The sequence below is a fragment of the Catharus ustulatus genome, chromosome 1 (genome assembly GCF_009819885.2).
Source record: "Catharus ustulatus isolate bCatUst1 chromosome 1, bCatUst1.pri.v2, whole genome shotgun sequence".
NCBI classification, from domain to species: domain Eukaryota; kingdom Metazoa; phylum Chordata; class Aves; order Passeriformes; family Turdidae; genus Catharus; species Catharus ustulatus.
This window is the reverse complement of record NC_046221.1, coordinates 13215249-13359427: the sequence shown is the minus strand read 5'-3', so window position 1 is coordinate 13359427 and position 144179 is coordinate 13215249. Positions and strand designations below refer to the sequence as shown.

Here is a 144179-nt window from a genome sequence, read left to right as displayed (position 1 = left end):
ATAAAAAGATCTTTCTTTGGGTCAAGTGGCTCTGCACTATTGATCCCAGAGTGCATGTGTCTGAAAAAAGCCAAATACTGAGAACATCGATAAAGTTCAGGTGTACACATTTTATTAGGAACAGAAAAGGTGTAGGAGTCTCTGAGTGTGCAGGAGAGATTATTTTCTTAGGCTTTGTGTTTTGCTGGTTCATTCCTTTTGGTTTTGAATACCCTTTTTATTTATTTCCTTCAGTTTCAGACCAATTCTTTAATTTAAAATGTTATCTTGCACTGTTGCAAGGGAAAGAGCTGGAACTGCTCCTACAGTTTTCTTGCTTAGTCCTCTCTATAACTTCCTTTTCAGAGTTTGACTCAGGAGTTGCCAATAATTGACCATGAGTTAAAATATTTTTAGCAAGCCTGTTTTTGTAGTCTCTCTTTTGCAGTTTCCTAAGCTTCCTATTGTTTTCTTGGCTATGTATCATGGTAGGAATTGAATTTTTTGGAATTAAGCTGATTCATGATTTCACCAATAGTAAATCTCCATCAAGTTAGATTTATTTTTAAATTCAGTCTGACTAGTAGTTGTTGTTAACAAGAGATTAAATGTATACAGTACCTGGGGTTTCGAATGTGATTTTAATTTGCTTCTAAAGTTGCCATTAAGTTACTTCAGGTTGGTGTAATTAACCTGTAGCCATTTCTTATGTCTTCTGTAGCTTTGTACCAAAACCAAGCAGTTGGATCCCCCTGTGGTTCTCCTCCAGTGTCTGTTGCTCTTCTGTGTCTCTGCTTGGCTCCCCAGCTCAGATCCATGTAGCCCTCCTGCCATCAAGCACTGTGCTGTGCCAGTAGAGCCTCTTTTAGTTCTCTAGTTCTTCCTGTTAATCTTCTAAGGTTTGTAGGTGCAGAAGAGAAATTATTAAATTATTTATATTGGCAGTTATAAATCTTATCTCTCTCCTACTTTAATTTGGGATATAACTGAAACATTATTTCAAAAGGGAAGAAGTCTAAAGAAAGGTTCTGTGACCTAATTGGGTTATGCATATTTTGAAATTGTCTGCAGGGATGCAATAGTTTTCTAAGGGTTGTAATTCTTTCAGTGATGGAAAGAGTAATTTCATGACAAATGCTATTATATTTCAAAGGTAGAGGGAAGAGGTGAAAGTGAAGCCACTGCTTGTGCTAAAAACTGAAAGTTACTGTACCAGTGCTCTCTACTTTCAGAGTAAAACTGACAAATTTGAAATATCTGGTTCAAATGTTTGCCATTGACTAGCAGGCATTTGTTTCTAAAACTAGTAGAAGCAGCTTTCATTCTGCCTTCTCAGTGATTGATCTGTTTCTTTCTGGTTTTCTCTCAGAGAACTTAATTGCATGATTTTTTTTCAAAAACAAACACATCAAATGTCACAACATTAGCATAATCATAAAAATGTCAAGCATTGAGTGCATTTGCAATAACCCAGAGCTTATCAGAGAATGTATTTTTTCATGAGATTAATGTGAGTTTCTGGAACATGCCTTTGAATGGGCATTTCTGAAAGAGGTGACTAGTGGTTGCTTCAGATTATTACCATTAGGGAAAACAATAGTTTCTTACTAAAGTGGGATAAAACTGGTCCTTAAAAGAAGTAGATCCTAAAGGAATAGACAGGTATAAAGGTCATCTAAGAAAAGGAAAGGTTACTGGTAGAATCATAGAATCAGACAACAATTTGGGTCAGAAGGGATCTCAAAGAATATCTAACTCCATTCTCCCTGTCATGGGCAGGGACATATTCCAATACATCAGATTGCTCAAAGCCCCATCCAGCCTGGCCTGATGCTGTGGTTGTGTTCTGTGCAGATTTTTGCTCTGTCTGGCCATCTCCAGCTGCAAGAACCTGGAAAGCTGGACCACAAATTTCAGTGGCTGTCATAATCTGGTTATCACCATCTGTGTCACAGGTAGTACTGCTTTTTGAATATAGGTAGTTGATCAATGTTTTATATTTCAGATGACTACATAAAAAGCATCTGGTACATACTAATAAATGTACTTTTTTGATTGCATCTAAACTTGAGCAGAATCTAAACTTTGTTCCCCTATTTGTGCTAATTGAAACAGCATTATTTTGGTCAGTAATTTAATGGAAGGATTTGGGACTGTGAATCTCAATTGTTAAGGACGGAAATGTGAGAAATAGAGTTTCAGATACCCTTTGTAAAGCAACTATTATACATTTCTATGCAGAGTCTCTTCATCTTTCTTGGCTCTTACAGAGGGAAATAACCACAAAATATAATTAAATACTTTAAAATTTGGACATAGGAAGCCAATGTATTGTCAGTGCAGTAATTTGCTTCCCAACATCCTCTTCTGGACCGTGTCCAGAGCTCTTCACTTGATTTGTGAAAGCTGCCTTCATTAAGCTCTTGACTGCACTTGGGAAGACTGTTATCTGAAAGATTCCTTGGCATTGTTTTTCCATGCATGGAAAGCCACAGATAGAGTGTGCAGTGTTCTGGTATGATCCAGGAGAGGAAAGCAGGCATGCTGTGAGCAGGGGGTCTCCTCCCCCTTACAGCCCCTGAACCTCCTAGAAGGTTTTTCTGAGGAGCGCCCTGTGGTGTCACAGGACATCTCTGTCTTACTGTCTTTGTTCAGATGGGCAGATGTTTGCCTTTTGCCCATTGCACTTGTGAAAATACAGTGGAGTATAAATAATAAATAGGTCACACAGCTGGCAAAATGTGCCAAATTGGTAACTTGCTCCCTCCAAATGTTTATGGAGAGCAAAAGCCTTGTAAACCCCTTCATTTATGCTAAGGACAGAATCATTACAGGTAGCTTTTCCTAATGTCTTCTCCCTGCTCAGTTCACCCTTCTGCTCTGTGATACATCTGGAACAAAGCCAGCTTGTGCTGCTGTGGTGGCACCAAGTCATGCTCCCTGGATATGGGCTGCAACAAACGGGTCACTTCAGCAGAAGCTGCCAAAGGACCCTCAGGGGATAGATACCACTGGGTAAGAACTGCCAATCACTGTCTCTGCTTTTCTGACCTGTTCTGTCCTGAGAGAGTACTTTCATGCTGCTTCTTACTCTTTTTTTCCCCCCTACAAGTACGTTTCTGATCCTCATGGCATGTTTGATGTTCATTGACAGAGGTCATGTGAAGCTGCATGTCCCTCTCCAGGAGCAGAAAGGAGATCACAGTGACTTCAATCTGTGAGTGAAGGGCACACATGCCCACATGGACCTGCTGCAAGAGGACATTCTTCTCATTCCTTCTACTTCATTTCTCCTGACATTCTTCTCTGGCCTAGGAAATTTGGCTTTGTCTCCTGTAGTTTGAACACCTGTATCCTTTCCTAGGCTGCTGGGTGTCACTTTATGCTCCCTGAACTAATGATAGGATTCTATGAAAGTTGTCAGAGGACATGGATTTGGCAGTGGTAAGCCCTGATAATAAAACCACTACAAGTCAGATTTTGTAATCCATCTGCTGAATACCCAAGGATGAACTCAAATATACATGTGAATATTTCAGAAAACATCCCAAATAACTGTAGTATAGAAATAACTTCCTTCAAAATCCCGAGCACTGAAATGTTTGCAATTGCCTATGTAATGTGTATCTTTGTGATCATTAAATTCTGCTCTGTGCTAGCTCTCAACATGTAAGAACAGGTCCTGCATTTACTGTGGGGATGTGACGAGCTAGTAGCAGAGATGCAGTGCTTCCCTGCAGTGCAGTAAGACCAGTGGAAATAGTCAGGATTTGGGTATTGAAAAGCAGAAACTAATGTGTATGTATGTAAAAAACATAGGCAACTTTCTAAATTATTTTCAGGTGTCTTCTTTAATCCATCTGTACAGATGAAAACAATGTCAGATCTCTCCAAAGTCTCCTTTTAAAATGAGTTTTGAAGGCAGTTTCCAGGTAATGTACATTTTCCAGTCAGCAACTCACGTGATGCCATGCAAGGTTCCTATCCTGTTCCTGCTCAAGGCAATTTAAGATTTGACACTGATGTCATGAAGACAGTGGGAAAATATTTCAGTTGTACACTCAGACCTCAGGATCCATTCCTGTCACAGGGAACTGTGTACAGCCAGGGAGCATGGAGGGGTTTTAGGACAACAGTCTCAGCATTGCCAGGAGCATTTTCTGGCCTGATGTGGAGATGCCCATGGGAACTGCTGCCTCTGAAGCTGGCAGAAGGGGTGTTAGGGTGTGCAGTAAGAGGACAGCCACAGCTCTCCTGCTGTGCAGGCTGAGCAGGGCAGCTCACGAGTCATTCTTTCTCTCTTGTGAATGAGAATTGCAAAGGGAGTGTGTGTGTTGCACTGCCAGCACAATAGTCATGTTCTCCACCTGGATTTGTAGATTTGCACTTAAACATCCCCAGTCTGCTCCCCGATTTGTTATCCAAAATGGAGTTTTCACATTAAGTCTGGAGGTGATTTGTACTACATTCTTTTTTGTTCCCCCAGGAGACCACTGGATTTCATTCCTTAGTTAACACTGTCTACCTTCAGAAAGCACACACGTCTTTGCATTATGGTCTCATATAAAGTTGGTAACTTTTGCATGTCAGGAATGAAAAGAAAATGCATAAACAAAATGGGGAGGTAAGGGGTCTAGGAAAGGGAAACAAAAGAGTGTGTCCTAGAACGTTACACCTCTTTGTGGGTGACTTGACTGAGATACAGATTGAAGGGACAGATCTTTTTACCATTACTCCTCAGAACCAAAAGAGAAGAAATTGCTTTGCTGGAAGTCACTTCATCCTGACTGCATTCATATACAGGTGATTTGTCTCAGTGCACAGGGGCATATCCTGCAGTGTTAAAATCAATGGGAATGTTGCTGCTGAAAATAGGGAAAGCATTTTATCTTTGTGTCTGATAACTGATGTCACAAGGTCTTGGAAGGGGTTTTACTGCTCTTAGAAACAATCTCAACTTGTGTTTTATTCCTGGTACCTAATATCTCCATTGTAAGTGGCATTTCACCAGGATGCTGTTCCTTGTGAATTCAGGGAGAAGGTTACACACTGGAAGGCATATGAAACCAGCACTTAGTGAGAAACAAGTAATTAAGACATCTGGATAGAGGGGGACACATCAAAAATAACAACTTAACAAAGTAGGTGTCTGAGAACAAGAAACAGGAACTGGGGAGGTGAGGTTTCAGGTGAACTCATAGCCCAGAACAGTCATGGTTATACTGGATCCTCAACTTGTTGCACTCTCAGCTGCTCTTTCCTCCCTGGAGTCTTTCCAGAGCAGATGGTGCAGCTGAGGCTGCATGGCCTGAGGCAGAGTGCTGGAGCAGCAGCATGATGTTAGCTGGCTTAGCAAAAATTGTCTTTATTTTTTTCTTTTTCAGCCCATGTAGTGTAAGGTGAGGTCTAACTCTGGGCTTACTCTTTTCCTGTGGTTGAATCCACAGAGAATTGGACTGTAATAATAGCAGCAGATTGTATATTTTCTTGTCCTTGGATGGTTTGACAGTAGGTCAGTGATAGCAGTTTTCAGAGCAGTAAGGATTACTATTACTTGTCTGCCATATTTCCCTTTTCCCACTTTCTCCTCTCCCCAAGCCGAATTATATTTTTATGAACAGTTGGGATTTCTTGTGCAAGTTTCTTGCTAGAGCCTGTACAAACCTGGGTTCTGGTTGTTGTAGTGGAGCACTGTCAAGTCTATGCACAGCAACAGTTTCCTAGTTTTCTTTCCAAATACCCCATTCCAAGCAAGCTAAATCTGTATCTCTGAGAGGTTGGTATTCCTCCTGTAATATTTCTGTGCATCCTCATCTGCTGGGTCATTCTGAAGACCAACAGCAGCAGCTCTCCTTCAATGAGTGGTGGTTGCAAATTCCTCAAGTGGGGAAGGTGTTCTGAAAATTTTATCCAAAACCTGGATTTTTCTCTGTATTTTTTTTCATTACTCTGTTATATTTATATATTGCTCTGAAACTTCACATCTCTTAAAGTTGTTTTCAATTTAGGTGTTCAGTAGAGGAGCTAATTTTAGATATGTAGTTATGCTTTTTTTTTTCCTCATAAGAGCCTACTAAATAGAAAGCCACTTTTCTACAGAATATTGTTCTGGTTTGGATTCCACCTTTTCTTCTTCTTTAAGAGTGTTAAAATTATGTCACTTAATTTGAACAGTAGCAAACCTTAGCCCCAAACAGAAATATGCTTTCTCAAGACGTGTTGAGACATCCCCCTGCAGCTATAATGGGTTATCAGCACAACATCTCCACCCTTTCACCAGATGCAACCTCTTAGAAGCAACTTTTTCTTCAGACTTCAGTTGTGTATCATCTGATCTCAACTAGTGTCAAAAGACCCGGGAGCTCTCCGCCTGTCTGCTGGGAGCATTGATCCATTCACCACAACTATTTACAAGATATGAAGTCTTTCCTTCCCTTGCACTCTCTTTCTCTCTTAAAAAAAAAAAAAAAAGAAGAAAAAGCTGTCAGTATTTCAGAAAGTGTGAGCAGCAGATCTTTTTATACTTTAATCCATAAATAAACATTTCTTCTTTTGAACTTCATTAAAATTGGATGTGTTTTCACTGTAAAACACTTCAGCATCCCTATCATTTAGACATATTTCGTGATGAATATTGCAATTAAGTTTTGTCTGTAGGAATAATTGTAGTCTAGAAATACTCAATTTATGCCAAAAAAGTAAATAAGAATTAGACAACAAGATATATATTGCTTATAACAGTAATTTTAGAACAAGATATTAAGCTATGTTCCTGCTGTTTTAACAGGTTGGGCCAAATGCATCTTTGTTTTTATGACCAAACTTGCAGGGAATTTGTGGATGTGAGTTAGGTTTGACTTTTGCACAATTATATCTGACTTTCTTCTGGTAAGATCTGTTGATGTATCACGTTCAAATCTCCAGCTTTGCCTTCCCTGCATTTGACCTGAAGAAAGGAATTCCTGCTTTAAAATGCTCATCAATCAGTGCTTTGTAGTTAAGCGGATAACAAAGCTAAGGCTAAGCCAGTGTTAATTTAACCAACTGTTACATTACTGACAATATTTGTCAGCAAATGATTTTAATTAGACCAGCATAATGAGATAAGTAGGCTAAAACTAAACTAAAACTAAGCAAATTACTAAAACTAAGGAGGGATTCTGATGACAAACAAGTCCTGATGAGAGTAAGAATTTTTTTTCTTTTTGTCACCAGTGTCTGAGTAGCATGTGGGAATGGAGAGACAGCACTAATCACATGAGAAATCACTTAAAAATGATGCTGGTGAGCTGGAATGCTGAGCTGTTGTCAGGAAGGCTTGCAGAGTTTGAGCAAGTGCTGTGTAAACTTCCTGAGCAGCCTTGCATGTCGGTGACACTCCTGCTTGTGTGCCTGCCTTACGTGCCTCGCATGGAGCAGGGCAGGGAAGGCTTGTGGAGGTTAACGTGAAGAGGCAGACCTTCTGAAATTGTAATTAAGAGCAGGTAGGGAAAAACAATGGGGAGAGTAGGCAGGGGAAAATGCAGTATTTGTTTTGAGACAGAAGTAAGAATGGAGAGTCAAAAAGAAAAGCATTGTTTGGTGTTTGAACAAAGAAATGTTTGGGGTGAATAACCTGCTGCTCTGTTTTGTCTCTTTCTCTTCTTACATAGTTTTTTGTTCTGATTTCTGGTGGAGTATTCTGGCCCCTGTGCTATTTCCCCCTGCCTGCCCACGGTCTTCCTGAGACCTGCTGGCAGAGGGAGGTTTTCACAGCCTGAAGTGTTGATTCTGAGAAGTGTGAAGGAAACAGAACCGTGCTGGATGATGTGACTCACCTTGGAGAAGTTGATGTTTTCCGGCTGAAGGAAAGTGTAAAGTTTCAGCTTTCCTAGTCCAGATGTTTTAATGGATATTGCTGCAGTGAGAGAAACCCTGGTCTGCATGTTTGACTCAGTCCTGAACAGGAGAATAACAAGTTACACACTAATATAAATGTTTAATGATTCATGATAAAAAAATAAATTAGATGGTGAGCAAAATACTTGGTTAATTGACTATGGAGTCCTAAGTTCCCCAAAATGTAGCATTCCAGCTAAATATGGCTGAAATATCAGCTGTCATATGATGAATATTTTAAAGAAGATTCTATTATACACCTAGGGGTTCATTCGCTTCAGTAATGAGGACAGTTACCTCTAGGGAAAGGAAGCTGTATTATGCTTGCCACTTAACCAGGGGCTGGTTTGACAGGCATCAGCTCAGAATATATGTGTATATATAGGGAATCACAGCAGCTTGTCTCAAGCTTACTGAGCACGAAATGTTGTGCTGTACAATACTTTGGGTTTCTATCTATGGATTTGTGGATGGCACTGAGTGGGATTCAGACTATTTTTATTCCTGAGTCTGATTGTTGAGATGGAATCCATCACCTACTAAATATTAAATCAGCAGGTTTTTTAAAGAGTAACACTGTCTCTGCTGACTTGAATATCCTTATGTGGCCCAGAGGAAAAGAGAAACAAAGACAAGATGAGAAAACTATCGTCTTTGGCATTCTTCTTAATATTAATGATTTCTCTAGTTTTCAAACTGTTGAAGGCAAAAAGTGAGAGAGTAGAACTTTCACATGGGTAAGAAATGACCCAGGTGAAAAAAAAGCATACATTATAAAAACCGCCGTGAAACTTCTGGAGTTGAATTATTTGTTGGAAGAGATGGGGAAAATGCCTCAACAGATTATTTTTTAAACAAGTTTTGTTTAATTGTTTCCAAATGAACATGGCTGGGAATTACTAGGAATGTGTCAATTCCAAATTACTTGAACAGTTTCACGTAGATGCAATTTATGTCAGATGTTACTCTGAATGTGTTTTCTGAAACCTAGTGTTTGCAAAGGCTGAAGTTTTGAGCTAACTATCCAACTTACATGCTATTGTTCATCTTAGCAGACTGACTGGAATTGTAAATAGTTCCTTCAGGTTTTTCTTTTTAAAGTTGCACTTCATAGACAATATCCAAAGACACCTGTGAGGTGTCTGAATGAATAGTTCTAGTATACCCATGGTTGTCTATATGAACATTCATCATGCACCACTGCACAAATAAAAGCCCATCTCTGTCATTCTTAAAGGATGCTTTAAGACTTTTAAGGATTCTTTAGGATTTTAAAAAATACTTTTCTGATAATGAGCAGGTAGGTAAAATAACAAAGGCATGACAAATGACGGCACATATTTTTTGGTTTTACATTTTGCAAAATAGTCACATTTCAGTTCCAGATATTGAAATGAAGAATTGCAACACCAATCTTCTAAACACAGTGAACATTCTTTAAAAGTTCCTGCTTGCTGACTGCTATGATGGAAGCTCACTTCTTATGCCACTTTTTTAAGGCCTCAGATGACATATCAGAATGTCCTGGATGCCCTGATTTTTAAACAGCACATCTCATACAATCCTATGATAGAAGAATTCCAGTCCTTTGCTTAGTTTCAAGTAATTCTCCTTGTTTAGCCAGATGAATTATCTAGATATCAGAATACACGTGATTTATTCTGATGCTGTTTGTTAGATAAACTGACCCTTCAATGCAAAGAAGGGACAAAATGAAAGTATTCATTAAGTTGATGCCTTTGCATATTTCACATGCATTTTTTAAGATCATGTTACATATTCATCAGTTTTAGTCACAGAGTTGTTGCCATGAATGCTTTGTGTATATGTGGATATCTGAGCTGCTTTGTAGGAGTGGGTGATATAAGGAAAAAATAGAAAAATTTAGCATGAAATCGGGAGAGAATAAGTGAGATGAGAAGTTAGGAGGGACTCTGAGCTATATCATTCCCATTCTATACATCTGAATCCTTAGAGGTTGTAGAGTTTCCTTTCCTAGTATAACTTGGTGCTCACTGGGAGTTTAGGTCAAATATTGATGTTATTTAAAACCCAACAGTTATTATTTTTCACCTTGAGGTAAGGGTTGAATAATCTTAAATTGTCCAGGGACCACAAACTTGTCATCCTATCAGTTCATTCATTGTCTACATTGGCTTTAAGTGTGTGTGAAAAAGAGAATATTTGAATCAAACTTTACTTTCTGTTTTGAAGAGAAGTTGTGTTTCCAGAGTTTGTTTTATATTTGTGCCCTGCTTGATGCGATGTTCTGTTATGTAAGACCACAGAATGAAGACTTTATCAAGACTTGGAAAGTGTGGGAAAAATAAATGGGTTTGTTGGGTTTTCTTTTTGCTTTCAATAATACATGGGCTTTTATTTTTTTCAAAATAGATTAATATTTCCAACATCATGTATCTCAGAATTTTTTTCACAGTGATATCCATGAATTGTGAGAAAGAGTTTGGAGTAATAGTCAAATGTCTGCACGAAGGAAGAAATTTCATCCCAGAAAGCTATACAAAATTTGCAGAGTGGTGTGTCATTTTAAACAAAATCTAAATCAACTGGAGCTGGAAGTTGGTGCTAACACTCAAAACCCTAGCCCAAAGAATTCTCCCTTAAATGTTTTCCCCTCCCTAATTCCTATTCTTCCAGATTTCTTAACCCTTTGTCATGCATTAGAACTGGTTTGCTATAAAGAGTTAAGGGAATCAATTTACTTGGCATAGAGCAGTCAGGCACAAAATTCTATAACCCCATAAGGCCTGTGCTGTTTCCAGGTACGGTTCAGAAATGTCACAGCTGCCTCAGTGGCCGAGGCAGAAACGTGGAACTCGTCCCAAGAGGCTGGTCCAGCCCCTCTGCTGGTCCTGCCATCCCAGCATCTCCTGTGTGTGCTCTTTGTGTGGGCAGGCCTTGGCTGCCTCCTTTCAGAGTGTTTTGGATTTATGGTGCAATGGGTGAGAATGGGTGACCTGTAATTATCCAATCTCTAGGAGGTCGTGGGGACAAAGCAAGCCCGTGGCTGGAACACGCTGCTGCAAGTCATGATGAAGATTTCTTCAAACAGTGGGGGATTTGGGGAAGTGAGTTGTTGATGTGGCAGTCTGCTCTTTAGTAAGCTGTGGAGGTCAAAAGAAAGGTCCATGGGCATAAACTCAATTTTTTTTCCCCCCCAAAGGCCTCAGCATAAACCTGGCACTGCCAGGGCCTTGTTTGGGAATGACGTGACTGACATGTTCTCTGCCTGAGATTTGTGCAAGGCTGATTTAATTGCTACATGTACCTACCCCCCGTTTTGCTCTTAACTCTCTGCTCATTTTTCTTTCCAAGTCACTGTTATAACCAGTGATTTTAGCCAGAAGCAGCTAAAATGACAGAAATCTGTAAAAGGGGTTCATGGTTGGAAGTAGAGCACTACATGCTGAGTGTTGCCTGCCAGCATTTTACTTGGATTTTAAGTGAGGGGGAAGGAAAGTAAGAGAGTTCTATTCTTCATTTTTTAATTAATGCAGACACCATTTTCATTCTGAAGTGTCACACACTGAAAATCAAAGGAACCTTGTATAAATAATAAGGAAAAAAAAAAGGTTCTCCCGATTAGTAATGGAAAACATTTTCAAACAAGATCTACGGAATTATGAGAGGGCTGGCACTTCCTCAAGGTGAAAGTCTCTCAAAATCATAACATAAATTATTGATTTGTCCAAGTCTCTTCTCCATAGGAGATTTACAATCTCATTTTCATAGTTGTCTTAAGAAGGGAAGAGAAAGAGATTCTTATCTAGGTCAGAATGAAAGCATCTTCTTTTTACAAAATAATAATAATAAACCCCTATTTTAGATAAAGTGAATAGGCTATGAAATTATAGAGCTTTCTGTTGATGTCAGGAAAAATTTCATTTAAGAAAATATATTTATAGACGTGCAAGTGCAATCAGAGTCACACTATATGACATCTCAGATACAAGTAAGGATTGTTGTGAATTGTAAGTCAGATATATAAGGAAGATGTCTGACCTTCTTTGATTTTGGCTGATAGTAACTGTCTTCATGAAAAGAGAACTCCCCAAATAAAGAGCAAAAGGTGAAAAGTATGAAGATGCTGGCAAATTAGAAGGGAGGAAGATATGAATCAGTCCCCTTTTTTGCTGCCATCTTAGTTCAAATACAGCAGTATAGGTCCAGCAAATAAAGATCAGGAAAACCAAATGAAAGACTAAGGTAATGTGGCATATAAGTGAAGGTAAACCTTTCTTGATGGGCACTCTGGTAGCAGCTCTCCAGGTCTGGAAAGAAAGGATTTGACTGCTGAGGAACCAAAGAATGAAATCCAAGAAGAAAGCAGTCATCTGTTAATCACTCCAGGCAGGAGAAGAGGGTACCATAACACACAGAAGGATGCAGAAGGTGATGAGCAGAATGCACTGAGCAGGCAGGAGGGGTGTTTGAGCAATATCTCACCTTCTGTGGTGAGAAGTAACAGACTTCAGATATTTCAATCTCATTATAAGCATGGTGGAGAGGGTTAGAATTTGTTCTTAAAACCAAGAAAGGACTGGTGGAGCAAAATACTCCAAAGATTAGTGTTGTATGTCAAAGGAAAAGATATCTTCAAATGACAGACAGTTTAAAGCTAGTTAAGTAAAGTACTTGCTGATCCAGATGTTAAAGAGAAAAACATAACATAGAATTTAGTTATCATCTACTGTGGTAGCCACAAAACACACAAAGCATAGTCTCTAATTTTAATAAAGAAAACTGCATTGCGTTATCCTGGAAGACCTTAGTATGAGCAATGTGTTAAAAATATCATAATAGAAAAGTGAATCCTACTTTGGTTTTAGTCTGGTCATTTCTTCCCTGCTCCTGGTACTCTCTTGCTGTTCAAGGATTCCTCTGTCAAAAGAACTCAAATCGGTTGTAGGTGCAATAGGCAGAATTAGTAAATTTTTTCCTGCCTATTGTCCTAAAGTTTCGTCTGCTGCATACTGCTTCCAAAGGAAAAAAATATATTGCAGAGGGCAGTATTAGATTGCCATATACAAAAGTTGTTAGGCATCTGAGTCTCAATTTTTTTGGTCAGTCTTTGAAGAGGAATAATTGCCCCTAAATATGGATATTTGAATAGGTGTTTGCAGATCTGTCTTTAATACTTGGCTTTTTCCAAGATTTGTGGTTTCAGGATCGGCACTGTTTAGTCAAATAATTCCAGATATATTTGTAGTATGCAATGTAGTCTGAGGCTGAAAATGGGGTTCTGACCTGTAAGGCAAGGATAACTGCATGGGCACGCTTTCTTCCACACCATGTTGTAATAAGAAGCAGGTAGTTGCTACAGGTGATAAGAACTAAGTGAATACTCACTTAAAAATTGCAGATTAAATGCTAAGATGAGATCTGGGTCAAACAACAGTTCAGGAACCAGCTGGACCTGTGTGGGCTGTAAGTCCAAATATTTCCTTTTGGGCTTGCTGTTTCTCACAGTTCCTCAATAGCTGCTGTCCTGCATGGCATTGAATATACATTGAAGTTACCCTAGAAAGTATTTTGCTGGCATAGATGGCTATTTCTGAGTAACCTTTCCATCAGAGATGTGCAGATTGAATTTTTGTTCAAGAGTTGCTAGTGCCCCTTTAAATGCAACCATGTTCTTCCTATCCAGCTGTGCTGTAATTCCATCACAATTCTTGCAACTGCTGTTTGGGCTGCAAGTGAAGCTTCACCAGGATTGTTGCTGGGGATGTAAAAGAATGTTCACATTGTGCTTCAGATTTGAAGAACATCCAGCTTGCAAATGACTAAGAAAAATAGCCTTTGTCAGTAAAATAAGCAGATTTACTTCAGGTATAGTGGAAATGAGTCTAATTGATGAGGAAGGGGGAATTGTTTTTACCAGGTAATTTTTTCTGACCTCGACTAGACATTGTCCCTTTCCAAACACTGAATTTTTCCTCTGTGGAAGAAAAATGTTCTTTGTGACTGGAAGGTTTTGTACATACCAAGGGGCAGTTTTGCCAGAGGACTGGCAATTATCATATAGAAAGTAGTTCAAACTAGGAATCCCCTGGGCTGGTGGGTTTGTCTAGTGTGAAACTCTTTCCTTTTCTTCTCATTCTAAGGGTACCCCTAGGGCTCTTGCCTGGCTTGATTCTGGTCTTGTTTGTGAGGGTGTAAATCAGGAGTAACTCAGCTCCTGTAAGTGTAATTCAGGTAAATGAGATCAGGCTCGTGGTGTTCAATCACTCTGTTCTGTAAAAGAGTTACAAATGGATGTTCATCTAGTTATGGTTTGCATAGATCCTCTGTTTTGTAGTTTTGCTACACATTGTTTCATCAGATGTCCTTCCATTTTCTACTCCTAATAACTACTTCCTACTTAAACTGAAGCAGCTTTCATTTAAAATTCTGTAAAGCTTTTTACAAACTTCAATTACCTGACTTTCATAACATTCCTGTAACATCAGTTAATCAGTAGGGTTGTACAACTGCTGCATCCCATCAAATGTAGCTCCCAGACCAAAAGAAAAAAACCCAAACAAACCCAAACAAACCAACCAAAAGGCATGTTAAGACAAGATTAAGTATGCAGTATTAATTTAAAATGCCTTTAGAATTCAGGGCAAGATATGTTATCTAGTTTACAGGAAAATTTTGAGAGAAAAGAAAAGCAAAAAACCAAGCAAATATGTTTCCTTCATATAGGACATATAGAAGAAATTTCAGACAGAAAGCAGACCTTGTGGACAGATTGGAGTGATATTCCAAACTCATTTGGTTTGAGTGTCCATTTGTGGAATTTCTGCCTTTTACAGTTCTCCCTAAGGGTTTTTCTAAGATATTTAGAAATCTATCAGGAAATCACAAGGCTTAGCTTCCTAATTAGTGTTGTGAAACTGTGTTTAAAGCATACAGAAATTCAGCTACAAAGTGTGTAACATCTCTGAAAATCCTCCTTTCTCCTCCTGCTGAGCAGTGACTCTTAGGATGCCATACACCCTGGGCACAATTTGCAGGCTTCTGTGAGGGGCTTGTTTTTATGAAAATACCTGTGCCTTCCATGAGACAATTCCCCTTCTCAGTCAGAGGCTCTTGCTTGCAGCATGGGAGTCCCTAGGTATGAGTGCAGGTAAATTTGTCCAGGGATTTTGGCCCAACAAAGCAGATGAGATCATGACACAACCACAAGACAGGGCCCAAGTACATTGAAATGAAACAACTCTATTTTCTGTTACAGAAATTGAACTTTCGGGTATGTAAATCTTGATGAAATCTCTTTTATTTTTCTGAAGGGAAACAGGTGCAATTTGCTGGTAACTAAATTTTATGTAGCAAAAGTTAAAAGGGAAACATTTCCAGGAATCTCTTATTGCAAGTCAATATATACCATTAATATGTTCCCTACTGCAGTAACAAGGAAACCTTGGGACCAAGCTCTTACTGATTGATTCTTATGAGCTCAGCTGGTGGTCCTTGGGCCTTATTAAATTCCCCTGGTCTTATTTTTGCACACTTATTCCTTTGAGCTACAGCTTAACTGCACAAATTCTCTCACAACTTGTCGAGCGTTAATAAAATTTGTTGAGCGTTAAGGTTCAAGGTTGGCTCATCCCTGTGATTAAGTCTGTGCAGCTTTCGGCACAGTCAGTTTTGTTGCACTTAGCTTGATTTGCTTTGCTCAAGGCTTTCTGAACAATTGGTTTGCTCAGTGCTGTTGCTAGCCCCAGTTCCAGCCATGTGATGACCTTTCTCCAGCCCTGATTATTTATGTGTATCCTGCAGTTCACTGGGGAAGTGTGTGTTGGCTTCCAAACAAAGATTGCTGTCTATTATACATAACCTAAAAATACAACTGTGAACATGTGTAGGAGCTAGGAGCAGGATCTTTTTCCCCTGGAGTTTATTAACATACTACTGCATTTATTTCAAAACCTACAAGATGGATCTTTTTTAGAGGTTTATTGTTCAAAAGTTGCTCTAATTATAACAACAGACAGACTGATAGGTGCAAAGTAGAACCAGTTACATTCATGGGCTTTATAAAGCAGTTTAAATTATTGCATTTATATATTGCTTTCTTCACTGGAAACCTGGGTTTGCAAGAGGAAATGCCTGAGCTTTGGTAGCTACCTACAAATACTCCAGAGTGAGAGACAAAAATGAGTAAAGTTACAGGTGTTGAAAATGTCCAGCTACCCAGAAGTAAGCAGGATGAAATGTCCTAAATTTATGTGTTCATTAAAAAAGAAAAAAAAAATAAGGTCAAGCAAGAAAGAGAAAAAAATCTGTTTGACTACTAAATATACCTCTCTGCTCCATCTCTCCATCTTTCATTTGTTTAGCCAGATTTCCTAAGATGAGGCTTAGGTCTTCATCCTCTCTGTGTGTGTGTGTGTGTGTGTGTGTGTGTGTGATCACAAGATGACCTTACTCATAGAGTGAGGAAAATCAGAAGAAAAAATTTCTGAATGTCTCCATCATGCAGAAAGCTTCATCTGCCACTCCTACCTACTCCAACACCCAATACCAGTCACAGTTGTGGTGCTCTAATACACCAGGCTGCATTAATTTGGGCTCTCACAGAGATTTTATTAACTTTTGGCTAATAAAAAAGACAATTCCACAAATTTTGTGGTGAGTAATCAGCCATAGTTTATTTCCTTTTCTTTTAAAAAAACCATAACTGTAAAAGCTAGTAAGGTTTGATTTTGTGTTAGGGGAGCAAAAAATATGGGGAAGTGATAAAGCCTTCCTGTGCCTGTGAGTGTCCTGGTACAGCTTGCAGAATATTTGTTCATTCTGCTGCAGGACAGTGAGCACCACGGCTGCTTGGTGCTGCTGTGCACCAGAGCAGGGGCTGCCAGGGGTCAGGCTCAAAGGAAGGATGGCTTGGAAATACAAATGTATCTCATTACTTTTACTCCCTCGTGAATTCTTGTCTGGCCTGTGAATTCCTGCAGTTTGCACTTACCTAACCCTGGATATTCAGTGCTGTTAAAAAGTTTCCGTTATCATAAGCTATAAATTTTATTCACCACACCCAGTCCCATGAGCATCTGAGCACCTGGTCTGACACACCATCCAAAAAGACAAAGCAAAATTGTGCTGAAAGTGGTAGTGGGAATTTGGGCATGAGAGATACATGTGAAACCCATAAAAATGGCAGATGGGTGTTCTCCCAGGCTGGCTGTGCTAAGAAGAGACTGGGTGAGCAGTAGCAGAGTGGAAAACCAACAGAAATTAGAGTCTAATGCCAGTTGCACAGGAAGGATGGAGAGAGGTGAGAGGGAGTTCAGAGGGCAGTCAGGCAATGTGAAGGAAAGGACAACTTCCAGCTGTAGAAAATTGCAGGGAGGAGACCAAAAGGAAGCAATTCTCGCAGACAGTAAACACTTTTGCTATTATAGTAACTCAAATTAATAAATATTTATCTTCTTAAACTGTCCAAAGAACTTGGACCTCACTGGACTGGTCTCTGAGTAAATGTGAAAACAGTCTCATTGGGGCTTCCTAGAGAGATCCAGCGAGTTTATTGAACAAAGCTTGTGACAACAGGTCAGGATAAAAGCATGCAGGTCTCCTGGGCAAACTGCTGTGCTGGCTCTGCTCCCCCCTGTGCATAACAGACTCTGCTCTGCTCTGCAGCAACTCCAGCAATGTTTGATGCTGCTCAGATACTGCAGCAGAGTGCATATATATAGCAGGGCTCTGATGCTGATGCTCTGAAAGTGTTGCTGCTTTCTGCTCCTGCTGCACTCAGTCTCCAGAAGGCAACTCTCTCTTGTGCTTTCATTTGGCATGACAGAGGGACTACACACCATCTCCAACCTTTGGAGGTGGTGGTACCCATAGGATGAGTTGGGGTCAAAGAGATAGGCTGGAATAAGCCTCCAGAGATTACAATGCCCAAACCAAAGTTAGAATAACTTCAGATTTAAACCAGGTTAACCAGGACCTTGTCCAGTCTTGTTTTCAAAATCTCCCAAGACAAGACTCCACCATGTCCCTGGACAACCTCTTTCAGTGCTTAATCATGCTCAGTCTACATTTTTATCCTATTATGTCCAATTTGATCTTGTCTTGCTGCAACTTGTTGTGACTCTTGCCTCTTGCTGAGCACTCCAGAAAAGAGTTCGGCTCCACCCTCATGTAAAGTCCTTTTTCTATAGTAAGAGACTACAATTAAATTCTCCTATATTCTCCTCTTCTCCAGGCTGAGCAAAAATGTTCCTCCAGCTTCTCCTTGGATTTAATCTGCTCCAGCTCCCAGCTAAAAGACTATTCTCTGGACTCCTTCCAGATTGAAAGGTATATGTCTGTATTGGTGAGCCCCAAGCTGGACCAGATGCAGCCTCCCAAGAGCTGAGTAGGAGCAGTATTCCCCTTGTCTTTCTGGCTATGCCCTCTGCAAAGGCAGCACTGAGTTCTGCACCCCTGTGGCTCCTTGGGTACACCACCACTTATTAGTCCTTAGACTTTGAACTGTTGCCTGCTGCCCTTTGAGTGTAGGAAAATTTTCATGTACTCTGTTGTATGTCACCCATTTGCCGGTGTGTCATGCTAATCCTTTGGGGAAGCCCTATAACCAGCTAGGAGAAATGAGGGCTGCAATTGAAAATGCTTTAGCCAAACTTTTCAATTCCTGGAAAAATCCCTGGAGAGTAGATTATGGATCAGAATAGCAAAAAATTTCCTATTCACTTATAATATTAATCATCATCATCATCTTCACAATCATAATCATCATCTTAGAATTAAAAATTTTCTTTAAAAAAAGATGTGTATCATTGTGTGTGAAAGAATAAGACCCTTTTCCATTTGTGTATTTCTGCCTTGAAATTGATAGAATGCTTCAAAATGACTGGAGGTTAGTATACATTTAACAAGAAATTTTCTAGACTTTATCATAAACAGTAACTTCCTTTTTGGTATATATCTTATTTATGAATGGAGGAAAATTAGTGCCGCATAAATTCAGGTTTTATTGCTTTTGCCATTCACCCACTGAAATCTCAAGCAATGAAAAACCTGCTGCCTTTCTGCAGCCCCTGTAGTGAACTGGGCATCAAGCAGCTCATACTCTGAAAATCTACCAAATTCACTTCTTTTAAAAATCAGCACGGTGTATTCCCTTTTGGCAGAAGGAGCAGTTGAATACAGCGATCAGTGTGTAATTTAATTTCTTTCAACCTGTGCAAAATGAATGTTTCATAGCCACAACAGAGGCTGAAGAATTGGAAAGCCCTTGTCCCAGTGCAGCACAGAAGAAGGAAGTACATCCTGGTTCTGTCCACTATGAAATATACCTCAGACTTCCATTTCCAGCATTTGTCTCTCTTGTGCATGTGGAAATAAAGGAGATAAGACTGATACTTATTTATGGAGATGTAATGCCCTCTGTTTGTGTAGCTGCAGGAATGCTCAATTTATCAAAACAAAAAGATGTACTAGATTGTCTTAAATTTTTTTCTATAGGATATTCTTGTTTGAGTCTTTTGTTTTTATACATTAATAAGTTAAATGCATGAGTTTCAGATGACACATAAGAGAGAAATTTTGAACAAAAAGGTTTTGCAGGCCTCAAGGAAAATCATCTTCCATGAGCAGCTAAAGGTTTGAGGAATGGTCCGCTAGGATGCAGAACAGAAATGGTCCACAGTAAAAGCCTGGATTACAAATTGATATTTTATACCATAGCTGACATGATCTTATGGTCCTAAATAGCTTGGCTAATCTGAAGGTTTTCACTACCTTCACAGAAAATGTGGGAGAAAGAAGAATTTTCAGTTAGCAGCAAGTAAATCAGACTCATAAATTTTATGTTGAACCAGGCTCTGTTTTCCAGTATACTTCTCAGGCTGTAAATGATGTTCTCATCTTGTTACTGTTCATTAACCCAAGGATGTGAAATCATTCTCTATATCTGGTCTCTCACCTCTCAACAGATCTCCCCTTCCCTTTCTCCCTCTCTCCCACCCCCAGTTCCTGTGTAAATAGTACAAGTTCATTCATCACCAGCTAATCAGAAGACTGTCATGATCTACTGGCTGCAAAATTTGAGACTACTTATATTTTCATCTGTAATACAGAAAAATATATTTGAGAAACTGCTGGACAGAGAAATAGAAAGAGATGTGTGTATTTCAAAGAATACTAAGTTCTTGTTTTGCACTAGTTTTTACATTAGTTTTTTTTCTTGATCATGTAGACTTTGTTTTATGTGCTGTTGTTCACATTTGACCTTCTTTTGAGTGAAGCTTTTAAATGGGAACTATTGCTGTAAATGAAATATAGAAAATGTATACAAATATATACAGGAAGAGAAAAATAATCTTGATACTATTAATCTCACAAAAGTTAACACAAGTGGACCTTTAGTCATAGAGATTTCAAATGTGAAGGATTTATTTAATTTAATTTTCAAGGCAAGTTTTGATAGCTTTAAATAATAAACATTTTGTTTAAGAAAAATCTCAAGAAAGCCCTCTCTCCATTTGAACGTATATTAATATTCCTTTGCTTGAGACCTCCCTGAACTGTCTTATTCTGTGACTTTTAGGCTGTTGACTTTGTCTTTTTTGCGGGTAATGTCAAGCTTACTTGTTCAATCTAAGCTGTGTGGCTGAGGCACTCAGCATTATCCATTGTTTGAACAAGGTCTTGTTGTGTGCTCTGGCTGATTGACTGCTTATTCTCAATAAACAAAGACTTGCACTCAAGGTCTTTGAAACATTTCTTGCTCAGCTAGTCAACTTATATTCAGAGAAGGCCAACTGTCCCTTTCCTATATTCATTTATTCAAATAGATAACTCTTTTCTCAGACTCGCTATCTTAGAAAGGAAGAGAGAGCAATCAGGAGGAAGTATTATTTTTCTAGTCCTAATTATATTTCTGTTTCAGGTGTAGGGGTTTTCTGGATACATCTTTAATCTGAAGTCAAAGCAAAAGATATTTTTAATGAGTACCATTTGTTCTGAAATGGGATAAAGTGAAGTCCTTGTAATGCTAGAAGAGGAGCAACACTGAAACCCATTGTTTCCCTATGAAAAGAGAGGGAACCTGGAGTTGTGCTGTGAATATCTGCCGAGGGTGATGCATAGCTCAGAGCTTCATTTGGGAAGAGTATCAGTTGTCAATATAAACCCTTTGCAGGTGATTTAGTCAATAGTTCTTTGCATAGTTTTCCTCCTTCACTGACACAATTGATTAACATAAGCAGTTTTAAAAATATCCTAATACTGCAGAGTCACAGTCTGCCCTGTTGTCTTTTAAAAAGTGCTATAAAATCAAGGTTTTTTTAGACTTACCATTCTGTATCTCTAATATGAGAGATTGCTAAGTAGTACTTTCGCTGTCTACTCTAGAGGAAAGATGCAAGCTGGAGGTGCAGATCTGATTTCACTTTACTGTGAGGGGGAAAGAGAAACCTCCTGCAGGTTGCTGACATTTTGCTGTGGTAATGACTCCACTGTGCTGTGCAGACACAAAATAACACAACTGCCTGTCTTCTGCATTCACCATTCCCTTCTACCTACTCCTATGCAAGGAAAAGTCATATAAATGTGAGATCAGCAAAGTTCCTCCAAATAAAAGCAATGGTGTAGCTATAAAGGGGAGCATTTTATAACATATGGTATGTATGCAACTGACAATTTTTATGGCAATTCTATAGTAAGAGTCAATCAAATAAATAAAAAAAAAAGGATGAATCCTAACATATTTGAATAAGTTCTCCACCCATTCCTTCTTAGTCTCTTTATTGGGATTGGATTAGGTTGGGGATGGAGAAAAATATTGTATTGAACTTTTTTTTCCTCTCTTTCTTCTCTCTGGTTGTAAGAATTGTTTTAATATTTACATAAATTTAAAGTCCTATGCACATCTGTATTGCTATGTGCATAAAAATATGCATGAAAGATGTGAAACTTTCCTCATACTTGACATTCCTTTACTGAATAGTGGAAGTTTATTCTTATGCTTGCATTGATTAAATAATTAATTCTTTTGAAATATGATATTCTCTATATAAACATCACTGTAATTTTTTTGGTTCTCTATACCATTAATATTTGGAGGAAAATATGTACCTTGAAAAGTTAATTGAAGTTAATTGAAACATTTTTCTTGCAATGGCAGATCACACGTAGAGAAAGTGAGATGAGGTCAATTCAAATAGGTGTTAACATGAGGGAAGAGTCAAAGTCCATTTTTCTTGTATGAGAAGGAGGCTAATTTAGTAGGAACATTTAGTCATGGCTTTCTGTAAGTGTACCACTCTGTGGAACACGTAATTACACAGCAGTAGTTCTAGGTAACTGTGTGCTGGAAAACAGGGCACTATTAGGATTGAACCCCAGCTTTATAATCCTAAGAAATGAAGAGCAGTTTGTATGTAATCTGTCATTGTACATACACTCTGTTAAACCTTAATTTGGTTGGAAAGGAGAGGTTCTGGCTGATTGATGTGGCTCCATTCCTACTGCCTGTAAGTCTGAAATGGCAGATATTGCTCCATCCCTGTCAGGGGGGTTCCTAAGAATTTCACATGGGTCTGCCTGTCTTTCTGCATTCTTACTTCCATTTCCAGTGGATTTTCACCTTGGTAATTGTCCTCATCTGGTAAAAGGCAATTCCATTGCTCTGGCTGGTACCTCAGGCGTCCCGTTCTGTGCGGCTTATTTATCAACATTTGAACAATGCACACTGTCCCCCTATGACCCTCATTCTATCTGATTTTTTCCTTGTCAGAGACAGCTCCTTTTGAGTAATTATTTTGATAGACTAATCACTTTGTGTCTGGAGACAGACCCTGATAGATTCATTTCCATTTAGACTTTTGGATCCTATGGTTCCTTATACCACCCAGCATCCTGCATTCCACAGCCACACTAACCAACATAAATGACACCTGCTGCATTTGACCTAAACATTTTCCAAAAAAGAGATGAAGCTTTTGCAAGAATGTCTTGGATTTTTTTTTTTTTTTAAAGTACAGGAACATCCCTACACATGTACACATATAATGCTAACTGTGTGGAAAACAAGGTTTTCAGGAAGTAGTCACGTTTGTGAGAGTTTTATCATGTAGTCTTGTGTAGCCTTCAAAATTTACTCCTGTGATGGAAGTCCCACTGTGCCAAGTAAATAACAGTTTTGGTTTTAATCAGTATTCTAGACATAAGTTATCTTGAACATGGTATTTCATTGTTTTAGCTATACAAATTGAGATAATACAGCATTTCTTGTTAAACACTGGAGATGTAGTGCAAGTTTTTAGATTCTATGAACATTTCTGATGCAGCAGAACAACACTGGTATTTGAGCTTGAGGACAACTTGCAGTTGATCAGGACTAAGTACTCTTCTTATGGTGGAGATGATGTTAAATGACACTGATGAACTCATGACATTCTAATTCAGCACCAGTAAAATAAGTCAGTACTAATTAATCCTAATTCAATAGAATAAGTCCTCTGTCCTAAGGAGAATGCACTAAGGCTAAAAATGCTACTGAATTGCTTTGTTCCTCTTTGTTGCCAGAAATTTCATTGAGATCAGCTTAATCTGGCTGGTCTTTGGGCAGAAATTATTGAGAGCGGGAGAACTCAGGTAAGCAGGAACTGGCCACTGACTGAGAAATATGGGTTCATTTGTATCATATTTTAGGGGGTATAAATGAAAGTTATTAACAACCAAGTTTCATACCAAATTCTCTCTAGTTATATGATTTCAGTTACAAGCAGTGAAGTTAATTAAGCATGGTATCAATGTGGGATTTTGAAGAGTTAAAGAATCTGAACAGGTGTGAAAGATTAGATGTAGCTGAGAACAGTAAGCTGGTGGAAGAAAATCCCTTGAACAAAGACTGAATGGAATAAACATCAGTATAAGAAAAGAGATCACCTTGCTCAGGAGAAAAGTTTTAGAATTAGGTGTTTGTTTTCCCCCACCTCAGTAAAATCTATTCTTTTCATAATTAGCAGTTCTTGTGTGATTATCTGAGTAGGGTGTTTGTGCTTTATGATTAACTGAGCACCTGTATATCATATGACTAACTGAAGTGTCTTCAGCTCTTTCTAGTGTCACAAAAGGTTAAGAACCAGTCTTTTTGATGTACAGTAAATGCTAATTGGCATCATATTTTACTGGAAAAACTCATTGTCAGTCAAAACAGAAAACTGCATTTTTGCAATCAGCAGCTGTGGCTGTCCTTGCTTGGCAAGTTATAGTCTTTATCCAGGCAACCTTCTATCTGTCCTGAAAGTTAATTGTTGGGGTTTTTTGGGGTGGAGATGGTGATTTTTAAAATATTTAATTTCTTTTTTTAAAATTCAGGACATATTAAAACAGGGTGCAGAATAAAAGGGGGTATGAATTTAGATGAATAATTATTTAACATGTGAAAAAACCTCCCATCTTTCTAAACTGAAGAGGAAAGAACCTAATACATAATCATGAATTTTCTGTTTTGCTGTTTCTGTTCTCTTCATGTTTCATTTCTGCAGATATGATTGGAAAAGAGCAATAGGATGTAAAAGTCCAGTATTTTTCTCAAATTGATAAGAATTTTGTTTACACTGACAAGGTTTTTCAAGTCTCAAATGAATGGTCTTCTTTGACCTCGCAAAGCCCTTGATACGTGCACACACAAATAACTGCAGCAACTGGTGCCAGAGTGACCAGGCCCAGCCCAGGTGTGAGTACATAGTTCTGCAAGTAAGCACATAGAATTACAATCATATCTCTCAAACTTAATTGCCTCATAGAAAATAAACACTCCCAGTTACATGATCTCCCCTATTGCCAGGACAATACAAATCACAAAGATCTGTGATAAGACTCTGCTTTTAATGAAAGAAGATTGTATTTCTCCTCAAATCCCTCTAAGTCTTTGACTTGATTTGAGAGGAGAAGCTAAATTAAATTGAGTTTGAGAAGTATGAAGATTAGAAAGTCTCCTAAGACCTCTGTTAGGATCAGGGCTTGAAAAGCTTTGAGGATAAGATGAGAAAATCTTCACCCGGGCAGTGAGTGTGGGCTGGAGCTGCTCAGCCTTGCTCCTGCTGTGAGAGGTGCTGAGCACCCACTAAAGCTCTGCACTGGAGGGCTGGGTGTCGTCCAGAGTTTCACTTGGGGAGGCCCAGCTTGGGCTCTGCATCAAGGCTGTGTGCTCCTGCCCTGCTAAAGGGACGTTTTTCCTGCTGCATTTCATTTTTGATAAGAGTCAGCAGTACACATCTGAACAAGCATATGTTGTTATCCCAGACAGGTAAGGCATGGGAAAAGTTCCATTAAAACAGTGGTACAATGAAGGAAATTGAAATCCATACCAAAGTATTGTGAAAGAACACTTGACCATTTCAACTACACCAAGGTGCCAGCACCTACTGTGGGTTTGTACACTTCGTACTGGTTTCTGTTTATGAACTTTCAAAACTGGTTAGACGTCTTTTTCAGCTCTATGAAAAACAAGATTGCTTTAAAAATCTGAAGGCTTAAAAAACCCCCATATGTTTTTTGGTATGACTAATAAGGGGAGACGGGAGGACCCTGCTCTTCTTGCATCCATCTCCTGCTGTGTGGCTTCCTGAGTGCTTCTGCTTTATGCTGACCATCCAAATGGGTGGAAAGGCCCACCAGGATTTCCAATCCCTTTGCTGTGGCCAGTCAGTCAGATGAGAAGACTTTAACTTCTCTTTGCCTGTGACTGGGCAGCCCCAGAGAGAAGGAACATGTTCTGCTGAAAGGTATTCCTGCCCACAGCAGGGGCTTGGAACTGGATGATCTTCATGGCCCCTTCCAACCCAAACCATTCTATGGTTCTGTGGAGGAAAACAGTGAATGTGACCTGTTCTCTGTGGGAATGGGTCTGTCATGGTGTGTGGAGAGCTGAGGGGTGGGGAACCTCCACTCAAAGAATCTGTCCTCATTTAAAACACAAAAGAGAAGCCCTATGAAAAATTCAAAGCAAAAGAGAAAAATGACCTGCTCATTGCCTGCATACCTTCTCATGGGGTGCTACAGCTACTGAAAGTTTTTATCAGATCCTTGGTAAGCAGGATATAACAGAAATTACCTTTCTAAATCCACATTTATTGATTGGTATTATTATGGGCTATGACTCTGGCCTTTGAGAGAATGTCCACCTGCTTATAATGTGATTCAAATGAGGACATTGATGTAGAATTCTGAAATGATTTTAAAGCATTGTGCAGAGGTCCTGAATTTCAAACACAGAAGTAAGTAGCTGCTGTACTTGCTAAAATGAATATTGAAGTGTGCTGTCTGGCAGGTGTTACCTTGCTTTGAGGTAATATCCATCTACTGGTATATTCAAACCTAACTTCCAAACTTGGCATAATGAAAAAAATAAATTATGAGGTCAACCATGTTTAGGACATGGAATAAATATAATATATGTATAATATAATGTGTATATATATGTGTGTATATATAATCGGGCTCCTGTTTTGAACGTGCCTTCTGGTGATTCCTCAACGCCCTTTTGTTTGCTACTTGGAAATTCTGTGAACCTTTTTATGGGGCAACATTGTTTTCCCTGCGGGTGCCTGAGAGATATGCAGTATTTCTTGCTGCTGTAGTTCTGTGGCTGTCAGCAGGCAGCTGGCCAGAGAGCCTTTATTTAGCAAAAGTGAACAACTGGAGAATTTTTGTTTGCAAGATTGACGCGACCTGCCTCAATTTACTGAGAGCAATAACAGTATTTCTCCCTCACTGAAAAGATCTAGCCTGAAGCTCCCTGACATTAATAAATGACTACATCAACCCCTTTTCCCTCCCTATCTTCTTCTAGCTGCAGCTGTGAGATATAGACACATAAGTAATACTAGCTGTAATTTGATACAAAAGTTGGAGAAGAGCAGGGGAGAAGAAGAAACCCTTCTGGTAACTTTTGTAAAGGCTAATAGTTAAAATGCAATGAAATATTACTCATTAGCTGGATATTACTATATTGTGTTGTCATTTCTTGAAGGGAAGAATTAGCAATCCAGCTGTTAATTTGTATTGAAGATGTTTGTCAGGTAAGACTGTGATGAAATATTTAACCTGAAAACAAAGTAGAGTGAAACTTTTCAGTGAGAGAATGGAAACTGGGAGTAAAATTCACAGGAAACACCTTATTTCCAAAATGGTTGTAGTCGATTTTAGTTCAGCAAATTTGCTAATAAATTTGTGACAGTCTTGGAGCAGAAATGGGATTCTTGGTGAGGCAGATTCTAGCTAAGCTCAGACTGCCAGCAATTTTAGGAAATCTTTATCCTGATCAGTTTAGGAAATTTCTCCCTTTTCCCCTTACCTGCTTAGGGTTAAAAACCAGTACTAGGAAAAGAACAACTGCATTTTTGTAGAGCTTATTTATTATGACGTTAGCATTTTGCTATTTATTTGGAAAATATCAGTTTCTCACTAGTTTACTTGCTGATGAATCTTACTTTCCTTCTTTGTTTGTTCTGATGGTTGGATGCACAATCTCTTTCTCTGAAAGACAGAGGTGTACCTAACAAATGTGACATTTTTCTGCTTTTTGGGTTAGATGAGACCTATAAAAATTTCATGTTTATTTTGTGTACATTTTCCTTTGACAATTCTTCTGGTATTCAAATGAATAAAAGGAATTGAGTTTAAAAAAGGTTTAAATTTGACTAAACATATGCAGGGAGAGACTAAAGTGAAAATCTCTGTAGGTCTCCCCTTGCTTGAAATATTTAAGTATTTATAGTATGTTTGGACAAAGATCAGATGTCTTGTGGATCGTAAAGAAACCTGGTAGTAGGTGATGCACATGTCTCAATACAAGAGTTTGGGGGTAGGATTTGAATCCAAGTTTTCTGGGCTTTGAACTACTTGAATACCTGTGCTACATTAATAAAGCCTGCATCTTTACTCTTTAGGGCATCACAGAATATCCTGACTTGGAAGGGACCCATGAGGGTGATCATGTCCAGGTCCTGACCCCAACCAGGGCAAACTAAAAGTTTGCCTAGAAGTTAGACTACCTAAGAGCATTATCCAAACACCTCGAACACCCACAGGCTTGGGTCCATGGCCACAAGCAGGGGAGCTTGTCCCAGAGGTGGGAATTGCTTGCCTTGCTATTTCAGTATCCAGTAGAGCCATTTTCACTGTTTACGGCTTAGCACATCCTAGGTTAGGTAATTACAAACTGGTAAACAGAATTAGTCACTTCTGAAGCTTCTGTCTAGCCGTGGAACTATCTCAATTCCAGGTATGGGAATAAGAATACAGATTTCAAGGTTCCAGGCACTGCCTTGAACAAGATTATTGATGTTAATGCTTAATTGCTTGCATGTATTCATTGCAAGAATGGATTATCAACTGAGATTTTTTCCTTTGTGATATTCATCTACAGATTATTGAAATGTTCAATTTATTAAACCTATGGGGAGGAATAGGTAAAGCTTTAATGGTTTTCTTAATTTTACTTTAAATGGTCTGTTTATGCTGAAAGTTCTAAACTGCATATATTTTAGTTTAATTTTTAAGCTGCTTCCAGTGTAAATGGAAACAAACTCCACCTCTACGTTGGTTTCTCTTCTGTGATATTTTTGCTTAAAATAGTGCCCTCATGATTTACAAATACAAACATACTCCTTCCCTAGTGAGTGAATATGTCACATCCTGGTTATATATGTTCAACAACAGGCTTGCTAACATTTTCACTTCATATGAAGAGGGTTAATTATGAACTAGACTACAGATCTCAAATATATCAGCAAGCTGAGTAGCTGGTGACTGCTGCAATCAGTTAGCTGCAAGGAAATGAAAAAGGACTTATTTACATTTAGAGTGATGCCTGAGTTCTTAATCACCTCAAAGCATTTAAAAATTAACTTTACTACCAAGAGCTCAAGAGGCATAATGAACCCCAGGAGGGAGTTTTCTTCTCTTTCATTTTCATTGAAACCATCTATTCATTTACATCAGACTACTCGTACTCCAGTCTGTTTTCCTGCTGAAACCTCAAAAGTTTCCTTATTTCATTTTCTTAAATAACTTGTGGTTCATTTGGTATGCTTCATCATAAATTAGTATTAAAACTGTGCAACTCTTGGCAACTACTGAAGCACATCCAGCCACAAATCCTTTAAGGAAAAATAGAAGCAAACAGCTTAGTATTTCTGTGTTTTGTTGTAGATGTAACTATGCATTTAAGAGGCACCAAAATACTTTAATTATCATCTTCATGCTGTCCCAAGCTTTTGCACCTGCACAAGCACATTTTGTGATTTCACACACAGACGGAGCTATGCTCCAGAGAGGGATCTATGCTGCAATCAAACGAGCAGCTAACAGCCTGAGCAGTAATGACGTTTGACAATTGGCAATTTAGAAGATGGGAGCAAAGATATTGAAACTAGTACAAATTCTCCAAACTTTCCACCATAACTTTGTTTTATCTTGACTCTTATTTGCCCTGAATCTCCTAATAGGAGCAACCCTTTCATAATAATCTCAGCTAACCCATTATTTTTATACATGTTTTTCCCCATTGCTACAAACGTGAAGCACTAACACCTCCAAAAGTGTCCTATTCCCTTGGGAAAGGTCTCAGTTATGAGGGGAAAAAAACCATCTTTTTTTTGGAAGTTTCCCTTTAAGGTTTGAACGCTTTTCCTGGGCTATTTACAGTTGAAGTGAAGGTGGTATTTTAAGAGACAACAGTAATGAAGAGTACCGCAATCCAGCAAAATTTAATATAGGTAAAACTTAAGAAAAAGTTTTTTTTTGTTTTTGGTTTTTTTTTTAAATTGTGACTTAATGCAGAAATTGAAATAAATTTTTTTCTACACATATTAAGATAAGTAGAAAGGGCATATTATTATTACTGTTTTCTTAATACAAGACTCAACGTAGTAGTACCATGGCAGTTCTACTAAACAGCAGATACAGATATGTATGTGCTGTAGATATGGATGTGCTTATTTAGCACAGTTCTTTTAAATTTTATCTTGTATCTTCTCTTTCAATTAAGTTTTAGCCATAAATCCAATAAACTTATAAATTAATTGTTGTAGCAGCCTTTGTTACCTGCTTCTGTTACAGAGAAATTACATTTGCAACTAAAAATCTCAGGTCTCTAATTACTTGGGCTTCTTAGGGGAGGGACAGTGTCATGGAACTGAATTGAGGTGTTTTGGGGTTTAGCTGTTGTGTGTGAGGCATCTGAGCCCTCCTGGCTGCCAGAGTCACCCTGCCCTGTCCACCTCCCTCTCCCTCCCTCTGGCCACCTTAACTCTGCACCCTGACCTGCTGCAGCTGCTTGGTAAATTGGATGAAGGAGCTGATCCTTTGGAGAAATAGCTGATGTTAGCACTTGTGCAGCCTGGGATGCTGCGGAGGTGAAAGTAATTTCACGATTATAAGCCGCACCATTTTGACTAAAATTTTGGTCCGAACCCAGAAGTGCGGCTTATATATGGAAAAAGAACAGAAAGTTGCTGTTTTAGTTTGGAGGACAGGTGTCTGCTAAAAAAGGCAGGAGCTTCTCTTTGAAATGGAGAATGTAAACCCCCTCCCTCCAAGTTATTATAATTTTGAAGTCAAGGGGCTTTCAGGCAAAGATATGGGAATTAGGAATAACAGTTCTTTACTAGGGAAATCAAAATAGAAATACAGTACTACAAAGAAACAAACCCCAAACCCTGACAAAGTCAGAGTACAACCTGACACCCTGTCAGGCAGGGTGTTGGTAGCAGTCCCATTAAATGGTGGCTGCGTCCTCCTGCAGTGACAGATGTGATTCAGTTGGAGCAGTGCTCCTGTACGAAGGTGCAGTTTCCCTCCAGGAGGTCCAGTGGTGATGTGGAGAAATCCGATTTTCCTCTGGAGTCCAGTGGAGAAAGGAGCTACCTTAGTGTCCCTAAAACCTCTGTTTTATCTTGGTAAGAAATGTTGGGCTTTTCCCCCTGGCTGGAGCAACTTCCAATGGGATGAAGTAATTTTATCAGTCACACAGTGGGACTCAATGGCCATGAGCAGAAAATGACTCGCTGGAGGAAGGATGGGATTGTGAAAAGATAAAGAACAATGCCCCTGCCTGGTTTCAGTGGATGGCCCATTAGCAGAATATCTCCCGCAGAGATAAGGATCACTGCCCCCACCCTCAACAGATGGTGATAGAATAGATACCTTTTATCACACTCTGTATTGTAACCCAAGACAGTTGCCGACACCCGGACGTGTGGCCTATAATCAGGTGCGGCTTATAATCATGAAATTACTGTAAATTCCAAGGGAGGGAAAAAGAAGTGTCTCAGTTCAGCCCCAGCTGGCAAGAAAGTACCATGCAGATGCTCAATTTTCATCCCATGCCCCCATTGACATGGAGAGGAGAATCAGAAAAAAGACAAAACCTGTGGCTTGAGATGAGTCGCTTAATAATTGAAATAAAATGTAATAACAGCAACAATAATGAAAAGCAAGACAACAAAAATAGAATGAGAAATAAAACTCTGGAGAGACAAGAGGTGCCCAGTGCCATTCCTCACCACCCACTGACTGGAGCCCAGACAGCCCCCGAGCAGCCATCAGCCCCTCCCAGCCAACTCCTCCCAGCTGATACACTGAGCAAGATGTTCTGTGTTATAGAATATACCTTTGGCCAGTTCAGATCAGCTGTCCTGGCCATGCTCCCTCCTGGCTTCTTGTCCCCCCATCACTGGCAGGGCATGGGAAAACAAAATGTCCTTGATTTAGAGAAAGCACTATGAGCAACAACTAAATCATTGCTACGTTGTCAACATTTTTCTCATGCTGAAACCAAACTCACAGCACTAGTAAAAAAATTAACTCTATCCCAACTGGAACCAGGACAAGAAGCTAGGCTCTCATTTTTTTTAGATAACCATGTCACCTCAGTACTGTCAACCTGCAGCCTCAGAAGAGAAAAAAGTAATGAGCTCTTTGCATTTAAGGGGAGATAAATGGTTTCATTTAAGTAACCTGGGCACTCATTCTGCAGTTGTAAGGTACAACTGTATGTATTTATAAAACAACTACAGTCTTGAAAATCCTTTTCCAGCCACAAGGATAGCAGTTCTGCTAACAAAGTATCTTTATCTTTTTACTGAGGTGATAAACACTATGAACGGGAGACAGATGGATTTTGTGTGTGGTGTCCTGGGGAAAGCTGTGACTGCTGATGGCTGCCACCTTGGGGGAGCTGGTACGATATCTGATCACCTGCTGGAGAAGCCTGAGAGGTGGTTTCCTCTCTTAGCCTGAAAGTTGCATAACTGATACTGCTGAGTCTCTGCAGGGGAATGGAATATGACATGTGGCAAGGCTTGGGGAGCACTAAGGCTCCAGCAGTCTGTTTTGGGAAAGACCCTGAAGGTTTTTTTTATACCACTTTTAAACAGAAGGATGCTGTTGTGTATTTTAATGTTCAACACTTCAAATCTGCAAAATTATTTTAGTATAACTTTCTCACGATGGACCCTGCTGCCCCTTGATGTTCTCTCCCAAAACCAACAACTCATTTCCTCTTTCAATGCCAAATTGTCCTGAACTCTAGGGTTTTCTGTAAACACCTTACTTAGGCTACAAAGATCTAGAGTATGAAATTAAAATAATAATGAAAAAAATGCTTACCATTTTCTTTCTTATTTGTTTTCCTATGTTATTTCTAACCCACCTCCTTTAAATGTCTTTTTATTTTTAGTATAAAAATTTTTTATGAGCCCTGCCCAATTTAGAAAAATCTAATAAATATGCTATTTTCCTATCCTACAGTTTCAATGCATTTTGATGTTGATGGCTATGCAGCAAGTCTGGCAGGTCTGAAATACCGAGCAGAACCCAATCCTGTATTTAACAACATTGTGAGTACCCCACTTTCCACTCTCCGTGTAGCAAGTGCCACTCACCTCTGCTATTAGTGCTGGATAAAAGCTCTGACAGAGTTTTGCTCCTTTGGTATTTTCCAACTGTTTTTAAAAGTAAGTGTACTTATTTCCTCTCCAGAGACCATAGTTGTCTCTGGAGTTTACCTCTATTTTCTTCCATAAAGCCATCTATAGTTTCATCTTGATTTATACTTGTTGAGTGAGAGATTCAGATCTGTCTGACAGTTCAGTCAAATTCTTTCAAGATTTTTACTCTGTGAAAGGCTTTGATGGAAAAGAGTACATTTAAAAATGTTTTTTTAGTATCATTTCATGGAGATTAGTTTTCCTGGCTGGTATTATTTATAGCCAAAGATGCCTGGATCCCTTTTGATTTAGTTTAAAATGACTCCTGATATAAATGTCTTCAGGAATCCTGCCAAGAAGTATATTACTATTTCCCTGTCCTTTATTTCAACCAAAGGCTTGTAATTTACTTTTACTGTTTTGATTGTTTGTAATATTGATTTTTAAGGATTTGTAATAACATAAGTAAAATAATTTATAATAAAAATAATAAAAATTTATAAAGCAATATGATAAATAAAATATAATTTATATATAAAATGAATACAGAATTATACTCATTCAGAACATGAAAAACTTATGCAATAAATGTTTTTTCATACACTGTCCTTTCATGTGGCATATAGGTATTTAACTCTATCTAACAATGCAGATGGTCTGTGTGACCAGGTTTGATATAATACATGGTATTAACTCTTTTGTACAAATTCTGGTAGTTATAAACTTTATGCAATACTTCTTAACTTTCTTCAGTCTGTTTTTTTAATCTGTCTTCACGGTTGCAGAATGTGGAAAAAAAATTAAGGTAGATTTTTAGCTAGAAGAATCTCCATTGCCTAAGACAAAAGCAGCTAAAATTAAGCTGTAGGACTTGCTGGATTTTGGGAAGCCAAAATACTGCAAGCATTCCTAATTAGGGAAATTTCACTCAGTCATTTCCTCTTAGCTTCTGATTTTCCTAAAAGTGATTTTATGTGGAGCATGTTTAGATACTGTGGTTTTGTAGGAAATTAATATAGGTAACAAATTGCTATGAATGAATTATCAATGTACTAACAGAATTGTTCAGATTCAGGTACTTCTCAGGCACTTGGCATAAACAGAGCTGAAACTCTAATTCCTGAGTGTTGCCTGCTATTGCAGATTTGGTGTCCTGCTTTACATAGTTTGCACGGAGGAAGATAGAAAAAGGCAGCCTGGCAGCTGACTCCTTTGGGATTCCCTGCTAAAATGAAATGTATATTTCATTAGGCCATCCCAGGGAACAAAATTTTAAGTAAACATACATTTTAAATGAGTAAGCAATTGTCTACTGGGAAACTGTGTATGGAGCTTTATTGTTAAATATATATACTCCTCCTTCAGATTGGGGAATTACACACATAATCTACAAATAGAGAACATGCTAGTTAATTCTTAATATGCCTCTAAACACAGCCTTGAAATCTAAATTAGTAAACACTATAGCAAGGATGTTCTCTGCATAAGACTCAATTTCACTGCAGTAAAGTCAAAGTTCTCCTGTCACAGAAAGGTTTTTTTCGACATATAAAATTTACAATGGGTCTGGCTAGGTATTCCCAGAGAGTATATTTTAACTGGAATTGCCTGCAGTGGCTTGAAGGTAACAGGATATTTAGAATATTCTTGAATGGCATTATGTATTTGTCTGACACTCTTTCTGTAGCCATAATTCAACTTGTGTAAGAGTTTATCAGAGACTGGACACAGCAAACTTTTAATCTCTCTTTTTAGTCTTTGAGTTTAAAAGAACTTAAGCTCTCCTTACCTGAGACAGCTATTTAGGCTTCTCTTATTTTTAGTGAGAGAAATAGACAATTTTGTAATGTAGTTAAATGGCTTGTTTTCGATCTCTGCTCAGGATGAGATCTTTTAATCACTGGACTCCGTCACCTACATTGGCTAAGCTCAGAGACAGGGATGACTGCCTCAGATCTGCATGCCTGTCTCTAGCTGAAGTCACAGAAACTCTACCAATGCTGACTAGCAAGACTATTTTTCTTTGGGATGAAATCCTCTAGTTGCATCTATAATATTAATAATTTGTTAGAATTCAGTTTTGTTTTATATGTTTATGTGGGAAAATTGGACCTGAGTAATAAAGGAAGAAAATGTGATGAATTATTCAGTGCTTTTCTCTCTCTTCAGTTCTGTAGTTCAACAGAGCTATAAAAAAAGCCATTTATGTGTATATATATATTTGGAAAAAGTCTTTAGGACAAGGCAGAAACAGTGATTCTTAGTTGCTTTTTTACACTGCAGTTCAAGCATGCTGCTATAATATGTTTTCTGAATGGATTGTACCAGTCTAAAATAATAGATTGTTGGATATGCCAAAGGAAAAAAATAGGAATAAAGTAAAAAAATGTCTTCAGAGCTAGACCCTTCATTACTCAAAATCCTCTTGTATTTTTCAGAAAGTATTCCAATCTTACTGCTCTTTACCAAAACCAGCCACACTAGAATTAGCAGCACTCAAAGACAAGTTAGAGGGTCATTGCAAAGATTTTAAGGTATGCAGCACACCCTGTACTCATAAAATCAAAGAATCATAGGATGGCTTGGATTGGAAGGGAGCTCAGAGATCACCCAGTTCCAACCCTGCTGCCATGGGCAGGGACACCTTCCACTGGACCAGGTTGCTCAGAGCCCCATCCAACCTGGCCTTGAACACTTCAAGGATGGCTACATATAAAACTGGTTAGCCAGTGACAGTAGACGAATTCTTTTTTTCACAAGACTTAACAATGTACTTCTTTTATATATATGTGATCTCATATTAACAATAAGGGGCAAATATAGTTTCAAATGTGTTCATTCCGCTTTGTCTTTGCCTTGCACTGCTCTGTGAGTAGGAAAACAGGACACTTGGGAATTAGATGCAGCATGGTTTGACAGGGCTGCATTTAGTCCATCTTTCAACCAGGAAGATTCAGGGAACAGATTCCTCTGCTGTGTGCCACTACGGCCTTTGTGAGAATTTGGTGTAACATGTCCTCATGCAATTTGATGACAGATTGAAAGCAAAGCCATGGAACTACAGGAAAAGCACACAGGAGAGATAAAGACTTCATGGTGCCTTGGTTATACATTTTCTTCCCCTGACCCATATATTTTTTACATTGCTTGTATCAATACCCTAAATTGCATCAATATTCAAGAAAGGATTAGTCCCAAATTCAACAAGCTAGTATAAAATTAGAAGATCTAATATAAACTAGATGCCATTTGTTTTCTGTGCTGTTACAGGAGAAGGCAGTCAGTATTTAAAATGTGGGTAAATGGGCTAAAGGTCAGTCTATGCAATTAAAACTCATTAAAACTCAGTCCCTGGCTCAGTATAAGATTGGGTGATAGACTGGTCAGGTTTGGGCATGCAAACAGAAGCTTGCTTGCAGAAGTGAAAGTAGAAGACTGATGATACGGGTCTGACTGAGCACCAGCAAGAGGAAAAAACCTGCTGCTTGGACAGTTCCTATACCTGATACTTGGTTTCTTTTTCATTTTTTTCTTTCTTTTCCTTTGCAATATGCCAGCTGCAGCTTAATGGGATACTGATGTGGACAAGGATGCAGGTCTTACTGTTCACTGGACTTAAGAGTTTTCAGTTAAAAATGAAAGGAGATCATTATTGCTCATATATCTCTATTTGCTATTGCAACTCTTTTTCTGGTTGTTAGCATATTTTTTCAAGCACTTGTGTAAAAGTGTATTAGAGAGTTATGAAGGGTATGTACAGGTGAGCATTAATACATTAATAGAGACCACTATGTATAGTGTAAAATTTGTACTGAAGTTGATGTATAAAACGCACTTTCTGTATTCTAATCAGTGTATTTTCCCCCTAATACAGAAACAACATAAATTTAGCATTTTAAACAGTAAAGAACCCATGTAGGTCATAAGATGTTAGATTTCCTTCCTTGCCTTGTAATGTCTTTTATTTCTGAGCAACATGGCAGTAACATGAGATCACAAGAGCCTCTATATAATGTGTGCTTTAGCAAACAAAAAAAAGATTATGAATTTTTTGATCAATGCTCTTGGAGGTTTTTTTTTTTGCATTGATATTGTATTACAAATGATAGACTACAGTGTAAGTTAACAAAGGCATGTCTGCTCACTTCCAGCTGATGGTGTCAAAAATAACTTCCAGTGGCAGCATTTTGAATTGTACTGTTCTATGCTGAAATCTTTGACCTAAATATTTACGAGTAATTTGGTTCTACAGTACTCTACACTAGTGCCCTATAATAGGACCATGTAAGCAAAAGTAAACCATGATTATTCACATGCTCCTAGATACAGTGGTAATGCTGGGGGATGGGAAGTCTGAACCTCAGGATCCTGGACGTTTCTCACTTGCTCATTTTCTGTGTCTCATTCTCTTTCTGCAGATCAAACATTCCCTGAAGTGTGGTAGAAGGCAGGAAGAATGACACTTGCTAATTTGAATTTCAGAAAGCACCTAAACTTCATTCTGATCTCCAGGTAAGTGTCTGTGAGCCTCTTGGCTTTGACACTTGTTAAAACTTAATCACATTTTTTTTTTTGTGCCAAGCTACCTTATGCACTCCAAAGAGAGAAGCATGTGAGAGCATGTACTGGTGTTTGTGAGGGAGAGAATACTTCACTTGTTTGTTCAGGTGATGTGAAGTGAAAATATTATTCTGCAAAACAGATCAACTTACGAAAAAGGAGACGTTAAGTGACAAACTGAAAATCTAAAACTACAGGTGATCTGATACAGTTCTATGCAAGATGTCAAGAAGGAAACATCTGGGAACATGTAAATTACTAATTTAGATCAGGCTTTATTTTCATGTAGTTAGTCTCCTTCTCTTCCCCCAAACTGCTTTTTAAAAATACCCTCAGGCATGTCATGGGCTGTCTCAAAGTCCAGTCTTAAATGGTAGCTGTCAAAAATAAAGGAGAAGGAAAACAATGAACATATTCTAAATGTCAATGCTAACTAGATGAATTCTCTCTCTGAAGATCTGGGTAGCTACAGAGAAGTTTGCAACATGTTTTCTATACCGTGAAACTCAGTATTAGCCACCTAAAGGGTGTGTTTGTTCAATGATCAGTGACTCAAAATGAAGACTTCTTCACTGTTAGACTAACGTCTAACAAATGCTGATGACAGGAAAATATCTTCTGTCCTTTCACTTATATTTAGAAAAGAATTAATCCCAGTCAGGAGTGGGATGATTCTTTTAGGAGTATTTGAGCTGTTAATTTGGCCAGCCTGAATACTTATGGGCGATCTGCTGCATGATTTTACTGCAATATTTCATATACCTAAAGCCCTGTGCTGAGATAACCACCCATGTCCGTGCTGATGCAAGATTGACTCACTGTCCACTTTAGATGCCAGAGTAAGAATTTTATGATTGTATAAGAATGGCTTAATGAATGAAAGAGAAAACATTCCCAGGCTTCCTGGCAGGGGTACTGCATGGAATATCAGGCACAGTTGCAGTCAGCACTGTGGATGTGATTGGTGAAGTGGGGAAACACATCAGTAAATGCTGTGCCAGCCAGGTACTGGCAATCTGGTGTGGTACTGTGGAACAGAGCAGAGGGGTGTGATACCTTAAACATATTTTCCTTCAAATGATTACATGCAGCAGTCCCGCTGCATCCTGTGTACTTTCTGGAACAGGATGGTATATTAGCACTGAATAGTTCTGAACTGTGTGAAATATTGTTAGCAGTCACACTGACCTTGTCTAGGACATTCAAAAGCAGACTGAGGAGGGTACAAATGAGGATGGTTTGTTCTCCATATTCTTGGGGGACAGGAAACAAAAATGTACTTAAACTGTAGCAGAGAAGACTCTAGTGAGACATAAGCCTTTCTGAGCAGCAGTGAAAGAGGCTGCATGCAGGCTGTGAAGTTGTTGTCCTCAAGAATCTCTAACTTGGGAAAATACATCTGTTGTGTCTGCCATGTGGGGCTGAGCACTGCTGAGCCTGTGGTGAGGGCTGGCAGGGAGATGATGGTGTCAACACCCGATATTTGAGCTGCAGTGAACATCTGGGCCATGCCCAGGAGATGGTTTGACAAAAAATGCAGCTTTGGCTGAGTTTTTCTAAGGCTGACACCAAGACTTCTCTGTTTCTGTGTCAGTGGTCTCAGCCTTCCCTGACATGCAGCCTTATTTTATTAGCAGGGAGGAGTGAGGCAGATTTTGTCAGCAGAGTGAACCTGGAGTTGTGCTCCCTGACAGATATTCAGAGAGCCATCAGGAAGGGTTTGTTTACCAGAATGCTTTTCTTCAGTGATTTCCCACCTCGGAATGGAGCGTGATGGTTTTCACATGTGTTGTGAGCACTATTTATAGCTGAGCAGCAAAAACTGAGTTTGCAGCAGAACTGACACAGTCATTTGATGCAATGTATGATTTCTCCTCAACCCCAGACATAATAAAACACAATCTGCAATATACATTTTGTCTAGAAGCACAATTAATCATGGTGATTAATTCTCATGATTTCTTAGCCTTTTAATAAGGTGAAGAAATACTGCTTGACAGATAATGGGTTGAGGAAGAACATTTCTGAATCACTATTTTACTTACTGTGGACACATGACTTTGCCCCTTTGTGCCTGATGAAATCCCCAGGGAATATTCCATCTTTCTGAAAAAGCTGAATAAAGATAGATTCAGGTCAGGATATTCTGGAGATAAGAATGTGATCCGTACTGTGCAATATCACTGTCTTTTCAGTATTCCTAATGTGTATTTTTAATATTTTTGACATGCTATTTCTTACTATTTTTTAATCTATCAATGCCTACATAGCATATTCTGTTGCTCCTAAAAAGCACAGGCTTGTTAATGTAAAAACAGGGCCTTAAGGAATTTATGGTGTAAATGTATCTTGTCACTGGAGAAAGGCTGTGCTTGTGAACTGCAAACTGGCAGTGGATGGTGTGGAGCTACTTGGATGGAGCTTGGCAAGGATGTAACCCCTCCCCTTTGATCTGCTGGACATGTGTCCTGTGTCCAAATAAAGGAGAATGCAGGCTCATTCCCTGTCTCCATAGGTCACCAACCACTTCACGTTGTGATCCATGGATCAAAACCGAGGCCAAGAAAGTAGGAGCACAGGTTAGATCCTCTTCTTCCTGTGCCTGCTTATCCAGGTTTCTTTCTCCCCTGTGGCACACGATGCCTGTACCCCAGTGGGCAGCAATGAGTGTTTTGACAGGGCACCATGCAGGGACAAGAGGAGGAGGAGGATGCCCAGCAACTTGCCTGCAGCATATCATGCAAGCACTGACTGCAGCTCAGCCCTCAAGGATCTCATTCTTACTGGCAAGCCCTTATTTGTGCAGGGTGTTGTAATTGTGGTTTACAAACAGGGTGATTGAGATAGCCAGCGTGATAGCTGGAGCTCAAGGCTTGGTGCGTTGCGGCTCTCTTGAAGGTGTCATCGAGATGGTGTGTCCCTGCTGCCCACCTTCCCACCTTGCAGCAGCCTCTGAGAATCCCTGTGAGGGGAGGATGCACCCCTGGCTGTGTTTCAGATGTGCTGTGTAGAAGCAAGGGCTGCTCTGCTGCTGTTGCAGGGCAGGGCTGCACCCACCCTCAGGCTTGCAGACCCTTGGCAGCTGAGCTGGCAGTGGTGGCACCTCTGCAGTTTGCCTAATAAGGGGCCCTTGTGCTAATGAGCATCTCTTATCCTTACTCCAAGCACAGGCACAGTCTCTGTTTGCAAGTTCAGACACAATGTCAACACCCGGGAAACTGTGGAGAGAGCTGACACCATGGGGCCCGCACCTGGCTGTGACCCTGGTTTCTTCCTGTCCTTCCCAGCCATTCTCTGAGACCCTGTGTCTTGTGCAGGGTTACATATCTGGCTCATAACATCTACACAGCGTGGAGAAATGAGAGGATGAATGATGGATGACTTACTGCACACCTCAAACCTGTGCCCCAGGATTTTCTCTGTGCATACTCATGGGAGGTGCAGCTATAGAAGCTGGGAATGACTCAAGCACATTTTACTGTGCAGGCACACAGGGTGTTCTGGATCTTCTCAGGAGTTTTCTGTCTGAGTGTTGTCTAAGCTAAAAAGTAAGAGTTCTGTTTTTATCTCCGTGGGAGAATACAAAATTCAGATCAAGTCCAACTCTGTCCTTAAGCTGCTTACAGAAGCACACTAAATTTTCCTGACTTGAACAGGACACATGAAATATGGCACCAAGTCTGCATTTTCCATATTGAAGCAGGATCTAGTCAGGAAAAGAACTCAACATTTTAATAGGAAACAGGTACTTGACTAAGAGGGTGTGGTATGTGTTTGTGAAGGCTTCAGACTGTGTGCAGGCTGTGTTTCAGCAGGAAGGCTCCAGGTATGCATTTTCCATGTCAACAGGCATGTGTTTCCTAAATCCATCTGCCCACCTGAGCAAAACCTGCACTCACAGCCTGAAGGTCCTCTAAACACATCTTGTGTATTGCAGGATGTATAAAGGGTTTGAGTGGAATGTTGCTCATGAATGGATAAAGACCAGACAAACTATGGGAAAAAATGTTTGAAAGGAAAGGAAATGGCCTTCTGGAGGATGAGGAAGATGAGCAACAAAGAGACAGTCCAACAATGTGACATACCCAGAGGCAGCTCTAAAGCTCCAACACAATTATTCCTGGACTTTGTCATTTTGGCTGCTTTGGCATGTAGTCCAATAACTGGGAACTGGGAAAAATGATCAGAGCAGCAGTAGTTTGTGGTTTTGTATAGCTCGCCATAAGCTTTCTCATTCCTGAGAGAAAGTATGTGGGTTTATTTAAAAAAACCCAAACTTTAAAATCTCTCTCAAGTACTATTTTTGATGACATTGATTTTTGAGAAATCCTGCTGACAAAGCAAAGAAACTTTCCGAAATAATCTCTTCTCATAGTGCTATATTTTATGAGGAGTCTCTAGTAACTCACTTTTATTAGAAAATATGTACATACATAGATTTTTTCTAAATACAAGGATCCATACTGGCAAGTGTGATCTTATGAACACTTTTTCTAGTATACATTTACCATTTTGAGTAAAGTTGTGTGAAAGACTTGTGAGTTTTATGAGTGTACAGCGACAGGGACATTTGCTGCTTTTAACAGCAGCTGTTCTTTAGGAAATGTGTTTTATGAAAGAGAAGGACTTTCAGCTGTAGTGAGGGTAAGTTCAGCACACTGCCTTCTCACCTTTCTAGGACTTGGTCCTTTCCAGTTTTGTGTGCAGAATTTCTCTTGGCTTCAGTGGTTCTTTTCCACCCAGATGAAGAGGTCTGTTTAACAGTTCATGTGTGCTATTAAAGGGCTATAAAGAGCTGGGAATGGAACATATCACAGGCATAATTAAATATTCATATGTTATTTCTCTCAGAAATATTACGGTAAGAAGGCACAAAGGCTTGGAGGCTACAATGAAGTAGAGAATATTTGAATCCAGTTATGTCAGACAGGATGGGGACCACCTTCCCTCTTAATGGCCCAAGGTGTGATTTTCATTATTTCATCTGTCTGAGAAATTCAGAGGAGTGTCATCCAGACTGCTTAAAGGATTTGCCTCTGTATGGTATACTGATACGTATATCAAACCTTTAGGTTAGTTGATAATCATGCTTGCATGATTTAAATGTCATCCACAGGATGACATAACTAATGTCCTACTGAAAAGTTCAGAGTGGGAAAGAAAGTAAGAAGAAACAATATTCCTGAAATAATGGACATGCCAGAGCTACAGAATAGAGAAACTGATTTTATTTTATTTACTTTCTAATATGAAGAAACAGACAACTGTTGAACATGCAGTGACCTTAGAAACCAATGCAATATGTACCACTCACAAATGCATTCAATTTTGTGGGTGTAATTCATAACTAAACTTTAATCTTTTTGGACCAATTAAATATTGGAAAAGAAAGCTCTGGTCTACTGTGAAAAATTAGTGAGAAACCTGTATATATCCAGTTTCAATTCCTCTACTGTAGTCATTAACATACTGACTAGTTAAAGAGATTTTAATTCCTTGCTTAAGGTATTCATTTTACTTTCATTTTTCATATTCAACTTACATTATAATGCTCTTTATATATATATGTTTAGCACCACAATCTATACAGTGGAGCAAGGGTAGAAAGTTACATACTGTTTGATAATAATACAGTATTTATGAGATCAACTAAATCTAAAGTGTGCTCTGAAAGAGGAACGATACAGAAAACCAGTCCTCACTGTTTCTTGGCTGGCTCCTCCTTAAAATTCCTAGCAATCAGGAAAAATCTCCGTAGGCTATTACTCATTGCTTAGTTGGCCTTTCACACTGTATTATTTCTCTCACCTCTAACCTAATTCTCCCTTATTGCAATCTTTTCTGTTTCTCAGAGATTATCGAAAACAATTCATTGTCTGCTTTCACAAAAAGTCTTTCTGAAAATTTGAGAACTGCTATCAAACCTGCTCCTAGTCTTTCCTCTCCTGGATTTAGCTTTGCAAGCTCAGTTCTTGCAAAGTTTTATGCTAGAAAAGTTTTTTTTAAAATTCATTCATTCCTATTCCAGGCTCTGGGACTTTCTCCAGCTGGTTCATGAATTGTATTGACATGAGATAACCTGCAGTGGTCACAGGGATCCAGGTAAAGAATTACCAGCTCTGAGTAGAAAGGAAGGAATATTTTGTGTGTTTGACATAAAATGTACTACTTTTATGTGATACAACATGATTGCTTCTTAGGCAATTGTACAATTTTATTGATTGTTTGTGATCCATTCTAATTGCCACATTCTTTTTGCACTGTGTTTGGTTAGTCATTCTCCTTTTTATATTTGTACAGGTAATTTTACTTGCATAGGTACATGTGAATTCACTTAATGGCTTAGCTGCATTCAGATTTCTGCTGTGCACCAATATAATTTAAAATGTACATTCTGTACTCTGATGGATTTGAAGTCTTTTTAGCTTAGTGTAATTTTCAAGTGCAAAACACAACTTAATCATCAGCTGAATAATGAACATGTCATGCACATTCTTGCAGAACCTGACCTGATGCATCTTGCTCATTTAAAAATGAATCACTAATAACTATTGGTAACTAATTTTGTGAATGGCAATTCTTAAATAACTACTTACCTCAAATCTACTTGTCTATGCAAAAATGTCCAGTGAGATGCCAAAATCCAAAATCCAGATGCTTGACAGGGTTTTTTCTCTTCTATCCATAAAACTTGTTGTCTACTGTAGGAAGAAATAAATTTGCTCTTACATGATTTATTTATTAGAAACTAATTTGTCTCTTAAATCTGTTTATATTCAAGATTCTTACAAATAGACCTTTTCATTATGTATTCTAATACTTTTCTGGTGATTGGAGTTAAACTCTCTTATCCTTTTTGACATTTTAAAAGTAAGTTTTTGCCCTTTTTTGACTTCTGGAATCTGTGTCGCTCAAGTTGCTAAAGACAATTGCTAATGGCTAATAAAATATTTTCAGTGTTCTCAATGAATTGCAACAGACTGAACCAACATAAAAACAACTACATTATCTATGTAGAGTCTCCTTGTTGTTATTTTTTTTTGCCTGATTTTCACTCTTTATGATTTTAATGGAGTTGGCTATGATATTAAAACTGATCTTTTAAGGAAAGGCTAAGGGAGAAAGATAATTGAACACTTTCAAGATAAAGTGATAATGCTGTAAGTATGATAGCCTGAGAGTATAAGCAAGGAGCAGTTGTGGAGAAAAAACAATCTCTTCCATTAACCCAATTTATATAGCTAGAAAACAGACAAGCATCTGCCTCTGTAATGGGGTTTGTGTTACTGAAGACTTTTTTGTTTTTTAATACTAAATTATTCCATTTAATGAAATGTATAACCACTCCTGTAACCCTGTCTGAGTCAACACTTTGGCCTATTTGCTAGTAATTAACTGTATTTTGTTGTTAACTATTACCTTTCTCTTCTTGATAAAGCACTTGAAAGTGTCTTCTCCTCATGATGTTTTTTCCCCTTTCAAATTCTGTCACAGATATGCTCCTGAGTATTTCTGCTGTTAGTTTCTGCCATCCTTTTATACTTGCATTCAGTAATTTGTGCTAATTCCATAGTAAATTTGATTCCTGGATATTGGATCATTGAGGAATGCATGATCAGGCCAGGCCAGTGTTCTAGAACACACTGTATGTCCTCTAGACAGACATAGCTGGCATTGTACAGATGCTGCTATACCTAGCATAGGATGGTCTCCTCAATTAAAGCAAAAGGTAAGAGGGCAAGAATTGCTTGTAGTGTAAAACAGCAAATGAGACATGAGGGCTGGTATTTTGTAATGAGAAATAAGAAGCATAGTGATAGTTTCTCTTTTAATGTATTTAATTTTGGTTCCTTGTAAAGCAATACTAAAAAATATTGAGAAATATAAAAATATTGCAAAGTACCTGAAGTTGTCTATAGGCAACTTATTTATTCCATAGGTTGTTTTTGGTTTTCATATGAAATATGAAGAAGGACTGAAAAAAAATTGCCTCAACATGTTAATAGCATTAAATACATATGTGGACTTTGAGACATAACTCCAGATGACACAGATTTTTTGGTCTATAAAGTTATGAAATTTGTGATCATGGAAAAAATGAAGTGTATTATAACAATGAATCATTTGGTAGCTGTGTGTTGTAGAGTCCTCCTCTGTGCACAAGTTAAAGTACGTTTAAAGTTCGGTAAGTGCAGAGTCACTGATGGCATCATAACCAAGTGAAGAGAACAGCATGTAGAGACACAGAATTCTTCTGAGCAGCTGTCAAGCTTCATTGCTGAAATGGCTGTTTTTCTGCTGTGTGTAAGAGATAGGGAACTGTATTTAAAGATAATGTTTTATTACACACTAGCTTTCGAATGGCAACTGGACACTGAGATATATTGGTCTAGTCTCACACCCTCATTTCATTTTTATCAGGGCTAATTGTGATGGTATTCTAAATACTCATGTACACTGCAGGAACCTGCTGGAGCGCCAATTCACCCCAAAGTAGTTTGTATAAAAGATGATACATATCTCCATATTAATATGGAATTTTAAATGTACATGTAAACATAGAATTCATAGAAATTCTCTTACAGCCAGTGAAATAGTCCACACTCAGGAATCAAAAGTCTGGCTCGACAGTTATAATTATTTATGAAATCTTGCAGACATGTTACCAGTCATCTCTGTTCATTGTGCTGGTTCTCTCCTGCTACCTCTCCAAACCTGGCCATCTTTCCCTTATTTTATATGTGAATGGAGAAAGAGAAAGAGGATTGTATTTCCATTGGTTTGTGTATCTGGCTCTGCTCTTCCTTTCCCCTTTCTCTTTCCAAATTTAGCCTCAATTTATTTTCTTGTGCTCAGTCAGTGATGATTTCTTGATGAAGCACTGGGCATGAAGATTTCATATTACGCATGTAAAGGATTACAAAAAGTTTAATACATTTAAATGTTTATTGTAATACACTAAGTGTATTCCTTGAGCTGAGGCTCAGGGTAGAATGATGTGTAACTCCCTGGAAAATTTTAACCTGCTCACTGGGCTCTACAACATAACTCCTCATTGAGATTGGCTCTAAAGAAATGTCATACTTTACCCATAACTTAAACTTGTCCATCCTTGACTTCACATCTGATAAACAAGGAATAAAATATATATTAGGAACAAGAGCACGTTTCAATCTACTGCAAGCATAGATCACTAAAGAGAATAAATCATAAGCCATCCAACCATGTTTTTCTCCTCCTGCTTCCTCTCCAAGCTCAATTAAGACTCAACATGTTTTTCTTCTTCCTAGTTTCCTTTTATCTGTTCTCCTTCTCATGTTTCCATGTCCTTCCCCCTATACTCTTTATCTGATGAGGGATAAAGAATAGTGCTGTGGGATAATGAGGTAATTCCTAATAGTGCTGGAAGTCCCAGACACCTGGATGATATATTTTTTTTCTATCCCAGACTGGGTCAGATAAGACCTTGGGTATTTCAGTGGTATGTTCAGGTTAAGTCAGTCCTTATGGGACCAAATAAAATTTCTGTGTACTGAAAAATATGCAAATGTCCATCTTTAGATATGGTGGTTTTGGTATGGAAAATTTGATTTACATGACTGGCTAGGAAATAGTCTATATGTGTAATGAACCAAAGTGTTTTACCTTTGTCTTCATCCCATCCAACACTTTACAGATGTCTAACCGCTGGCTCTCTTTCCTTGGCATATATCCAGTTCTGACTTGGCCCCGACTTACTCTCCATATGCAGTGGATACTCCCAATCTAGTGAATTTTTAAATAAAACTGCTTTGCATACACTGTGTAAATGAAATATTAACCCCTCTCATCCTTGCAACACAATGTTCCCACAAAAAACCCACCAAAATACCATTCCCAAGACTAATTTTTTCAACAGAGTCTAATCTAAATTAGTTCTCAAAGTTGTTTCCATATTTTTAATTTTATGTAGCCATTAGAATTGCATGATTATTTCTTTAAAAATTGGATTAATTTAGATTCAATAAAGCAATTATAACCAGCAAAGGGATTAACAATTAAGAGACCTCCAAAAAGGCTAATTACAGGGCTAGTAATTTAACTGACTGTGTGATGATTCAACTCAGATTCCAATTTCTTAAGCTTTTGTGTATTCAGTCTTCTCCCTGGTGCTTTAATAGCAAGCTTGCATGCAAATACTTGCTTCTCTGTGACTGAGGCCTGTGCTGCTTTGAGCCAAAATTGATTGCTGAAGTTACATGACTGAAGTGCCTCAGGTGAAAAAAAAAAAACCACTGGAAGTAAAACATCCAGTAGACAGCTATGTAAAATGTGCAACCTGACTGTTACTGGATGGAAGAAGTTCTGTAAATAAGGAAATTAACACTCACCCTTAAATGTCAAAAACATACTGCTGATAACATTTGGAGATAATTACAATTGCAAACCGTCAGCTACATGAGCATATGTGGTCAAATGCTTTTTCTTCCTTAGAGTAACTGCTCTTCAGCCAATATCAAGAGCTCACCCAACCATATTTCATTTAAGGGCATGGATGGCCATGACTGTGTAAAGTCCCTTCTGCTTTATTGTTCAGCTCTCTCTGCTGACATTAACTCTCACTACTCCACTGGAGTTGGTGGAGTCCTAGGGTTTTATACCAGTTGAGGTCACACATGTTTATGCAGTCAATAAACATAGAAACAATGATAATGCATTTGTATGCTGATTAAATAAGAAGTTTGAATTTGTTTAATACATGCCAAGATAAATACTGCCACTCTCATTTCCGTAAAACACTGAGGTTTAGGTTCTGACATGTTGAAATCAAGGACGTTTTCACTTAACCTCAGGGGGCTTTGGCTCAGAACCGCAGTCCAACCGTTGTGAAATACAGTTTATTTCTAGTCTTTTGTAGAATGTATTCCAGTAGTATTTTCTCTTATTTAGACCCTAATTCTGTTTGTTTTTCCTTATTTTCTCTTTGAAGAAAAAAAAAATCAAACAAGACAAAGCAGGATTACAAGTGTCTCTGAAGGGGATGTCATACAGCCAGTCAGTCATCATTTAGCAGCTCAGCAGTGCAAAAACTGACTCATGTCTCCCTTTTTCAGTTTTCATTGTCCTTTCCCCACCCTAAGACCTTGCAATCAACCCCAGCAAGTAACTGGTATTAAAGATCTCCTCTCGCTTTTTGAAAATGGAAGAAAAAATTAGCTTTTAATTTTTTTTTGATTGTCCCAGTTTAGTTCCTGAGTCTCGATGGGGCTGTGCAATCTGAAATTTGACCTTTTCAAATTGGATTTGAAGAATGAAATAACAGCAGAAAACCCTTTCTTCGCATTTTTGTTCATGTGCTTTGTGGCTGGCAATCCTACAGTATCCGAGAGTTCAATTAGGCAGTGTGTGATTGGCAGGTTCCTGAGTTAAATAGCTGGGATGGGATCATATACTTAAAATAGCTTTAAAAGAAAACCTGTAGACAGACAATCAGTCAGACAATCTTTTCAGGCGCTTGGAAAGCCCCTACTTTCCTAAGCACTTGCCCTGTAAACGATCTGGAAGTCTTGCACATAAAGTAGTTTAATATAAAAGCTTGCTCGGAGGCAGTGAACATGCAAACATACCCCTTGATGTAATATCTAGGGGGCATTTTTTGAAGTTTTTTTCAGAAGCATTGTTGTTGCTCATTATGAGTGTGACATCACTTCCCCTGACCTAGTGATATGTGTACTCTCTGTGCTCTGACTTTTAACTTTTTCAAGATCAAAGCTTCAGGTCTTCTGAATTCAAGCCCACCTTTCCTTTTGCTCTGTTCATTTCCAATATCTAGAGGAAAAATTTACCAACAAAGCAAGGAAAAAGAGACAAAAAATTTCCTGTCTTTCTCTGTGCTAGATTTTGCAACTTGTTGGTCTAAACTTCCCTACTTTTGTGCTGTTATACTCGGTTAGAAATCTCAGTTCTGAAGGCTGTGTATGTCTGGAAAAATAGGAAAGAATGTCTTGCTTTTCTGCTCTTGAAAGAGTCTCACTGTATACTGTACAATTTTCCATGTTTATTCACACAAATTTACAAAAATTAAGTTTTTGCATTGGGAATTTGAGAGTAAAGAATAACTTCTGATGCCCCCCCTCTTTCAACAAAACTTTTGTTTTGCTTTCCAACGTATAAACACTCTTTTCCCTTTGTATTGTAGCTCACAGTTGGAGCTTTTGACCAGCATGCAGAAAACCTCAGTTTAGCTCGTACATTCAGTGGATTCAAATCCAGGTTTCATCCCTCTGAAGAGTGCCCTGTTACTCCTCTAGACACTCTCTATCCCTTCCTTTAAAGCTTACAAAAAAACGTACAAAATCCCCTCATTGAGGAGGGTTGGATGCTTTCCCCACCAGTCCAGGTGTCACTTGGGAGGAGATGCACCTATAGGTTCACCCTCGTGGGTGCTCCTGTGGAGCTGGGAAGGATGGCTTGGAATCATCAACAGCAGAAAGGGAGAGACTGGACCAGAGCTCTCCCAGATCCAGTGAGTGCTCTGTGTAAAATACAGTATTTTATACATGATGCCATAGAATGCTCCTCATGAGAAGGGTTTTTCACTCCTGATCTGGAGCTCATGAAATCCCAGAGAAGGGTGGGATTTAGTGGCTGCATCTCCTTGCTCTGTTTCCCACCAGCTAGCTCTGAGAAGATCCTCCTCACCATGCAGGTTTTGGGATGGTTTCATGCTGTCAGGGAGGAGGCAGAGACCAGAAGATCAGAACACAGATGTATGGGGATTTTTTTTTTGTAAATCAGAGGTGAACTCACATATTAAACACTGCCAAGATTTTTGATATCCCCCTTGACCAAAATGTATTTAGGCAGAAGAGCAAGAAGTATGGCAATAAATGTGAAAGAGATCTCAATGTCAGCATATAGTAAATAAATTAAGGCCTTTTACTTCAGATAAGAGACACTGAAATAAAGACAATAGGAATATGAGAGAGGGCTAGAAAATCACTATCAGAGAAGGGGATAGATAATAATTTTCTACCATTTTTTTACAATACAAGAGCTGAAAATTACCATGTAACAAGAAGCCAGCAAAACAATACCTGGAACTTCTTCACACAAAGTGTTATGGAGACAAATAGATAAGTGGATTTTAATGTTTTATGCGTATATATGTGTGCACATATGGACATGCACACACACACAGACACAGAAATACATATATATGTAGCTACTAGATATAATAGGCCTGATTCAGTCTTTGCTAGGGGAATTCTCTATACCTCTGGTTGGAAAATGCTGCAGACACATCACAAAGTATTAGTCCTGCACTGTGTCTGGTTCTGTACTCTTCCCCTAAGCATTCCATGTGCTCTTTGTGACCCTCTGTTCTCACCTACACACAGTGATGAAAACTGAGTCACATAACAGCAGGTTCCTGGGCAGCATGATAGGACACCAGGAGAAGGAGCTAACAGGATGGTGCTACCAATACTGTGCAGACCTGTCTTTAGAAAGGACACAGGAAACCCATGAATGCAGCAGGCATTAAGGAAAACTGAGTTTGCAGGAATTGGGGCTGAGCTGAAGAGCTATTGAAGCAATTACAGTAATTTCACGAGTATAAGGCGCACTGGATTATAAACTGCACGTCTGGGTGTCGGCAACTTTTCGTTCTTTGTCCACATGTAAGCCGCACCAGATCATAAGCTGCACTTTCGTTTGCAGTGAGGATCCGCGTGCAACTTTCACAAAGTTGCCAATTAGTAACAGAATCACAGGATCGCGGGGTTTACTGGCTCGGCTCAGGGCCAGGCGGGCTCCGGCTTGGCTTGAGGCTGCTGCAGACTTGCACTTCCGGGTTGGCAAATTCCTGAACTTTGTACATGCATTGGCCGCTCTGGAGTATAAGCCGCACTTCTGGGTTCAGACCAAAATTTTAGTCAAAAGGGTATGACTTATACTCGTGAAATTACTAATTTCTAATGTCTAATTACTAATTTCTAATATTCTAATATAATTTCTAATACTAACTACTAAATTCTAATATCTGAAGACAAACTCTGCTCTTAGCAAAACAACCATAGGAAGCTTTTATAGGCAAAAGATTGGATTTCTAATCCTCCAGAGTAACTGACAATATACAGCCCATGGAGGATGCATAATGTTACTTTTCTCTCTCTTTCTTTTTCCTGAAGAGTTGGTTAAGCGTAAGTCTAAATTTCCTAACCAACAGAGGAAAGCAGACCATTCTTGAGACTTTCTCTGAAATGAAAGTTTTTAATGTTGATATGTTTTAGACAAGAAGACTAGGAATACAGGATGAGTATCTATATATCTTTATATGTCTCAATTTTCAGTTTAATATGATATTACAATATGAACAGCTTCAAGCCTATGAAAACTGTCTGTGTGGTACAGAATGAGTTAAAAAATAAAGGAAAAGGAAAACAATGAACTTATATTCTAAATGTCAATGCTAACTAGCTGAATTCTCTCTGAAGATCCAGATAACTACAGCAAACTTTGCAACATGTTATAGTATTAACAACCTGGTATGTAGTTAGACTGAGTTAGGAAGATCCCAGGCATTACCAAGAGATCTATGAGGCTAATGAAATATCACATGCAAAACTTCCAAGAACACCAGTATAAAAGTTTCCCTACTCTTTCTTATTCAAAGAACTCACTCTTAAGATAGATAGTACTGATTTCCAGTAGACTTGCAGGAAAATAAGCATGTGGCTTCTTCTGTAACCTGAGGACTAGCATAATCATAATTATTCTAATTTTTCAGAGGATTACCTCCATGAGGCTGCAGAGCCCCTACTGAATGGGAAATTCTCACCTGTCCAAAACAATAACCTGCAGTTTCAGGGAGATTAAAGAAAAAGATCTGGATGATGAAATTATAGTTGGCTTTAGTTGGATGTTTTTGCTTGTTCTGATTATAATAGGACATTATATTATTGAAGAATTAAAAAATAAAAACAATGAAGCATAGAGAGAGTCTAAGTATCTTGTTTTCCATAACTGGCAGGCATTAAAATATGTTCTAAAATACTTCTACCATTCTCTCAATGTGTTCCTTAGTGCATTCTTCACTTACTGATGTTATTTTTCATTACATGGTTTTATTCCTTACAGAGGACTGTATCTTAAGCCATTTGGGCAATTAATACAACCGTGCATGATCAACAGGAGGAACTAACCCCCCAATTTTGTAAGTCTTCTAGAAATAAATATATGGCATATATTTTCCACTTTTGATCCACTTGTGTCTGGATTGTGTTGGAGAAATCAAATTAATGTTGTGCTCCTATACAGCCACCAGGTCTTTTAAGACATAGCCTTAATAAACAAGATTTTTTACATTTTAGCCTAAACCAAGCATTTCAAATTTTAAAAATTAATTTCATCCTCAAGTGCCAGTTTCCTTCTAGCTCATTATTAAGAAAACCTTTTGGTATCCGTCCCACACCACTGCATTGCAGACATCTAACAATACAAACCTCATCCAGGGTTCATAGACAATGTCAGGTCACAGGTGGGAATCCTGATGAAAGAAATATATTATTTTGTTCCATACCAGGGACTCTGATACAGTCACTTGGTTTGTTTGTTTCAGTTTGTTGTGCACATTCTGTGTACTGTAATAGTAAAAACGAAAATGACTTTTTGTTATCCTGCCTGCTTCTAGAGCATTTGGGAAGAAAATAAAAATTACACTCTTCCCTAGCAGAAAGGGGTAAAACACAGGAAGGAAGCAAGGAGTTGGGACAGCAGTATGGGGTATGATCTGCAACAAGGATCAGATTCAAAACTAGTATTTAGAAGTGATGAACAGAAGAATAATTGTCTGGAGACCAAGTGAGGTAGGGTCAATGTAGGAAGTCACTGAAACTTGCTGGCTTGCAAATAAGGACCGTCAAAAAAATCCCCTCAGTAAAACAAAAAACTCTGCAAAAGCATCCCCTTCAAACTCTCCCCGTGAAGGAGTGAAATAGCTTCCAAAGGTTTTGCTTTACTTATCTCACCCAGCAAATCTGAGTAATCTCCTTTTAGAGAATATCATTCCAGTTTGCTATTGTGGGGATAAATCAAGCTTAGGGTTGGAGACTGGAGTCCTGTTGGTATCACAGAATCACAGAATTCACAGAATCACTAGTTTGGAAGAGACCTACAAGATCATCGAGTCCAACCCATGCCCTAACACCTCAACTAAACCATGCCTCATCCAGTCTTTTTTTAAACAGGTATGGTGACTCCACCACCCCCCTGGGCAGACAATTCCAGTACTTTATCACTTTTTCTGTAAAAAATTTTTTCCTGGTATCCAACCTATATTTCCCTTGGTGCAGCTTAAGACTATCTTCTAGCAAGTTCCATTGCAAGGCAAAGTGTGAAGGAGTTCCATAGCAGGTCCTAACACCTATGACAGTCAATTTATCAGCATTACTATAATGTCAGTTTTCCACTGAAAGCTTGGTTCCATAATAATTTACCAGATTTTCATATTTCTCATGTCTGTACTAAGAGGTAAATTTCTAGCTGTTTCTTGCTCTTGCATGTGCTGCAGGTTAAATACATGTCAGCTGTATAATCTGCAGGTAGGGCAGGAAGTTTTGTGGTGTGCCATATTATGGACAGGCACTGCATACAATAGGTTCTGAAATTCCTTACTGTGTTTGAGAGATTGAATGAATTCTGTAAAACATAAGGTCATTTCTGAACTCCCTAGAAACCTGAGCAGGGCTAGAGCAAAAGTCAGCTGTAGAGCAGGTGACCTGAAGTGGCAGAGACCTCTGGATGAAAAGGATGCTCAGAGCTGTCAGTGAGGGAGGAAGAAGAAAAGCTTTCACAGGGCATGTCAGAGGACTGGTTCACTGGGAGAGAAGTGAGATAACTGGATACCTTGGTGCAAATCCCGCTTTTGTTAACATACAGTTACATGTTTATACTCATCCTCACTTCAGTTATCATCCTTCAATAAGTGAGTGGTGTTTAAAACTCAGGAGCATAACCAGCCCCAGAGAAACATTATTGCTGAAACTCAGTTCTCGTGTCTGCCTTTTGCTTGGTCATGTCTCATTAGAGCCACTTGAGTCCCCACCAGCCTGAATGGAACAGGAATAGGAGAATGGATTATTTTATGTGGAAAACTATTTCACAGTAGACTATACAGCTACACTTTCATACTTTCACACAAGTCTATCCCCAGCTCTCATGATTTTACAAAGGTTTCCCTATGTTCCTCTCGCAAATGATGTGAAGCAATGTTTTGAGTGAAGAAAAGAGCATTTAACTGAAGACTTTCCTTGCAGTGAGGGTTGGCCAGTGTTTTAGTGGAGGTAATTTAATTTCTTCTGGACTGGCTGTGTACTGGGTGCTGCAAAGCCCCCCTTTGTGCTCTCCAGTGGTGCTGACCTCACCAGCACGGCGCTGCTGCTGCTCCAGCGTGGCCATGAGGAGCTGCAGTCTGCATTTAGTGACATTCAACACAGATGAAGAGCTGCCATACAGGAAATGCTGAGGATAGAAGTGACTTTTTCTTATTGCTTTTTTTGAGAGAGGCAGCAGTGCTGGGCCCCTTCCATTGTACACACCAGAGCACGTAGCAACTGCTCAGGCTATTGATCAAATGAAGAAATGCTGTCAGCCCCTTGAAGTCGGAACCATTAAAAGAGATACATGTGGCAGGAAAGTACAAGTCCAGCCATGCACATCTCTGTGACTCACATGGAAGCTCTTCCAACTCCATAGACTTTTTGAATCAATTTAACTTTCAGACATCAAAACGTAGACAAAAAATACAAACAGAGAGACTATATGAAAAAAGTAATTGAATTATAAGAATGCATCATATTACAGTATTTCAATCACATTCCTGCCACACAGGGAGCCAGTCAGAAAATTTCCTATGTTTTACAACCTATTACATGTACTTTGCACTTCAAACTATTCTATGAAACACCTGATATCCTGAAAAATGTTCCAAAAATAAGATCAGGAAGTGAGCTTATGTTGTGGGTTTTGGAGCTCAGCAGTGGGAAGAGGTTTGTTGGTATTTCTGTACCTCAGGTCAAATTTTAAGGAGTAGTAAAAATGGCTCCTGGAGCTCAATTTGTATTATTTATTTATAATTAGTATGTGATTTTTTCTTAAGTACCTTTGTAGTACTATTGCCTCTTCTGTCCTGCAGCCTACACGTACATATTCCCATTAGTTTTCTGACCACATCACACAAATCAGCTCCTTTTCCATTGTACCTGTTCCTATTTCACAGCTCCACTGTAGCTTGCTGTCCTCTCATTGGGTTCTTTTACTTCTCGTCTGTCATCTCCCAGATCTCAGCTCCTGGGATGTGCAGACACCTGGGTTGTTACCATTACATCTGTACTATGGAGTGATCTCATATCACACCTTTTCCTCAGCCAACAGCTATATTTTTGGGGACTGGTCTGTATTAAAAATTCTCTACAGTCTTTTGCTGGTCCTTATATGCCAGTACCACCACTTAATTCCTTCCTGTCAATTTGCTATAAAAAGTTTTAGTTTGGCATGGGAATCTGTTGCCTTATAGCTCCTTTATCTAAAAGGAAAAGCATTTTCAAGTCCTCATTACACATTAAAACCTGTTTTCTTTTCTATCTGTAATCTTTACTATCATCAAATTGAAAAAGTTCACTATTCAAGTCGGTACCTCATTCAGGGATATATTTTGCATGAAAAGCACAAATCAGAATTCATTTACAAAGTCCGATATGTTATTCTCATCTCGAGGTTGGACTCTTTCAGAGACAGTAACATACACCAGAGCCTCTCATGTTATCTTGTTACTATGGAAACAGGGATGCAGAGCAGTTTTGGGTGGAGATCTGTGACATTTGAAAGCACAGTATAAAACTGATACTCCATAGCCTGCATTTTTATTCATCCTTAGTGCTATAGAGTAGCATAGCATAATAGTTGTGATAGTTATCTTGTTCATGTATATGGGTAAGTAATATCATGTAGAAGAGGAAATAATAAAAGAAAGGAAAGTTTGAGACTGAATAGGGAATAAGGAATCAGACCTTTTGCCACTGATTTATTGTATGTCTTTGGAAAATACTTTTGAGCAAATCAGTCTTGTCTCAGTTCCGCAGCTGTAACATGCCCTCTTTTTCATTCTCCTCTTGTTTTCTTTATTTAGGTAACAAAACTTTCAATGTAAGAATGCTTCCTGCTGTGGTTTTAGAGTGCATGGCACAATTTTGGGAAAGGTTTCATTAGGCAACAGGAGTACAGAAAAAAACCATAATATATCTACTATAATAGAGATATAAAAAGACTTTGTGCTGGTAGAAGCAAAGCCTAGGCTATAAACAAAATTGTTTTACATGGTAGATGGCTTTAATTCTATGGAGTTGGAGATGTCAGTGGAATAAATATTTATGACCTGTGGAAGCAACTAAGAAGAACAGAAGGTGATAATGCAATGTGATATGTAACCATGAAGAATAACACTGCATTCTGAAGTTTGTGTGCAGGAAAACTCATCTGCTTTTTTTCTAATTATAAAAATTGGTGTCATGGCAGAACATCATCTTCTGCTAAACAATTTGCCATGCTTGTATCTGTAGACCATCCTAATTTCCCTATCACAACTTCTCTGACTTTTAACATGGAGATGTTTCTGATTTTTTTTGTTGCAAGCACAGACTTTGTCAACTGAAGCTTCCTGTTGGAGCTGGTCGTTGAATAATAATTCTTATTAAGGAAGATATTCATGGAAGTATTTATTTATTCACTATTACTATTATTTATTACTATTTAGTCTTCCTCATAGATTTTGTATTTCCCAATGAAATACAGCAGATATAGAAAAAAATTTAGTAAGAGAGGTTAATAGGAAAAATATCAGCTCAATGAATGATAAGCTTACTGTTTACACATTCGTATTGTAATGCCTGGAAAGTGGAACCACAGATCAAGCTTCATTTTGGTAGATGCCAGACAAACACTGACTAAGACAAGGGACCAGCTACTGTGTTCCAGTGATTCAAACTTAGAAATTAAAATATCAAAGCAGGGTGGAACAGAACAAAAAAGGGCATTTGAACTTCAGCCTCTCTCTTTTCTTGCTACTCTTAGTTTACACGAGGTCTGTGCCAGATTTGTGTTTTCCATGCTGATAAGCCTTCATCTCCAATTTCTGGCAGCAATTCTGAAACGACACTCTTTGAAATACTTCAGTTGCTTTCTGCTACGGCAACTATGAATTAACTGATGACTGATGGTTAAAAGGATTGTTGCCTGCATAAAGGTGTTTTGTTACTTTGAATTCAGGGGAGACCTTACTATCTATACTAATTTCTTTATTTAGACTGCTTGTTAGTTCTCATGGTGTAGGGTTTTCCACAGATAGCAGATTGTTGGCCATGCCCAGATTCTTCAATCCTGGAAGAGAGTCTGAGCTCTTAATGTACCCACATATCCCATCCCATTTTCTCTTCTGGTGAAACATGTGTTTTAAAACATAAAGTGTTTAAAACATAAAAATGGGTAGGTTTTTTTTTTGTTTTTTTGGTTTTTTTTTGTTTTTTTTTGTTTTTTTAAAGTGGCTGTCCTATCTGTATAATTATTATGGCTATTTCTCTCAATACCAGCATCTAAAAGTCTTGGAGAAAGTCCAACTCAGCCTTCTTAATGTATCAAAAATGTATAGATTTCTGATGTAACACAAAAGAAAAAAATGGTAAATGAGAGACACTGATAAGGTCAGAGAGGTGAGGCTTGGATAAAGGTATGGTATGCAGAAGTAATTTTGGTTAAGAAAAGTTCTCATGCTTGGGCTATGGGATCAGTCTATTACTGAAAGTTTGCTGCTGCCCAGCACACTTAAAAATTGTCCTGTGCTTTAGATGTAGATAAATACTAATTTCTAAATTTCATACAGTAGCTTATATGTCACAGGAGAAGGAATTTGAACACTGGAGTGTTGTACATGATCTCTCAAATAAATTACTTCACTAACTGAATGACGATATATTCTTTTGTTACAAATCCCTTTTATTTACTGTGGTCAGGAAATTCCCCAAGAATAACAGGGGCAGTAATTTCACGATTATAAGCCGCACTGAGTATAAGCCGCACTTCTGGGTTTCAGCAACTTTTCATTCTTTTTCCATATATAAGCCGCACCTGATTATAAGCCTCATGTTACAATACAGGGTGTGTGATAAAAGGTATCTATTCTATCACCATCTGTTGAGGGTGGGGGCAGTGATCCTTATCTCAACAGCAGATATTCTGCTAATGGGTCATCCATTGAAACCAGGCAGAGCATTGTTCTTTATCTTTTCACAACCCATCCTTCCTCCAGGGAGTCATTTTCTGCTAATGGCCCATTGAGTCCCACTGTGTGACTGATAAAATTACTGCATCCCATTGGAAGTTGCTCCAGCCAGGGGGAAGAGCCCAACATTTCTTACCAAGATAAAAACAGAGGTTTTGGGACACTAAGGTAGCCCCTTTCTCCACTGGACTCCAGAGGGAAACCGGATTTCTCCACATCACCACTGGACCTCTGGAGGGAAACTGCATCTTGTACAGGAGCACTGCTCCAACTGAATCACATCTGTCACTGCAGGAGGATGCAGCCACCATTTAATGGGACTGCTGCCAACACCCTGCCTGGTGGGGTGTCAGGTTGTACTCTGTCAGGGTTTGGAGTTGGTTTCTTTGTAGCACTGTATTTCTATTTTAATTTCCCTAGAAAATAACTGTTATTCCTAATTCCCATATTTTTGCCTGAAAGCCCCTTGATTTCAAAATTATAATAATTTGGAGGGAGGGGGTTTACATTCTCCATTTCAAAGAGAAGTTCCTGCCTTTCGCAGCAGGCACTTGTCCTCCAAAATAAAACAGCAACTTTTTGTTCTTTGTCTGTATATAAGCCGCACCTGATTATAAGATGCACTTTGGGTTTGGACCAAAATTTTAGTCAAAATGGTGCCGCTTATAATCGTGAAATTACTGTATATATCTTCTGAAGTTTGTAACAAAAGTTAGTTCATACAGGTGGTCCCAGTCCTTCCACACTGACCCAAATCCTTTGTCTTGGTCTACCACACAGTAGTGGGTCTTCATCTTCTCTAATTTCAGGCATTTTAATATTAGACATCTACACTGAGCCAACTCAGCTGTGTTACACTTGCCTTAGACACCTATGATGGGATGACATGTGCTTTCTTTTGAACTTCCTTAATTTGAGTCTCTGTTTATAAGTGGATGAGATGAATTCCCACAGTATGCTTTATTACAAACATGTTTATGCTCAGTGCTTTCTTTGTATGCATATTTACAGGTGTCTGAAATATAAAGGAAACCAAATCAAATATATTCTTTGCTTACTCTGCCAAAATTTGTTAAATAATATCCTGGAATAATGCAGAGACATGGATCTGATATTGTTAGAAATTATTTTTAAATACAAAATCTTGAATGGATATGTTTTGCTTAATGGCTCATATTGTGATCCTGAAAAAGGCCATGAAATCTAGGCAATTCTACTATCCTGAAAGTAAGTAAAATGTAATGCCTGGAGAGATAGGAGAATGTCTTGATTTAGAAAAAGCTGAGAGGCAGAGATTGATGTGTTTATGCACTATATATTCAGCACTTGACATGCTTGGTGATGTTTTAATAAGAAACCTCACCATATATTCTTCATTTTCTCTCTTCTTTATTGCTGAGACATAAATTTCCAATAAAAGGAGAGGGCATGCATGTTTTCTATTAGCTCCCAATTGCTGAGTCAGCAGTACAATCTACTTGGCATTGATTCTACTTTCAGCTGCAGTAATAGTAATTGAAAGAAAAATAGTGTAACTTCAGTGGATTCAGAGCAAAATTGTTGTGACTGAGCTCCCGTGGCTCTGCAAGCAGCCAACCTCAGCCTCAAGGTATCCATCCTGCAAGAAGTGAACTGGTCTGTTTGGTGGTGAATGATTTTTTGCACTTGATCCATCTTCATGTGAGAAGCTTGGACCAACACCACTTTGCAGGGGAGCTGCTGACTCTTCCTCTGCAGGGAGCTGTGGAGCTTGAGTGGAGCAGGGCTCTCAGAGGAGCATTAAGAGACTGATTGCTATAGCAGCCTTGGATTGAGGCTCAAGTGTCACAGGAGACATATGCTGAATGTTTCTGCAGGGTGTTTCAGAGGGACTCAGGAAATGCCATAGTTATACATTTATGTGCTTTCCTCATCCTTTTGTTTTAGCTGAAATCCAAAGACATCTGTCTGTCCTATCTCCCAAAAGTGTTGTCTGATTTTACAGTGGCAAAATGCAAAAACCTTTTGAGATAGAATAGAATTAATTTAGCCCCTTGAATGATGGGATAAACATCACGATTTTTCCTTCAGAACATGATAAAAGTTATGACAGGCTTAGAAAGGGGAAGGATGAAAATAGACTAAAGAGTAACCTGTATTTGAATCTCAGCCTCTGTGAGTGCTAACAAAGATCAGGCTAAAGCCAGTATTTGAGAATAGTTTTTTTTTCACCAAACCTGTGGTAAGTGGCAACCCAAGATCCATGCAGCTCTAGATTTCAAGTGCAACTATAGACATGACTCTTTGACACAGGCCAAAAATGAACCACAGGGTTTTGAGACTTTGCTAACTTCGCTAATAACTGCTCCAGAGGATGGCTGGTCTCTGACAGAGCTGCTGTGCTAATTTTCCCAGGCTGAGCACTCACCTCATTTTTCTTTCAGGTAGTAGATGTAATGCCTTTCAAACTTTTGCAAATCCATAGCACTTCATTACTAGACCTGGGCTTTGGTGATTAATTTGTTGCAGCAATGAGGTGCTGCCTGAAAAAGGACTTCTGAGGAGCAAAGCAGCCCCAGTAAGCAGCACTTGACTGTGCAAGTTTTCTTTTGTTGCTGTGGTATTCATCCATGTGGCTGGTCTGGCAGGAAATTAAGAGAAATGCAGTGATAAACATGAAAGATAGAAAGACTAACAGTCTTGAAAAGAAATAAGTGACTGTTCTTTATAGTGCCTTGAAAACTTTAGGACCTATGTTTTTCCAGATATAAACAGATTCTTACGACTTGAAATTTTAGCTCACTGAGCTGGGAGAAGTGATTGTCTTGCACAGTGGTACTTTTAATGTCTCTTCAAAGGCCATTGCTTTACTTTGTCATATTTTCTTTGTGATTCCTGTACACAAAGTTATGTAAATTCTGAGGCAATAACATTCTGTAAGGCACTCAGGTCAGCGAGATTCAGATAACACACAATAGCTATAGCCCAGCAAGGTATAGAGGAAATGAAAAGTTGAGGTAGCTCTGGACACTGGCTTGTGCAAATGGATTGTGCTAAATTCCTTTGTTGAAGTAGGACACAATATGTAACAAAAAGAGTTTTCACTGCAAAAGAGATTATAATTATTTCTGTACTTACATAAAAATGTAGCCTCCTTCTTTAGGATACAGAAAGTTTCAGGTGTTTCACAGTGTGTCTGAGAGCAGCAACAAAGAAAGGAACAATTTAATTAAGAGGGAATTTATGTTTTATTTCAGTAGACTTGTAAAACAAATTTCACTGACCTTATACAAGAGCAGTCTTTGAAGGGCAAACTTTGTTCTCCTCCTTTCCTTTGCTAACCTCTTGAAGAAGTCATTAAATATTCATTCCAGTAGTTATTTTTTCTCCACTTTAGAGTGTTTTACCTTCTTGCAGGTGAGAATTCTAGTACCAAGAGTAAACTTTTTATTGTTTGTGTATATGGCACTTCCACTGAATAGTAATGAACAGAGAGTGTACTGAAAGCTAAAATTTATTCTGGATTTTAGGTTCCAGGGCCTTCAATTATTCTTTACTATAAACATGTCCTGCAGTTGTTTTCATGCTACAGCTTCATCTGTGGGCCATGTGCCATCAAGGTGGTACAGAAGCTGTGACTCAAAAGGCCCCTGTTACTACCAAACAAAATTATAAGCACAGAATAAATAGAAAAGATGTGTTGCCTGATTTAAAATGTAGATTTTCATGTATGGCTGTGCTCCTTGGTTTACTCTGGACCTGGGAAATTACCAACTTGGGATAAGAAAAATCTGGTGTAATCTAAAATCAAATGTAAAGGAAGAGAAAAATGTCTTATGAGGTTTTCAGTCAGCCTTTTAGGTGTTAATATGTAAGTTAATACTTTCATGGGCCAAACATTGATTATTTCTTAATTGATGTTGATTGGTCATACAGAGAATTGGACCAAAATTCTAGTCTGTACATCACCTGGCACATTTGCTGATTATCATCTTTTTCAGTCAGCACAAATATTCTGCCTGTGATGGTAAATAGACTTTGGAAAGTACTCTCCATTATGAAAGGAAAACATTCATTTTTGTTATATCTCTTCTCAGGGGAAGAATACTGAGATACAGAGTCTACACTTCAGAAGGGAGGCTTTGTGTCCTTATTTTACACTTATAGAGACAAAGATAGAAGGAAAAGAGTTACATCACCATAGCAGCTCAAATTTTGTATGATTAAAGCCAGCCTCTATCTCTACTAATGGCTTCTACAAGTACACAGCAAATCAGGCCAGGTGTGCTCCCTCTTCACGAAAGAGTCCTGCAGAAGGACCACAAACAGAGAGCAGTGAGCTGGTTCCCTATTTCTGAAGAAAAGGAACTCATTGTATCCTCTTTTGGACACTGGTGGAGGTCCAAGAAGGGTTGTGCTTCAGTGTTTTTAAGGAAAATGCAAAAGAAAAGGTGAGACTGTCTTTCTGCTAACTTTTGTACCAAGGAGAGGTGATAGCAGAGTACTATAAATGCCTTTGAGGAGCATCTCAAAAAACACAAACATGCCTTATAATAGAGCCACTCCTGAGATTTATAAGTGTTGGATGTGACCTAAGTGTTTCATAATGTGGGCTGCATCTCAATACAGATCATGCCCCTCCCATCCATGGACACAGAGCCTTCTTCCTTTCCTCCCAGAGATCAAATAGGATATGTATGGCAAGCTCAGCAGTTCTTGGCATGGAAAAGCACTATGTAATAAATAAGTAATAAATTAATATATAATTAAAGCTTCTTTTAATGAAAGTTAGCACCTGAAAGGAGGTGGAGAGACAGATGTATGTGACCAGGAAGCTCTCTGTAGACCTGCAGCGACCACTTTGCAGAGGTTTATGCAAAAACCAGAAGCTTACATTATAAAAATGACCTATTCTATCTCTTAACAGATTTACACAGTCAATGCAGGACTGACACTGCTTGGAATGTAATTATGTGGCCTGAAATCCTTGTGTGACAGTGCAGACTGCAGTCCTGTGGTCCACTGGCCAAAGGTGCAACTCTGAAATGACTATTTGACTTCACTCTTTCTTAGAACTAGTGTGCAGTTTTTGTTAAATACAGGTCAGGAGATCATTATATGAATGACTGCCTGTTGGGACTGTTCCTGCCTTTTCTTTAGGCAGAATTTTTTTTGCCACCGTTGGTTTCTGTCTATTTATGTTTCTGTAACATAAAGGCAGGTATGCTAAGGTAAGGGCAGCTGCAAGCTGTTCAGTTTTTTGCCTGCTCTCTGGTTTCTGAAAAGTTACTGGAACAAAAATTGGTAAATGTTGTATGCTCCTTGCTTCTTATTATCTAGTTTTGCTCAGATATTCAGTGCATGGAATAAGTATGTAGATTTTTGGTAGGGAATCTGAAGGTGTAAGTGGTTGCATTAATTCACGATCTTCCTTTCTGCTGATTTGCCTTGCTCTGTGCAGAGAGGGGGTTTAGTGTACTCATAATGGCTATGCTTTTAAATAGGTATATATACAAGTGACTGAAAGAAACTTCACCTTTACACATTCAACCTAGTTCAGCCCATGTATTAATATTCCTTGCATTTTCTTGTGCTTCTCCTCAGAGAGTAGATTGAAATTAAAATTCTGCCAAGGTTAGGTAGCAGAAAGGATTAGTGAGCTGGGTCTTCACCTCTAGAGAGAAAGGTGACATGAAAATGATTGGACTGGACACATCCTTATTCTGGAAACTATTTGTATGGATAAAAAATTCTCCATGCAACTGACAGCTTGTGCTGAAGAGATATCCAGGACCAAAACAGTAAAAAGGCTGAAGGTCAGGATTGAAGTGCAGCACATTGAGAAGGTTATGCAGACTTTGTGTGTTTATCTCAAGCTATTAGCATTTCATTTTCAAGATCAACTCTTTACTGGAAAAACTTTAAAACTATTGTGCCCAATCCTCCCACACAAATATCTTTTCAAAAGCTCTGAAGTAGGAAAAAAATCACCAAACCCAAACCCAAAAAATTGGTCAATGAAATAAAACCCTCCTTTTTCTCATATCTCATAACTTTGTAATTGAAAGGCTAAATGTAATATCTCATTTTTGAGGAAGAACTTCAATGGGATTTTCTCTTAGAAGAGGAGAGAAATATCTGAGCAATAAAAAATGAGCACTGCACTACTTAATTTCATGCCTGTGTCAATTTTAGGAATTGAATATTTGGCCTAAATTGTAAGGAGGAAGATAACTATAGTAAGTAGACAAAGGGGACCAGTAAGTGTAATTGAAAGAATGTCCTTGCCTGCATAACTCACCTTGCAAATCTTTCACAAAAACCAGCAGTAGGTAAGCTTTCAGAATTTGCCCTTGCATTTCGCGCTGCCATATTGTTATTGTATGGAAAAACTGGGGCATTCACATGTTATATACACAGTCCATTAAACTTATGTGTACATAAATATATAGAAATGATACCCAAACATAGCCCCACATCGTCATCACCCTTAAATACAGTATCTCCACTGTTTGATTGCTATTAGCAGGAAAACCCCACCAACAGTGCAGTAATCCATGCTTCTGAAAAATGTAAATGTCAATTTTTGGTCTTTAAAAATTATTAAGCCTAGCAAAAGATAGCAATTTCCAGTGTTTGCTTGCTTGGTAAGATGCAGGAGAGTGAGCATTACTCCTGAGAGCTGCCATTGGTTAGCTGGAGGGAAAATGGATATCAATTATACATAATCTAAGAAGCCTCTGCATAATAATCAGGCCCAGTAGGGGCTTTGGGGCAGCTTCGTTATTCTCTTGTAAACACAAGAGCCCAGATAGACATGTCAGTCAGGAGTAGCGGCTGCAATTCCTCCTTTTTAACACCTTCACATTCTATTGCTTCAATATGCAAACAAGGCTGTTTAGCCGAGGGTTGAGGCTGTGCTAATGAGCTCCCTGCACTAACCCTGAAGTAAAAAGGTTCTGTTTCACAGCTGCTCAGAGACTAGCTCCTCTGGGCATGCTCAGGTATTGGAAAATAATTCCTTTTAAACTGAGAAACGCCAATCAGGATTTCTTGCATTCTCTTCTCTTTTCTCAGCGTGCTAATGCAATTACCTCCTAACTTGTGAACTTTTTATGGTGGTGAAAAAATGTTTTGTCTTTGAATTATGTATTTTTGTCACCAAAGAGAAGAGAGGACTTGGAAAATTTAGCAGATGTAAAAATCATATCCTGCTTTGTTCCTGGAGGACCATAACTAAGAGTAATTTTCACATTTCCTTCTAAAAGGTGGACAGTCCTCTCATCCCCCTCACCTCCATGCATTTCTCATTTCCAGCATAATTTCCATTTCCTTTTAGTTGGTAATAAGCGACAGAGGAGGCTCCTAGGGCAATGCTGCCAACTTCATTCCTGCTTGTCACTGGAAAGGCCAACTCCTGTTGGTTTAGGACCTTGGCTCTGTCCTAAAGCTAGGTTTCAGGGCATTGCTGAACTTAACCAACTGCATAATTGCCTTGGTAAAGAGGCACAGACCCCATGATAATCCTTTATGGATGAGCCAACATTTACGACTCATGGCACAAAACATGACGACCTCTCGAATATCCAATTATTCTTATGAATAACGTAGTTTTCTGCCTGGAACAGTCAGAAATCCCTGCTGGGTTAATTTAGTGTCTGATAGAAATCATTTGGGTTTTCTGTTTAAAATAGGGCAGCGTGTGATTTCTGCTACAACTCTGTGAGGTGCTCCCTGTCTTCCTTCATTCATCCACTCGCTCCTGCCCAGGACTGTGCCTTCTAGCAACATGACACCTGAGAGCAGACCTATAGGCAGAGCCACAACATTCCTGTCAAGTGAGTTACAACTATCTCAAACCATAACATGTTCCTGTGAAGAGAGACAGCACATTTGTAATATTTAGCAGTCAAATATTGTGATCTACTTTTTTCACTTTGTTTTTGGTTGGATTCTTAATGGCTGTCTCCATGTGTGACAATCCACATTACTGAGTCACTGGGAAAGTCTTAGCTTTGTGATGTTTCAACACTTAAATTATTTATTGTGTTAGCTTTATGGCATATTAAAACCCTGGTTAGACAGGTAGAGCCAACTCCCTTCTGCCTTGCTGAAGCTCATTAAATGGCCATCATAACTGGACAGACTTAATTGTGCTATATCCAAATAATTCTGTCATTTGGATTCAAATCCAAGACAAATGGCCTACCCAGAAATCTCACTTATTTGACTGTGTCTGGCAAATGATTAAATTATGCTGCAAGCAGTTTACTTATGGCATGTTGGTGAAAATTTACAAGTAAAATTAAGAAACTGAAATAGGATGAGACTTTGCCTGTTTCAGAATGTTTTTAAATTATACCATACCATTCTAGTACTAGTATCCTCAGACAGCAGAAAATTCATATATTCATCCTTTTTTAAGGTATTTAAGAAATAATAATTGCCAGTGGTTACATTCAACTGTAGTTTAGAATTCAAATTTTGCAGCTCAGAGAATAAGTGACTGAAAAAATATCTGCTTTCCATTCAGGTCACCTTTCCAAATGTCAGTTTACAACTCTTCAGTTCACTTTTCGTGGTCTAAATGATGAGCTTTTAAGCCCTGTTATTATGTAATTATTCTATTGCCTTATAGCTCCTGCTAAGGAAGAAGGCTGAGGTAATTAAACCACTTTTCTGGGACTCAGAGGACCCCCTCTTCTTCTGAAAAGTGCCTGTGCCAATTTAGACAAATCACTTGACACAAAACTTTTACAAAACACATTTAGGAATTTAGATACTTTTGCAAAAATTCACTTCGTCCTTCCTCTTTATGCAGTCATTATCCCTTGCAGCAGGGTTACAGGTGTCAGAAGGATCTGTGAGTCAGAGGAGTGCCCAGCTTCAGCAAGTGTGGAAAGGTTTGACACTGAACACATAATTTTTCTTTCCTTCATTTCATATTTTGCTCTGTCTAATTATACTTCAAGCAATGAGAGCTAGAATGCCTTGTGTTCTGATTATGTGGTAAAAAATATCTGAGGAGTAAAAATACCATTCTGACTACTAATTTTCGACCATCCACCTATGAGGTAAGGATATCTATACACAGTAGTTTGCTTCCCACAGAAATGAGATTAGTCTCATATATATTAAAAGAGCAATGAAATCCTTTCACTGCATTCATAAACAATTTACCAAATTGAAATTTTTGGTCCTGCAAGAGAATACAACAGTGTTATGGCACCAAAGTGAGTGAAATCCACCTAAATATAGCAAGTGAACTGTAGTTTGTGATTAGGGAAATTGTGCAGTGGTTTTCTATTTGGTTATGATAGCTGAAAGAAGAAAAGATTAAGTAATGCAAAGGTTCACCTGTAATGCCAACTTGTTCATCGTCACCACAGAACCGATACTTATTACTTAATTCTCTTGAAAAATATCTTGCATTGTGATTCAAGGAAAGTAATTTTAAAACAACAGACTTAGAGTCCCAAACCCCAGACAGTTTATATCAGTTTACTGCATAATTTTCTAAATCACTAGGATTTTGCAGAAAATTTGAAAGCTCTTATCATGCAAACTGCTTGTTTGAAAGGTTAAGCATAAAAAATAAAGGTCAATAGAGTACATTTAATCACTCTTGGAATGCTCTTTAATCACACATAAAAACCTTTCTGTGTTTATTCATTTGACTTTATGCATTAGGTGTCAGGCATTAGGTGTTAGGCAATAATGACTAGCTGGATACTGACTTTTGATATTTAATTTATTTTTGTGTGCATAAATATTATTCTAAAAATTGTGCAAAATTATTGCAATAGATAATACTCTTCTTCCAATGCAACTGGGCTATTGGAGGCAAGGCATTTCAACTAGGTGGACTAGGAGCTCGCTGGGAAAGAGCAAAGTTTGTTGTACAATTCTGGGCTGGGGTACAATTCTGGGCTGGTTGAAACAACTTTGATTTAGAGGGCACAGATTGTCACACATCAGGGCAACTAGCCATGGGCTGACTTGGGAGGTGGGTGTATATATAAGAAGACTTTGTTCTTTTCTCTTGAATATACCTGAAATAATTGATTCTGTTTGGCAACACAAAGGATTGTCCATCCTGGCTTTGGAAATGGGATGGACCATGTTGTGTGTTTGAAAACAAAATATTCTGATGGTGGCATCATCCAATTTCCCTAGGAAAATAGGCAGAACTCCAATCAGTATGACAGCAACAATGGAAACAGAATAGTGAAACAGAGTTTGGGGCAAATCCTGTGGCTGCCACAGTTGGGGAGGGGATGGACAGAGATTTGTCCCTGATACATTCCAGTGTGAATCACCATTTCATTGGTGGGAGGCAGACGCTGCCATGCTTTAGCCTTTGTCTGGAATCCTGGCAAGTCTGACTTTGTTATAATACATTAGGATTACTTATTTATTAGTATTGTTTTCCTTCTGTTGAAAGGAAATCAATATGTTTCTTAATTAGTTTCATTAAATATTTTTAGTGTGTGAATATTTTCAAATTAAGCACAGACTCCATAAAATCATTCCAGGTACTGATTTTTGCTGCAGGACATTAATTCTATTTTTTAAAGTATTAATACAGGTAAAGGAACTTTGTTCTTTGTCTGTCTACCAAAGTGCCTGAAGTGAACTTCTTTCCTTCTACTCCTGCTAAATTACTAATTAGTTCAATGTACCTCAGAGATGACAGCCTTTGAGACTGGCAAAACTTGTGTTTTGAGCAAAAGTTTTTAAGATGGCTGTTGGTGCTCTTGATGACAGATTTGAGGAGAAAATTATATTATTTTCTATTTTTTTTCCTTAAGCAATATCGGAGTGAAGTAGCTGATTAAAATTGACATAGGGTAATCACAACTGTGCAATAGTCTAACTTTAATAGGAAAACATATTTTATCTTCTCTTGGGGAAGTGTTATTGACCTGTGCTATTTCAACTCCTACTGGAAAGTCTTAGGTTCAGAATAGAGTTGTAGCTGTTGGTGCTAAACTCATGATGGGTGAAGAAATAAGAAAGCATGTATAAGAAATGTAAACACCACCCCTTCTCCCTGCACAGAGAGGAGAAACAGGAAAGCTGGGACTGAAGCTGTTGGACTGGACTATTAATAGTATTGGGGTGTTTGAGCTCAGCCTGTCAGTCCTGAGGAATTAAAGCCATGGTTCACAGTACATACCTTAAAAGCAGAAGTGCTTATTCATGCATTTGAAAAGGTGGAAGGCGGGAATATTAGAAATAAACTTTCCTATTTCCTTTGTGCTTCCCTTCAAACATATTGTGGAGACAGAGCTGGTATTTAGGTCATTTGAATGGGCAGATCCAGACTCTGAGATAGAGTTGTAATATAAATTGGTCAATAGTGTGTAGTGATTAGTGTGTATTTAGCCATGGAGAAGGTGGCATAGAGGCAATTAGGGATAACTTAATACTTTTAAAAGTTTCAGGTGCTGAATACTTATTAGCATGATAAAGTGACACCAAAGAACCTGTGAAATAAAGATCCAGATAAACTAATCAGTCTTATGAATATTAACATACACAATTCTTTAAGCATGTACTTTTATTTGGGCTGAAAACATTAATGTGATATATCATAACTTCACAATAGAATTACAATTTATACTTAAAACTGAGAATAGCAAATAGCTATAGCAACCCAGCAACAAAAGAGCAAGTTGTTGCCTTCTCCTTGCATGCACTCATCATTGTTCTGAACACTCTGAGGAAGGAAACAATAGCTGTGTTGGAGAGTGTTTGAAGCCCTCCACGAACCTGACTTTTCACACATAGAACAATAAAATGTATTCCCCAATGCCTGTATTCGCTTTAGAAAAAAATGTTGCTTTTGGGCAATATAGCAGGTATCCCTTTGGTATTGATGTGTTTTGTAATTCATTTATTTAAATAAGAAAATTGTGTTGGAGTCAGGGAGCCAGTTCTCTCTCTGAATTCTTCAGAGAGAAATTAGAGTGCAGGGATTGAATTAAAGTTTTTGTATGCATTGAAGTACGTTAAGGTATTTACACATAAGGTAGAGGTGTAAGTTTGAGTTTTAGCATGAGTAAGTTAATAAGTAAGTTTCAGTGTGAGTTGTAGTGCTTTTAGTAAGTAAAAGGTTTAAGATGCCAGAGTAGAACAAGTTCTAGTGAGGGTTAACAAACACAGTAATGTTTTCAGTAGAGGCTCCAGAAGCTCCTTGTTAGACACTAAGACAAAATAGAACTTCAGTAAGAATATTGCTTACATTTTTCAAATAGAACAAGATAGATTGCATACATAGTTTGTACGTATCCTAACGTGTTAAGAAATTAAAATTCTCGAAAGTTAAGTAGTAGCGGTTTAAGTTTATGTGTTAACTTGTTAGAAAAATCCTATATAAGATTATGTATTAGGGAGAGTCAGTGCTTTTGCCATTGCTTTTTGCTTATGCCACAGCTTTACGTCATTGATTTATGTCATTGCTTTACGTCATTGCTCTTATGCCATTGCTTTTTGCCATTGCTTATTGCCATTGTTTCCTATTTCGCTATTACTTTGTTTGCCAGCATCTTCATCACCCGAGAAGACAGGAGCTGCCACAGTAACATCAGCTTCCCAGGACCTTGACAGGAGCAGCTTCTACTTCCATTTGGGGCTCTAGTGTAACAAAACTTAGCATAGACTTTAACAGCTGTAACTTTGCTTTTAAGAGCGATGCACTTTGTAATAAACAGCCTTTTAGCAACTATTAGCTGCTTTAATAATTTAAAGATAACCTGACACGAATGGTACATAAAGAGCACCAGAGGTCTAACCTCACATTAGCTGCTTTGCTTTATTAGAAAATAACCCGACACGAAGGGTGTGTCAAAAGCACCGGAGGTTTTTGAACCTCACATCTGGTGCCCCGTGTTTACATTCAGTAAGCAAACTTGTATGAGGTGCCAGAATGGTCCAAGACTAGATCTGAAGATCCAAGATATGAATCCAAGGCAGCTATATCTTCAGTATTCCTCCTCCCCAGTGTCATGAACTATTCAGGACTGACAATCCTGCAATTACCTGTGTTCAAAATTCAGAAGAAATTTGGGATTTTGTTTCTTGCAAATTTCTTCAAGTAGATTACTAGCATTAGATCATGCAAGTGAGATCATTTGGACTCTCCGATCTTTATTTTACCTTTCAAAATTATACCCTATGGAGACCTAATTTTTCTACACACAAGCATTTGGATATAGTGCAAGAGGGGAAACATTTACCTTCACGTGTCAGAAGGGAGGATTTTGGAAAATTGATAGAGTGTGGAATTGAATTAAATCACATTTTCACTCTATATAGTGGGTGACTGCAGTGAGGGGATGAAAGGACATTCCCCAGATAACCCTACACAGAAGGGGATCCAGGGCTCAGTGATAACAGCATTTTATCTCTGATGTTCCCCAGAATCTGCTAGACTCACCATGACAATACTTTCCACCTGCAGGGAGTCAGCCTGTTTACTGAGAATATTTTTGTTCAGGACAGCCTGTGTCTGGCAGGACCCTTTTGTTCCCTTACTCTATGTTTCCTACTCAAAGGTCAAGTGTAATCACAGACCACAGTGAAAAAGCTTAGGAGTCTCAAAAGGCTTAGAAGAAGTTAAAAATGTGGTGACTAGGCTGCTGAATCCAGATTCAGAGATCTGAGTTAGGCAAAGAGTGTGTCTGAACGAAGTATTTTCCTCCAAACAGATGACATTGTTCTTGTGGGGTAGACCTCCTGCAATCCCTGACACAGAAGCTGCTAAAATGTTTTTAGTGTGCTTAAATGATCCCTGAAAAAATCAGGAGAGGAGGTACCCTCCAGAAACTCAGCACTTCAGGAACTCCAGCAGTGATGAGGGTGTTTACCTGGGTATCCAACTACTCTGAGAACTGGCTTGGAGTTGTCTCCTGCACTCTCATGAGGGCATGCTCTGCTGAGGGCTGTCAAAAAGTCTGATCCCAAATTCCAGAAGTAAAAGCAAGAACTGTAGTTTGGAGATTATAGAATGTGTACCAGTGACTAAGCTACAGGATTAATCAGTGCTTCTTATTTTGCAGCATATTCATCAACCTAATCCTTCATTTCTTTGGATTGTTCCTGACAAGTACCTTTAGATGTTTCATGTTGTCTACAAGAGAACATCATGTACAAATGGAAAATAATGTATTTACTTTTTGATTTCGGTATGTAAAACAATTCAAAGTATTTTCAATTCTACATTTTTTTTTTCTATTCTCCATGTAGAATTGGGCGGGAAGGGGAAAGAATGGGTTCAGCAGCCAAATGTAGGATTTAACTGTGTACAGAGCCATACTCTCAACTCACATAAGCTCTTTTGAAATACCATGCTTTGTCCTCACTAAAAGGACAAGCTGTTCCTTCATGTGTTAGTTAACAAAGGTTAAGTAAAGCATATTACAATCTGAATTATATAGGGCTGTTGCAGCTTGCTTAAGTGTTAGAAGGTCAAAGAGAACACTGTGTCCTTGAAAATGTTTTAGTTTGACCTGCTAGCAAATGTTAATACATCTGTCTTGTTCAATGTGTTTTTGTGTGTGAATGTGCACGTATTTAAGGACTAGAAAAGAAATGTTACATGTCAAATGAAAGTCCCTCAGAATTCAGCAAGCGTCATTTAAATGGGAAGCAATCAATCACCAAGTACCAGAGTATACTACACATTCCCATACATGACATAATAGTTTTCTGAAGGCTTTGTAGACAATACTTCTGCAAATATTTTTCATTTTTTTGAGCATTTCCATACATAAATCCATTCAAAGCTATTCAACCCTATAAACTGGCTAGCTTTATAACAGTGTTGATAGAAAGCAGTAATTTTTGATTCAGGGCAAGTTAGCATTTATTTCAAAGCCCTATCAATTTTTAAATTGTTAGCAACTATTCAAACTGAATAATTGACAACTTCAAATTGTCTTAAAAACTTATCATTATTTTTATGAAAGAAAGTAGAAAAATGTAGTATTTTTGATAGCTTCTTGTGAACAAATATTTTTCTACAACAAATAGTATATGTTACTATTGCATTAGCAATGTTCATGGACCAAGCTGAACTACAAGGTCTGAAAAAACTGAGAAGGAAGAAAATCCTTCATTATACAACTCACAACTTTTAAGGATGAGACAGACACAACTGCTGGGTCCATTGCAACCAGAGGAAGCACAAAGAAACTGCAAGACAATGCAGAGCTGCTTGAATGGGTGTGATCTCAGGCTACTGGCTGCCTAAACACTGGCAGGGACTTGAAATATGAAAATGTGTGGGGAATTAAGGAGTGGGCAACATTTTGCTAGTCCTTGTGAGATAGCAGGAATGGGCTGTTGAAGGAAAAGGTGAGGAGTTCATGGCTGATGAGATAAAAAGTGGGATTGCTGATGGTACATGCAGAAAGGAGCAAGGTGTTAAAAGCAAATAGTCCAGGAAATGTTTGCAAGGCTGGGTGCATATGGACTGTCTTAAGCAGTTATAATGAGATGACATTAATGAGTGTTCTAGCAGTATCCTAATATTGCAACTTTGCTCTATGATGTCTTTTCCATACCAAATTCATCACCTCTCAATGCCCTTTTCTCCAGAGGGGTCTTCTTTAAAATGCAGAGGAAAATAAAGCTCCTCTGGAGGACAGAAATATATTGCTCTGGCCATTGTAGAAGTCAATCATTGCATATCACCAGAACATATAGCTCTGGTGTAGGAGAGAAAGGGAAAATAAAAGGATTGCAGCTATAAACTGAACAACTCTTTTTGAGGCACCCTGCAGTTTAATTTTTTTTTGGTTTTTTTTTGGGTTTTTTTTAATTTTTTTTTTACTTTCCCCCTCCTATTTTACAAATTACAAAGCTTTTAATCTTTTTATTAGGAGGCAGAATATCTTCCTGCACTGTCTGAAAATTCTTATTGCATAGATTTGTAAGTAGAAAAAGTCTTTTTGTTAAAGCATGTGATATGTACCACTCCGCTAAAGAGATGAAAAGTCACAACTGTGCTGTGATGTTTTATTTAAATATAAAAAATACCAAGCTATCAGCACAAACCAATTAAATAATTCTTCTTGTCTCCAGATTAGCCTACACCGAGCTTTATATTTATACTTTTAATTGGTAAAAAAGTCAGCTTTTACTCAACATCAACAGACTCAATATTCCAGAAGGATTATCCTTCTGCTGTTGCTGGAAGCACAGCAACAAAAATTGTTAAAAAAACCCAATAAATCAATAGTTACACATTAAACATTTTTGAAACCTGTAACACATCAGTACCCAGAGGTCTGTAGATTTTAACAGTCCACAAAACATCAAATATGTAGGAGTCACCACTCATTGAGACTGAAATGTGAGGCATGGTGGCAACCACTTCAGCTATTCTTAAGTCTTTTACTGATGCTGAACCCATCATGCTCACAAGAATCCTTTTCAGCAGGTGAATTGTCTGATAGCTCATCAATGTCTGGGGCCTGCATAATTTCGTAAGAATTGTCTCTAACTAAAAAGGAATAGCAAGCTGTTTAACAGGACTCAGTTCTGTAAAAGGCATTTACAATGGACTCCATTTTCAGCAGGAATTGGACCAGATGCCCTTTTAAGGTTATTTTTGAAATTATTTCTTCTATAATTCTGTATTGCCACACAATTTTTTTTTTTGAAAACAGTAACACCATTCTACCATTAGAACTCAAAATGGACCACAAAAATATCGTTGTAGGAAGACATTGAAATATTTGGCGTACTTTTCTGAATTAACCTTCATAAAGAGGAATAATCATTCAAGGTATTCCAGAACAGTAATTTAGTCTTTCAGTAGGTTAAAAAACAGGTATAGCGCAGGTATATATAACAGGGATATGTTAATGTATTAACATATGTGTACATTAGTATTGTGGACTTATAAATAAAACATGACCAGGGACACTTTATATATTAATCCAATAACCAGTTCACAAGTGTAAAAGCAGAAAACTGAGCTGTATAAAGGTCTGGCAAAGCTACACTCAGTGGTGCTTAGAATAACTTCCACTGGAAAGACTATTGTCCCTCAGTGAAACAAAAAGCCAATATTGGACTTGAAATAGTCCTGATTGGGTGAGATTCTGAAAGAAAAAGCCAAGAATCAGAGAGCACAGAGTGGTAATGAGGAACTGATGATTGGTTTTCCAGAGAAAATGAGATTTTTTTTCTGGTTTTAAGTTGTACTATATTTTTAATATACTGGTATTTGTGATTCTTCTTGTTGAACTGTGCCTACATGACATCATGGAAGGATTAATTCAGCATTTCCCACAACCCAGATCTAACAGAGAGTAAGTGTTTTTCTCCTTTACTCAGAAACCTTCTCATCATATTTCTGATATGGTGAAGAAGGAGTTATAAAAATTTTATTGGCTTGTATTCCTGTAATTCACTCTTGGAGAATCATGTAATTTGAGAAGCTCTCCTGACAAGAAAGTCTGGTTTTTTTTTTTTTTTTTCCCTTCTTTTTGGGGGGGGTTGTTGTTGTTTTTGTTGGTTTGTTTTTAATGTTTTTAATAGGATTAAAAAAAAGAAAGGAAAGGTGACAAAAGTGGATTATTATATTACCATTTAGATTGGATTCACCATAGGTTTCCTCGTAGTTGAAATCATCTTCTCTGAAGTCAAAAATTTACAGAAAGTAAATAGAACACAGAGTAGTTGATAGCTTGCATCATCTCATAAAATTATACTTACATGAATTAATAATTTTGTATTCTATTTGTGTAGTACAGTAAAATGCATTATTTAGGTAATTAGTAAATCTAAACCTTTAATGGTGAAATAATTTGAAATCAATTCCAAGTAATCATGTTAAGAACTATGAATCTTAAGAAATACCTTATGCTGCAGTACATTTATGTACATTGAAAAATGCATTAAAATATATCTTAGTTAAGCAAGACTTTTTTGTCTTGACTTTCTGTCTTTCTTTTATGCAATAATGTGTTAAATAGAAGCAATTTAGAATAAATTTAGCACTCTTACAGTGTGGGCATGATTTGATATAAATGAACCATATATGCTTGGATATGTTGCTGAAACAAAATATTACGAAAGTTAACACATTTCTGAGGAAGTCCAGTAGTATTTTCTGAGGACACCAGTATTCTCAGAAATCTTTTAAGAGGTTATCCTGCAAATTGCTTATCTAGGAACCCTTATTTATGAAACTTTCTTAATGTTTAAAGAGTATTAAGTATTTTATGTTCATCCATATTAAAATCAGTAAGAATGAAATATTTGAAAGAAAGGATAGAGCTCAGGGGTTTTAATCAATATATCTTTGCCAAATGAGAATACTTTTGAATTTTTCTGGCACAGCATCATTGTCTTTCACAAACTGTTTCTCTTTTGGGAGATCTACACCCTTATTCTCAGCAGAAGTAAATCAATATTGTCCAACTGACTTCTGTGAAATTGTATCACTGCAAGCCAAGCATGAACCTGGTCCATCTCTTCCATTAAAATTAATGGAAGAAAGATGTGTCCGAACGACCTAGAATACTTTGAATCTGTATTTTCTTCAATTGTGTCAAAACAATGCTTTTAATAGTACATATCTTTGTATACATTGTATGTGTAAGTGCATATTAAATGTGCTGAATGGCCTAAATGTAAACTGTGATTGATCAGTCCCATATGAGTCCAATCTAATTCTAATCCAATGGTTAGGATATAATAAAAGACTCTTTTCATCAAGGACTTGGCATCCCCTTGAAAATTGGATTTCAATATGACAGCAAGAATGAACGTAGTAGAAATTGGGAAGTTAATCAAGCTTAGCCAGAAGTCATAGCTCATATGAGCCTAAACCTCCGCAGTTTTTAAAAACAAAATATAGAAAATTAACATGTGATGTTAATTAATAATATGAAACAAACAAACAAAAAGTGTTCTTGAAATATTTTCTTCTACTATTTATCGCATATATGTTTCAGAGAAGGCAAGTAAAAGGACCACATTTTTAATTAGCTTTGTAAATCTGAAACCTACAAACTGTACTTGTGTTAAGTAGTGCTTTGCTCCGTGGGTAGCCTGTGAGTAAGGCTGACAGATTGTCTTGTATCTCTGGGCATTTCTGGGGAATCTTCGATTTTCTTAATCCTCTTCACAGAAATCAGAAGGTAGCATGATATACTTCTACTCACATCAACTTTCTAAAAGGACAAGAAACAAATACTTTCCCTCTTCTAGGCAACACTGACATGCTAGAGAAAATTGAGTGTGCCTTATCCAGTTATTTGAAAAATATATGGACTGAGATGATTTTACCATGTGAAAATCCAACAGATTTTGAATGATATGAGATGATTTTTAGCAATTTTGCTGCAGATAATATTGGCTAACATGAAAAAAAAATAAGGGAATTGTGATATTAGGAAAAAAAAAAAAAAGAAAAAAAGGTGGCTTTTACATTTTAGAACTTCATATATGTAGTCTGGACTCTTGCATATGTCTCTTCCTATTCTGAGATGCCATACTTCTGACAGAATGTATTGTGGTTTATGTCCATACAGATATTCCTGTTATCTCTCAAGGATGCATTGGTGTATTGCTTTGGATGGCTCTTAGACTAGATTCATTCCCTCTGTGCTTGTAAGATCAATTGCTCTTCATTTAATGTGAAACTGCTTTCTAGCAGGGCTGGCTGGCTGGCTAAGCCTGGAGAGTTATCTGCTAACATAAATACTGGTCTACCTTTCAGACTTTATCACCCACAAAATTTGAGATGCCCATCGTTGTAAAACTCCCTTAACTTCTCTGGAAGCCAAGCAGAAGACCAGAGTTTTTCCCATGTGGAGCAATTTCTGGTCTGATGCTTCTCCTGGAATCCATAGCCTTTCTGCACAGCAGTTAATGAACTGAGATCCAAGAGAAGCCTGAGTTTGTGTTCTAAATGATGGCTCTGATTAGCATGCAAGAACATTTAAATGAAAAATACTGATGAAAGCATACATATTTTCCACTGAAAGCTTCTTTATTTTATATTCATGCTTCAGAGAACATAACTCTCACTATGGAATACTTGCATAATGTGAATGCTGGAACGTGTGCAAAATGTGAATGCTGGAACATTTCTATCCCATCATGAGATGCTGGTCTGAGTCTGTCCACCCTCTGCACCTGGGAGTGATCTCATGGAACACTCACTGGATCTGTACACTGTGCATTTCATTTTCTGTAATTTACTTTAGTTCTGTAGCATTTGTTAATCCTGTAGGCTTCAAGAAAGCTTTGTTTTTCTGGGGTTTGGATCCAGCCAGGACTTATTGGTACACACAGGTTTTGTGGGGACTTGCACTGATCTTAGTGAGAGAAGCACAAGCTGCAGAAGGATTTGGAGACAGTGTGAAGACATTAGTCTGTAAGCATATGAAAATTCATAATCTACCAGCACTTGAATCTCTTAATGAAAAAAATCCTGCATGTTTAGAAGAGGGATGTTCACAAATGCTAATTTAGTCCTTTTTTTTGGTCTGAAACTGTCCCTGTGCTTGGTAGCAAGAGAGGCTCCAGCAGAGGCTATTTCAAAGCAGGAGATATTGGATAAGGAAGTTAACTCCTCAGGCCAAGGATGGCCTTTATAAATACCCTTCATGAAAACATTCATATTTTTACTCAAACATGTGGTATACAAACCTGAATTCATCTGCCTTAGGAGCTGATTAGACACCTTGTCAAATCCAGAACTATGCACCCAATTAAAGTGCTTGTTTCTAAGAGATGATATATTGCAACCTCTTGGGAAAATGCAAGGATCTGCCATGTATTGCATAATTAAAGAAACACAAAAATTATCAAATGAAAAGCCAGACTAAGAGCATGTAATAATTTTTGAATGCTGTAATGTTTTTTTTTTAAATTAAAACTGTTGAACAAGTGTTAGGACCTTTTATTTCTCAGAAATATTTTTTAATTCAAAGGAAGTCAGTTTTGGGGTCTAAATAACTGTCATCCTGGTAACTATGCATTTTGATTTCTGTTTTGATTGTAGTTTTAGCTGAGAAAATCTGGGAAGCTGAAACATTTTCCCTAGCACTGATACAGCTGAATCTGTCAGGAATGGCCTGGCACTTGTCACTTTTCCAATCTCCAGGCAATTTGGAGCATTTGTGATTTACATGTAACATGAGCAATTTTATGCCTCTGTTTTAAGGAGTTTCCAGGGACCCTGCATCCCTGCAATGACTACTAATGTCTTTCAGTCACTCAGGCCACCACTTTCTTGAGAAAGAAGATATCTGAACTCTTGGTCCTTGTTCCCAACAGTGTAGGTGACTGCAGTTTTTTTTCTTTGCAGTGGTACTTCTGAGTGGGACAGTCCAAGGACATCTTTACCAAACCCAGGGGATAGCACAAGAAATAGAAAAACGAGGTAAAAATGTTTTTTGCAACAGATTATTTTAAAACTTAGTAATGATAATACTTACAGCTAATTTTTTACAGATAGGAAGTGCTTAACTCTTACAAAGTTTATTTAGTTAGTGATAAGTATTTATTTTCTTGAGTATAGTTTTTAATTTTGAGCCCAAATGAATACTGGCACACTTAAAACATGTGTGCTATTTCCCATCCCCCTGTGCTGCTGTTAGGAAGTTTCCTGGCTACATGTGCTTTTTCACATTTGTCTGCTAAATGAGATATTAGTGTATAAAATGTAGCATGCAGGAGCATTCTTTGTATTTGTAGCATTTTCTTCAGGCACTTGGGTCTGCAGAGCACCAGTTTTCATTCTTGATTTTTTTTCCTGAGTTTCAACACATACATGAAATTTCCAGGCAAATCAGTCCTATTTTATTGATACATTGGGGGACAGAGTTTTTCACCAGATATTTTTATGCAAAATAGAGGTTAACAAGATATTTTTTAACATGACAACCTTGCAAATGCTTTTCACATTTATTTAGCCATACACTGACAATTCTAAACAACAAAAACACACAACAATATGAAATCTAACATCTCTAAAACTTCACATTTCAAGGCTGAGAAATTTCAATGAGATTTTTTTCCATTTCTTTTATGTAATTTTATATTCTGTATTTACACTTCAATTGAAATATACTCAGAAAAGGAAAACTGAGCATCTATAACTAGATCTCACATACTTCCCAAAGAGGAATGTCAATGTGTATTTGGGCTATCTCAGTATATAATTTTATTGTGATATCAAAGTTTTGCCATATTTTAGAGAACAGTCAGATGGCATATTTTTAAACACCTGTGAAATCACCCCCAGTAGCAAATACATCAATTTCAAAATATTTCCATACAAATGAATGAAGCTGTAAGTACATATGAAAGGTATAATGAAATCCTTAAATACAGCAAATGCATTCTGCATTTTAGAAGAATAAGGGTCTACTAGGAGAAGTCCACAAGTATATTTCACCTTCTAAAAGAGGTAAAGAAATATTTGAAGATATATGAAATATTTAATTAACAAGACACATCAACATAATAATAGAAATGCAAAGACAATTTGTGATATAAATCAACAGTGCTTATAGTGTTTTAGTGCTGCCAGTGTGTTTCAGCTTAATTTCTCTATGAAAACACTAGAAATTTGCAATTTTAGAGGAATTTTTCTCAGTAATTCAGATAATGATTATTTTAAAATAGAGTTGATCTGGTTTTTTTTCACTAAGGTCCTAGGTTAAGGGAAAAGTAAAAGGTATTTTCCAAATGCATAAATGCGTTTGGAAATTCCAAATGCATTATTCATATTATTACTTTAAAATATATTTCAAATTTAAAGAAAAATTTAAAACCATGAAGCATTCCTCACTCAATCTTTGACTAACTGTAAGAGAACCAAGTTGTAGGAACTTAACTACAAGAGAAAAACTTTCTTCATATCTTACTTTCTGAAAAGTAATCAATGAAACTATGAAAATTTTCAATATTTTTGGGAAACTTATGTGCATTTCTTCCAGAAAAATGTGCAATGCAGCAGTGATGCCTAACATGACACAAGTGTTAGGTGACATTCTAACATTGGGAAAGTCAATGGGATAATTGTCCAAATTTCCTTCATATGTTCAAGCTTCAGTTCTAATCCTATTTAAATCAGGCTTGCTTCTCTAAAAGTCCTTTCATGTTGATGTTTTCCATGGCTAGTGAGTCTGTTTTGAGTTTTCATAAAGCATTATAAGGGCTACTTATGACAGTGTGGGAAAGATATGCTTGTTTTGATACGATTACAAAATAAACGTTGCAATAAATAAAAAATATGACTGGTGCCAGCTTCAAAATTGTCTTCTTTCATTGTTCTTGTAGAAGAAGATAAAGTAGATCAAGCTGAAATGAAGTTATTCTATATTAAATATACTAATGTGGGAATGCATTAGTATTGCATGGAGATTTAGGTGATTTTCCAAAGGTCACTTGAGAATCTGTAAGAGAGATAGGAAATTAACTTAATTCCTGAGCTGTTGAGTACTAAATTGGTCTTTGGACCACTTGTCTTGACTTCAGGTTTCTCATGCAAAGATTATACACCCAGATTGAAATTAACTCAGTTTTATCATAATGTCAATGTGTCCCGATAGAATCTTCTACTAGTCTCCACCATGAATTAAGTAACCAACATTAATAAACTGAAATGAATGGAAATTCTTCATATGTTTCTATGTCAGTGAGTTTTGGGAATGCAAAATAATTTCAGTGGAGTTATACAAGAAAAGACCATGGACCATTAACTTTTGGAATTTCCTGACCTGTGTGGTTGATTGAGCAACCTCAATGCTACATTTGACTGTAGACTTTGCATTTGACTATGTATATATTTTATGCACTTTCACATGTTTTAATATAACCTGTGTGGGGTATTTTCATTTCTGAAATAGCTGCAAGGCATGACCTGTTTTTCAGCAGGGGAAAGTTCATAGAGAATGTGTAGAGTGCATATCTAGTTTGCCAAAGCATATTTGACTGAAATTTTCAGCACAGTGTCTTGAAGGATTTTCTTCTGGCATTCACTTTGCATGTAATACATGTCTGGTTTCTCATTATATAAAAGAAAAAAAGTCTTTGTCGACTGAGTTTTAAACTTTAGCTCTGGTACTGTTGCATGCTTGTGTTGGGCCTCCTAGGAAAGTGCAAAGTTAGGCTGACCTCCTAGCCTTGTCTGCTGTTCTAGTGGCCTCAGGTTAAATTGAAGATAAAGAGCCATCATATTTGTGAGTGTACAGGCACATTTAGCTGTGGGCCTCACAGCCTTTGAAATAATGTATTGGAGGTATAAACACGTCCAAAAGTCACAAAAGACACTAAAATAGCCCAAACTCACAGTCTAGAGGTTGTAAGACCAGTGCCTGAGCAGAAAATACAGCTCAGCTTTCAACTCTCTTCTGGCAGTTCCACCCTCCTAACCAGCACTGATTGTTTTTGTGACAACCAGGAGTCAATGTCAGCTTTGGAGCTCTGGCCTTCAACTCTTCTTTAACTGTACTTTTCTTATGTTTATTCATTTGAGGAAATGCTTTGACATGTGCTGTTTTTCAATGACCACATGGGAAAAAGTAATTGATTAAATTTTTTTTTTAATCCAGTGGATTTATCATCTTGGCTCTGCTGACAACTGTTTTTGCATTTTGTTTACCTTAGGCTTTTAAGTCTATGTACAGACACTGCATAGAAAAGCATCTTATTTAATATAAAGCTTGAGCTGCTGGTTTACAAAGTCCAACCTCCATAACAGTTATAACAGATGAATGTGAGCCCATTCACTCTCTTCTCCTGCATGTGTAAAGTGCATCATACTCAGCAAAATATGACATATTGGTGAGCAATTTAGACAACAATCATGAGATCTGATTGCATCTAATTTGCATAATCTAAACAAAAAAACAAAGAAAGCAAACCCTACAGCATGTCAGTCAGGGAATGAAAAAATCTTCCTGGTTGGCATGGAATGAAAGAGCCATAGATTAATCAAGCCATTGGACATACATGGTTTTGCCAGCTTCATCCAACAAATAAATCAGCAGTGTCTTGTTGGATCAGCATCCAGTCAAGATGGAAAAGAAAGGAAAAAGAGCTTTTGAGGAATGTTAAGGATGTGGACTGTAAGAAATTCCTTAGCAGCTTTAAACAACTTTGCCTAAGGCTCAGTAGCACTTTGGCCATAGCATCTAAAAGAACTCTGGGCTAATTACTGAATATCTACTTTATTTCTTTATGATTCTATTTCACAGCCTGTTGTTGCCCATGTTGTGGTCTGTGCTGCTACACCTGTGCAATTATATTAACTGGGAATCTTGAAGACAACTGCACGAGCTGCAGTGTGGAGCATGAAGGAGGGGCTTATGTCACTCAGGACTGGGAAAAGCACCTGCTCATAATGTTGTATGAGGAATGGCATACAACTGGCCTGCTCCAGGAGGTGCCCCTGTTGCACTGAATTAGCAGTTGAGAGATAGAAGGGTTTTTATTTCTTTTCTTTCCCCAGACACAGCGTGATTCAGTGTTGCTAAAGAATAACAAAATAGCTCTGACTGCTCAATACTAATAAATATATTTTACTTAAGAAAGGTGGTTTGAGAGTTATTAAATCTCACCAAAAAGAATGATGATTTTTTGACTCAGTTCTAGTCCAAAATGAAGAATTTTCTGGCATCCTCAGGTGAATGTCTCTGAGCAACTTGGCTAACATGAGCTCCAGTAGGCTGGGGAAGTGGAAAGAAAAACCTTTAGGGAGGAATTTAGAACTGCTATTTTGCCACTACCTGTCTCTGATTTCTATAGATGCTGGAATAATTAGGTGGTTAGGAGAGGTGTTTCATTGTAAGGTACTCCAGAAAACTGCTTTTAATAAGGAAAAAGTTCTAGCAGTTTCTTTTTGCAAAGCAAAATTCTTCAAGGAAGAATCCTATTCTACCCTGGGAAAATTACTTGGGGAAGGATGCAGCAAAAATGTGTTTTGCTCACAGCAAAATTTGTAAACCTGGAGTGGATGAGAATAACATATTTCTGTGCCTTTTGAAACTGGCAAAAAGCCAAGTTTTTCTGCCTGACTTTATTTTAACATTTATGCAGTTGTATAGAGCACAGTTACGTTTATCTTGAGAGAGGTACATGAAGTATCGTGAAAGTGGGTAAGACTACAGAATGCAGTACATCATGGATCGAATTTTGCCTGTACTAATTTATTTCATTTAGGTAAGCTGAGTGCCACTTCAGTGCCAGAGTGTGGAGATTAAAGCAGAAGGCTTTAGAATGGCTGAAACGTGATGTCATGAGAGACGTTTTGACTTCGTTAATTACTTTGAAAGTGCTAAAAAAAAATAGTGGTATAAAGATTTCAAACCAAGGCAAAATATGTAGTTACATATAACCTTGCCTGAAGTTTCTTTTCAGGGGAGAAATTCCTCAAATAAAATTAATTAGGAAACTGCTATATCTGAAAAATCAAAGTTAGAATCCTCATAGAAAAATTAAGGAATTAATGCAATTAATTCCTCCTTGTCAGCATTAAAGAAGCAGTGAAAATGAAGATTGGTAGTATTCCATGAAAAATGGAGATGGAATGCATGAATATTTAGTTTTTTCTCCTCGTTGATCTGAAAAAACGCAATGTAAATAATTCTCAAGTATTTATTTTAAAGTGACTAAGCTTAAAGGAGGGTCAGTGTATCGAGTACACATTAATGCATGTTGCAGCTCCTCTGAGTTTGCTGTGTTTCACTGAAAGGTAAGTGGAGTTGAGTGGAATCTCAACTCAATCAGTTTTAACCTTCGTGCTGCCAAGCTATTTCGAAGAGCTGTGCAGTTGTGCTGTGCCACCTGTTTGAGCTACTAGATGATCAAATTATTGGATACTTAATATCAAAGAGATGGGACATGTAAAGCCTGATAAAATTACTCTAAAATTTTGACACTAAGCTACGTCTGTAAGCTTGGTAAATCCTGTAACATGCCTGTTGCTGTGCTGTGTGAATTTGATCTCTAATTATCTCCTCCATCCCCCATACACACACCCATACCAAGGGAGTGCATACACCATGCCATGGGGGAGCCTGACACCCAGTGAGGACTCACAGGAGCTGTGAATTGCCTAAGGTGGCCCTTGGAAGATGCTGAAGGCACACACACACGGGCAGAGCATCCCTGGGTCAGCTGGTTTCAATGTGGGCAGCGCTGGTGGGGCTGGAAGGCAGCAGGAGCTGTGTCAGCAGGGATGGAGCCCAGGATCTTGGCACAGGGGACGGGTGGCAGTGCCAAGCTGCCCTGGGCATTGGCCACGAGGTGTCCATTGAGGCAGATCCACAGGTGCTGTTCCACACAGGGAGCTGGCCAACAAATGGGCTGGGTGTGTGTTTGCTGCATAAATTCCATGGAATGTTTCTCAAGGGAGAGGGATGTATTGCAGGAGCCAGCTGGGCTAACTCCTGCACTGCTCTCTGATTTTTTGTTGCTGAATCTGTTTCTCAAGTAGTTAACCACAGCATAACGCCTGCAAAACTTCTGTTGAAACTTCCAGCAACTCTGTATTTTGACAGTTGCAGCTTATAACAGATAAACATAACAATTTCAGAACAGATCATAATTTGGAGTAAGAACATTCTGACTGTTATTTTTATACTGCAGACACAGGGACATTCATAATGATGATAAAAGTTTAGGAACTTCAGCAGCTAAATTGAGTAATTGTATTTAATTAATTGATATTTTGAGGGGGGAAAAAAGCAAAAAAGCTTTGGATTTTATGTGCAAAAGCTTATTTTTGTTCCTCACTCAAACCAAGTTCAGAAATGATGAAGTATTTGCTGTTCCATCCCTCTTTTTTTTCCTGCGCACAGCTGGGATTAGACTGGGAAAATAATTTGTGCTCTGCGTCCATGTCAGAGATCATGCATGTAGAATTAGTTAATTTAGATATTTTTTCACAGCCAGGTAAAGATAGTGAAATGAAACATCCAAATAATATCTCACAGCTAACAGTAATAGTAATTTTTCTCAATGTGCTAATTACCTACCAAGAATCTTTCAGAATCTATGGAGATTTTTGTGATGTCCTGTCAGATTGCAATTTTATATATCCCCATTTCTCTGGTGAATTTAAGGATTGCTCAACAACAAAGTAGAGGCTCTTCTCTTGCTCATCCATGTCTAAGCACTGCCACCATCCTCCACCTGTAAAGAAACAGAGGTTTTTGAAGTTTTATCGGATTTAAAACAAGAACCAGATTGATGTTGCAGTTTTCTGCTGAATGCCCTAATAACACTGGTGTGGAATAAAAATTCATGACTACCTCTGTGTTTACTGTACAAAGTCAGGGTCTGATAGGTGTGATCAAAGACTGAGGATCTGGGTTAGACATGTTAGCTGAGCAAAACCCAGGACTTAGCTGCAAACTGTGTACTCAGAACTAAATGTTGCAAGGACTGATGTAGTTTTCAGTGCACTTGCAGATTGAAGGTGCTGAAGTACTGTGTTATCCACCTTGCTGACAGCCTAATAAATAGGTGCCTGATTCCTATTTTGAACTTTCAGACTTTATAGATTCAATAGTTACTTATTTTAGTGGATTTCTCACAGTAATACAATGTGTTGTACAAGTGAGATGTAGCACATACGGGTGTTTCTCTTCTTAATTTAAAACCTGTCACAGCTGCCCCCATTTCTGCCTAAAAGCTTAATTTATTATTTAGTTGCCAAAAATAATCATATAAATCAAGAGTTTCAGCTGCTTCATATCTCTGTTGATTTTTGAAACAACCAGCTTTGCCTAGACAATTTGTGCCTACAAGCACGCTTTTCAACATGAGGGTAAGCTGAAAACATTAAATCATAGAGTAAGAATTTTAATGGGATTTGCTGACATGAGGTTCTAAATAATAATTAATTTCTCTATGCTGATTGAGGGGTCATCCATGTGCATGAACTCAGTTTTAAACTGTTAGCACATTAAAGTGAAGAGCAAGCATCAGCAGTACAGTGTAGTCTGTGTTGCTTGGTCTCGAAATGAAAGAACGAAGGAGAAGTGTAGGTAGTGCCTCTGCTCAGTAGTTTGAATAAAATATCCCCTTTATTTCTTACACTCAGGTCTTGTGTCCCCTGCAAGAAATGCCAAAGGGAGTCCTTTTGTTTGGCATATGCCTTATTATGAGTGTCCAGAGGCTGTATCAGTGAAAAAGCATGAATTGGTAGCACTTTACAGACTGGTTCAGGGAGCAGAATTAAACAGGTCAGCCATGCTCAAACCAAAGGCTCTTTCACCCTCCAGCTGCTTTCAAACGCAAAACAGTTCTGCAGGTATTTCTTGAATCAAATGGCTGGAACCTTTTTGCAATGTGAAAAGGGTATAAATAGCAGCTACTGGTTTAGGAACATTATTTGCAACTTAGAGAACTGACATCCCTGGTTTTTGATCCCCTAATTAGACAGAATTTGGAAAAGTTGTGCTTAATTTGCAATTGACTTTAAAATCACAGAGTGTGTATTTCAGAATGGCATTAAACAGCTTTTTAATACCCTTCAGAGCTCAGTGTTCCTAAATTGGTCCCCAGTGGTAACTTTGGAAATGCAATAGATCATAGAAGTTCACAGGGCACAACCTAGTTGCTGCTTTATTCTGCTTTGTGAAATCCTCAGGTGGAGGCATGTGGGCAGCCCAGGTCTTTACTCACTTTGGGCTAGAGGAGGACAGGAGACTGATCACATGCAAGGCAGATCTTTTATGCAGGATTACTTGGAGAAAATGGTTGAAAATCATGTATTAACAAGAGATGTTTCATTGTAGAACACTGTTCCACAGTGAAAAGAGTGGTAGCAAATTGTCATAGTTGTTTACTCACAACTTCTAAAGGAACTCACATAAAGAATGAAACATGTCACCAATGTCTAAAATTAATTCCAGAGAGTTTTCATTAATTGTCTGTTTTTTTGTACTAGGAAATCAGGTGTAAACAAAACTAAAACTGCAAATGAGTACACACACCCATTCAGTGGGAAGGAGCTTTTGAATAATTAAATATCTCCCCAGAAATCCATTTGAGTTTTTTGAAGCAGTAATGGATCATGTGGATGGGGTAGGTCTGGTTGATATGGTGCACAAAGATTAAAAAATCCTAGCTTTTTCAGCAGTCCTTATCAAAACTTCTAAATGACATAAAGCTATCATGGGATGAATATTATCAAAAAAGTAAGTATAGATGACAATCTTTTAGAATGGCATGGGACTAGTGTTTGGATGTCACGGAAACTTGTTCCAGAATTTGTGCCACTTAGTGTATTACTAAATAAAGTGTGGGAAAGGCATGAAGTATGACTTGACAAGAACTCACAATGATACACAATTTTTCTGAGTCATAAAAAAAAAGGAGTTTAAAGATCTGCAGGATTATCTGATTATGCTGAATGGCTGGGCAGACAAAATTCATGTTGATAGATGCAAAGTAATGCGCGTGGGGAATATACCATCTAATTATATATGCAGTTTGGTGGGTTTTGAGTTAGACTCAAGAAGTCCCTAAACTGCTGACAGAAGCTGGGATATTTAGCAGGGAATATTATGGTGTGTTTGCCCTATATTTTATATGTTCTCCCTAAACATCTGCTACTAGCCACTGTCAGAGAGACAGGGAACTAAGCTAGATGAACCTTTAGTCTGACTTAGTGCAGCTGTTCTTATATTCTGGGGAGAGCAAGGGAAGAAAGGAAATATGAGTTTTAATTTTTTTAACAGTTGAGATTGCAGTTAAAATTGAATGGAATTTCATAAGACAAGGGGAAATCACTTTTTTAGCTCAAGGGATTTCTCTGCTGGATTTCTAAGGTCTGCAGCAAAGGTATCTCAGGAAAACAATCTTTCATAATTGAAGAGCAACCTAAACATCAGGGTTGCTTCTGTTGCATGATGTTGTTTATCTTGTCTTAGATATTACCTCTTATAACAATTAAGACTGATTTTTCTTTCCCTAATTAAAGTAAACCTGTATTGCCCAACCAGATGAAAAAAATCTATAAGAGATGAATGGGTAGAGCTGTTATAGAATTGGGAAGATGATAATGTATAGAAATGCACTCACTGGCTATTTCAGATATTGCCATGAGGACTGTGCACTACTGCCCAGAAACCTTACTGGGCTCTTTCTTGATTTCCTGTGGACTTGAAATAGCAAGCCTCTTGATCTTAAAGGGCTTTGAATTTCTATACTCTTGATTATGCTGCTCTCTGTGACATGGAGTAGGTTGATGGATAAAAGCTTGGAAATACATAGTCTGCCTTTGAGGTTCTTAGACAACCTATTAACTGAGCCCTATTCAGTTAGGTAGAATGATAAAACTTTATGGTCTTAACTGCCTGATAATTTGCTGTGAAATCCATCTTCCCAATGATGATTTGGTCTCTATTTAATCAAGAGGAATAGCCATCTTCAGATAAATCTAAACTGCAAAAGATATTAATGCAAGTGTTCATAATTCACAAAAAGGCCTTTTTCTTCTCAAAATCCTATAAAATATGTAACTGGAGTGGTTTTGTTCTTTATATTTGCAGTGATATCCAGAAGAGTGAGGCATTAATTCTGTCAGTTCGATAAAGCTTTCTTTTTTTTTACTAGAAGCTTTTTGTTTTGCAAGGAAACTCAATTAGCAGAGTATGCATAATTGTGGGCATGGCATGTATTTCTTCCTTGGTGGGTTTCACTGATGGCAGCATCAGATCAAAGGATTTAGCAAGAACTGTGCCATGGCAATGCAGATCTTATTTACCTGGAGAATGCCTTCTGCTGTCTTGACAGCTCTGTAAGACTGTCAACCAGGAATCATAACTTGTACTCTAATTTGGTTGAAACTTGAAAGCATAGAAGAGTGCAGCTATTACCTCTGGCCAAACATAAATGAGTCAACATATTGATAGCTTGAATGAATAAGCAACTTTTAAAGAAAAAGTGTTAACACAAGACTCAAATTACCATTCCCACTGCCACCTTTACAAACCTGAAACTCCGCTTCTCACAGGAGTGTTGTCTCTGCATCTTTGTGGGGCTGTGTGTGCTTGCAAGGGAACTCTGTCATCTACTTACCTTTTCCTTACAGTCTTATATTATATGTATTCTGAAATCATTTAGTAACCTATGCGGCACAAGCAGGAATTGCAAACAAAGATCAGCCTCTCTTAGATGAGCACCGGACTGGGAATGAGGCATTGGCTAGCTGTTTGTCCATAGGCTTAGCCTCAAATTTCTCTGTTTGACTGCCATTTTAAAAGTTCACTGTACTGTTTTCTGTGACATTTGTCTCCTACCCACTGAGAAAGAACCAACAACTTCGTTTGTGCAGTGTTAGTAACTTGGTCTGTATTTGAATCAGCTGTCACAGGAAAGTGGAGTTCAGCTGCATAAATGTTATGTGTGCAAAGTGGGGGAGGGATTCCTCATCTACTCTAAGAAAATAATAAAAATTTAAAGAAATCTTTGGAGGTATTGTGACTCTGCTGGTGGCACATGCTTGGCATATGAAATACCAGACACTTATGCTAGTGCATGTTCCTAATTACAATTTCCTTATCATAAACAATTACTGTTAAATGCAGTGCATGGTGAAGGGGGAGGAGGAAGAAACCCAGGTAGAATTGTTTGGAGCTGCATGAGTCTGTATTTGCCTCAGGCTTAGTTAGCTGTCAAGAAAACCCCTGGAGCACCCAGAATTCACAGGCTTTACAGCTGATCATAATCAATAAAGGCAAACACTGAAGCCAGGGAAAATGGGCAAACATTGTTGTCCTCTTGACCATTGCAGGCTAAAACTGTGTGCAGCTGAGTAATTGTGGAGAGGTGTGAGGGTCAGAGACACTCTGGCTTTAGGCATCTGTAAGTGGTGCATGAAGCTCTGATCAAACTGAGGAGATCACTGTGCGAGGTGATGTCTGCTCTTCTGTGGTCAATAAGGATGTTTTGTTATTTGTGTCCTTTGGGTTCCTGTGTTTCTTTACAAGGGGGCACAGGATGCTCCCTGGGAGAGTGAGAAAGCACAAAAGGTCAGGCTGCTGCTTGATGAATATCAGCTAACAGCATGGTTGGCAGTGTTGTCTGCAGCTTATGGTGAGAGACAGTAACACAGAAAGAGCAGTGGCTCATGTTCATCAGTGTAAAAACTGTCACCTGCTATACCACAGCAAGTCAGTCTCTTTTAAGATGGCTTTGGAGCAGATTTAAAATGAAGTTATTTGGTCACTTATCTGCCAAAGTGGCTGAGATTCTGCTGCACTTTTCTACCTACAGGACATTGCCCCACACTTTGGCTTAATGAATTTTGGGGACTGAGAAACCCTGTTGCCATCATTAAATGTGTCAGTACAAAGCCTATAGTGCATAGAGCATTAAATACTGTAAGAGAACAGCTTTCTTTAGAACATGATCCAGACCAAAGGTTTTAAGGTTTAAACTAACTCTAATAAATCAGGTGAGCATGCTGCTGCCTAAACAGTCTGCACAGTCAAAGGTTTCAGCATATGTCAGATGATTTGGTTGAGTGTAACATGCTGGGATTTAATGTAAACTTCATTAGATTTTCTGTTTTAAGAATGCACAGAGTCAGTCATGGCAGAGCAAGTGATACAAATTTGTCAAGTGTTTAAGACTTGCACATTAGAATCACTAAATAAATATTCCCTTTATGGTCTTGCTGTTTGGATACTTCCTGTCTTCACCTGCTTGCTATTGATAGAAGAGAACTACAAGGAGCCCCACTAATACTGCTGGTTTGGGGTGAAAAGTAGAGGATACAAGCTCAGGCAACTGATGCTCTGTAATGCCAAAAGACAGGTGGATCAATACCTGGTACTGTGGATCTGCAACAATTCCTGGAAGCATTATTTAAAATGGCTCTTTCTGTATGGTTGGAAAGGTGTTTGACCCCATAAGAAAGGAAAGATTTGTATGTTTTGACAGGTAATAATAATACTTCTGTTTTAAAAAATAACTTGTCTCCATGCCTACAAAATTCTACAGTTTTGTCTTTTCACACACAGGGATAATTTTCTGGTGCTATTTATTAGTCTGTTCTTGGTGGATTGACATTTGGGTACTTTTGGACAAGACCAGGATTCTGACCCCAGCAGCATAAATCCTGCAATCCCAAATGTCTGTGTACTTGACTGATTGAGCTATCTTTAAATGATGTGTTCCTGTTCATCACAGCAGGTCATGTTTGCTTAACACTTCTGCCCCTCCCCAGCCAGGCAGGGTGGGCTTGCAGCAATCTCGGTCTCTACCCTCCTGTTGCAATGCCCATCCTCAGGAGGGCTGGCAGGATTGAAACCTTGATGATGTGGGAAGTTGACTTTAAACTTGTTCCTTAGAAAAGATAAGGATGCAAAAATATGAATTTAGGTGGGGCTTCATTCTCATCAGCTTTTTTACAAGAATGAAAAGGGTGACGGTGGAAATTGCAAGGAAAAGCAAGATATGGAGAAGATCCTAGCCAGCTGTCATTTAACACACAGTGATTGTGATTTTGACTGATTTAATTGAATAGCAATTTACTGAGTCAGACTTCTTGGTTCCCTGAGAAAAGAACTTGTAAAAAATTAATGTTGCATCATTTGATACTGTGTAGATAGTGACTGTAGACATGTAGGTGGTTGTGAGCAGTCACTGTTCCTTGTGAGGGTAATAGGCAGCATTTTGACTATCTTAAGCCAAATCTTTGTTCCTGTCTGAAGACAATAACCTTTTTTTTTCTTTTTTTTTCTTTTTTTTTTTTTTTTTTTTCCTGGGAGCAGTTTCTGAAGGAGGAGTTAGGATCTGTCATAAACAGTTGGAATGGTGGTGATCTGCCTTCCAGTTCTTCAAGAGATGTCTACCATAGGGATTGAACAGAGACATAAATTGCTTCCTTAACCAGTAACAAGTGCCTTTAATGCTACAATAAAAACATTTTCCATGAAGTTCAAGCCTGTTGCATGAGCTGTGATACACCTTTAACTTGTCTTGTGGTAAATATGCATTTTAAATAAAGGAAGAAAAGGAAAAGAAAAAAAGTCTTGAGGAAAACTTGAATGAGCATTCGCCACTTTTCTCAATTTTTATAAGAATAAAAAGGCTGCTGCAAAAGGTTTTGTGGTAAATATACTGGCAAAGCAGATAAATAAAAGTACAAACTGAGTATGTTAGAAAAGCCCACAATGCTCACCTACTAGCCAGCTCTGCAGTCACCTACCCTTAGTATTTGGGAAAAGGCTCACAACCCAGTAAAATCCAAACCAAACATTTCTCTTACACTGTAACGCTGCAACCAGCTCTGACTGTATGTGTGGAAATCAGGGGCTTTATTTTTTAAGGGAGACCTTAGGGTATTCCTCATTTAATCTGTAAGTGTATAAAAGACTATTACTGGAGTATACTGTGAGCTTGTTCTCAACTTGCTTCTACTTTATATCAATGTTTTGGTGAGTCTTTTGCTCAGAGAATTTGATTTAGATGGCAACAAAATTTAAACTTTAGCTTAAATATTGATTTGTCTTAGTTCCTGCAGGACTTCTTTCTTCTACCTGATCCATCTTACCCAAATTTATTTTGCTTCAATATTTCTGCCTTACTCATATCCTGAGATGGGGTTAATGGTACAAAACCTGTGATAAATAATTTTCTAGCCCTTTGTAAACTTTTGGTAGTTATTATAGAACCAGACAGCATTAACCTGAGCCCAAAAGTAATCACTCAGAGTCAGGGAGTCTGAGAGTGCTGTCTTTTCATTGAAAATTGTTTAAAATAAGGCACTGCATAGTGTAACAGGCTGTGCCAACTGCTGATGTTGGAGACTATGGCAGGAACCATTTCCTGTCAAGGACACTGTTAGATTTGAAAAGTGACTTTGTAGATTTTATGTCTTTTTTTGGCATAGGCTTTATTTGTTGCCTGCTTGTACCCTGTTGAGATATAAGGATAAAATAAACAGTGACTATTTCACTGAATTCTATTTAGTTAAACGTTCCAATATTTCTGCAGAATTGACAAAAATTCTATGTTTAATCCAATAATTAGAAAACAAATCCATAACTTTTATCTATACCATAGCTGTCTTGAAAAGGGAGAACTATGTTAATGAAAATACAATTAATTTTCCTTGGATTTCTTTTAAATCTGTTTTAAAATTGTGTCCTAGTAAAAATGTGCTTTGAAAAGTGTTGACTAAAAATGAACTTAGAATTTAGCAATTTTTTTATTATCTTCTCTCTTAGATATAAATATGCTCAGGATTTATTCACATGGGAGACCAGAAGCACCACTAAAAGATAAAACTTCTTGAAATGCAAAAGCCCATTGCCTAATTCAAATTTCCCCCTAACTGAAAACTTTTCAAACTATATGTTTTATAATAGTTCAGGAGCAGTAAAACCTTATAAGGTTTTTTTCAATGAATAACTATTTCACAAGTTAGCCAAGTTCAAGGGCATTCTTATCTGCTGTACAGTTCCAGCCATAATTTCACATAATTTGTTACTTCATAAAGTTGGTGTCTCAAAACATATTTCTGACCACTGTCAGGCCCTTTTCAAGTTCAAACATGAAACCCCCTCAAGTGTAATGCATACTGCAGTGGTTTTCAGCTGATTTAGTGTGGAAGGAATGTAGCCTTTCTATCTATTGTGGAATTTACCTTATTACTGGGTGCTTTTTCCCTGCTGGGACCCACTCAGGCCTCTTTTCTCAGGCATGACTCCTACTGGGAGCAGAACTGAACATTTGCTTAAGTCAGGAGTGCTAAATTAGGCAAATGTGAGATGGAAGAATTGCTACAAAATACCAGGAGAGTCATAAATTAGCAACTGCAAAACATGACAGTTCCCTTATAAGTCTTGGAGATGTAGCCCTGGCAAGGAAGTTGCTCTTTCTAGAGACTGGTTTATGACTCGTAGAGTATTGAGGCAGCTGATGGAAGGAAACTTTACCTGCCCCAGTATGGTGAACAGCACAGATGGCTTGCTTTCCCATGTATGAACCCTGTTTTTTTGAAACTGGCAGAATCTGTGTTAGAAAAAATTCCCAGCTCAGCAGCAGCACTTCTGTGTACAGCTGTGGCTCGCATCTGTCAAAGCTTGTCTCCAAGCAGTGGAGGCAGCTCAAAAGTTCCATCAATAGCACAGGACATAAACACTTGGATACCAATACACTGTGCCTCATCGCTTTTTACCCATTTTTATGCTGAAGGCAGCATACAGGGCACTGAATATTACAAGAATCTGTCAACATGCTTAGAGCACTATTATTTATCATTTTATTACCATGGGTGTCAGTTGGACAAGTTCCTTTCTGGTTTATGTTGCTACCATGCCCTTCTTTTTATTTTTTTGAATTGAAATACATGAAGAGAGATCTGTGATGTCAGTGCTGGAAATTTCACTCCAATAATAAAAGTTCTCATGTTTCAAGCAGCTAGGTTGTTGTCTTTTTTAATTCCTTTGGATACTCAGCCCATGATTTTGAGAAATCAAAATGTCTGTACAAAGCTTTAATGGATCGTAACCTACAAGTTTGTTCTCTGTGTTGTAACTTCCTGAAGGTAAGTAATAAATTATTTTGTTAGGCAGTCAGAAATGGTGCAAGAAGCCTATTAATGTTATCACAGAAACGCCAGCCAAAATGTCTCCACCTGAAGTTGTATTTAGAAATGAAAATCAAAGAGTCAGTAAAATACATCAGACATCACTGAATGATAGATTTACAATGAATGTCTTGGATAGCTTTCTATGAGCTTTAAAGCCAATGGATATATTTTATCTGATTGTAACTTTTCCAGGAAAATAAAAGCCATGCATACAGTGTGTGCTTAATCAGACTTTACAGTATCAACTCTTTTTGGCATAGTTACTAACACAAATGAGTTCTTTTTCTCCTACCTGATGAATACCATAGTAATTTCTGTGACCAGAACACTAGACATTTTGATTATCTGCTATCAGTTAACAGTTATTTCCTGCTACTGAAAGATGCTTGCCAAATAAGTTTTTACAAAGTAGATACACAGAAGTCCTTGTTTTGGATTTTTCACTATACTACTGAAAACCTCCAGGAACAGAAAAGAAAGAGATTTTCTAAGTCCTTGCTGAGGGATCAGCACAGTTATAACAAAAGGATACACAGAACCATGGTGGAAGATTTGAATCTATTGACAATAGTGACACTTGTTTCTCAGTTCTTGTTCTTATCTGAAATTTATCCACTGGCGAATTTAAAATATTTTACTTGAATTTCAATTCAACAAGTCTCGATGTCTCAAAAAGCTGCCACACATGGTGTACAATACTTTGTGTTAGCCCTACTAGAGAAAAATAAAATAGTTTCATAGTCTTATATCTGACTGAACTCTTCACTTTTGAAACCAGATATATATCATGTGAAGAATTCAGCAAATTTAATGGAGAGTTCAAGAATGGGTTTATGTAAGACTATACATGTTTTCTGGCTGGATGCAGGCATTCAGTCCCACTTTCCAAATTACATTTAGAAAGTCTTTGTAGTTTCTAAGTGCCAGCACCTTTGACTTAAAAATAAGTCTTTGGTCTGGGGATCTAGGCACAGTGATGTGTCAGAAGGTATCTCAGTGCATGGCTATTCCCAGCCCACTGAACAGTTAACCACATACTCTGTTCATACTTCTATGAGTCACAAGGTTGTTATACCCCCACATTTCAAGGTGGCAAAGTGGCTGGGTAGTCTGCTGCTGGTCCAGGTAGGGTCCCCAGCATCTTCTGTGTGGTGGGGCTGCAATTAGTGTGTCCTTGGGAGCTCAGGCTCTTGCCCATGATTGAATTCCATTCCTTCTGGACACTGCTGGGGTTGTTTTTTGGAAACTACTCAATTCCTTTTGGCAGTAGGAAGTGAGGAGAAAATGGGGAAGGAGGGAGGATATAAAGAAGAAGAAACTGGCAGGGAGCCTGCTGCTCTCATGCTTGCTGCTGATCAACTAGAGAGAAAATATTCATTATCTGTCCCTCACTCCAGGGCAACCAGCACGAGTTCTCCACCACACGAAACAAAGCATCAGTCTGATGGTACAGTAGACTGACTTTTGTGTGTGACATTTTTCTGTGACCAGGTTTAGCTGGGCAAATTTCTTACACGTGGAAGGAGAGAGGGGACATTTGAAATGAGTATAGATTTTGTTTGACAATTACACAGCTGAGCACAGCTGAAATTCAGGAGTCCTCTTGGTTGCAGACAGTTAAACTCAAGATGTTCCAATTGATGTTACTTTCATAGGGTTTTCTACCTACTCTGTTGCCCCAAGTGCTCACTAGTTAGAGGCAAAATTCTCAAGACATCATGGGGTGGCTGAAGAATCACTCCTTCAATATAACAAACTAATTGTTTAGGTATAGCAACTAATTACTGCATTTCAAAAACTACTCTCAACTAAGTAGGTGATTTTTATATTTTTGTTTTTCAACCTTGTGGAATCAGGTTTTCAGGTTTTTCCTGCTAATTGTTCTTTGTATGAACACAGACAAATAAGGAAGTACAGTAAAATATCTTCTGTAACTTCATGAAGCCAGGAATGAGGCTCTAAGTAAAAAGATGATAACAACAAATTTAGCTATAGACTGTGGACCAGACGAAATGCAGTGGATATTTCAGGCTCACTGAAATAGAAAATCTTGAGAGTGTCTAAATATCCACAATATTCATTCTAACACCATAAGGTTCAGAACTGCAAGGGACACTGAAGTGCCTGAGTATGCACACATGCACACGTTCCTACCAGTTTGTCAGCAGAAGTGACAGTGGAGGGCTTTACTGGTCAATTCAGCTTGAATATTTTCACTGGGGAAGGAATATTCTTGGATAAAAAGGAATATTCTTTCAGCAGGGGTAATACTTTGAATGGGGGTGAATGATTTTTGTTTCTACATGTTTTTTTCTCACAGATGCTATACTAAAATAATTGATTTTTTTTGGTATGTTTGAAAACCGGGAAGTCAGGGATAGGTTCGCTTTTAGTTTCTAAGTCAGAGTGAGCAGATCTGAACTGCTAACCCCTTAGAATGACACAGACATGAAAGGGATGTGTGTATCCTTTCACTGTGCTGAGATATCAGGATAATTATCCAACATATGGTTCCCTCTCAGTGCTTTTCAGTGCATTTTGAATGAAGAGACTGTGAGGATAGCTGATTTTAATCTGAGAATCCACTTTAAAGGGGCTCAGGAGATTCAGTGCTAATAGAGGAGCTAAGTGGTACAGAAGTATTACTTACTCCTCAAATGGGAAGATGAAAATGAGAATCCTTAGATAATACAGGATGGAAACAGACACCTGCTGATCTTCCCCCAGGCTCAAAAAAAAGACTGAATGAAGTATGGAAGGAAGCTGATACCATATAGGACTGTCCTTTATCAACTCTTCATTCATTCCAGTAGACCTGTACTTCATATTGACTCTGGGAATATTGAAGATCTAGTACATCTATGACAAAGGAAAGTTTGAGCTCTCTGATGCAAAATTAGTTTATTGTACAGTGGAGTGCAACCGGCAATGATGATGCATGCATGCTCAGATGTAGCTTGTATGTGTCTGAGTATCTGTGGCTTTTTACATCTGTATGTTTTATCACACCATTCTAGACCCTTCTTTTGGAGTTTTAGGCTTCACCTGTCTTAATTTTGCACCCAAGAGATATGCCAGATTCTTACTCTTGGAAACTGGCATGATATAAACAGCAATACAACAATAACTTACCAGAAAGAACAATGCAATCAGAAGTTTGCTTTGCTTCTCTTAATTTCCTTTGTTGTTGTATTTATACAACAGGTTTACAACATTATACTGCCTTTTCAGGAAGCAGTACCATCTCCAAATTGACTTTTGTCAGATTGGTATCTATTGTGGAGCAGCAGTTGGTTTTATAGGACAGAAAACTACAGGTAGCTCTGAAAATCTAAAAATAGTATCGCAGTTAGAAGAAAAGTACATAATTTTTATTTCTGAATTTTAACATTTCTTTAAAATTTTCCATTGAGTTTCTCCATCCCCCTAAAACCAAAAACCACCTGCATGCTAATATTCTGCTGTCCCACATACTGAGTTTCTTGCCTTTATTGAAACTGTGTGCTCTGCTTTGGGAAATACACAATGCAAAGGAGGCCTGAACTTTTTTATTCAGCCAGGAATGCAGCTGTTCCAGCTCGCATGGAAAGGTAATAAAAGGTGAGCTAGATTTAAGTACCTAATAAGGAAACCTTTAGCTACATAATAATGTAAGAATAAGAGAAGATTTATGACAACAAAGGAAAGCAAATGAATAAACCTCTCTTAGCAGAAAACAAATAAAACTCTTTGTGATCAATTTTCAGGAGGAACAGTATCAAAGAGAATACGGGAATGAACTATATGACCTTTAAGGTCTCTTCCAATCCAAATCATTTAATGAGTCTATGATTCTATGTTTTCTCAGGCCATTTTAGTACAGGAACTAAGGAATTACTCTCTTTTTGGTGCTTCAGCACCTATGTGGTAGTAAAGGATTGTATTTTTTTGGCTCAGAGGGTTAGGAATCTGACAGTATCAGGAATCATTAGGAGAGTTTTGTTTTCCCCAAATGACACTTCTGGAACTGGAGTCCCCTATGGAGTTCTGAGCCCGTGTCTTTATTTCCTGTCCTCCTGTGATGCAGGGAATAAAATGTTTCTTTGAATGCTTGTTCTTTGTTGAGTGCAGCATGGAGACATTTGAGAATCAACAGTCCCTTGTGTTTACAGAAGCAGTCACTTCCCCACTGCATGCTGTCTAGGAATTACCACGCTAGTCAATTTAGGGTAAATTTGCAAAGTGGTGCACAGGGAGTCACACAGTTAAATCCCATTGATGTTAATAGGAGTCATGCAGCTAAATCCTTGCACATTGCTTTGTAATTTACCTCTTTGTGTTTCTCAAATCTGCTGGCTCATGACTAATTTCTGTCTCTTATAGAAAAGCTTGAATGTGTTTTGGTAGTGGAATGGGCACAGTCTATCTATATATGCTATCCATATACATCTATATAATAGCTATATCTATATACACTATACATTTATATGTCACACTTTATCTGGCATATAAATATACATTCCAAAATACAGACATTCTCTCTTATGATTGATGTCTTCATTTATTTGCCTATATGGGTTCCTTATAAGTTACAGAGTAGTGATAAACCAAATTAGAACCAGTCAACACAGTCCTCAGAACCTCAACTTCTTTAAGAAAGAAAACTAAATTACTAAAATTTTTGAAAGCTAAACCCATCTCTCAGGGACAAAAAAAAAGTTTTGGTGAAAGCATAATGTCTTGAAAATTTGCTTGATCAGTTCTGAAAACACTTTGAACTTGCTCTTTGGTCTGCAGAATCATGTGAGTTAGACTTTGTAAATTAATTTCAGTTTTCTGAAGAGAAGTGTTTTTAGGTTCACTTGTGGGAAGGAAGAAATGCAAAGAATTAGCCATTGTTTCTAAAACTGAGGTTAAAGAACGGTGAAGTGGCTTGATGCAGGCATGAAAGTGCTTTGTCCTGTACATGTTTAAATCTTGGTGCTGTGGTGATAAGTATCATTGGATTATTTACACCATTACTCCAGTTAGCCATGAGATTGTCAAAATGTCTGTGACCATGCAGATATCAAAAGTAAAACAGCTGTGCTGGTACAATACTGCACCCATACTAGTGAGCTCTGGCTCCAAGGAAGGTTATTAGTTCAGTTGCAGCACCCTGCTGATGTGGCAACACGACTTCTGGTTCAAGAGCTGGCTCAGGCAGCACTCTCCAAAGAGTCTCAACACCACCCTTCACTGTATGGCACAGGCATGCCCACAGAAACACTCACAAGATAATAAGTGACTCTATCGTCTGGGTAAGGTTTGGATTCCCAGTAAATGGGGCTTAAAACTGCACCATGAATGCTGAGAGGAAAAAGAAAATATTGCTTCATTTATACTGCTGATTCACCCACTGAATGGAAAAAAAGTTATGAAATCATGTAATTAAAGACCCTGTCAGCAAACATATATGCAGAGCAGGCATATATGAAGTGGAATAGGCAACCTGGTATAAAAATCCTGCAACTGCTCTGTTGGTCACTGGAAGGCCTGAGACATATAATTGGGCAACAAGAGGTCCAGCTGGTATTCCTTGCTCTCACTTTGAATCCCTATGAAAGCTTCCACAATGTCACATGAGTTTTACATGGGACTAAGGGTGTTAGCAGACAAGAAACTTTTTAGGTGGATTACAAGTTGTTTATAAATTAGTCTTATAGGGATACATGCACATTTCTTTTGCCTTTGGAATATGGAAGTCAGACCCTCATGTAGTCCTACAGAATATAAAGAATGTCAGAATCCTTTGTATTTTAATAAGTAAATTGGCTGTAAAGCTGTGTATTCTTGGCTTTATCTGTCTTCAGCATGGTTACAGCATGTGGGAATAGCTTTTCTCATAGTGTTTTGATTTTTCTGTTTGACAGTGTGGTACACTGAGGGGAGTTTGACATATCTGGGGCCCTGCAAACATCTGGACACAGTAGACAGAGCTATTATGGTTCACCAGAACCTGACTTCCATATGTTGTGTCCTTCCACTTGTGTCTCAGGATTGCATCATGGGTTTTCAATTTGTTAATCTCTGCAGGCATCAAATCTATTCATAACAAGTGGTTTTGATTGACACGTGAGCAGCTGGAGTAAACTGAAAGGAGCAAACTCAGATGCAGAACTGGTGACTGTGCTTGCAGCTTGTTTTAACAGCAAAATCTGCTTTAAGAGAAACAAACAGCTTTACAAACTTCTGATTCAGTATTTTGTGCACCCATGGCCAAAAGGAAAGGAAAAGTGCATTAAGATACTTGGGTTGCACAAATCCTGACTTGGGTCAGGACAAGTTATGAAAAGCTGATATTAATATAATAACCATTGTTGGAAAAGCAGAAAACCAATCAGAATTTTGGAAAATAATTTCTTAAGTGTGTCAGCAACAAACAACTGTTCAACAGCTGTATCAGTACAACATGAGATAAGGGGAGTAATCCCAACATAGAAAAGGAAGCATACAACAAATTTATTTTTTTTAATCTGTTCCTGAAGAAAAGCAGGATGATGTATTGCTATGATAAAGTATTAAGGAAATACTTTCTGTTGAGGTAGAAGATAAGGAGGACCATAAACTTAAACAGTGGAAGTTAAATATTTTTCTGAAATCAGCAGGACTGGCACCCTTGAGTGCCAAAGGAGTCAGAATGAGGAGATTGAATTTCTTTTACTTGCAAACCTTGCAGCACTGAGGAACTTAAAAATCCTTCAGAAATTAGTCAAACATGACTAGTAATTGATTGGCAATGAAAGAGAAGTCACTGCTTTTTGGCAAAACTGGTGTAAGGCTAATCCGGAAAAAGTGATTGTAAAAATGATGTAATTAGTACGATTTTAGTGAAAAATAGGACATGTTGAATTTGAAATTGCAACAATACTCGATAAAAATATTATGTTTAATGCAGGTATCTCACTTCTGCATATGTTTCGTGAAGATCTGGTTGAAGACTGTGAGCACCCATAGATTTTCTCTATGTAGCAGTGGAAGGAGGATGTGTTCCTTGTAGGGCTCTAGCAGGAATTATCTATCAAAGTTTAAGTGCCCACATCTGTATTAATCTCAACTTTTACAAAATTAATTGTTTAATATGAACTAATAATTTAGGCATCTACAGAAAGACATAGTTGCTTTCAGAACCCAATCCCTTTCTAAAGTTGCTATCTGAATTAGGTTATCTAAAGTTGTCTGAAGGTGCACATCTCTCCTCGCACAGGCAGCCTGGAAAACTCTCAGTCTAGATATGCTGGCTCAAGAGAGAAATCTACCTGTGAATTAGGCTGGATGTCCACTTCTTCATAGGTACCTTCTGTAAAATAACTATGAAAAGACTAAAAAGTAGTGATTACTAGACACAAGCTGTAATCTTATGTTAAGTAGATTGGACATCTGGATACTTCACCAGCCCTTAGAGCTTTTTCTTTTAAATAAAAAAGTTTTGAGAAAACATTCAAGTACATGTTAAATTCCCCCTCCCCACCTGTTTAGCAAAATAGCAACGTGCATTGTGTCCTAGAGTATTCAGCTTCATTCCATTCTATTTTTAGATTCATGGCTTTCAAACAGAAATTATTTATAGGTTTGTCCAGCCACAAAAGAAAGAAAAAAATTATGTAGACAATACACAGAAGTATGGAAACTGTCAAGCAGAAAAGAATGATTATCATAATATAGTGTTCTAAATTAAGTAAAAAACTGGTTTACTGATAGATCTCCAAGTATTATGTATGGAAATTCATCATTCTGTGATGCATTTCTGGGCTAAATATTATTTAATACTTCAGTCAGTAATACAAAAGAAAGTATAAAATAAAATCTGGTATGACATATATACCGCAAAGGCTACTAGAGAAATTATTAATAGGATAAATAAATAGAACACATCAGTGTGAATTTTTTGGCTAAAAACACTGAAAATATTGCTTTGGATACTGCCAAATAAAACATCACACATCTGGAAAGGAAAACCACAGCCAAGTTTATAGTGTGTCAGGCAATGCTCTGGAAGGTAAAAAATGTCTTAAAAACTTGTCTAAAGACATGGCTGATTTTACAATGAATCTACCATAAAAATAAAAATCTCTGGATAAAACTGGAGAAAGCTGTGCAGGAGCAGGGAATGACATTCTGCAAATGCAATAAGTAACATCTGAATTACTGAGTTGTAATTCTGAGTCCCACTAAAGCATCTATGCTTAATAAAGGCGATTACAGGAAGGACAGAATTGGAAAAAAGACAATGGTGATCTCCATCTTATAATTTCTATGAGACTACATGTGCGAAAGAAGGGGTAGAAATTATTTTATTGCATCAATCAGTATTTTCATGAGGGAGGTGAAATTCAGTTATAAAAATGGCATAATATGATCACAGTGATGCAAAGAAAGCTAAATGTAAAATACTTCCCTAAGATTAAATGATTGATATATAAATGAGAAATGAACTGCAAATATTAACAGTAAGTAAACAAAGGACAAATACTACATAAATGTTGACAGATTATCTATCACTAGGGTTATTTTTAAGTTATGAAAATGTGTCTTTTTAATAAATGCTTTTATTCATACACTGTGGAGTTGCTGCAGAAATTAGATCTGCTCCCCTGATATGCAAGTGTCAGATTAAATAATCACAACAGTTTTTGTAGGCTTCAAATCTAATAATATTAATAAACATTTTGCAGATGATCATATGTTTTGAGTTACCTCTATCATTAGCTGCTCTGCTCCCTCTGAGACCTGTGCTTCTCAAACAGTAAAGTGCTTTGACAAGATAAGGCTCTCATCTCAATTTTAGAGGAAAAAGTATTTTTTCTCTGTATTTGTTTTGCTGGTTCTTTGATGGTTCCTGTTAATTGCTGAGTACCTTCTTCTTCATACTGTAATAAAGATCATTGAATTTCTGGGGGGATAATGAGACTATTATGTTTTTTACTACAGTAAAGTATAAGTGCCACAGTGAATTCCATAATGTGTTATTTGGGACTTAAATTTAAGACCTTAATGATTCCTCTTGCCCTTATTTCACATCAGTTCACCCAAAAGAGCAGACTCTCACAGGAAAATGAAATATCTAGTGGATTCTACTATATTTTTATATAAAAATTATAAAGTAAGGAATTTTAAAGGAGAATTTATGCAGTAGAAGAAAGTATGAATATCACTGGAAATATGCAGGAGCACAGAAGATACTAATGAGAAAAGAAAAAAATTACAAAAATGACAGAAAAGATGCTGCTGGTATTAAAAGAGTGAATCTCCACATTCTCCTGAGACCAAGGTGAAATATTTTCTTTAAGGCTGGTTTCCAAAAGGAAATAATGTGACTGAAAAAATTATTAAAGTTCCATTAGTAAGAAGACAATAAAATTAGTAGCAAAAGAAGAAACTTTTAAGAGTGATGACACAGATCATTGGACCAAAAATAGTAAATAAAATTTCTATAATTTACTAATTGTTTGACAGGACTTAATTTTTTTTCTCCTGATGGATTTATCTTTACATGAATCTTCAACAGAGCTCAATTTGTTTTTCTCTCCTTGGGTTTACATGATGCCAAGAAGTTTCTCTGGTCATTGGCACAAGTGTCTGCAGCACAAGACGATGTTTAGATTGTCTGCTCTCTCTGTCTGCTCTGCTCCCTTTGCATACTCTGCAACTCTGAGGTTAAGGGTTGATAAACACTGTAGTTGCCCATCTTTTACACAGACTACCAGATGGTCAAAATGAAAAAAAAAAGCTCCTATCAAAGATGATGGTTAGCCACTTAATTTGCTTGGGGTATATAAAAGCAGAAAATTTGCAGTTGAATTTAATGGCTATCCATTAACCCCCATGACTTAATGCCAGCTCTTGTAGTGCATAGTCTGTGCCATGAGACAGGAATGGCTCTGCACATGGGTCTTCATCTTTGCAGCACAGACAGGCAATGGGTTTGTCACAGTAGGTCTCCTTTACAACCATTAAAGTTACTAAAATCTGACAATTACTCTTAAAGTTTTACTGTGCTAGTCTGTGGAGTGGGTAAAACAGCAGCTGAAGTTGAGCTGGCTGCATTACTCCTTGCTGGAGCTCTAGGGGTGAGGCCTGTTGAAAATGTTTCTGCATAACTTGGTACAAATGGATGCTGGTTTGGGACTGTGGCTTCTAAGGAGTGTGGTGCTCCAAATCTCATTACTCTTGGTGTGTGTCATGTTCTGAGAGAAAAAACAAACTACCTCCCTGTAAATGACTCTATAAAATTTTGAAAAGAAAGTAAAACATGAGAATAAAGATCTTTATTTTTAAGATACAGAAAAGTAATCCTTCCTTCTTTCTGGACATGATGACATTTTTTCGATTTTCTCATAAATCTCTGTTTTTCAGAATTGCAGCCAAGACTGAAAGCAGGAAATGCAAGTATACTTCTAAGAAAGACTTGCAATTTTCTATTCAATTGTTGACACAACAACAGGAGAGTCAATTTAGTTCACCTTGGTATTTTAGAGAGAGCTGGTACTTAGCTTCTACATGTCAAGAGGGATGCAAACTACAGGGGAGAAATGGTGACAGGAGGAAAACACTTGCATGGTACAAGCAATAACAGCAATTCAAAGGAGATGAAAAAGAAGAAATGAGTGAATTTTCTTTCTTTTGTTTAGGCAACACACCCGTAGTCCTGATGTAGAGCCTCTTTGCTTGTCATGTAAGGTCTTTACACCATGTTATTTTGAAAGTGATTAGGTTTTTTCTTCTGTCTTCACTCAGTCAGGATTGAATGCTAGAGATGGATTTTCTTTTTCGGACTTGGTTGTTTATTAAATCTTATCTAAAGCACAGAGAGTTCTTCAGCACTTCTAGCTGTCAAGCCAAAAGTGAGAGAATGGAGGTGTATCTAGCTAGTTACAAGGCCCTTTGAAACCTTACTATCCAATTAAGAACTAACATCTATATTATTTATACTTTTGACCCAATAACCAAACCCCTGTGACCTGCACTGTGGTACTAACTATCCAATCCAAAAACTTCTACCTGAAGTCATGAAGAAGAAGGAACAAGAAGGAAGAGACAACACCCAAGAACGTCCATCCTGTCCCATTTAGTATATTAGTATATTAGTATTGGTATGTTCTAAAACCCCAAATTCCAAACCCTTCACCATGTGAAATTACACTTCTATTCTAACTACACACCAGCGAGCCTAACTCAAATTTGGAAGCCTTCTCCAAGGCCTCAAGTCAAAAGCAGTGTTCTTTTGAGGGTCAGTGACAGAAATCACAAAAATTTAAAACTCCCAGGCTTCAGGGTTACAGCATTATTTGATGCAGGGGAATTGTGAAAAAAGAGTTGACAGCAGTCTACCCCAGACTCCATTAGGAGTGACCTTAAAGCAGAAATGTCCCTGATCACACTTGTGTCTGCCCTCCAGCCCTTTGGGCTCCTCAGACAGTGCAGAGGGAGGATGCAGGGCAGGATGAGGGTGTGATGAGCCAGGCCACACTGGTGGCCCAGCAGCTTCAGCAGGCTCTGGGGCAGCCACCAACAGCCAAAAAGTGCTGTCCCCAGCCTCTGGGAGAGCTAAGGACCTGTGCAAGAAGGAGCATTGGTGCAGAGAAAAGCAGGAAAAAGGATCCAGCAGGATTCATGTGCTAAAACCAGAACCCAGAGCCACAATGGTGAGGGGCAGGGTGAGCTTCTGCCAGTGGTCCAGAGAGAGAAATTAAAACAAAAACTCAGGCACTAGTCACCTGCAATGCTGAAAAAATACTTACAAGTGGTGGTGTAAACTCAAGGGAAAGCAGACTTTCACCTCATTGCTCTAGAGCTGAGTGAGGTGAACAGGCACTGGAAAAGATGTAAGTTTTGTCTTTATGCCATTGTTTGCATAAAGGGGGAAGACTCCTACACTTGGCTCCTGTACCTTCTCTGTGAAACATATTTCTTCAAGCAGTGCTTGAAAAAAAATGAGGCTTCAGTATGTGGGATGTGGTTTGGGGAAAAATGAGAAAGGGGGATGAGGCAAGTGAATAGAATTCGAAGAAAGGCACAGAATAAAAGCTAGCTGTGTGTGAATACCTTTTATTTTTAATGCTAACTGTGATCCAAAACATTCAGATGCAGTAAAGAATCTGATATTTCAGGCAAAAAAGAGTAGACAAACAGGCTATTTAGTCACATCTTAATGGAAACACATTTTTGTGAGCTGTAGTGTTACCGAACTTCAGTCTTCTTCAGTGATTTCCCCCTCACAGTACCAGCCCATCACTAGTGAAAATATGTTCTTTCTTTTCTAAAAATATTGGGCAAGCTTTGAAGGCATGTGTGCACAGGAATGAAAACCATTTCTAATGTTTCTGGAGGTATTTGTCCCTTTATGAAAGGGAAATTGAAGACAAAACTAAACCAATCAAATAAGGTATGAAACATTTAAGCACATTACTTTAACGAGTGCATATTGAAAATGAATGCACTGAACTTTTGAGATTGTAGGTTCATTCTGGGAAAGGACTTCAGAACTACAAATTTGGTTCCATTCAAAATTAAAAAGAAGGTGTTGATTTTTTAAACCTCTGTTTAAAAAATGGTTCACTTTAATGCTGCTTTGTGGTCTAATGAATGTCAGATAGCTGCTGTGGAGTAGAGCCTGTTTTTCTTCGCTTCCTGTGGTGTTCAGGAAGGAATGGCCTTGCAGACTCAGTTTCCTAAATTTAGGCACTTGTGTGTGTGTTCGCCTGTAAAATTAATTTATAAATTCTGTAACAGACAATGGAATTTTAATGTGAAGCACACCTGGAGCTTTGGGGTTGGTTGGTCCCCCCACAAGGCAGGCTCCTACATACAGGCAACTGAGCTGTCCTCAAGTCTCTACTGACTGCATGGCTGTGAGGTGGGATTCAGACATTCAGGTTTTATTTATCCTGTCCACTATTATAAATGTCTTCCTTTAGCTTTCAGGCATCTCTATGTATACCTTTGCATCTTTCTACTTGTTGCTCTTTTTAACCAAAAGCTCAGTGGATGCAATTCATGATTCCACTGATATCAGCGGAACTTTGCTGGATTTACACTGGCTGCAGTTTTCCTTCAGCTTGGAGGGTTTCTTTTAATGTCCCATTTCTGTGACCATTATTGGATTATACCTTTCACTAAAATTTTCAATGTTGTAATTAATTTGGAAACTCTGAAACCCAACATTTTAACTTCTAAAGAACACTAATCAGCACTTCTGGCTTCTTTTTTTTTTCCACTTCAAGTACTGGCCCATAAACATCTCATTAACAAGAAACTGTTGCAAGTGTTTTCATTGTTTTCTCTTTGCTTTGCGGTGAGCTAAGTGTTTCTGAATTTCCTGGGTGGATGCATCAGACTGTGACATGCTGAATCTGGTTTTATCAGTTTTATTCTGTTTAAGTGATTTTAAATGCAGCTTGAGGTATGTAGCTATATCACAATAATAATAATAATAATTATTATTATTACTGTCACTCTTTTTATTGCTGCTATTATCAGCATTTGGGAACTACTGATTGTCAGTTCTGTATTAAGAATAACTTAGCATAACTCCAACCAGTTTAGCCAGGAGCAGACTTGTTTTTACTTTGGTTTTGGTTTGTGGGGCTGGTGGTGACAAGAATACTGTGGGGTTTCAGCTGTTGTAATGTTTGGACTTCAAACACTCTTTGTCCAGTTAAGGGAAAAAGATTTCAGTAAGAGGACACATTTCTTTGTATGTTGAACAAAACATTGAGAGACTTTCACCAGACCTACACGTTCTTTCTTGTTCCAGAAACTCCTATAAACCAGAAATATTTGTTGCAATGTGAAATATTCTGTGAGATTATGACAGATTTGCAGAAATCTTGAAATATGTATTGTGGCAGGAATTTCTCTTTTCATGAGCCTACATGTATAGATAGGTTCAGCAGTACTTAATGAAGAATATAATAGACATTATGAGTCCAAGGATTCTGGTTCTGGGCCTTTAAAAATGCAACCTTGGTTTAAGAAATGGGAGAACAGGTTTCAGGTGTATGTAGCATTAGTTAAAGGAGAAAACTTGTTGAAGGAGAAAAGCAGGATGATTGGAAGGATGATCTGGGAAGCACTCTTGCTGTGGGCAGCACCATCTCATGTGGCCATCCAAAGCAGGGGTACCTCAGCTGCTCAGGCAGCTCAGGAACACAGGGCAGCACTGAGATAAAACCCCCATGGTCAGGTTTGCAGAGAGCTGTGCCTGCTCCTCAGGCAGGGCTGGGATAATGTGCAGATCAGCTGGAGCACTCCAGGGTGTCTGAAGAGTGTGAGCTGCATGTCCATCTGCAAACAACAACTTCACCAAAGCTGGGAGGGGTGGGAGAGGTTTGCTCCATGTAATGCTGGGCTGACGTGGCCCTAGATCTCTAGAGCAGGGTTAGACACAGTTCTGCCTTGCTGTTCCTGCAGTCTACTGCCACAACCAGGGATTTTAGAGGTGTTTTCAAGTGCTGGCTAACAAAAATATGAAGGAGTATAAAGAAGTGGGTATTTGCACTTAGTTGAGGAAAACAATCAATTAATATTAAAGTTTCATGCTTGAGTATCGTAAATGAGATTTTTTGACAAGTTCTTTCTCCTATACCTTGAGAAGGGTTTGGAGTGATCCTCTCAATGTCTTAGTACTTACATGCCTAAAGACTACTCACTTTTCTGGGCTATTGAAAAGGCTAAATCATTATTAATTTACGATCCTAAATTATAAAACTCTGTGTAAACATGTGGTAGTAACTACACCTATTTTATGCAGGTCAGGGTTTGGAATAGTTCCAAAAACAAATCAGTCGCACCGTGCAGATTAGATTTTGTGATATTCACCTCTTGGTCTGAGGGATACACTGGGGCCTTCTAAATGGCCTTTGTCAACTATTTGCATCAACTCTATTAATCTTTCTCTTGGCTTTATAATTAATTAAAACCTGATTTCTCCATGTAGCAACTTATTCTTGTCGGCAGAAGTTATTTCCATCATCTCTGTATCACAGGCCAAGGTTAGAGCACTCAGCAATTCTAAAAGTGTTATCTCAGCTGTGGGCTCCTGAGCCAGATTAGCATGGGTGTAGTAAATCAAAATGTATTCAAGATTCCTGCAGTTGTGCATGTGCTAATTCCCTGTGGGTGTAACTCAAATGGGATGAGAGAGCAAAAATAGAGCGGTAATCATCAACCAGAGCAGGATTTCCCAGCTTGTGGACAGGTGTGTTCCTGTGGCCCTCCTCAAAGCAGAGATGTCACTGTGAGGTTAAAATGCCAAACGCTAACAATAGAGTCATAAACAAAAGAAAGACCAAAGATAGGACATCTGGAGCTTTTCTTAAAGATTCTGAGGTTGAAGTCAACTGTTTGCTCAATTTTGATAATTTATGACATGATCATGGAACTTGTGTGGTCCAGCACCATGAGTGCACTGACTCGAGGTAAAGCAATACCTTACTGTTTGCTTTCCACGGGCAGAAAAAGGAGCCTTTTCCCTTCATTGTGAGATAGTTCATTGGGCTGCATATTATATCTGACTGTCTTAGCTCAGTTGAGACTGCTCAGCCTGTGCATGGCTCTGGCACCTGTGTGCTCCTTGCTGAGACGTGTTGGGAATGCTAGCAGTCCTGAAGGAAAGCCTCCTGGGGCTGCCTGTGCACAGGCTCAGCAGCTCCACACCAGAGAGGCTGTAATGCAGCAGCTGGTCTCAGTGTAAATGATTCCTATAGAGCTCAGCACTGGGCACAAGAGAGGCTGATCAGGAGCAGAATTCACTTTACCACTGATGGCACATTGGGCCCTGCTTATATCTGTGCTACAGAATTGATTCTTGCTCATCACTGGGCTGTATGAGATTTATTTTGAATTTGTATTTGATATATGGCAGTTTGCCATATATATTATTGTGCTTGTGTCTAATACAGTAGATATTTAACTGTGCCTGAATTGTCCCTCTAACCCAACTCCTAAGGTTGAATTGATTTTCAGAAACATAATTGTATAAAAAATATTACTTAACCTCTCCTGGACCTCTTCAATTGCTTTAGGAACTTAGCACTGGTTAGTTCAATCACTGACTGCATAAAATTCCTAATTATTTAATCAAAAAGAAAAAAAGACAAGGAAGATGACCTCTAAGTTTGTAATCAGCTGTAGCTTTTGACATGAGCACTGCTGTGAACTTGACAAGCTGTGATAGGTGGGTGCACTGAGGACCATAAAGATAATGAGGTCAGCTGTTGATTTGAGTCAAAACAACAAGAACAGACTTGATTCAAATGAAATCAGAGCTAGCTGTATGTGAGAATGACTGTAAAAATTATAGTCCTGAACAAAATGTTTCTTTTGTCACTAGGAGAGCAGGGCTTTTTCCAGGTAGGATTGCCAATTAATTTTTTTTTTGTTTGTTTCCTCAGTACTTGGTGGGTTTTATAAACCTCCGTTCAGCAGGCACTGAATTGCAGATATTGCTACCAAAGCAAGTTTTTTGTGGAGAAATTTTAAGAGGCTCATCCAAATTCAAGTAATGAATAATTGAGAATTCAGAACAAAAATACAATGCAATTGCCATGAAACCACCCCAAAACATGCATCATTAATAATGGGGTTTTGCAATTTTTTGAATAGTTGCAATCTTAGACTCTGGCTTTCAAGGCTGACCTCACACCCTCTTTCATGGTGTTTCCTAAGGCTGCAATTAACTGCAAATAATTCTGTACCTTTTATGCCTTTGTTGGCATTCCTTTATATCCAAATAATTCATATCAGAACAAATGAGAAGTAACATAATTTAAGAAAAGACGAATAAAGGTGTTTCATTCTCCAGCTGTTCACTGTTTTTGTAAATCATTTGCCTTCCCTTATTAAAGACACAAGCCTCATAGAAGTATGAGGTGATCACTGACAACATGACTCTTAAAGTAGTTATAGCTTCCAGTTAAATAATCAAATACTTCTAGACACTGGATTATAACTTAGATTAATAGACATTTCAAGACATTTAAAAATCCCTACCAGTGACCTGCTAAGAAAGCTTTATGTGCCATTGTGCTGATGAAGAGTAACAGATTCTTACTAAGAACTTTGTAAATCATTTTATGCATCTCAATAAACACTACCACCTATTCAGAAACCTGCCATGTTCTCTGTTACTTCTTTCTCAGGTCTGAATTATTATATCTGAAGTCTTGTACAGTTGAAATGGGACTAAAGATGCTTTAATACAGAGAAATTGGGAGAAAAAAATGCTGAATTGTTAAAAAAATCTCTTCTCTGTGTATTCATGATGGTAATCACTCGCATTCCTGACTACATTCTTGTAAATTCCTGTCTATTATTTTGAAAGAGGAAGATGAAATATCTTGTGTGTTGTAGAAATTAATAATAACACTTTTGCTTTCTTACAGGTGACACCAGAATAAAGGGGAGGCAAACACGACTTTCAGGTTGAGCTTTCAGAATTTCATTCTCCTCTTGGTCTTGTGAGGCCGTGCAGCACTCAGCACAGGTCAAGGTCTAAATGGCACATTGGTACCCCAGGTGTTCTGCTTGGGTATTAAAAGACTTAACAAAGCAAGAATAAAAGACAATTATTATCACAGAGAAGCTGTCTAATCTGCATTTCAGTAGAGTTTTTTTTCTCTAAAAGTGAAATAATCTGATCAAAAGAAGAACAAAAAAATTACTTTGTATAGATTACTGAATTATACATAGATATACTGAATTATTAGGACATGAAGGGAAAACAATTCTGCCATTACAGTAGGCAGAGCAGAGCTTGTCAAAAAGATAAGGCCAAAATAAGCTAAATATTGTTTCTTTAAGATTCAAGAACAGGGTTTATAGCATTGCAATGTTTGTGATTAATGAGGTAGAAAACAGATGCTCTATCAGTGGAGATAATATCATCAACGTTCTGAGTAAGGAATAGTTTATTATTTCACAAAAGCTTCGTGCCCTTCTGGCCTTGCTTAGGGACTTGGCAGGATATGAAATGAAGATGAATGATAGTTTAAACAGAGTTCACTCTTCCTCACAAGACCTTATTAGTAAAATAGGAATACAGAACATTGGCTTGCAAGATTAGTAACATGTGAAGCACCTCTGTAATATACTTTCTTTTTTTTAAATAATTGATTAAGAACATGTAGGACAGATCTCATTATCAAGGTCTATTGATTTTTCTACTCACTGCCTGTTGCTAAATCATTTTCCAATTATACAATAATGTTGTAAGTATAGAGGACAGATCTGGGTGGAAGTCTTAATAATTCAATGAGCAGAGCAGGTTTTTTAAGTAGAGAAAGACAGGGAGGTGATGTGGAACTTGAGCAGAATGGCTGATCTAAGTAGCACTGTGAACACTCAGCCTCTCAAAGGAAGCACCATGGAAAGGTTTATGTTTAAAGGAGGGTTACCAGAAAACTGGTTTGCCATATTGAAAATTTGTAAGAACAGAAAAGCTGTTTAGTGTTTCTGACAAGATAGAGGTACTTTTTGAATCCTTAGACTATAGGGAAAAAACTTCACTGTTAAGAATCAAGTATAATAATAAAGGGAATAGATCGCAGCAGCCTAGATACTTGGTCATTGACAATTACTGTGTACATAAATACTTCTGTAATTTTTAACAACACTTTTTAGCCCAGGAACTCTAAACATCTGTAGAAAATGAAGGGATTGTACTTCTTAAAATTTATGCTTGTTTTCCTGTTGCTGAAAACAAACTTTACATGGTAGGAGACTTAATTTCATCTTAATTTTGCTTTTCAAAAGTCCACAGTATATTGTTTAGTCTGCTCTATAATGAATGGAAGGAAAGTCAGATGACCTGCTTTGGGTCCCTTATTTCAGATGGGTGAATCTCACTCCAACGGCGCTTATGTTGGTATTGAGGGACCCCAGTCAATAGCTTCAGATCAAATAATGAACTTTCAGGTGCATAAAGAAGGCAAAGCCTGGCAGAACACTGTCAGCTGATGAGGAACTCCACCTTTTTTAAATCGCATACATTTTAGACTATGCATGGCTGGATACATATTAGAAGGAAGCTAATATATATATATATAATCTCCTATATATGATATAATATTCAAAGTGTGGAGTGCAATAATCATGGGAAACCAGTTCCCTGAAATGGGAAACTGCATTTATATTAGCTTCTAAGAGTGCATAAAAGATAAATAAAGGCAGTTCTTTAGCTACCTAAATCTATGAAGTTTCATCTGCAGCTGTAGTTTTAAGTACGGATTTTGTAACAAACTTTGGGAATTATTTATTTTTAATTTATTCTTTAGCTTAAGAAGATCTTTGCTTACTTGCAATTAATTGATTCCAGTTCCACATTTATTTATATTCGTTAGTAATTAAGTTTTTTTTTGTTTGGATAGCAAATCTTTGCAATTCTTCTCAATATAATGAAATAACATTAAACCTGAAAAAATATTTTGAATTAAAGAAACAATGACATTATTCCCCCATGCTTATTTAACCCCTTTAAAAATCCAATTTAATTCTGAAATAGAAAACCTTTTCAAATGCTGAAGATGAAACATTTAATTATGAAAATGTTGAGTAAAGCAGTAGTGGGAAAGAGAGGAATGAGTCTGTAGTGTTTTATCAGATCTTTTTGGATATCTAACAGCACAGCAACCAGACCCTTCTCACGATGGCTGTTGTAGCACTGAAGCATCCTGTGGCTGTCTCCTGTTCATTAGCATCTCAGTGCTGCAAGATGACTTTCTTCCAGAAAGTTTTGGTTCTGCAGGCCTTGAGATTCCACAGGTTCCTCCTCTGGTTCTGTCACTGCTCCAAAATTCACAAGCAGTTGAAAGCAAACACAATGAAATGATTTTCAGAAGGTGGTTTGCAGTAGCAGCCTAAATTGGCAATACAAGGATCTATTAGACAGGCAGTGCTGCATCTTTAGAGGAAAGATTGTCCAATTCTTCTCACTCTACTGGCTGTCTCCTCACATTCATCAACCCTTCAAATTGTGTTATCATTCAGTGAAGAATTTTGGCTTTACACTGTGAAGAACAAACAGGTCAGCAGCCCTCAGCCTTAGCCAGAAACTTGTAACACACATGCACGAGCAACTAAGAGCAACACTTTGTACCAATTGGGAAAACACTCAATAATTGAGATTGTATTTCCACATGTGAAACAATGGGATTTGCAAGAGACTCAAATTTTAAAATAACTTCTTAGAAAAGGCAGGGAAAATAACCCACAAAAATCTGAGAAAGATATAATGTACAGATAAGGTATCATTTAGCCTATGTGATTATTTTAAAAAGACTACAGCTTCTTTTCCCACTTTCCTTTGACCTTTATAAGATGCAAAGCCTGTAACGGCACAGACAGTGCAGGAGATTGCTTTCATACCACTACAACAAGGTGGTAGTTGCTGGGACTGGTGGCTGGTGGCCAGCTTACACTCAAATCTGTGTCACTGTACCAACCCTAAATTAAGATAAAAGATGTCTCAAATCTTCCATCACACCTCCAACAACTGGAGAGCTGTGTAAACTGTGATGATGGTACTGGATGTGGGGACAGAAACTCTTCTGGGTGTCCTCTATTCTGTATGTTCATCTTGTCCAAGATTGATCCTATCTAGATCATAACAACTGGGATTTTTTGGATGGGAATTAGTATTTAGAGAAATTAGTATTTAGAGAAAAAAACTAGGGTTGTGATGAGGTGGTAAAGAACAGAATCTAGGGCACTGAATTGTGAAAAGTCTTCAGTGTCTTATGGAGTAGAAGGTTTCTGTGATAAAAATAGGAAATGTAAATATTGCCCTAGACAAGGCAAGTAGCTACCCAAAAATTGCAAACATGGAATATGAGTGTTTGAAAGTCAGATCCTTGGAGCCAGGAGTGGAAAACGGATAAATGTACAACACCTGGCTGTAAGCTTGGAAGTCCCCTATCTGTGTCTTGTGATGTCTGTAGCAGCCTATGTACCACCATTGTAAAAACAAGAAAGAAATATTACATTTGAAAACCATGGGACTCTTCCAACTTTCATATTTTATTTTCTTGGTGTTTGATCTAATTTGTGGTGGAGAAGGTCAAAAAATAAAGGATCACATAAGTGACAAGTGGTTCCAACAGTTGTATTAATATTTGTGAAAGTATGGAAACACAGAAAAATATTCACATATTTGTCATTATACTCAGATAGTGCAGGCATCTGATATCTCAGCTAAATTTGGATAAAAGTGAATGAATTGTATACCTGATTAAGACAAGCCAGATGGTATGTATGATCCTGACATTTTTTGAAACCGAAATGTATTTCATTAAATAAATTACTACTTGTCATTTTTCCTAAACAAATAATTAGCATTTCAGCAGCACAGAGTAACTACTTAAAATAACTATAAAAATATTCACTCACATTTACTTGGTTTCTCTCTCTTTCTTCTACTTTTCAGGTAGTAGAACTTATCCCATAAATACACATTACCAAGAATCTTGGAGTAAGGCATTAAATACGTGTATACTTACATATATATTTATAAAATATATGATTTAAACATTTACAGATGTTTGTTTGTTGTGTTGTTGTTTTTTTTAATGCTTTGATGCTTCAACCAAAATCTTCACAAGAAAATATATCCCATTGTCCCATTTCAAATAGCACTGGCATGATGTTCATGGCTCATCCTATCTAGCAAACAAACTTATAAGAAATGATAGTTTGCTTTCTGGTCTGATGCAAGTGCTGTCATTTTTTAAATTCTTTTTGTGCTGAAAATATCTATTCTCCAAATCTAAATTGTTTTATTTGGCTTCAAGCAAGGCAGCATTATTTTTTCATATGGCAATATGTTTTAAAAAATGAAAGAATAAGGTTCTTTATTATTGATATTAGATATTAGTTTCAAGAAACCTCAATGAGGGCTGAAGCTGTGTAATTCTTAGTGTTTCAAAAATACAGAGCTAAAGATGAGCTGTTCATGCAAGTCCATAATTTCAGGGGTAAGTGATTTCAGTGTCCCTGTAATGCTCCTCTCAATGAAGATAACTTCTCTCCTGTGAACTTTAACTTCATGGTCTCACATATAATCGTGGAATTTACCATGTGTTCATCATTTGGCTGCTCAGCTCTGCTATTGCTCCAGACCCATTATTTCAGTACTACCACATGCTAAACTTGCCAAGGAACACGATTTCATCTCTTAGAGGGCATGTTAACTGGTCCCAAAGAGGGAACAGGGGACCTGCACGAGGGCACACCACCATAAAAAGTAAAGATGCATGAGGCTTTCACCAGTTTTGTTATTTTGGTGGAGAGCTAAGCAGGTTGACACATGTAAGTGTTAGATGGGAGAGAGCATAAGGGAGAATTTGTGAGGAAAGATTTTCATGTATACAGAAACCAAATCTTCAAATTTTTTTTTTTTGGGTCATATTAGGAGCTCTATGTGGTTAATGAACCACAAAAAATGTGAACTTTTGTATTGAAACTTATGTATAAGAATGTTTTGATTAAAAAAAGTAAGAAAAACTGAATTTGTGATGATCCTGTCTCCCTTCGTCCTCCCTGCCTCCTTTCCCTGCATATTCCAACTAAAACTATTTCAGAAGGTTCCAGAATAATATACACTTTCTCCAGTAATGCAGAAACCTCTGGATGAAGGAAAGTCTGGTTAATCCATAATAGTGGCAGGTCTGTTTATTGATCTCATAAATTGCACTTTACTTGACCTATCAAAAAAGCAGAATTCTCAGCATGTGCTTTCCTGCTACCCTAAGAGCCTCTCCTCACCTCGGGCAGATTGCTCCCCCCAGCCTCTCCCCCTGTGCTGGCAGCTGTTGTAAACCCTGGTCTAAATTCATTAACCTTCCTCCAAACAATCTATCCGAGTTCATCCTTGAGAAAGTGCAGATAGAACAATAAACACTCACTACTGATTTTTCTTCCCTGACTTTCCTAACACACCCATGCACAAACTGCCTTCCTAATTTTCTCCTAATAAGAGGAAAATTAAAATCAAAATCAATAGGAATTGAAATCAGCCCACAGAGTGGATTTTCCTAATTAGGAATGCACTCATTACAGGCAGTATTAACACCTGTCTAATACCAAGGAATACTGCACAGAGTAATCTGAGTGGTACCAGACCAATCAATGGCATGTATCTGTAAAAAACCTTCAAAGGGAAAGCCAGTGCTTAATGGGAAAACCTGTTCAGTGTGACTTATTGATTGCACATTGCTACTACCTGAAAAAGTGCCTGAAGTGCAGCATTGCTGTTGCCATGCAAATGCTGTGAGTGCATCTCCAGAGATTCCTGCCAGGGTAAGAAGCTTTGTTTTGCTTCAAATGGATAAAATTGCACACAGCTGCATGACTTGGATGGTGGTGTTACTACAGAGTGTTGCTGAGTTGTATCCAGAGCCAGGACAATCTGGAAGTACATTCCAGGGTATCTTTTAACAGTACCTTATAAGACAAAGCATTTTATCTTTTAAAAAATTTTGTCTTAGCTCACATCTAGTTTTATTGGAATTTTGAATCATAGATGCCTTATGGTTGACTGGAAATACCCTCTGTTTTTATTGTCTCAGGAAGAATACAAAATCTGAAATTGAATTGTAGGCCTAAGGTAACTACAGAGTATTTGACCAAAATGAGAAAGGGTACCTTAGGTGAAGCATTAAATTTCTAGGTGGCTAAGGGTAACAATGATGAATCAAAGCAAAAGAGTACTGAGATAGCTGAATGGAAGTTTTGAAAATGTTTTGCTAAATTTTTTGCAAGTTCTGCTCTCACTTGAACTCACTTTGACTAGCCATTTCCAAATATGGTCTTACATATATAGTTCTAAAAACCTGTATCTCACAAATTGTCAAAATCATGTTCAGATAGATGGCTTTGCTAAGTATGGCTGCAGGTCAGATGTGGGTTCTGCCAGTTGTGCAGGGGTTTGTGAGCAACCTAAGTACTTAGAGTGATAGAAATTTTTTCAAAAAAGCATTAAAAAGGCACAGGACTCCTCAGTGCTGTTTCTGATGTATCCAATAACACAATTTTAAATGTAGAAATATGCAGTCATTGCAGAAAACTCTAAAAGGATATCTTGAATTTTGAGGATGGGAGATTGTCTCGTGCTTGGCATTTGCCTGAAAAACCAAAAGTTTTTGGTAGACTGATGAGCAGAGGCATTGGAAAACAGAAAGAACAATAAAATTGCAGTTTGTGTATTTGTTTCCCCAACCTCAGTAATATTTTTATTAACAAATCCCAACTAGTGACAAAACACTCCCAGCCTCTGGATCTGAGAAGACACTTTAGGACACACTGTGTATGTCACGCAGCCTAGGAGGGTGTGAAAATTTAAAGGCTTGCCATTTGGATAATGCTATCTCACTATTTTCCTCTCTCTAGAAGACAGTGGTGAATTAGAGCATTTTGCTGCAGAAGATGATAGGATTGTAGGTTGGTTTTGAATTAGTTCCACATGTATCATGAGCAGAACAGGAACATTATTTTGGTGGGAAGTGATCAGATCTAGAAACTCCTAATGAAGGGGCTGTTCATTGCCTGGTGTTTTTCATCAGAAGCCATGTGTACATTAACGTAGCTGTAAGAAGCAGTGGGGTTGGTGGAAGACAGACTCACCTTTCCAAAAAGCAGTCTCATGCAATGTCAGTCAACAGGCTGTCTGAGTTTGCTAGAGAAGGGGGAATTCTTGGAATACAGGTTCAAAGATTGATTTGAGTCACACTAGGTTAGAATAGTTCAGAAATTGTTTGTGCTATATGAAATCACTGAAGTTTTGCCTTAAAACTCCTTAATTTCCAAGAAATTATCATGTAAGGACTGAATGGTCAGCCATTGCAGCAGCAAAAACAGTACAAAGCTTTACAATGTTCTTTGTTGGCTCATCTGTAATATTTGGTGAGCAGCACCTGATTGATGGGAATGTAATGAGATAATCCAGCTCCTCCACTTAACAAGAGAGAACATCCAGATAAAACAGCCTGTGCTTCTGACACCCAGAAAAGGCTGAAACGACTGCCAGAAGTTATTGAGCTGGAGAGAATTTTAAATGAATGAATTGTGCATGAGTCACATCTTTCCACAGAGCAACTGTGGGCGCTGGCTGCCAGAGCACTTGAGAAGTCAACAAGGGCCCCTTTTGAGGGAGCTGGGGGAAAATTTCATAACTGACTTGGATTTGGAATTCTGCAGTGCATCTGGGATAATAATACCCCACAGCAGCTAAGATTATTTAAAGACAAGCAGCTTCATATTGTCAATAACTCAAATACCAGCAAACTTGGGTGGTGAAGGGTGGCAGAGTGTTAATTGGTCTGGAAGCAGTATAAATACTTTCTGCATTTATCTCACTTACAAATGTTCACTGGTGATATGTTATCAGTAATTTATGATGTGCCATGACAATCGCTTACATTTCTGACAAAAATAGCAATTAGTTAGAAGAATGAGGATTCTCCTTGAATGTTTTTGTCAAGCCATGAAGAGGATTTTTTTTCCTTCCATGCATGAATTGCCTGTAAAAATCCTTTTTATTTGGCAATTTTCTCTCTTGCCTGAATTTGGTCTAGTTTCTAAACTTTTCTAAGGACCTTACAACACTCTCATGAAATTACATGTATTAATTATGTACATATCCAGCGCATACATTGGCATGCAATCATGGTGATAAGTACAAAAGAAACTCATCAATTTAATCTTGCACTTTCTTCATACTAGATTCTTACACTGTTGCTTATTTGATGCTGTTTTTTTCCTTTACAGACATGGTAGTTATTAAAAAATGCCATCTTCCAAAGGAGAAGCAAAAGTGTCCATCAAAATTTTCAAGTGTTGCCTCATATATGGGGAGTCCTCTATTACCCAAAAATTTGATGCAGGATGCTTATCAGGTTCAGGGAAATGAGTGGAGGGGTCCAATTTGTAACAGTTGAGTATCACAGTGCACTGTGTCTTCACTTTCAACCTCAGGGAAAAGCATTTGCAGCACCGTGAGAAAAGTGAAATGCTTTCTGAAGAAGATGACTGCCACGAATCCAGAAGTTTTCTGTGATCTAAGACGTTTGGTAGCTGGAGTAAAAATACTGTAAAATCGAGGTATATTTGATATTTAAAAAAAAGTTTCTGAGCAACATTATCTTCCTGTTTGCAAAGTAGACAAGTTTCAGACGTTGTTAAGTGCATTTACTTGTGTTATTCAGTGAATGCTAGTAGAATTTGTTTAGAAAATGAAGAGTTTGCCTAATTCTTGCTGATTTAAAAGATTATAGAAATAAATTTCAGAATTCAAAGAGAGCCTGATACACAGATGTAGTATTATAGTTGCATTCACAGGCCAACAAAATATAGACAATGTTGGTGAAGATTCAAGTCAGAAGCAATTCTCTTCAGTATGTTTCCTCTTTGCAGGAGAGCTGGAGAATGCAGTGATGAAACTCCCCTTAAAGAGTTTTATAAGCAGAGATATTAAAAAATTATCAGAGCCAACTGAAAGTAACTGCTTAGGAGTTTTGGGTAAGTCCTGGAACTGTCAGATTTTAGTTATAAATGTAGTTATATTCAGTCATGTCTATACTTTTCCTTCCAGACCCACTTATAACTCGGATTTTTTTTTGTGGTTTTTTTTTTTTTTTTTTTTAGTGTTTTAAAACTCAGCTTTAAAAAAGCTTCACCTGAGAAGTCCATTTTTAGCTGTGGATGGAATCTGGGATCCGAGCACCAAGCATGGGGTGTTAAAATATGACTTAACCATGAAAGACAGAAATATTTTTTGTTTGTTTTTGTTTGTTTTTATGTTTTTTTTTCTTTTTCAATGTAATTTGGAAAAGATGTAGGACTTGAACCTCTTAGACGCCTTTGTATTTTCTCTAGCGGTTACTGTGTGAGGTGTCCATAGTCTCAAGTGTCATTGTTCATTGCCTGTGGCTTTGGAAAGTCATTGGAATAATCCTACTACATCACTCCCTGGGCACTGTGGAGGTATGAAGCACTGCAGCTGAAATGGAACAGTGTTGCTTAATGTTAGAGAGCAGCCAAATGTTATATTCCAAACAAAGGGCAGAATTTGGTCAGTAAAATCAGCCAGTGGAAAAGGCGACTCAATCTTCTGATATAATACAGAAACAGTTCTGTGTTTTCAGAAGGTTTTTTAGGGATGTATTTAATCTTTTATTGAACTCCCTTAGTCCTGCACTGCATAACAATACAGCAGTATGAGCTGCTATACTCAGCAATGCATGCTTTCCATTTCTATTCCACTCGGAATAGATCAGAAATTCCTGCAAATCACATGAGTAAAACTAATTGCAATGGAAAAACATTTTTTTTTTCCCAAATTTTTCTCATTCCAGTATATACAGTATATATTTCTTCGATTCTTATAGTGTAGGTAACAGGCTTCTTTCAAGAGGGAAGAAGATACTGCAGAAATTCTGTGTGGCAACAGTGAATCGCTGGGCTTGTTGCTTCTGGAAGAATATTCTCGGAGGATTCTGGTTTTTTTGAAACTTCTATTATCTCCCAACAACTGTCCTGTTATGAGCTGTTATGTCAGTGGCACTGAATAAAAATGATCCAGAGTTAACAGATAGGAAAAGAAACTTCAATCTGAAAAAAAGGCAGCTTGCAATTTAAAAACCCCAAACCCAATGAAAAAACATACCATGCTAAACTATCTAGTTTTTCAGTTAAACTCATCAGGAAAATAAATTAATTTTGCTTCTGGAAAAAAAAACATTTCTCCAGATCCTCTCTGTTTCTGTGACTTTGTGTGCAGGAACAGAGTGTGGACTAGAAGAGGAGACCCATTCTTTTAGACCACTTTGACAGGAGCAGTGAATTTCAGTTCCCAGATCTTCTCGGGTGTGGAAACTCTGAGGCACAGCTCATGGTTCTGGGCTGTCTGCTGGAAATACTGTCAGGAATGATAAAAATGATAATAAATTTGCTTTTACTGCCCCTCTCTGTTATAGTAAAGTTGTCCTGTATCTTTACACAAAAATGTGTACAGACATTCTTTATAAACCCCTGGGGAGGAATTTGTGCACAAAAGTAACATTCTCTTTCTCTTCACTTATGTCTGTCGTGTCTTTTTATATTTGTGGAAGGTGTCCAACAGGTTGGAAAATGCATTGAAAATCTAAGCCAGTCAGTACAATACTGGTTCTAGTTTAAACAAAGACCAAGCAGGTTTCCCTTTCCCAAAAGCAGTCTCCAAAAATAATTCTCAGGTTCAGAGAGTATATTTGTGTCCTGGTTTAAGTCCTTCTGTACTGAATAACAACAAGGCTATTTTTGCATAGCATAATACACTTCCCTTTTCTGGGAAAATGCATTTCACAGAATCATGAAATTGGTAGGGTTGGAAGGGACCCCTGGAGATCATCCAGTCCAACCCACCTGGCAAGGCAGGGTCACCTGGAGCAGGTGACACAGGAATGTGCCCCGGTGGGTTTTAACGTCCCCAGAGAGGCAGAGTCCATGACCTCCATGGGCAGCTGTTCCAGAGCTCTGTCACCCCCAATGTAGAGAACTTACTTCTTCATGCTGAGCTCAAACTTCTCACATTTTAGTTTATGGACATTGCTCCTTGTCCTGTCACTGAGCACCCCCAAAAAGAGTCTGGCGCCTGTCTTTTCTCTAACAACAGAAGAAGGTTTGAGCAGAACTATAAGAATTTCTTACATGTTTGGCCAAAATCTTTGCTAGTGAGAAATGAAGTTAGCACAATAGCATTTATGTCTAATAGTGCAGAATTTGAACCACAGTGCATGAATCAAGAGCAGTGTCAAAGGAAATGTCATCATTTCTCTGTGATTTTTGTAAAAAAATATATAGGGAACACATGGGATTTTTTGACAATTGTTTTGTAAAATTTCACAGCAATCTTCCAGAATATATTCTTGTTAAATGAAAATGTCGTGTGTATTTTATTGCTGAATAAGGAGAAGCATGATTGGCAAAACAAAAATATTGGTCAAATGTAAGTAGTAAAAAAAAAAAAAGTTCATAACCTGTGCCAGCTAATGCCCAGAATGTTAAGTGAAGTTTTTTATTATGAGAATGGGAAAGGGTAATATTTTCTGGACACGGTCTTTGTCTTTCCTTAAGACTTTACAACACAAACTCCACAACACACATAAAGCATAGCTCCATATTAGCCACTGTGAAGGAAATTAACTTTAGCCCAGCCAAAACCAGCACAGCACTTAATCAGGACAGCAAACCAACAACAAAAATCTTGTCTGAATGGGTTTAAGCTTCTCCAGATATGGTATGAGGATGCAAATGACCCATTTTAAGCAGTCAGACAAGAGCTGAGGGAAATGAAAGAACAATTGTCTTAACAGACTATCTATGAAGATTTTTCTCTTTTTCATGTCAAAAATCCCCCCTTTCCAGTATTTTCAATATTCAGTGTTGCTGCAGAAAGATTCTGATAAATGATCATTTTTTGGAAAAGCAAAACTTTCCCTTCAAAACACCTAACCAGCAATTTCACTTTCTTAGGGTCCAGTCTTTCACTTAGAGTTCCTGTAGTAGCCAGCGTGAATGAATTCAGATCATTGGAATTCAATGAACAGATCAAGATTACAGCTTATTTTCCATGTACAGTACACTAGAAGAAAAGTGTGCCTGGACAGCTCAAATCTGCATGTATAGCAGAGGTCCTGGTTTCTGTGAGATGTAGCATTGTGCTGCTCTCAGTGTGAACACTGATTCAGGGTTAGCTAGAGCTCAAATGCAGCAGGTAAAACTGCTGTTGTGGACCATGAAGGCACAGGTGAAATGCATGAAGCATGAGATAGGAAAGGGGAAAGATAAGTGATGTAAATATGAAGAGCTGAGGCGAACAGAGACCAGTGGACAGGGTTGAACGTAACTGGGGAGGAGTGGGCAGCTGAAAGGGAGAGCAAAGAGGAATGGATTTAAAAAAAATAAAATACAAAGAGAAGTAATAGAGGGGGAAGGAGAATAAACCTGAAGGCAGTGAGGGTGGAGAAGTGGAACAGCTCCATCTTTGCAATGCTTCACAGAGATTTAAGAACAAAGATCCATGACAGCTCTGAATTCAGGGCAGAGTACGCAGCTGAGAACAAAAATGGCACTGATTTTAAATGACCTGACACAATGTGGTGTCTGGATTTTTATTTTATTTTATTTCAAGAGTCATGAAGTCCATACATTGCATTTTTTTGAATCTCTGTCATTCCCTGTTTCTTTTTTCCTGTCAAGAGATAACTTTGTTTTCTTGCATAAAGTCATGATTCATTTTGTATAACTCAGGAAGGAGCCTCAAGGCAGGAATCTTTCTCCTTCATTTGGAGCATCTGTAAAATGCAAGATGGAAAAAAAATCTAATGGGCAGAGCATGACCATCCAGACCCATGCTACCTTTCACTTGACCAAGGCAAAAGGCTGCCCTGGCTTTAAAGGAAGTTAATTTGCAGCCCTCTTGTCTCCCCTGCGTTCAAAGGGGCTCATGCTGCTGGCTGCCAGAGCAGCTGGTCAATAGGCAAACTCTCATCTGAGGGTAATCCTACTATTAACCCACACAGTACAGATTCAGATGTGCCTCTTATTCCCCTTCACCATCAGTCCTCTGTCTAGGCAAAGTCCCTCTGCTTTTCAGTGGGAAGGCTTAGTCAACAGTACCCAGTGACCTAAATTCTGCTTCTCTCCTCCTTCTTATTCCATAGAATTTGGAACTGATCATGTCCCAAGATGACTTCTGACTGTGTGCAATTATTAAAAAACCCCCAAAACATGAAGATTAAGAGAGAAAAACAGCCACTTTAAAGGCAAGTGACAGAACTTGGTTGCACCTTCTTTGAGTTTCAGGAGTTAGTCTCTTCTCAAGAGAAATATGAAATATTTGTCTGGCAGCCTGATGCCTTCCTTCTCCCTTGCTCTAGAGTGGGATCTCTACACTCTGGATTCACTGAGAATTGGACAGGATATCCATCATGTTTTGTCCACCCTCTGATCTGCAATTCACTACACAGGGCATTTACCCAACTGGGTCCAGTTGCTGCTCAGGTTTCCAGAAGCAACTCAAGGGAGACACAGGGGCCTGAGTACAGCCAGAAGAAAGGTGCTTATATTCCTTGTACTTCATTGAATGTAATTTTGTATGCCCAGGTAAGATTTCTGCACCTCTTCTTGTGTCTGCCTGAAAATCTTTCAGGACAAAGACTGCCATGAAGAATTTTCTCAAAATACAATTTTGACTTTGCCTACAGATGCATTTTGCAGAAAGTTAGAGAGCTGAGATTCAGAATTCCCATCTTTACAGTACAGCTTCATTGCCTGGCAACACAAACCTGAGGTGAGGCTTCCTCTGTCCTGAGGGCTGAGGAAAGAAGGCAAAAAGACACCTTGAGAGAAAGAGGGCTCTTCTCAGGGATGTGCAGGACCTCAATTTCATTTTACAGCTCTAGATCTTTTCTTTTGTGATCACAGCAGAAGTCACTGCAACAATCTGCTTCATAACTGTTTGGTAAAGGTTAACATCACAGACAATGTGTGGGACTTTTTTTAAAATTTTACAGCAGAAAATTATTTCTTTCTCTACTTTTTCATTGATAGAGTTAGTAAAGGCATATTTGTTATATTTGTGCTTGTGGGGTCATCCTCTAATTTCAGCTTATAGGAAGCACCAGGAAGTGGAATTAAATTTTTTTTCCCAGTGATGTTAGGAAAAAAACCTTCATATATATATATATATAATATATATTTATATTTATATTTATATTTATATTTATATTTATATTTATATTTATATTTATATTTATATTTATATTTATATTTATATTTATATTTATATTTATATTTATATTTATATATATATTTTTTTTTTTTTCAGAGAGATGCTTAGACCATATGAGGCATTGAGGTCAAGCTGTGACAGATTGGTCAGGGACATCATCACAGCTCATCAAAGTGAAATAGAATGAGAGAGGTTTAAAAAAGGAAGGAGGAATAGCCTATTTAGGAGTTCTTTTAGCTCCACTCCTCCTTGATGAAGTTTTTCTTAAGCTCAAAAATGGGTAGGCTTGTTACATAAATATGTGAGGAGAGGAGAGGAGAGGAGAGGAGAGGAGAGGAGAGGACTGCTAACTACTGCCAGATGAATGTTAAATATGAGAGGGCAAAAAGGGCTCATTTTTGTGGTTATGTTCTTGAAATGTATAAGTGACAAGTATATATGTATTTTTTGAAATAAAAAAGTCCCCAGCAGCTCTGTTCTGAAATGGGAAAGCCCTTCCAGTGATATTCTTGAAACAACATAAAAGTCTCCTTATTAGGTTACTCATCTATCATCATTTGCTGCTCTATGGAGAAATTGAAAGAATGACAACGTCCTTGCAACATGTATAACAGAATCTCTTAATACTACCTTAAAAGGAATGAATAATTGGCATTGATTAAGAGTATGTGGGGACAGGACACAGTTCTGTCGCATGCAGGGTGATTTTACCTGGGAGGGTTTTGGCAGTCTTGGGTTACTTCTGGGTCTGTGGCCTGGCTCTCTGCTAGAACTGAGCAATTGTGGCTATGAAAAGGGAAGCTCTCCTGAAGCTGGGGTCACAGAGCACAGGCATGGCAAAACAGTGGGAAGAGAGCTGGCTGTGAGTTTGTGCTGCAGGATCAGCCTGTGTGGGGAGCAGGGACACAGCAGCTAAATCCCAGCAGCTGGCTCGTGTCTGTCAGTGGGGGCTGCTGTGCCAGCTGTGAGACCTCCTGCTCTGCACTCTGCTTGCTCCTGCTGGGGATGACATAGGCAGCCTACAAAACAAACAGCAATTTGTTAGAGCCTGATGACAAATTCACACGTTGGCTGGGAGTGCACATGTAAGAGGCAGAAAAAGCAAATTCCAGCTGGAAAATCTCACTGGACCTTGTATTGGCTTAAGCTGGGCAAAAGCTCCCTTATATCTTATCTCACAGAGTTGTTTCCTAGGATCCTTGGTGTATTCAGTCTCCAGATGGGGAAAAAAATGAAATGCTGTCACCAGGTGAAGAAATCTATTACACAGGTGATGTCTTCTTTGCACCTTCACCTAGCTGCATATCTAATGGCCTGGCAACACACAAGTAGTTTGTATAGACTCTGTCAGTGGGTATAGGTGCCATAAATCCCACAAACTGATTTGTTTTAAGAAGGAACTTCTTGGAAGCAAAAAGAAAATAAACTCTTCACTCATAGGATATATTTGAAGTTTGACCTGCAAAGCCATTCCAGGTGGTATATAGCTTGGTGAATCTCTGTTTTCTCTCTTTTGGAGCAGAGTCAGATTGTTTTCACTGTGATGAGCTTTTACTGCTCCCTCAGACCAGATCTGGAGAATGTCTGCTTCTGTAGTGGTAGATGTGTGTCCCGAAGCGACAAGCAACAGTCTTAAAACTGAACTTCTGCCAACCATTTTCACTCCTTAAGAGAACTTGTCTGGAAACACTCATCCTACCCATTATATTTTTCAAGTGAAATGCAAACACGCTACAAAATCATATGTATTTTTGCTGAAATGCCAGCATTTTGTAAGGGAAAAAGTCCTGACTTTGCTGAAATTGGAAGTTTCACCCTTCTGTAGCGTTTTATGTCAGTAGATCTAGGAAACGTTGCCTCATGGTACCAGTAGTTCCTGAAACTGCTTTCCCAGGAATCCTTTTGCATTTCCCCTCTAAGACAAGAAGGTACTGCTAGACACTACAAAAAGATAGTAACACATTTTTTTGTTACAATGATATAGACAAAATACTTCGTGTTGCCTTTTCGTGTGATATATGTCAACTTTTTGGAGAATCTGGATAACTTCTTGTGCTTAATGGGCTGAGCAGAGATTTTCTGTGGAAGTGACTGTCTGAAAGAGAATTATTTTCTTTCTGAAAGAGAACTATTTTCAAAATCGAACTTTTTCAGAGAAAAAGTTTTCTGACTTCCCATATGAACAGCTTTGCCATTTGCTGTGGAAAACTTTTATCAACCAGGAAACAGAATAACATAATTAATGAATTAAAATTAATTACAGCAATTTCACGACTATAAGGCGCACTGGATTATAAGGTGTACCCCGGGATTCGGCAAATTTCCGAACTTTGTCCATATATAAGGCGCACCAGACTATAACGCGCACTTTTTTTTTGGCAGCGAAGATCTGCATGCAAAAAAGTAACGAATTAGTAATGGAATCACATGATCAAGGGGTTTACTGGCTCGGCTCGGTGCCGGGCGGGCTCGGCCCCGCTCAGGGCTGCCGTCAGTGCCGGGCGCCTCTGCCGCGGGGCGGTGCTGGGAGCCCGTGCCGCCCCACAGTGCTGGGAGCCTCTGCCGCGGGGCGGTGCCAGGAGCCCGAGCTGCTTGGCGGCTCCGAGGCACCACCAGCTCTCCCCATGGCTCTCGCGGCTCGCACTTCCAGGTTGGCAAATTTCCCAACTTTGTCCATACATAAGGTGCACTGGATTATAAGGCACACTTCCGGGCTCGGACCAAAATTTTAGTCAAAAGGGTGTGCCTTATAGTCATGAAATTACTGTAATTCCTTATTTCTTTTTTCCAGGAAATTTCTTCATGAAAAATAATTTGGCTCCAAACCAGGTTTGTAATTTTTTCAGAATATGAAGATTTTTGTGTGAGAGATGGACATTTTGAAGATTGCCGAACTTTTTCATTGTGCTAAGGTTAGGAGAAAGAATGATTAATGTGAATATGAAAGCCATCTGCAATTTCTAAGGATGCTGCAGTTATCCATACCCCTGGGATTTCCAAACTATATCATGAAATATGCTTCGTACCTGAACAATGTGTTAAAATAGATGACAGAAATTGTTTAAGAGTGGCAGTTGAATGAAGCACGTTACTTTAATTCACTGATTAAGTGTCTGGTTCCCTATCAACTTTTGAGTGATTGCCACTGATTTATGAATTTATATATGATTTGGAGGCTTCCTAATTAAGAGGCTGCTTTTCTTTTTCATTCCTATTTGACAGTAGAGGTCAGCTGACTTGACATATTATTTGAGTAGTCTGCTTTGTGAATGTCTGCAGTGGGGGGTTTCCAGAAAAGGATCTGAATTCTGTCCTCCTGAAAGTCTGAGATAGCTCCTGCTCAGGTAATCTCTATTTCCATGAACTTTCTTCAGAAAAGATATACACATAATTTGTAGAGGATGGAATAATCACAAAGATATTGATTACTGACTGATGCTTAGAGAACTTGTAATTTAAAAATTGTATAAAATTCTTCAAAATAAATATGTTCCAGAGGTCCCATTGACACTAGAAATATGTTTTTATCTGAAACAATTTCACTCAGAAAGCAAGTGGAAAAATTAATTTTTTTTAATAACCTTTGAATAACCTCTTTTTCTAATAACCTTTTTGGTACCCAAAGTCTCTTTGGTGACAGCTTTACTGTTTTTGCATAAGGAACGCAATGAAGTCAGAAATCCCCTCAAAACAACAAGAAACACTTGTAAAGAATAGTCAGGAGCTGTGAAAGACAATACCAGTGCACTACACAGTTTTTCTTCTGCACTGGAAAAGGCATCAATAAAATGCCGATTAGTAGTCAGTAGTCTTACGTCCTGATTTTGAAGCCATAAGCATGGTAAACCTCTAAAGGGTTATTCCATCTGAAGTATAAATCTGTTTAATATGCATTCACATTGCACCAAAATACTTCAGCAGTTCCCTTAAGTGAGAGATACTTGTTTGAGCAGTCTATCACGTTATATGGATTATATTTTGGGTTGCATAGGTAAATTTAACAGTGTTCTTTTAGCCATTGTGCTGGATGCACTACAGACCAGCTTCCTCATGTATTTATTTAATGGGTCTCCATTGCACAGGGTTTTGTCTGATGGAAGGAAAATCAATTTTTTTAAGAGGCCTGCTTGATTTCTTTAACAGCTCTTCAGTTTGCTGGTCTCCAACATCTAGAATGAAGTTTTCTATTCCATCTTGCACAGAACTGAATAGAAAAGAGTGAGAAACAGGGAGAGTCAAACTCTGTCACCTAATTAGACCAGATGGATTTTGCACTAGACTGTGAATTAGCTTTACCTAGAGATGACTGAAAGTTGGTCTGTGCTTCAGGGGAAACCGCAACGTTTGGAAATCTTATTCCAGGCTTATTTGGAAGACAGTTACAAATAGGATTCTTGTGAAGAAGGCACTTTGAACAGCATCATGACAATAACATAATTTGAAGTTAACTCTTTAAGCTGTATCTGACTGTAGCAATCGTTGAAAGAAATGTTGTCCTTTTAATTTCTCCTCTAAAGAGTGCTATAAATTGAGGATGATGAACAATAAGAGGGCCAAACTCTGTCTTGAGTTTGAATAGGGATGCTTGAATACCTGCAAGTCTCAGCAGAGCTTCAGGAATTCTCAAATCTTACAGAAACATCCTCATGGTCAGACTGAATGTCATGGACAGAAAAGTCCTTCTGTGATATTTTTTGGGTCAGTGAGTAATCACTTCGCTAAAAATTCCATTTCAATGGAAAATTCATTTTCCCTTGTTTTACTTCTAACAAAATCACTTGGGAGTTGTGTAGAAATGACTGGAAAGTGGGGAGAGGCAAAGCAGAATCTTATGAAAATGTGTCTCTTGCATCTCTGTATCCATGGATGTTTTCTGATTGCTTTCAAGCTGCTTTAAAGTCTCATTTCTAAAGTTGTTTCAGTCCTTTTAATTTCCTTTTAATTTATGTTTTTATTTTTGTTTGTGCTTTTTTTTTTTTTGGTTGGTTGGTTTTTTTTGTAATTTAAAAAAAAAATTTTTTTACAGACAGAGGGACAGAAACACATTCTGGATAAGAATAATTTTTTAGCAAGGTTGGGTGCCTGCCCATCGCTGGCTGTAAAGTGTGTAAGTGGCAGGTCTGTTCTCTGTTTTTGCCTCCTTGCTGCTTCTGTTTGATTAACTCAGCAGCAGTTGGGTATTAGCTGGATAAAACTAGCTCTCCAAATGAATATGTTTATTGAGGAGCACAGGGTGAATAAAGAATTAAATTCTGATGCTAAAAAAATTTGGTGCTTTCCTGAAGTGATGTCTAATCACTGAGTGAAAAAAAAATCCCAAGAAACCCAAACATAAAGGCAGATTTCTGCGGTGTCTGTTCTATAGGAATACTCTAGGGATTTAGGTTCTAATAGATGGCCACTATTTATATCTCTGGGTAAAGAAACAGATAGTGAGGAGCTAAACCTGTAAACATGTTTAGGTATGCATTGAATTGCACCAAACCAGGCACAGCAGGCTGGGTGGACCAGGTGAGCTGGACTGGTGCTGCTGCCTTTGCATTGGCAGAGATGCAAAGTGCTGCCAGAAAAGGAGAATTCTTATTTAGGTTACACTTTGTACATTTCCTTTCTGCTGCTGGGCTGTCAGCAGTCCAGCATTAACAGTCTCTCACAGAGAAGGAGTCCATCTTTCATGACTACTGTAAAAACAAGGCACTTTTATAACATGAAATAGGAAAATATGGGTTGCAAAAATGGAGAAATAGAACAACGTGAAATCAAAAGTTCATATGATGCTTATTTCATAGTCCCACAAAATTATATAAGACACTACCTGAAGGCTAATGGAGAACCCAAAAAGCAATGAAATGGAGAAAGAAAAGCAAAAATGGGAAAGACATTTATAAACAAATTAATCTAAGAAACTTTGAGGACACTGGAAAAGTTGGACAACATGAGATTAATTTAAAAATTAAAATATACTTCTATTTCATGTATCGTGGCAAATATAGAATTCTTTCTGCCTTTCTGCAAGTGGCTCAAAATTCAGTCAGGAAAGGGTGAACTGGTAGGAAAGTGAAAGCCTAAAAGGGTTTGAAAATTCAGCAGAAACTCTTTTTCTGAATCAATGTGTTTAATATATGAAATGATCAAATTATTGACATATTTTTCTTAGGAGTTAATGCTATGTTTGTCCTCAACCTTAATGGGGAAATACAGTGGCTTTTAGCATAAAAGAATAGAAAAAATTAGCTGAAGGGCAGGCTTCTCTTCAGGACAAAAAAAAAAAGATAATTTAATGAAGAAAATAATTGTTGCAATTGTTAAAATTTTAGTTGATTTTACTTTTTGTTAATGGGTGGGTTTTTTCATTTGCAGGGAGTTGAAGAAAATAGTGAATAGTACTATAGTGTATGTTAGCTCAGGCTCTGTCCCCATTTGAAATCCCAAGGAAAGTTCCCACTACTTTCAGGCACTGCTTGATTTGACCCAGCAAGGCAAACATCAGTGCCTGGAGCCTGAGTCAGATAAGGGCTCTTACAAACCTCATTTGAGCAAATAACTCACATAAAGAGGAAATTACTTCTAAGTAAGCAGCAAGCAAGCAGCACACCAAGTTATCTTGACCCTAATTTGATCTTCCTGATGTTCATTACAGTCATCTTTTGGTTAATGCTTTGACTTGTGTGGTGTCCCGGTTTAAAGGGACAGTATTGCCAGGAAAAGGGAATTCAGGAACTCGCAGGCACAAAAAAGGTATAGGTTGGGAATAACAGTTCTTTACTGAAATATTTACAAGACAAGCAAAAACAGCATCAGCTATACAAAAGAAAAAAAAAGAAAACCAGTGACAGAACAGAACGGAATTCAGTCCCAGTCCCTTTGTCAGTCACCAATGGTTCTCTGATGGAGCAGGGCAGGCGGCGTCTCAGTCGCGGCTGCTGCAGGGGCAGGGGAGGGGGCCAGGTGGCCTCATCGCCCCAGGTGGAAGAAAAGGGTGAGGAAGGAAACTCTGCTCACCGTGGGCGTCCCAGTTCCCAGTTGTTCAGAGGAAGCAGGAAGCTTTAGCAGTCCAAATCCAAGAAGCCTGATCCCAACAGGAGAAAAAGAACCTCTCTCCTCGAGTTCTGCCGGCGAGCTGAAGAGTTCTCCTACCCCCAGTGTCCTCTTACTTGCCGAAAACAAAAGCAGGACTCCACCTTTCCCTAATGGGCCATCATTGCTTCAGCTAGTCATTTGTCTCCAGCTCTTATCGGCTAATAGGAGAGCCATCCCGGCTAGCTTAACATAATAATGGGAAAAATTTCTAAACCTCTCCAACCCACAACATGTGGTGAGACTGATATGTGTCTCCCCATGTTCTTCATGGCTCTGGCAGAAATATGGACTCCTCTTGGCCCCCAAGGTGGTGAACAGATCAGACAAGAGAAGCTGTTGCTGTCCATGTTTTCCAGGACACTCATTTTTTCCCATTACCAGTAAATGTAACTTTTCCACCATACAGATAAAAATTGGAGGTCACAGATCTTCGGTCCTACACCTTCCCTCCACATTACCTGTGAGCTTCTGCTACACACATAGGGGGTCTTGGACCTTGGCTAAATTACTCTTTAATAATTCAGAAAATTTCAGCTTGACTCACCAAAGAATTATTGCTTTCTATTTTCAGTTCTCTGAGGGGAAACAATCTGCATTTATGTCAGTAACAGAAGAGGCTACTTACAGGAGGGTTTACAGTACTGAAGGGTGAGCAATAACACATTCCCTAAAATTTTTTGAAGCCTTACTCTAAACTCCAGTTATATGGCAGATTAAGCCTTGTGGAACCGGCCCTTAGTCCTAGCCTGGATTTAAGACTGCGAATAAAAATATTTTTATTTACGCTGACTAATCCAAACAGCAGTAAATTACCACAAACTTCCTTTGAATTATTCCTCATGGAACTTATTTGTATATTCATCTTGCTCACACAGAAAATTTGTTTCTTTTTCATTCTTTTGTTAAAACCCCAGCAGATTAACAACTGTTGCAACTGTTGATGCCTCTTGGATCCTGCTGGGCTTCCACTCTTCAGCAGGTTTTGTGCTTGTGTACCAGCTTTCAGTCAGGCTGGGGCTGTGGTGGGGTGCAAGGGACTTGATCTCAGTGAGCAGGGACATCCAGGATCTCTTTATTTATTTGTTTGTTTGTTGATTATTTATTGATTGATTTATTTATTTGTCTTTAGATCCCTGAAAGACACAACATCACCAAACAGAAGATTTCCATGTAGGCAGACAAAAGAAATTTCCAAACAAAATGATGACAATTTTAACTAATTTAACTTTGCCGTCTGCAGAAGTGATCTATTCCCTGTTTGGCACATACATGTGCATAAGACAAACCTTTGTTTTACTTGCATGTCGTGGACCAGAGTGCATTGCCAGGCACTCGAGCACTGATGGACTGAGATGAGTGATGGCCTGGGTGCTGATGGGGTGTGTGAGGGCTGTGAGAGCAGAGCTGAGTCCATGGGGAGGGAAGCTGCCCATGGAGCAACGAGAGCCACGCTTTGGAATTCCCAATCCAATAAAGAGAAGCAAGCTGGGGTGAATGTGCTGTGCAGTCCAGCAGGCTGGCAGGAAGGCAGTGCCTAACACACACCATGAGGTACAGAACAGCTGCCTGTGAGAGATAATATTTCATGGGGACTTTTGGAAGCACTTTTGTTAGTGACTGGCCTGTATGGCTGCCCCTGCTCTTACTCCTGTCAGACCTAAGACACACTTGCTGCTCCACCTAGCAGTGGGAGGAAGACAAAAATGCTAAAAATGGCTGCAATGCAGATGATTTACATTCTCTGGGTTACATTGAGACAAGTCAGGGCAGAGGAGCTTATTTTTGTCCCCACCTTTCTGCTTCTGCCTTCCCTGACTGTGCTCTGCTCCTCACAGGAGTGACACAGCCCATTCCCCTGGAGCACTGTAAACCATCCCACACACTCTGGAGATGTCTCCCAGCACATTGCTGAGAAAAGCTGTTGTTCTGGCTCAAAAATCACAGCTGGCAGCTGTTATTTGATGACACAATTTTCCTCTGCATAATGCAAGGTTTGGGATCAATCATTACTTCCTACTAAACTTGATTTTATGTGATTCTGTGTGATCTCCCCCCGGTAAATTAAAAAGAATGACTGTTTTAAATTGGTGCTATGTAAAACCCAAACACTAATTGAATAGTATTCTTGATACTAATAATTCTTTAAGATGTAGACTTTTTGTCTCATTTGAAATGTGGACCATTGGAATTTCTGCATGGTGCCTCTGACTCAGCACTTGATGCCCTGCACTAAGGAAAAGCAGTGGTAACCTACCAGAACACCCATTTTGTTAAGTTCTTTTAACAACATAAATAGAGCTTGAAATGTATGAAGAATAAAACTGCCAGTTATCCAAATATCTTGGAGAAAGATAGACATGACCATACAGTCTTGATGATTATATTTAATAATATGCTCAGCAATATTCCATAATGTAATATTCCTGCAAAACATTCCTTATTATGAAAGATAATAAATTAAGAGCCATGTAAAATATCCTTGCCCAGGCAATTTGAGAAAATAAGGGAATAATTTGAAACACTCATTGCCTATTCTAAGGTTTTTGACTTAAGATTCTTGGCATCATATAAGGAAGCCTCCAGACAGTTTCAGCCTGAAAATGTGACACTATAATTTTATTTGCATTTTTTACACAGAATAATAGGTGTGTAAGGTAACTCAGAGAGAACCTTCCCTCTCCCCAGATAACACTTGTTTTTCCATGGGAACATGCAGTCTCAGGCCATGAGACACCCACACACAAAAATCACACTCATCTTTAGTTTAACTACTGTGAGGAGTTTTGATTTCTATGGGACCACACACAGTAGGAAAGTTGAGCACGGGAAAAAAAAATTGCAGATTCAGAGAAAGAATCCAGACTATCTGGACAGACCCCATAAAACCAGATAGTTCACTGCAGCTAGGGGCCTAAATTGCATATATCTATAAGTATGAGTAAAGCTGGCATTCCATTCCATAATATATTTCAAGCTTTCAAAAATCTGTCATTGTTCAAAGTAGTCACAAACTCTAAAAACTTTTATAATTTCTTGAGAGAAAAAAAATAATCAGTGTTGGTATTTATTATTTTATTTTATTTTTTTATTATTAATATTTTATTATTACTGTATTTTTATCTATTAAAATAATAAAAATTAGCTTTCTTTGAAGTAAGATATTGAAACACCTTATATTTTTTGGAAGAGAATTATATGTTCTTTCAAATTCACCACCCTAGTTACTCAGACTGTGTGTACTGTACCATATGACCCAATTTATAGGGAAGATGGGTATGAAAGACTAAGGAAGGACTGTCACTAATATTTTCAATGCACTCTATACTGTTAAGCATAATTAAGAGCTTCCTTAGGGCAAAAATACAGATATGGGCATAAAAAGTAGTAGTTAATTATAATAAACAGAGAACAGAATTTGGGCCATATTGACCCATTAAGGCCTCTCATAGCCAAAGCCCCTTGGACCTATTCAGCACAGCTATAGCACTGTGTTATAGGTTATAAAATATATAGCATATATAACATATATAACATATATATAACACTCATCGGGTGTCTCTGCACAACGCTTCACTGCACAGTGGAGGCACTTTCAGAAAAACCCATGTCACTCTTCAAACACAATATGGGTACTCACAGGCTCATTTTCCACATTAAACCCTATTAAACTCTTGTCATTAAATCTAGATCCACACCACTGACCTGCTTTCTCTAAATCCAAAGCCTAAGTACCATCATAGCTGTCTGTGCATCTTTATCAAAATGCCCTCTGGTTTTCCTTCTGGTTGGTGTATATATAGACCTATTTAAAATACTTGCAGTAGTTAATGTACTTTGGTCCATGTAGCACATCCTTAAATGTATCTTATTTTTCCTGCTGGGTAGATGTACATAGTCCAGACTCAAATGTTCTTTAGAATCTCTCAGCTGCAAGAGAATGGCCTGGTTAGAAAATGTAACCCTGGAAAATGGGGTTCATCCAACTTTGTTTCAGCTCCAGGTGTCCCACTTCTCAGGGAAATGTTCTGTTTGGCAAGTTAGGGGGTGTTTTTTTCCTTCAGCCTTTTCCTTTATTTAATTTCTTGCTTTCCTTTCGCTACCCTAAAGAGCAGACTACTTAATTAATGGAAAAGGAAAGATCTGAGGAATTGAGAAACACTGTCCCCAGATACCTAAAAGCATATGCTCAGATTCAATTACCCAAAGAGGAATATGAATGTGGATCTTTGAAATAAATATCCCAGTCATAACACTATAAGGGAGTTTTTTTGGCTTCTACCTTTTCCTTCTTTCCCTCCATTTTGCTGTGGAAGGTTTAGATTCCTGGCTCTGCAAAGCTCATGGCTGTGAAACACAAGTGGAGCCAGGAGCTTTGCTCAGCTTGTGAGTTGAAGCTCAACTCACAAAATATCCTCTGGCTCAGCCTGGAGGAGAATTTCTTTCCTGTGTGTCTGCTGATTTCCTGGATGGGGTGTTCATGTTATACACTGTTCCATGAATTGTACAAAGAGCAGCACAAGTCAATGTTGGATCTGTAACTTGTAAAGCTGGGTCTAACTTACAGTTTTGACATATCTGCAGCCAAATATAGCAGCCAAACAAATGCAGCAGCTGAGAGACAAACTAAGCTGACTGTAATGAGGGGACAAGGTATGGCATTTCCATCTTTAGCATCAAGCTCCTCCTTGGGGTTTCTGCAGGTCTTGTCCAGCCAATGCTTCTGTGCTGCCTGTGCTGCTGAGAGCTGTGGCCCCCAGGCTCACTACCAGCTGGGACAGTGCAGTGGGAGCTCTGAGCCTCTGAATAAAATTCTCCTGTGAATCTTGTCCCAGGAGCCCAAACCTCACTGAAAATCAGTAGTACTGGCTCCTAAACATCTCAGAGTTTGTTTAAAAATCCTTAAGTCATGAGATGTGAGATTCTGTAAGGATCTGATGACTGTTTTAACATCTACTGTAGAATAAGGGCTGAAACAGATGTAAAAAGTGGGACAGACAGTAATGAATAAGGCAATTTTAAAAGAGTTTAAAAGAAGCTGAAGGAGCCTGTGGTTTTATGCATCTACTATTTCTATTTTACCATCAGGAAACTTCTGTGTCACCTTCCCAAGCAGATTTGTTTGATTCAACTCCAGTGGCAATCATTTTGATTATGGTCTAGCATTTGCTTTTTTAAATACTATTAGTGTTCTTTTTTCATTTGAGAGAAAAAAAAATCTTTAATAATTGGAAGCTTACTGTCGTGGAAAAGCATTTCACAGTAGCTATTTTTCTCAGATGACACAAATACTCCTTTAAAAAAAAGGGATGAATCTTTTTTTTTCTGAATTGCTCCTTTAATAAACTATTTGTTTAAATCATATATTTGTCCTCCTCAGTGGTGAAGCTTGTTCCTTATTTAAAACAGGATGACAGGGCTCTTCCACTGTTTGGAAAGGCACTGGAGCTGGTACTCCAGAACAGAGCCACCCATTCTTCTGCTGGGAGCTAATTGATTAGCCTTAGAGCTACAGATCTGTACCAAGGGACTCAAATAAGAGCACTTCGTTTTTCTTTTGAATGACTTATTTCCCCAGGCTATCTACATTAGACATGTCCAGGTGGTCTCAAATTATTTACAACTGCAGGAACCTCTGTGGTCACAGGATTATCTGCATGGGGAAGCACATTTGAAAGTCAGTATTTCCTTCTCAGAAAACAGGACAGTCTTTGTTAGCACACTTGCTCATTTGAAATACTTTTAAACTAAGCTAAGAGAACCTAAATATTTGTCTCTCATTGCAGTCACTTAAGAGTAGTGATTTCCTTTAAAAGAAGATTATAAGAAGAAATAGGTAGGAAGGGACCTGGATGCATTACATATTTTATTAATTTTTTATGATGTGCATCCATCCAGTAAGGAGACAAATTTAATGCTATATCATCTGATCAACCCACTCATTAATTGTCAATTCAGTTGTTGAGCTTATTTGTAAATGTCCCCACAGAGGAGAACCAAAACATAGGTTATGACATTGAGGGTCCTACTTTATTTCTGTTCCTGTTTTTGTTTGTTTGTTTGTTTTTTTGGTGTTATTTTGTTTGTGGTTTTTTTTTGTTCTTTACCTTGATTGTCACAATGCAAATAGAGTTTTATTTATAGCTGTCACCGTAATTGACTTCCTCAGTTTTAGTGATTATTTCTTTCCAGAGTGTCTTAAGGGTTATTCTTAGGTCTATCTCAGGCTGCTGGCATCTACTCAGCCTGGCAGCCAGATGAATGTTTTAAGAGGAAATCTGACATTCTGCATATATCTCCTGTAGTGCTAGTGCCAAGACAGTCACTATTTTAAATGCCTATAGAATCGTGTATGTACACATTTATAAAATGTGGTAGTCAGGTTATAGACTTGCTTCAGTTTTAATTTCACAGTTTGTTTTTGTTGAATCATAGAATCATATAAATTAGACGGAAAAGTTGTATTAGGTCATTTAGTCTATCCCACTGCCAAAGCAAGATTGTTCCCTGCAGTATATTTTCCAGTGTTTTATCCAGTACTTTTCCATTCTCTGGGTTGGGCTTATGCTTCAGCCTTTTTTTCAGTCAAGCTTATGTTTTGACATTTTTAGTAATTTTCTCTAGAAGTCATTGAAATCTGTTACCACCCTGTGGCCGTAACAACAGTGGTGATGCCTGTTGCTACTTTTCAATTGTTACAAGCTAACTAAAGTTATTAACCCGTGACTGTGTTGGAAGTAAGCCCCTCTGTCATATAAGCAGGAGTGGCATTGTGAATTTGCTCTTCAGTGGGTAAAGCTGTGGATTATATCTGTGAATTGCTAACAACATGTGCCATTTGTGTGCTATTTTCTTCTAGCTGGCAAAAGCTCTTCCTCTTTCTTGACTATGAGTCACAAATGAGGTGTATATTTCCCTGGGTCTCTCTTTAACTGATTAAAATTTCTTAGTCAGTCACTCACTTCCAAAATAGCACTTCATTAATATAAATCATATATCTTTCTAAGAGTAAGCAAAGTTTTAATATCTGCACATACACCAAGCATGTGGAAACCTTTTTCTCTGTGGCAGTAATAAATAGAAAACACAGTCAAGAAAGGTGTCATATGATGATAGTACCAACACAAAGAAGTCTGTGTTCAGTGAAAGGCAGAGATCAGTGCTGCATGCCAGCTCCACTCTTGGCACCACTTGTGAACAAGGCTCAGGCTGTGCTGGTGCTCTGGTACCTGTGTCTCAGAGCTGAGGAGTTCTGGTGGCACTTATCCCTGATGATGCTCAGCATGTGTGCCTGCAGGAGGACAGACAGCTGGGTCCAGGAGCTCTGAACAGCAAGGGACATCACCATCACTGCCAGCAGGCTTGATATTTCCCTCTTGGTGACAGCAAGTGCACCAGCTCTGTCCCGAGACAGAGGTGTCTGTGACTGATGTACAATGTGCTCCCTCTGGTTGTGTCACACAGCACAGAGAGACTGGTGTATGGCTGTGCAGGAAAAGTCTGCAGAGCTGTGTTAATTTAGGTTAGAATGAGAGTGTAATTGCAGTGATTAGCAGTTCTTCAGTCTTTATGATAACGTCTTTTGAATATATATTCCTCTGCAATATTTGCCAGCAGAAATAATAATTAAAATTTTTATATATAGCAGACTCATAGCAACTAACCTCCCTGTTAATGAGATGTGAACTCTCATTGGTTTTAAAATGTGGTGGTTTCTGAACAGAGAGGCTCTGTGGGATTTAATTAGAGTGAGTTAACCTTTTCCCACTGCAATGGTGGCCCTACATGCTCCTCATTTTGAGCTTGCTTGTTGCATCTCCATCTCAAACAAATCTCACTGATGCATTAGTTAATGGTTGAAAAATGCTGTGAGGATGTAAGGGACTAGGAAGCAGAGCATTGTCATTAATATACAGAATTGCTAGTCAGGAGACCTGTGTTCCCTCCCAGCTGCATTGCTGATTTCCTGTAGCTGTGTGTGAAGATATTGTCATGCCAATAAAGTCCAACTGAACTATGCATGACCTGGCCATGTCAGCTACAGCCAGCCAAAGTATTCAGAACTGCTTGATAAAGTTTTAGGCACCTTTGTTTAGTAGAATAGTCTGAAAAATTCGTCTTACCTTCCTATTACACTTTTCTTATAAATTTTTCTTGTGATTTATGGCACCAGAATTGGCATGAGACTTGAGTTTCTATTTCCCTCTTTTTTTTCTTGATTTTTGAAATGAGTGTGATGAATGTTTTGGTGTCTTATCAGGATTAAAAACCAGTTTGTCTTAATTCTTTCATGTCTTTGAAATAAAAAATGCTGGGAAATTGCAAAGCAGATTGTAAAATGCTGTTTTTCCCATCTCACTTTGGCTCTGACACACATCCTGTGCATTCATGAAGATGAAATCCACCTCTGTAATACATGGTGGCTCTGCTTGTTTAGCACATTTCCTGGCTTGGGTTGGAAAAATGACTTGTGAATAGAGTTAGACCTTTACCCACTGCCATTTCTTTGGCAGGTGACAACATATGAGATCATTTTACACAGCTCTAATCACTGTTAAATCTTTCACGGATACCAATCTAGAGAGTCAAGACAGAGCCTATTTGACTCAAAATTGTGCAAAGGAGACTACTGGTAAACCCACCAACCCTCTCAGTTAAACCCCTCAAATCCTGTGCCAGGAAATTTACAGAGGAGACCAATTTTAATTAATTTCATTTCTCTGACCCTACTGTGTATAATTCCTTCATAAGAATCTTATCACTTCTTTTTGTATTTTCTGGGGTAAAAGTGAAGGAGCCTGAAGGGTTCGTGTCAGCCCCAACATGACTTAACCGAACTGTCTTAATCTCTGGACCAATTTGCTCTACAGGCCCCTAAGGAAGGAACTTGTTGATTTTGGCAGTGTTTACCTTTGCTACAAACAAATCCATCGTTTTCCAGACCGGCTGGCTCTTAAAAATCACTTGAGAGCTGAGGAAAAAAAAAAACCTGCCCCAGGCTGCATCAGTATTCTTTTTCTTATGTTTGGGGAAATCTTTTGTGTTCTCCACAGCTGCTTG

At 38.2% G+C, this 144179-nt stretch overlaps 2 long non-coding RNA genes across 2 annotated transcripts; both read left to right on the top strand.

Annotated features, from left to right (window-relative positions):
* The first annotated feature begins 3096 nt into the window (after positions 1-3096).
* On the top strand, positions 3097-10215 carry LOC117005644. Its single transcript, XR_004419860.1, has 3 exons — positions 3097-3329; positions 3848-3911; positions 7632-10215. It is a non-coding gene; the product is annotated as an uncharacterized LOC117005644 (long non-coding RNA).
* A 22425-nt stretch (positions 10216-32640) lies between these two features.
* On the top strand, positions 32641-114900 carry LOC117005645. Its single transcript, XR_004419861.1, has 6 exons — positions 32641-32726; positions 37235-37328; positions 43405-43478; positions 66363-66506; positions 80006-80080; positions 113665-114900. It is a non-coding gene; the product is annotated as an uncharacterized LOC117005645 (long non-coding RNA).
* The last annotated feature ends 29279 nt before the right edge of the window (positions 114901-144179 follow it).